Source organism: Marmota flaviventris, chromosome 11, assembly GCF_047511675.1.
Source record: "Marmota flaviventris isolate mMarFla1 chromosome 11, mMarFla1.hap1, whole genome shotgun sequence".
In the NCBI taxonomy this organism is placed as follows: Eukaryota; Metazoa; Chordata; class Mammalia; order Rodentia; family Sciuridae; genus Marmota; species Marmota flaviventris.
In genome coordinates, this window is record NC_092508.1 from 119,093,595 (window position 1) to 119,237,773 (window position 144,179).

Genomic DNA, 144,179 nt, shown 5'->3' on the forward strand with positions numbered 1-144,179 from the left:
TCACAAGACATGGCATGGATCATCCACATTTCCGCATGGCTTGTGAGGCCTCTGTTTGGCAGCAGAAGAACCTCAACACTGGCTCCCACAAAAGAGGATCCTGCAGTCCAATATTGGGATTAGAAAATTGTAGTAAACTATGGTGAAAGCAATTTTGAAGACAGATGCCTTCTGTTTGTTTCCAGAAAAAAGACAGTAAGGAAAATATGAGTGAAAAAGTCCTTTTCCATGAACTCCTATTTGTTTTGCTTTATGAGCATACCCTATAGAAGAAAATAGAATTCTGACTGTGAGGGGAAATCTGGACCTCCAGTGATTGTTATAGAAGAATAGGAAATGTTGACACCAAGGGTATGCTATCAAATACTTAGCATAGGACTGCCTACTTCTTTGAGAGAGGCTTTGTGGTAAATAGAAAATGCTGGTAAAATCTTTTCTTTTGGTTTCATGAAGCCTAGAGTTTTATTTGATGTTTGAGATCCATTGTGCTTTGAAATATAATCTTCTTAGCATCCCTGCCATAGGTTTACATGAAAGGTGATTTAGCGTACTGTGGTGGGCTAACATCCATTGCTTCTTTCCATGGGAAATATTTTGTACTAAAAAAAAATAAATACTCTTTAATAGGGAATTTTATTCATCATTGAGTGGAGGCTTTCTTAAAATGCTTTTATTCAAACACACCTTTTTTTTGAGAGAGAGAGAGAGAGAGATTTAATATTTATTTTTTTTTAGTTTTTGGCGGACACAACATCTTTATTTGTACGTGGTGCTGAGGATCGAACCCAGCGCCATGCGCATGCCAGGCGAGCATGCTACTGCTTGAGCCACATCCCCAGACCCCTTAAACACACCTTTTATTTAAAATATAGAAATGACTGGCTTACAAAGCCAGTTATGTAAAAAAAAATTCAGACACTTTAAAATAAAGTAAACAGATCACTCATATTAAATTTTCTACAAAAATATTTCAGTTACCATTATATTTAGAAAAATATAAAAGAATCAAATTATTTTACATACATAGAAAAGTTAACCTTAGATAAAACATATATACATTTATACATAGTGTTCTAGAGTGCACATGCACATACATATTCTAAAATATATATAAGATTTCAACGACTTGGAGAAAAATTCCAGGAAGTATCTAGTATTGATATTATTTAATAAACTTTCATGAATAAGTATTTACTAAATCGTGTCTAAACTTGTGAGTAATACTTTCATATGTTATCTATATCCCAAGAAAATAAGTTTTCAGAGATTTATCAGAGGATAAATAATCTGTCATTCCTCACAGTCTTATCATGCATTCACTACTTTTCTTATTTTTAGCATGGATTCTCTAGTACATTAAGACTTCTTTCTTGGGGCTGGGATGTGGCTCAAGCGGTAGCGCGCTCACCTGGCATGCGGGCAGCCCAGGTTCGATCCTCAGCACCACATACAAACAAAGATGTTCTGTCCGCCGAAAACTAAAAGAAATAAATATTTTAAAAAAAAGACTTCTTTCTTCATTTGTATATTTAGTTTTCCACTTCTACCTATTTTGTTTTACTTTCTTAATCACTCTTTGTATTCTGTCTTTCTGTATCTCACTCAAAGAATAGATTTAAATGAGACAATATATTATTTTTTAATAAATGAATATATTTTAGTTGCTTCAAAAGTATTTGCTTTTTTTCATAATATGTTACACTTATTCTTGAATATTACAAACTCCACAATGGAATATATAAAACATTTCAACATATATAAACATGCTTTTTTATTTTTGTATTTAAATATTTTATTTCCTCTGAATTTGCTCACAATCTTTTATAACATAATTTTTAGATTTTATTCTAATTTGTTATAAAATACAGTAGAATGCATTGTAATTCATATTACCCAAATAGAGTACAATTTTTCATATCTCTTGTACACAACAGAGTCACACCATTCATGTCTTCATACATGTACTTAGGATAATGACATCCATCTCATTCCATCGCTTTCCTATCCCCATGCTCCCTTTCTTCCCCTTCCTCCCCACTGCCTTATCTATAGTTTTTTCTATTCCTCCCATGCTTCTCCCTCCTTTCCATTACATATCAGAAATTTTATGTGAGAGAAAACATTCAGCATTTGGTTTGGGGGGATTGGCTTACTTCACTTAGCATAATATTCTTCAGCTCCATCCATTTACTTGCATATGCCATGATTTCATTCTCTTTAATGATGAGCATTATCCTATTTTGTATAAAAAGAACATTTTATTTATCAATTCATATACTGAAGGGCATCACAGCATAATACAAAAATGTAGCTACAACAATGTTTATAATAGCACAATTTAAAAAATGATTTTAACTATCAGATTATAAATGCTTTTTCTAAAAATCTAATATAAAGGTATAAAAACACTACATGGTTTCTATTGAACATTGTGGATGTTGAAGGTGTTGAAAATTTTCTTATATATTTATCATCAGAAATACTATTATTTCTACTAATAAAATGTTTCTAAAAATGAAAATAGTAAATGGAGAAGCCAATAAAGTAATAGCCTTGCCTCATAATGTATTAGGTGTAAGAATTTGTGAATATTATAGTATTTTTTAGGTGTAAAACCTTAGCTAGATTTCATTTGAATCTTAGCTTTTCTCACTTAGTAACTTTATAAACTATGATATATCACTTAACTCTGGGATTCTCAGTTTGCTTATCTGTCAATCATTAATAATTGCTCTCAGATTTTTCTGGAAAATTTGAACATGCCCAACATTGTGTTCTTTTTCTTTTTTAAAAATATTTATTTATTTATTTTTGAGAGAGAGAGAGAGAGAGAGAGAGAGAGAGAGAGAGAGAGAATTTTAATTTTATTTATTTTTTTTTTTTATTTTTTTTTTTTTTTTAGTCTTTGGTGGACACAACATCTTTGTTTGTATGTGGTGCTGAGGATCAAACCCAGGCTGCACACACTCCAGGAGAGCGCTCTACCTCTTGAGCCACATCCCCAGCCCTGTTTTCTTTACTTATATGTTATAAAAGAATTTTTCAGAGTTCTCTAAAGTAAAGTAGCCCTGAAAAAAAGCAAGTGCTCTATACAATGTAGACATGCAGTGGTCATAACTTTTGAGATCAGAACTACATGAAGCTTGGTTTGTATACTCCATCAATTCAAATTTTGTAAACAAGGGACAAGACAATGTTTTTATACCATGAAGAAGACCTCATAGCAGGACAGGTACACACTACAGTCACTTATCTCCATGAAGTCCCAATATCACATCCACTTATCACATCCACCACATTTGCAAAAAGACATCTCATTACATCAAAACTGGTATATGAGATGTAACCTCACTAAAAGTCTCACCAAGCACAAAAATATTTGGACACCATATATGGGAGGGAGGAATCCAGGGCCAGATCAAACAGAAACTGCTTGCATTAAGACCTGTAACCACCTTGGTGATGTAGCTGAACACAAAGAAAAATCAAAGCATGAGTATTGGGGTTTAGAGATAAGTGTGCAAAAGGCTTAATTTTTCTAAGGCAAGGAAGCAATGTAAACCATAATTGTAACTATGCAGTTATAAATCACAATTTAAAAAAAAAAAAAAAGGACAGAAAAACAGGCAGAAGTACCAAATTAAAGAACAGGATAGAGTTTTTAACTCATAATAGAAGACTTGACAATCCTTACCAAAGGGGTGAATATGTCCAGAAATTTTCCTTTATGAAGGTAATTTGTGGAAGGAGTGAGTTTTTCGTTTCTGAAGAAAATTTTGGCAGAAAGTATAGGATAAGAGAAGGAATAGCAAAAGCACAAAAGTCACAGAAGGAAACTAGAGTCTAGTAAGATGTTCAGTTATAGGGTTGGGGATATAACTCAGTTGCTAGAGTGCTGGCCTCACATTCACAAGGCCCTGGGTTTAATCCCCAGTACCACCAAAAAAAAGTTCAGTTACAAATTTTTATTGTGTTTATCATGATGTCATTTAGAATTATTATTAGTATTATTATTTAAATCAGGAATTGAACCCACAGGTGCTTAACTACTGACCCAAACCCCAGCTCTTTCTTTTCTTTTTTCTTTCTTTCTTTTCTTTTTTTTGAGACTTAATCTTGCAGAATTTCTGAGACTGGCTTTGAGCTTGCAATTCTCATGCCTTAGTCTCTAGAGCCAACCAAGATTACAGGCATTTGCCACCATGTCCAGCTTGGAATTTTTTTAAGTTATTTTATTTTTATATATCAGGACTTCATCTGACAATGATTGTATTTTCTTTTGCTAATGTTTTGAATAGAATCTGTACCTTATACCACAAATAACCTAAAAACTCACTCTTTATGTAAATATGATATCATCTTGGCCTGAGTGGAATGACTCTACAGTTCTTGAAGTGACTCCCCAAGTATTGTCAAGCATAATGTCAAATCTTTGATATTGTTCCATAAGAAATTTGGAAAAGAATGTGGCACATTAAATGTATATTCTAAAAAATTAAAAAGCCTTGAAAAATATGTTCCAGATGCTTGTGCTTTAATCCATTAGGAGTAATGTTTTAGACTGTATAGTTGAGAAAATAAATGTTGTTTAGAACCCCACATCTCAGTGATTTATTTAATCAATGTTTATTTCCCACTCTAAAAGGTCTAAAGTGAACAAAATCTAATGGTCAGGCAGGTCTACTGGGTGGCTTACATCTGAGATAGTTTTCAGAACTCTGGAGTTCCTGCATTTCATGGGTTTTATGAATCATTTTTCCTCTACAATTTGTTAGTATCACAAGAGTAGGTGTTTCCATCAAAAATATCCACCTTAGTCTCCCAGACTTTAGAAATCTTCACTTTGTGATGGTGTGCTGTGGGAGAGGCATTAGCTTTCAGAATCAATTTCAGCCTTCAGCACATTTGTTTGTGCTACTTGCCATCTTGAAGTATTTTTCCAGCATAAAGTATGCTTAGACAGTTATTTTGTGTATGGAGAAAAACTTGAATTTTTATTTAACTTGCCTCTTGGCTGACTCATGTCTCTTAACCAGTGATGAATTTCTATTAATAATTTTACATGAATAATAAATGAAAAGGCATATTTAATAGGATAAAATTATAAGTAATAATAGAATGAGCCATTATGACTTCATTAAGATTGCCAAATGAGAAAGAAAATTAATGTATTTTAAATATTTGTAATTTAAAATTATTGTACTTAAAATATAGCAAATACGGTAATTTTAAAACTGTTTCTTTATCTTAATATATATGATTGAAACTTTATAACTTAAAGATTATTTTTTCAAACCTGAACTCAATGAATCACACCTCACCAGGTGCAAAACTCAAAAATGAAGGCAGAGAATTTGTATATTAAAAACAAGATTAAAAAATTAAAAAAAAAATAGATGGCTATTATAAAACCTGGAAGATAATGTTGAAAAGATTCTTCAGAATGAAAACAGAAGATTGGACAAGGAGAATAAATTTTCCTAACATGATTCTAAAATGAGAGAAATGAGATATGGAAAAGGGGAGATAGAACATGAAAAAATAAAATTCCCTACTGCTGAGTGGGAATGTGAATCTTCAAAGAGTTTAAAGTCTTTCCACAAAGTAAAAAGTGATCATGAATAAAGGTGCCAAACCCACAGTTGTCCCTGAGTTACCACCAGTCTCCCTGTCTAAAGACACAGGAGAAGTTCTTTCAAGTTTTTTGAGATAAGGTTTAAAACTAAACATCCAAGCCACTCAACCTTTCTTTAAACTAGGAGCTAAACATAAAGACCATGGTGTCTACACAGACTTTATATCCTGTGATATTACTGTCTCTGTGTTTTAAATAATTTCATCCGTTGCTTTATGAATTTGTAAAAATGACTATATTCTGTAATGGAGTCCTTTGTAAATTACCTGATAAATGTTGAATAAGAAAAAGTTATCTACCATATCTAGAATGTGGTGAAAGGCATTAAAATTAATTAATCTAGAGAACTAGAAGTAAAAGTGTCCCAGAAATGAATGTAAATTTGCTAGTTTACATTTAACTTCTGGATTCTTACCATGTACCCATAAAAATATAAGATTTGAAGAAAAATATGTTTTAAGACAGTATGTACTAGTCCTTTGTCTTGGCTAAGGGAAGTCAGACCTCTTAAGACCAACTCCATTCCTCTTTGATATAGCCCTAAATGCTGTGTGGTCCTGCACTGGCTTTGGCCTTGTTTTTCAGTTCTTACTGTCCTGTAGCACTTTTTGTTCTGACATTATTTAAATAGTGCTCTCATTCTGGGTGGTTCTACACATTCTGTATTATGAGCAACATGCACAGGGTAATCATTAATTATTGAAGAAATACTAAGAAAAATTACTTCTAAAAATAGATAAAGAGAGCTAATTATTTTCTTTAACCATTTTAAGACCTAAATATAATTACTCAAAAACTTGTTCTTCATTTTTTTTTTTTTTTTTTGATGTCACAGTGGAAAGACGTGAGAGAGACACATGGACAGACACAGGGGATGTATAAAATTTTCTGAGGTTAAACCTTGTTGTGCACACCCATTTCTCAAGTATTTGCTTAGAATTCTGACTTTTTTTCTCTAATATATTAAATCATTAAGATTTGGTAAATTAGAATGCTTATTAGTTTTGACTTTACATCAAAATTGATTCTGATATTTTCTTGCCAAGAATTTATTTATTTCATGATCCTCAGATTTTGGGGGCTTACTTAATATTCTTATCATCTCTCTCTTCTGCTTGCATTACTCAGAGACAGAATTGCTGTACTCTTTCATATGTATTTCTTAAGAGTAAAAACTTCAGAGTATTTGTTCGGGTATCAAAACTATTTTAAATTAATCTCATGGTAAAACAACTCTAAATACTCCTTTCTATGTTTTTACATTTTCAAATTGAGGTTTTCTTCAGAGCATATTTTACTGAATATTTGTGTTTTACAATAACAGACTCAGAAATTTCAGTCACTAAAATCCATTTATTTACTGATATATGTACAATTTGGATTTTTAATTTTGTGCAGCTACAATAATATTTGATAATAATATTTATGATGCTTTCATGAACAAAAGTATATTACAAAAATAGATGTATTTCACTATACCTTAATAAAAATGGACATGTACATTTATCATTATTTAAATGTTTATTTTCACCTCTGGGTATATTTTACCAATATTATTATAAAATAAATCATATAACATTTATTACTTTATGTTTATTTCTTTGTACCATATTTATTTATTATGTTATTGTTCTATACATATTGCTGGTTAACACATTCTTTTTTTTAAAGAGAGAGTGAGAGAATTTTCATATTTATTTTTTAGTTTTCGGTGGACACAACATCTTTGTTTGTATGTGGTACTGAGGATGAAACCCAGGCCGCACACATGCCAGGCAAGTGCGCTACTGCTTGAGCCACATCCCCAGCCCCAGGTTAATACATTCTTAAAAAGAAAATGCTATTTAATAACCATAGCAATGGTATATTAAAAAGTTTTTTAAACTACTCTTTTAATACATATTTTCTTTTATCTTTCTAAAACCTTCTAGAATCTGTAAATTTATAAATATACACATTGAGAAACAAGAGATCCTATGGCAATAAGTAATATACCAAAGTGTCAAAACCTGATAAATTCAGTGCTAGAATTAACAGTTTTCCTGAACTGCAGTTCAATGATGTCTCTAATGCAGTTAGTAAGCAAAACATTAAAATAACTGTAATTGAAATGATTCAGCAAACTATTTGGCATGACTATATATGTCCTCAATTTTAATAAAATATATATTAGATTTATTTATAATATATAGGTTAATTTATTCCTTTATGATCATTATCTCTTTTTTGAGAAATGACCTCTAGTAAACAGCCTCATTTGGCTTCAGGATGTGTGTACAGTAAGAAAAAAATTCTCAATAGTTCTCTCTATTATATTCATAATATATTCACATATCCCCAAGGCCTTTCACATACTGGTCAGTCACACACAGCAAGCAATTTGAAAGTTCATGAAGTTTTGCAATATAACATTGTTATCCTTTCAAGCTATTTCTAAGAATTCTGTGTGCTTTATTGAAAACATCAAGGAAAATGAATATATCTTTTTAAACCCAGAACTTGAAATGACACTGGACTCAAGAGATCGAGTTTATGAAGACAGGAGTTATGTGTTATGGCTTCTGTTTATCTGCAGAAGAGCTGTCAAGGTGAAAGGGGTTGTGTGAGAATGGCCTTAGGCCTGAGCCTAAGCAACTCCTGTAATGCCAGATTCATGGGACCCCAATAGACCTCCAGGAGCTGAATCTGATGCAATCACACAAGAGTGTTTATTGTAAGCTCAAGCCTGGACTCACAACCATTTCAGATACAGTGGTCCCAAAGAGTGAGTCTTGACCCTTAATTCAATGAGGATTAATAGATTTTGGGGGACAATGTATGCATCACGACATCACACAGCCAATCATTTCACATCACAGAAAAGTCAAACAACAACTCTTAACATTGATTAGCACATTCATTGGCAGGAACAAGTTGTGTAAGGGTGATTGGTTAGTTCAAGTTGTGGATACATTTGAACTGATTGGTTTAGGCCATGAGAGGTTGCAAGAGTGTATATGATAAACTTGCCTAATCATTTTACCAATCAACAAAACTACTGGGAAGGTTACCTGGTGTTTCAGGTATTTTCTGTGTCTCATGCATTTTGTGGTAGCTAGGGGGTTGCTATGGGTCCTAACCTAGTGTAACTGAGTCAGGATCACTTGGCATGGAAGATCGCTCCAGTTATTCACAGCCAAACAACTCAGCAGGGTGGGTATATGCCTAGGAGCACTCTGAGTTTTTCCATGGACAAGGGTAACTCCCCGCTTTGGACAGGCTTTGCTCTGACGTAGAAGCAGGTTTCTCAAAAATTGAGTCACATCAGTTTCTCACTCCACTTAAAAAACTCAAGTTTGAAACCTGAGGTCATTATTAGAGGTCATTTATCACCAGGCACACCCACAGAGCCCTCTAATATGGCCTCAGACAAATTACTTCCCCTCACCCTGATAAAGTGAATAAAGCCTCTGGCAGGCTTTCCTCTCCTGATAAGAGTGAAAGGTGAGAATATCAGGATGAAGACCACCAGACCAGATATTTCTGACCTCAGGGTAAATGAGAAATCTGGTGGCACCTGATAATTACAAGGTGTGGTAAAAAAAAATAGTATAAAACTAGAGTGAATAAACAGGGATTCAGCCAGCCTAAACAAGTATGTACTCCAGCTGGAGAGCCTGATGAGGACCTACACTGCCATCCCATCACTTGCCATCATTTTCCTATTCTCTGTGTGATCCTCACTGTTCTCAAACTCTACCACCTTGTCTGGGCCTTTGTGAGAGCTGCAACTTCTCCCTGTGACCCTCTCCTCAACTGGTCATCCACTCCCCACCAGAAAAAGCCTGTTTTGGTTTGGGACCTGATCACTGCTGTCTGAGTAAGTGTGCATCTGCAGGACTTAAAGCCTAAGGCTTGAGAGTTTTGAACTTAGCATTCAGAGGAAATGTCTGTCACTAGCCTGTCATGATTAAATCTGTTTTGCAATGTTCCGAATTAATCTAAAATTGTTTTCTGGGAATTAATTAATCTAGAATTGCTTGGTGTTATTTAATTATCTCCACTGCAGTGCCTATCATTAAGGATTGTTGTTTTATTCATTAGGAACCTATAGAGTAAAGTGTATTAAAATTTGAGTGAATAAAGAATTGAAAGGGGCAGAAACACATGGACATTCTTTATTTCTCCCCTTGACTGCATATGTCACAAATTTGCTCCCTGGCAACATGTTGTTATTATTTTTAAAGTATTAAATTAAGGAATTTGTATCAATAAAGATTATTATTATCTTCAATTCTAAATGTTGACTTTACTTTTGGCATTATCTCTGTCCTCTGACTGTTATTGTTACTGCTGTTTACTGGTAATGAGGCCTTGCTTTCCCAATGCTGAAGTATAACACCAGAGAAGCATGTCAAGGCAAGTTTAGAGAGGAAAGTTGAAGCTTTATTAAAGGACAGCAGAAAAGACTTCTCCCTGGAGGAAGAGGGGGACCCAATGAAGTGGTACCCCCTTTCTCCACAGAAAAGTCTGCTTCACCATGGCTGATTTGGGGACTGTCAGCCAAAGAGTCTCTGCAAAAGAGTTCAATGTAGATAATCTTTCTATTTTTGTGTTGCCCTGTTTACTTGGCCACTGGCCAGGAAGATACCAGCACTCCAGGTGCTGCACACCCCCTTACTATTTTCACAAATATATCCAGTATAGTACTTTGAAGAAATGTGCAAACAAGGCCTCTGGCCTTGAGCTGGGCTTCACAGAGATGTCCACATTTTAAAGATAAGTTACAAATGGGCTCCATGGTAACAGCTGGCAGAGGGAGAAAGAAAGGGAAGAAGTTCTCCTCTTCTCAAGTGTTGTCCTTGAAAGGTTAACTTGTGGTGAGCCGCTTCTGCCGTTTCTGCAGACTATGGTCGCCATTACAAGATGGCGCTGGCTCCGCTGTGGTCTGTGACAAACAACTCCTTATTTGGGAGAGTTGGCACATGATTTTCACCACCCTGTGAGAAAGCTCCACGCGGCAGCTTTGTATTGGGGCTTGGGATGCTTTATTAAGGCTGGGAGGGCATCCGGGGGAGAGAGAAGAAGAGAAGAAGAAAGAATAATAAATATCAAGGGACCTGAATAAACTGCTGAAAGAAGATTCCCGAGTGTTGCGTCTTCCTTGCGGGCAAGGGGTCGCGACAAGTGGCGCCGAGACCCGGGAAATCAGAACTCTCAGTAGTCAGGGGTGGTGCACCGGTTAGTCCCAGGTAAGTGGGATCCGCGACCAAAGCGGGGTTAATCCCAGGTAAGTGGGATCCGCGACCAAAGCGGGGTTAGTCCCTAGTAAATGGGATCCGCGACCAAAGCGGGGCAGCTCCTCTGTAAACACAGAGAGAGCCTTACATTTTATTGCAGCTGCACTGTGTACTTTCGCTTTTGTTTTTTGTGCTTCTTTTGTTGTTGTGTCATGGGTGCCGCATCTTCAAGTCCGCTTCTCCTGGCCCTAGATGGCCTGTTACGTTCCAAGGGCCTGGAAGTGAAACATAGTACTTTACAGAGATTTTTACAGAAGATAGATATCGCTGCACCGTGGTTTGCATTTTCGGGCAGCCTTACTGTACCTAGTTGGGATAAATTAGGCAAAGATCTTGACTTTGCTTCTGAGCAGGGCATATTAGAGGGTGGGGTGATACCCCTTTGGAACATGGTCCGTAGTTGCCTTACAGATGGTAAATGCCAAGAAGCTGTGAGTGAGGGTCAGGCCATTCTTGAACAACTACATGAGGAAAAATCTGAAGGATCACATAGTGAAGTGGCAGAGAGTATCAAAAGTAACAGTAGTGAGAAGGCAAAAGAGCCTGAAGATAAAAATAGGAGAAGGCTCTATCCAGACTTGACCGAATTCAAAACATCTGAGGACACAAGCGGCTCAGAGTGTTCTGAGGACCTTGATATATTGTTGCAACAACTACATAAGATAAAAATGAAAAAGAAGAAAAAGGAGACACAAGACGCGCATGCCTACTGTAAGAAGGGGGAGGGATCTAATATTGGTCAACAGAATTCTGAGGAGGAGGAGGTTGAAAATTTAGAAGAAGATATGATGCCTGTTGCCCCACCCCCGTATGTGGGGGGGAGCCAAGGTTCCGGGAGATCTTTTCATGCACAAGTTTGGAGGACAGTTAATACAGATATGGGACTTGCGTACCCGGTGTTTCAGGACAATAATAGAGGAAGATATCATGAGCCTTTAGACTTTAAGATAATTAAAACCTTGGCAGAATCTGTCCGCACTTATGGCATAGATGCCGCTTTCACTCTCACTCAAGTGGAGGGACTTACTAGATTTTGCATGACTCCCTCAGATTGGGCTAGTCTGGTGCGCGCTTGTGTCTCCCCAGGCAAATACTTGGACTGGAGAGCATTTATGCTAGAGGGCGCGGTAGAGCAGGCTGCACAAAATCATGCAGCAGGACACCCTGCCTGGGATAAGGATATGCTTTTTATCTAATGCTACTTTGCCCTCCGCAGCAGTCTGTCTCCAATCTCCGTTCCTGTTTCTTTTGGCTAATGTTACATTACAGGGGATGCTTAATTGTTCTAATGTTACTTGCTACTTGTCTGAGTGTTGGAATGGCTCCTGGACTATGGCAGTGATTATGAAAATTCCAACATTTGTCCCGATCCCAGTTACTGCAGATCCAGAATCCTTTCCTATTGTTGAATTGATTAGAGCCCGTAGAGATTTTGGAATTACGGCAGCTATAGTGACAGCTGTGGCAGTGTCTGCTGCTGCAGCAGTTACAGCTGGAGTAGCCATGGCCAGTCAAGTACAAACTGCTGCCACTATTAATCAAGTTGTTCAACAAACTTCCACTATACTTGAATCCCAAAATTCAATTAATCAACATATTTTGTCAGGGATTTTAGCTGCCAACCAAAGGATAGATTTACTCCAAGCTCAGGTAGAAGAATTGGCTGACTTGGTGCTTTTGGGTTGTGTTGACCAACGTGCACATTTATGCATAACCTCTGTCAGATTTAATGATTCCAGGAATGCGTCCCGCATCATTGGCGAATATTTGGCTGGAAATTGGTCCATGGCAGCGGAAGACATGATCCAGTCTCAACTAACCCAGATAGCTGTCTTGAACAGTACCCGTGTCGAACCAGTGACTTTGGGTCAATTCACCGATTGGATATCTTCTGCTTTTTCCTTCTTCAAAGAGTGGGTGGGGGTAGGCATTTTTGGTGCAATGTGTTGCTTCGGTATGTTCCTCTGTTTGTGGTTTCTCTGTCGCCTTAAGGCCTGCAGTGCTCACGATAAGGCTATGATAATACAAGCTCTTGCAGCTTTAGAAAATGGCAACTCGCCTCAGGTCTGGCTTGCACATCTTAAACAGTAAACCTTTGACATGGTCGTTACACCCCAAGTTATTATAACATTGCACTGGGATCGACATGACTTTCCTTGTTATTCTCTTAGTGTTGGAAAGCCCTTGCACTCTGCCGGTCTTACTGCCATTGCACGCAGATGGGTTTCCACACTAGTGCTTTTCTATCGCCTTAAAGTCCGTGCCTTTCTTTCAGGGTGCTGTCAACTTGTTTGTCATTAATAACAGCCACAGTTCAGCCTCAGCTATCCCCCTTCGTCCACCATCGTCACGATACAGGATGCGAGGCAAGGCACTGCACTTGAGTGATCCTTGACGTGGACCTCAAGGAGAGCATGTCCTATTGCATGCGGGTTAGACGCATCCACGCCCCGCCCCACGAAAAAAGGCGTCGGCTGATATGGCCTCGGATCTGGGGAAGGGCCCTCCTTAGGACTGAGCCATACTATGCAGCCACTTCTGCACAGTGGGATAGGACCTCTACTCTCGCCTGTATTGTTTTAATAAAACAGAAAGGGGGAACTGTGGTGAGCCGCTTCTGCCGTTTCTGCAGACTATGGTCGCCATTACAAGATGGCGCTGGCTCCGCTGTGGTCTGTGACAAACAACTCCTTATTTGGGAGAGTTGGCACATGATTTTCACCACCCTGTGAGAAAGCTCCACGCGGCAGCTTTGTATTGGGGCTTGGGATGCTTTATTAAGGCTGGGAGGGCATCCGGGGGAGAGAGAAGAAGAGAAGAAGAAAGAATAATAAATATCAAGGGACCTGAATAAACTGCTGAAAGAAGATTCCCGAGTGTTGCGTCTTCCTTGCGGGCAAGGGGTCGCGACATTAACTTGCCCAGAACAGTAAAAGAGAAAGCTGCTTTTATGTGAACTTCTGCAGACCGTGAACTTCTGAGCCCCTCTACTTACATGCTGGGTATAAAACTCTGAAACTCCCTGAACTTGGAGGGATTTATTAATAACAGCAAAAGCTGTGCTCTCTGAACCAGGCTGCAGCCAAATAAAACTGTTTCCTGCAATCTTCAGTGCCTTGCTTCATTTGTCCCTACAACAAACTGGGACACAGCACTGGAGGGAGTTCTGTCACATGTGGTGAGTCAGGTTTTGCAAGAGAAAACACCAACTGGGCTGCTATCCCATACATCTTTCCCACTTAGAGTAGCAATCTGATTCTGATTATCACCCCAAAGCCTCTCCCCACAACAAGAGGCCTTTACATATAAGGGTCTGCTGACTGCCCCATGTCAGTCACATGTCATTTGGAAGCCAATGACAGATCCACATGGCTCCACCATAGATCTTTTATCATAAACCTGCACTCTACTGCTCCAGGCCCAGTTCCCAGCAGGCTCCAACTCAATGGCATCTCTGTTCTACACCATTTTCATGAATTCTAGTCAAAAAATGCACTATCTGGTTCAGTCATGATGAGCAACAGGAGATCCAATGGATCTCCAGCGCTTCCTGGTCATGAGAATTTCAAATATTACACTGTATTGGTCTAGACATCATTCAAGGATGAAGTAGGTGGCACTGTGGTTCTCGATTCTTTCAGGAACCATTAAGGGGTGAGAAAACTCCTTTCAATGAATAATATATATATATATGAGAGAGAGAGAGAGAGAGAGAGAGAGAGAGAGAGAGAGAGAGAGAGAGAGAAATATATATATATAAAATACATGTAAAAGTAGCAATAGATATTCAAATCCAAATTCTTAATGGAACATATATCATTCAAAGATCACAAAAATATTCATTTGACTCTACATGGGGTTATGTATAAACTTGTTCAACTATGGAGCTCACCATTGGTTGAACTTTCAGTTTCTGTGGGGTTTTGGGGGAGTGATCTGTTCATGGAATTTGTATTTGCCAAAGTCAGAGTACACACATGAATGTACCTGTGATAGCAGGAAGGGCAATATATATGTATATAACAATACATGTTCTGACCCAGCCTACAGAGAAAGGGAATCCATAAGTTATATATTTGTTAAATTTGACGATCCATGGAGAAGTATTAGAATGAAAATGTGACTAGTGTTATAACACATACCCTTGATAAAGCAAAAGGAAAAATCAAAGTATACACAATTCCTCCTATGAACTGCCTGCATTTCTTTATTTTAGGTTTGCTTTTATGCATATGTTAGGATTAGTACTCAGAGTCTAGTAGGGTATGGGTTAGGGTCAGAGATTCAATACTTCAAAGGGAAAATATTAAAATCAATCCAATGTGTATATGAACATGTGCTACACAATATCACTTCCCACTGTCATCCAGAACAATGCCTTGACATTACCATCACCCCAAGTTATACACAATTAGAGGGAGGAGAAGAAGAATATCTGTGAATACATACTGGAATGGAAAATGCTCAGCAGTTCACAACCTTGTAGGTGGCAGAGGAGATTACAGTGACTGAGCCTTTAATCTCTCCTACTCTTGGCTGTGCCCTTCCAAAACCTGATCTCAGGTAGTTTTTACTGAGTCTCTGGAAACAAAGAATTGAGAAACAGAATGCATTAGTGGAAAGCTTTCCAGCACTCATCCTGGTGAATATATGAATAGACTGCTGCTTGCTTTGCAGATGGGCAACACCTACTATGTTCCTAAGTTCCTGAATTTTTCCTGAATTTTGGCCACTCTCCAGAAGGGGCTCATGATTTTGTGTCCAAGATATGTACCAGCTCCAATCTCTGTGAAATGACCATTTCCTGGATTGTTGAAAGGAATGCCAAGCATCTCAGAAAACTCAGAAATCACTGTGACCGGTAAGGGTCTCAGTGGAGAAACCCTGCTTGGCTAGATAGCAACCTAAGTAGCATGATCAGGAGCTGTCAATGCCCTAGTGTTCATCTTGTGGAAAAGTCTGTCCCCGGGCTGTTTTCTTACCTATTGTTCAATTCCCCTGCATGACAGGAAGGTCTTCGCCTCAGACCATCCCTTTGTGAAGCCTCAAGAAAACAGTTTCAAAATGGAAATGAAGGGGCCTCACCTGTGACTCTTTGGTAAAGTGCTTTGTGAAGGGATGTGTCTGAATCAACCTCTTGGCACTGTGTGAGGCTGTGGATTAGATTCTCAGCACCACATGAAACTAAATAAAGATCCCATATGTCCATCCAAAACTAAAATTACAGAAAAGAACTGTAATTTTGGATTAAGTCTCTCGCCTTATTCTGGTAAGGCTCCTGACCTCCATTTAGTTAGAAGGGATTCTTTGGTCAAACGAGGTGTTCCAAGCCCTGCAGTAGCTAGCATATAAGTGGTTGTGTTTTCTGCCTTGGACTTTGAATAGCTGGGATAACAGGTATACACCATATCATAACACATAAAGAATCTACCCTCAACAGTCAGTAGGCTTCTAATTTGAGAAGTAGGGCAGTATTAAACAAATTCTTCTACTTAATCTCATCTAAAATTAGTCAAGTTCCCAATGAAGCTACAGAAACAAAATTTCTATCAACATTCTCTGTTGATAGAAATTTTTATTTGCCAAACTCAGTTGTAGTCATATCCTATGGAGTGATAGTCATATACTATCACTAACTTTAGCATCCCAGATCAAGTCTCTATTTCTCAAAGCCAGCTTCCCAGTTCCTTCTCTGCCTCAAGGCCTCCCATTCCCATGGGTGAGCCCACTGCCCCTTATCTAAGGCAGTGTACTCTCACTTCAGTAACTCCTCATGCTCTGTCTAGTGAGTGTCTCCTTCAATTATCTGTTCACAAAAAGAACCTTGAACTACAAACCTTGTCATTGCATCCATCTTGCAAGAAAATCTTTCATGATTAGAAGTTGAAAACAACTAGAAATAGAAGAAAGAAAAACAGCTGGATGATATGGTGTATACCTGTAATCCCAGGTATTCAAAGTCCAAGGCAGAAAACACATAAGTTCTAAACCACCCTGAACCCCTTGACCAGATTCTGTCTCAACATATTTAAGATGGTCAGGATTTAGTTCTGTTGTTGGGAGAATGCATGCCTAGCATATGTGAGACCATGAATGCAATTCTTGATACTGAAAAAAAATGAAAAATGCAAACAACAACAAAATAAATATCACACATGAGAAATTACCTTCTAATACATTAAATAATCAAAAAACAAAATATTTTCTTCCCCAAATGGAAAGAAGACAAATTTACATGCTTTCACTTGTTCTTTTTAACATATTAGAAATCCTGGCCAGATCAATCTGCAAGAAGTACAGGCAGAGGGCATGCCAAATGGAAAGGTAGAAGTATAAAAACCTCTGTTTATCAGCGAGATAAAGTTACATCTGGAGAATCTCAAGATTCCAAGAAAATAATCACCACAATGAATAAATTCAGCAAAGGTGCCAATACAAACCCCCCCCCCCACACACAAAGTGTGTTTCTATACACTAATAATAAAAATATATATATGGAAAGAAAATCAAGAAAACAATTTCATCTGACAAGTAAAATAAAATGTAATACTAGACCCAATGTAATACCACCCAATCAAGTAGATCAAATGTGAAGACTTTAAAACAAGCAATGAAACTTAGAATAACACCAAAAAGTGAAAGATATCAAATGATCATGGGCAGGAACACTTAAACTTGTTGACATATCAACACTATCCAGAGAAATCTACAGTTTCTGTTCCATCCCTAAAAAAATTCCTAACTTTTTTTTTCACAAATACCATTTTTATTTCATATTTTTATTTACTCATATTCGTTTTACATGAAAGTAGAGAATATTTTGATTTATTCATAGAAACATGGAATACATCTTATTCTAATTAAGATCCCAGTCTTGTTGTACATGATGCAGAGATTATTCATTGCAAAAATTTAAAATTCCAACCTAAAATGATAGGGAATGTGAAAACAACCAAGTTCAGAAACATTTTGAACAAGAACAAAATTGGTGGTCTAACCTGTCATAATTTCAAAACTCCATGCTATAAAGTTACCAGTCATACAAACACAAAAGATAGAAATGTTGATTAATAAAACAGGGTAAGAAATTCAGAAATGAAAAAAAAATAAATTCTCAAGTGATTTCTGACAACAGCATTCCATGGAAATGGACAGTATTTTCCACAAATACTGTTGAGAAAACTGAATAGATAGCAACACATGAAACAAGGAAGCTGGGCCCTTATCTGACACCATGGACTAAAATTAACTCAACATAAATAGAGGACCTAAGTGTAAGATCTGAAATATAAAACTCATAACACACAATAGAAAAAGCCCATGACAAGGGATTTTGACCGGGACTTTTTGAACAGCACATCAAAAGCACAGGCACCAAAAGGAAGAAACAAACTGAACTACATCAACCCCAAAACTTTGATTCATCAATGGACACAGTCATTAGTGAAAAGATGACTCACTAAATGTAAGAAAGCATTTGAAAATTATATTTGTGATTAGAATTTAAGATCTATGATATAAAGAACCCCTATATCTCAATAAGAAGAAAACAACAAATCAATATTAAAATGGGCAAAGGACTCGCACAGATATTTCTCCAAAGAAGATATGCAAATGGCTGAGAAGCACATGGGAAGATGTTCAATATCAATAATAAGTGGAGAAATCAAAATCAAAATCACAATGAGATCCAGCTTCAAACACATGATGAAACAGAAAGAAACAGAAAACAGAAAAATCCCTGATCGGCTCCCATTCTCCAGTCCAGGAACAAAGAGGCACATCCACCCACCACCAGAACTAAAACAGAAATCACCAGTGCTGCTGAGAATGTGATGGAGCCAGAACCCTAGTGGGTTAGAATGCAAAGTAGTGCAGGCTCTATGGGAAACTGATTGGTGGTTCCCCAAATTATCAAAAGGATCATTCAAATGACCCTTCAATTCTACTTCTTTTGAAGAGATATTTATATGCTTGTAATTACTACAGGATTATTTATTATACTCAAGGGTACATTGAGGAAGAATATGTTTATTTTTAGCTGTGCATTATAGTTATACAAAAGCATGGAATATAGTTTGTTCCAAGTCAGTCTCGAGAACTTGCCCTTTCCCTCCCTTCCTCCCTGACCCAGTTTCCTATCTTCTTCTATACTGGTCTTCCATCCATGTATTTATAATTTTCTTAACTCGTGCTTTACAGATATACATAAAGATAAAACTCACTGTGGTCTCTTCATATGTGTATATAGGATAGTATGGTCAATTTTATTCTACAATTTTCCCCTTTTCCTATCCCAAGGAATAATTTTTACATGTAGCACATGATGAAGTATTATTTGGTCTAAAAAACAAAGAAAATCCTGACCGATAGTAGAGTAGGGATGGACCTTGAGAATACAGACTGTACGATCCTACTTATATGAAGTACAGTACACAGAGTAATTAAAATAATACAGAAAGGAGAATGGTGACTTCTTAGAGCATGAGGGAAATTGATGATTACTGTCTAACAAATGAGCTTCAATTTTGCAAGATGAGAAAAGTTCTGTGGCTGCATGCTGGTTTCCAAAGAATGGAAAAATAAGTGTAATGGACACCACTGATGTGCCTTCCCAAATAGCTGACATGGCAAAACTTTGCTGTGAATATTTGAAAATGTATATAAAATTAAACTCATTCTGCTTATTTCCACACAAATAAAAACCAAGTAAATTCTCCACTAGTAGAAACTTATCAGAAGGAACTTCTCTATGATTAGAAATGTGAAAGGATCATTCAGGTTGAAAGGATGAATCACTCACTTGGTCATGCTAAGAAAAAAAGAATACAATGAGGGTAGCTCCACAGGAAAATTTAAAATAAGTATCATTGTACAATCAGTTCTTAACTCCTCTCCTAATCTGACTGAGGTGCAGTGGTGTAATAATTATAGAGCTTGTGATATTGCCAGAGCATGCACACCATGAGGCCAGTCATGTGCACATATGGGCCAAGGACACCACCAAGCTGGGAGGGCTCTGTGGAGACTTGTGCTTAGGGTCTCTGTCTTTGTCTTGGCAGAGGGAAAAATGCAAGGGAGGATGAAACAGGTGAACAAACAAACATCTCCCTCAACAAGTGTCCTTGGATCTGTGAAACTCCTGGCAGTTTCCTTCCAGAGTCAGTCCCTTTGAACCACAATGGCCATACCTCACATCTTGGAGGAAAAGCTCCCCCCACCACTCCTGAGGGACCATCCCTGATCAGCTCCCATCCACCAGCCCAGGATCCAAGAGGCACATCCACCCACCACCACAACTAATGTAGACAGATGTCAGATAAGAATGAGAATGCAGAAATCACTGTTGGAGCTCCAGATCAACAGGAACAAGCATCAGTGCACCTGGGAAAGGCTTGCCATAACCAATGTGTTCCTGCCATCCCTTACGGCCACAGATGCACACATGCCACCCAGCCACAGAGACCTGTGAACACCTCTTGCTGAGGCACGTACATGTAAAGATGCACACTCATTAAAACCCCTTCCACCACAGATATCATTAAAACACCTCACATTTAGAAACAGGTGCATGACCCACAACTCACTGCCATCCCACCAAAAACACAGATGCATAAATCACCTTTATCCCTGCTTTCCCTGAATACACACACCACCACTTCCTTTCTAAAATATATATATACATACCCACAAATACACATGCCTGTTATCACCCAGGTACTGATGGACATGCAATTATACTGTATACTTTTCCAAATGCAGGCTTATACATTCCTGTATACTCTACACTTCCTGAAGGCATGCACATGATATAACCAAACACTGAGTATGCATGCACACAGAAATACAACATACAACCCCCCTACACACAAAAAAAATAAACCCTATTTGTTACCAGAAGTCACATAAACAAAACACTAAGTACTCTGGAAAATCTCACAGACTTGATCCTCTCATCAGAAATACAATATACACAAAAATCTCTTTGAACTTCTACAAGATTGAGTGCAACCAGAAATACCCTGATTACAAAAATGTAACATCCTTAACCCTAAATGACACAGGTACAACCACCAACATACACACATAAACATGAGTCCATATTCCCAGAATCACTTGATACGCAAACACCAACTCCCAATAACACATAAAGTTTCCCAACCCTCTCGAAATGTACACAACAATGATGTCACCTACAATCTACTCATTGTCATTTCCCAAATACATACATAACACATGTGTGGCCTTAATACACATATTTTACCCTGCACTCTAATGTCACACCCTTCCCTAAACAAAAAAAATAAAATTAAATTAAAAAATCAATATTTTGTGAATATCAAAAAGGATTCACCAAAATACTCCATTCAAACACTCTTCTTAATAATTATTCACAAGTCCCACCATGTCATAATAACCCATATACACTGTCAGTACCTAATCCTCCTAACTTGTATTCCCATATAAATATAACTTCTATATTATCTCAGTGGAAACACACACTACCCATCTACTGTTTGAGAATGTATACTCAGCCATCACACTTCCTAAATACATTCACAGTCCTAGATTATACAAGTCTGGGAACACACGTGTCTATCTGAATCTACAAATCCACAGTACTCCCACAGACCGAAAGTACATGCAGCCACTCTCTCACTATTAAAGGGCACAGAACTCACTATTAATGTACAGAACTGCTCATACTTTCTGATATACTCAGTCAACAGCACACAACACTGTGGAGCTCTGAAAATCCTCAATAGCATAAACTTCCTATCTTCCAGATGCCTGACTGTAAACCCAGAGTTCCTCATGCCCAAATTAAAACAAATACACTGCAAAATCCAAACAATTCCAATCACTAAACTTCCTTACAAAGTCTCATACATATTCCAGTCGCCTCCAAGAAACACTTAAAATAGATATGAAGTAGGACTGAAGAGGATGGATACCAGAGGGATTTTCAGAAAGCAGGTTTATTGGCTGTTGCCAACCAGTCCAGAGTGTGGCTCATGCCTGAAACATTCTATGGACAGATAATTTCAAAATATTTTGACTTTTATGTCCCATGGGGGAAAAGGGCTTGAAGATTCACTTGACAAGTGTTTTTCATTCCATTCTCTAGGCCAGACAGAGGTTTCACACGTATTTACCAAAAAAAAAAAAAAAAAATCTGGCATTTACAAGAAAGAGGAAGCTACCAACCACAGTAATCTTTGCATACTTGCTGCGGATCTGACAAGAGAAGAAGCTTAATTATGGCAAGGGTCTTTTGGTTGAGAGTATCTGGTGTGCTTCAGATACACATATCTTCAGACCACACATCAATCAGTATCACCCAAAAAGCAATCACACAAACACTCCCTCAGTAACTGAATGGAGCAAACAAATTACTTATTAACATGACAACAATTTGTATTCTCAAATGAAAACATATACAATCACCTCTGTGTTGCAAACATGCACATACACAGAATGACTCAGAATATGAAGTTCAACAACAAATCTCAGACGTACAGACACTACTAACTCCTCCTACATACTCACAAAGGACACCCCTCCATTCCCAAGAATAATATGATAACCTCAAAGCCCTAAACAAGAAAATACACAGCAGTCCACTTGAGACATTATCAACAGAATCTATACACATATATGTGCCACATATACATAATTCCAAACACCCCAACATACCCCATGATTCCATTCTCTCCAAATCTCTGAACACCAAAGATTATGTCCCTAAATTCTGACCTAGACATGATGAACATACACATACATTCTAAAATCTGAAAATGCACAGATCCAACACATAATATTAAGACAACATCCTACCTCCTCTCAAATGCATTCACAATAGTCATGTTCACAATAGTCCACAATGCCAACAACACCTACAGACGCACCACTAAAACCCTAAACACATGTCCTGCCAGAAAGGTACTCAGCCAACACTGACCAAAGAAATCACTCAGAAAATATTTACACAAGACAACCAAACAGTCCCACACAGGAGAATTTATGGTGTCTTGTTTCATATCCTTTCCATACCTATACACATGAAACACATGAAAGCACAAAGTCCTGGTGCTAGAGGGACATAGAGGGACAAGTTCTTGTGTTCTCTGTCTCTCTCTCTCTCTCTCTCTCTCTCTCTCTCTCTCACACACACACACACACACACACACACACACACACACACACACACACACATACAGAACATTACATACATAATCTGAACACTGACACACCCAGTTCAAGGATATTATCTTGTGGGCCCTGCACACAGAGGTAGAGGGGTGAAGATGCAGATTTCAGGCACATACCTTGTTGTTGAAAATGTAAGAAAATATAAAAGTGCAAAGGAGAGAGCACATTCCCTCCTATAAAACTGAAAGGTACTTGCCAGCCACTCAATAACTGCTCAATATAGAGAAAAATCCTTCAAATAATAAGAGAGTACTCTCAGATAATGCTTCTGGAGATGAAGGTACTCTGGGACATTTAAGGGGTTTCTAAAAGAGAGAATCACCCCTAATAGATTCTTTGGAGTATCCACCGTCAGCCCAGATGGATGTCTTCTAGCTGGAAAGCCAGACCATTGTGCAATGTGTGTTCCCATGCCAGGGCTGGGCTTGTTCACCTGGGCTCCCCCCTAAGCCACATCAGCTCCAATTTCTGAATGGGGTCTGCAGTGTTCTCACACAAGAGGCCTTTGGCATCCTTACATGCCCAAATTCTAACCTGAAGATATTACTGGCATGTTTGTTGCTCAAAAAATTAGTGAGTATATTGTCAGCTTTTCTGTGTTACATTCAGACAGAAGAGGTGAATCTGGTTAGAGGAAGGTCTGGGGCCTCTTATATTTTGGACAGCAGCTGTCCTAATCACTTTCCAAACCTGTGATAATATACCTGAGATCACCACATTCAAAGGAGCAGAGATTTATTTTGGCTCATGATTTCAGAGATTAGAGTCCATGGTCACTTGGCCCTCTTACCTCTGGACCTGTAGCAAAGCAGAACATCTGGCCAAGAGTGTATAGCATAGGAAAACTGATCACCTCATGGCTGCTAGGAAGCAGAGAGAGACAGAGACAGAAGTGCATTAGGGTCCCAGTACCCCATCAGTGGCACATCCTCAATGAGGTAATTTTCATCAAATGGGCCCCACTTTCCACAAGCTTGCAACACCTCTCAATAATGACTTCAGCTGGGAACCACATGTTTAAGAGGTGAGCCTTTGAGGAACACCAAATGTTAATGCCAGAACATCTATCCCTTGTCCCCAAAAGCTCATGTCTGTCTCACAGCAATAAATAATTAAAAATAAATAAATAAACAAGCATTTGGACTCCAGGAGTCCACAAATATCAACAGTGCATTCTCAATAGTTTTTGTCCAAAGTCTCTTCTGAGACTCAAGGGAACACAGTGACGCTGAACCCTGAATTGAACGTTTTTTTTTTTTTTTTCTGCCATTCTCTTCTTTTTAATTCATGAGTATAGCTTTCTTTTCTCCCCACACCCTCAACCCTATCTTAATGACTAATCATAGAGTCAGTTAAAAGCACTAAAGTCAGTTAAAAGGGCCCTTGCACTGGGCACTCCACCTTACTATGTCACAGGAAATGTCCAAATTAAAAGGTATTGGCAGAAGTGTACAGAAGACACTGACTAGGAGGGAAACCAGACACACACACCTTCAGAATTGCAAGTATATAAAAAAATCACATTATTTTAGATTCACAGGTCTGGGACGTGTCATGGTTCACTGGACCCAGATATAACCCACAGAATCCCAACTTCTTTAAATAACAGTTTTTTAAAAGAGAGAGAGAGAGAGAGAGAGAGAGAGAGAGAGAAAGAGAGAGAGAGAGAGAGAGAGAGAGAGAGAGAGAGAGAGAGAGAATTTTCTAATATTTATTTATTAGTTTTGGGCAGACACAACATCTTTATTTTTATGTGGTGCTGAGGATCGAACCTAGTGCTGCACACGTGCCAGGCGAACGCGCTACCACTTGAGCCACATCCCCAGCTCCTTAGTGACATTTTTTAATATATTTTTAGTTGTCTATGAGTATTTATTGATTTATATATGGTTCTAAGAATTGACCCCTGTGCCTCACACATGCCAGGCAAGCTCTCTACCACTGAGCCATGACCCCAGACCCCTCTAAAGGACAGTCTGTCAACGCTAGTAAACTGTGCTTGTGTCCACCTGCCCAAGACTGAGAAGACAATCCCACATAACACACTGTATACACTTTCACTCAGCAGTACTAAGCAAGATGAAACCAGGAGCTACCATTCATCTCTGAAATGCTGAATTGTTCCCAATGAAGCCTTTTCCTCTCCCTCCTCTCTGCCTCTTCAGTTGCTGACTTTCATGAGTGGAAGCAAAGCAGCAGAATCAAACCTTTTGTAGCTGCATTGGCTGCAATCCTCATTAATAATCAAAAAGAAAGTTAACACATTTCAAAGATACAACTACGCAGGGGAAACACAACTAGCCCCAAAGGGAAGAAGAGGACAGTAGTAAGGAGGAAACTGAAAAAGCACAGCAGGGCACACGTTAAGTCTAGTGCTCCATTAAGTCTAGTGCTCCAGGTGGGAAACTAGGGCACCTGGTGGTGTGATATGGGTCCCCTAGAGCTTCAGCCTCCTTACCCTCCAGCATGGTCTGATGTGGGACCACTCCCTAGATCTTCTGTGCTCACTCACTTTCACTTACCTGAGCAGGTGTTCATAGGCTGCCACTGCTCACCTACTGAGCTCTCCACCACAACACTGGCTCCACTCTCATAGTTTGATAAATCACTGTTTCTGGGGTTACTGGGTTGCACTCTGAATGTGATAGGCACATCCTGGTCGCCAGCCTTTCCTCTGAAGTATGAATGCAAACCTTCACAACTCCTCAACTCTTCACTCTGTAAGCCTGATAACCAGCATCACATGGACAATACCAAGGTCAGCTGGGAATGAGGACAGTAGCCAGACCCACCTAGACCATGGCCTCTGTGAGCCCAAATGATGTTAGTTACACAGCAAAATGAATCTGGACATAGGATTCTGAGGCTGCCTTTTGCAAGCAGGGCACCCTGATAATCTCTCCACAAGTCATTGAGCCTGCTAAGGGTGGTGTCCTTCCCATTCCTGAGATGCCTGAAGGTGGCTTCTGTGTAATGGAACTAATCTCTTTACCAACCACACCATCCTTGGCCCCAACATTACAAAGTTTTCTTTTCTGGAAAACCTGCAAGTATTTTAAATCCTTCTACCCTGGCTTTTGCTCCTATGCCCCATGGTTTATCAGGATGAAAGCAGCTAGAAATACCCAGGCCATATCTCAAATGCTGTACTGCCATGAATATTCCCTGCTGGATTAATTAGTCTGTGTTTTAGTTGCCTTTTACATCACTGTGACAAAAAAAATCTAACAACAACAATTAGAGCAAGGCAAGTTTATGTAGCTCATAGTTTCAGGTCTCACTCCACTGACCACCAAATCCATAGCTCTGGGGCCAAGGTGAGGCAGAACATAGTGGGGGAAGTGTAAGGAGTGGGAAAGCAGCTCAGCATATGGCAATGAGGAAGCAGAGAGAGAACTCTGCACACCAGGGACAAACTATGAACCCCAAAGGCATGCCGCCTATGATTGACTACTTCTAGGTCTACCCTACTTGCTACAGTTACCATCCAGTTAGTCCATACCAGTGGATTAATGCACTCATTAGGATTAAGCTCTCAAAACCCAATCATTTCACCTCAAAACTTTCCTGCATTGTCTTATACCTGAGCTTTCCAGACAACTCATATCTAAAGTATGACCATCTCTTACCTTTAAATAAGCCTCCCATGAATTCTAAGGACATGTGCAATGTAGGCCAATTCTTTTTTTTTAAAGAGAGAGAGAGTGAGAGAGAGAGCAGAGAATTTTTTAATATTTATTTATTTTTCGGCAGACACAACATCTTTGTTTGTAGGTGGTGCTGAGGATGGAACCCTGGCCGCACGCATGCCAGGCGAGTGCGCTACCGCTTGAGCCACATCCCCAGCCCTATGTAGGCCAGGTCAGGTGCAAAAGAAAATAGAAAGGGGACACACACCCTCCAGGGACTCGGGTGGAAACGGAAATGAAGGGTTCCGTTAGCTTCGGTCTGCGGCTCCTCTCCCCCAACCACCCCATTTTCTATTCTTTGTAAGAAATTATGATCCCCCCCAACATGAAGCCCCTTGCAGCACAGAGGTCAGCCTGGAGAGGGGTCCTGGTCCCTCCAGTCCGTCGACCCTGTGCTTTGGGCAAAATGGCCACCTGGGTCCAGGTCAGCCTTCCCAGGCCTGATGCCCTGATTCACGTCTCTGTCCCCAGCCCAATTCCACCCCTCGTGAAATGAATCGGTTCATTACTAACTATCTCTGAGCTTGGAGGGGACCCAACGGCACCATCACTGCTGTCCCTGTGTGACAATGATCAGGACCCACCTGCACAACCCTTGGAAGGACAGGAGTGAGGACATCAGGTTGGTCCCACCCCATCCACGGAGCACCCTGTGTGGGCCAGGCTGTGTGCCAGGTGCGGACGGGACAGTCAGGAGCCAGACCATCAGGCGAGAGTCCCGGCTTTGGAAAAATGGACAAGAATCAACAGCGTGAATACCTTAAAAGGAGACTTTCTAAAATATTCTGTTTTTAGTTGTAGTCAGACACAATACCTCTATTCTACTTATTTATTTTTATGTGGTACTTAGACTTGAACCCAGGGCATTGCACATGCTAGATGAGCACTCTACCACAGAGCCATGACCCATTGACCCATTATGAGGCTTCAAGTGCCCCCATAACTCAGCCAGGCCCTGCGGGATGACCTGCCCAGTTCCCTGGCAGAGTGGCCCATAACCCCCTGGAGTCCATGGATTGATTATGTTTATTTATTGGGATTTGGCGAAATATACCTGGTCCCCAGAGGCCTCGGGATGCGGGGACATGATTTTGAAACACAGGTCGTTGGAGGGAAGGAGAATTATAAGGCAGATTCGCAGCTCAACTCTCCCAGAGAGCAGGAGGGATGCCACTGTCATTAATGACCAGAGTCAATGTGGTGTCACAGGAGCCACGTGGAGAAGTCCCGAGCAGAGGCTGGCAAGGTCCCCAACCCCAGTTCCATGTCCCCAGCAGGCTGACTCCACACCAGCCCTTGGAACTCACTGTTCCCTCTGCCTGGTCCTCTGTTCCCTGCAGCCCTGACACCAGGCTCTTCTCCTGATGGGGTCAGTGCTGAGACCAAGCAGCGTGTCCTCCTGGAGGGCTGTCCCCTCCGCCCTCCTGACGCTGTCCCCTTCTCATAGAAGTCTTGTCACCACCCCATCGCTGAACATAAGTGTGGACTTGGCTACTGTTTCCTCCCCAGAGAATGGAAGCCTTTGTCCCTCTCTGTCACCTCTGTGTTCCCAATGCTGAGCTTCAGGCAGGCACACAGTAGGAGCGCAGGGCACACAGTGTTTGTTGAATGAGTGAGTGAGCGGGGTCACCGAGGGCTGTGGTGACCCCTGGCTCCTGTTCTCCCCTCTTCTTCTGCGGTCAACCCCAGAAACCATGCAGGCCACTCTCAGGACATACGGGGACACTGAGGTTCTGCGTGTCCTGAGGCCACACTGTGTCTGGTGGCAGGGCAGAAACCAGGACCCAAGTGGCAGAGCGGAGACAAGTGGAATTTAGAGTCCCACCCTCTGCTCTGGACCTGGGCTCTGTCCCATCACTTGGCCTCTCAGAGACTCGATCCCCTCCTCTGTAGAATGGGGACAGTCCCATCAGACCTGGGGAACACACAGTAGGTGCTCACCAAACGGTGCCACAGGCCAGACCCACCTTGAGCGCTAAGTTGTTCATCGTTTGTAGCCTGTCATTCCCCGTGACCACAGGTGCCCAGAGAGATCGCCTCCCAGAGAGCAGGCCCCTCAGAGGCACTGGTCACCCAAGGCAGGACAGCCAACGGGGGTCCTGACAGTGACCCTGAGCTCTTTGTCATTTCTCCTGCGATGGAGGCTCCTCCATCTGTAAAATGGGACAGCCAGGGCTGGGGTCACCTTGCAAACCCCGGGGTGGGCGGGGAAGATGGTTGGGGACGGCATGGCGGGTGGATGAGAGAGGAGAGAAGGTGGATGGCTGAGTGGACAAATGGGTGGGTAGACGGATGGATGGATGAATGGACAGACAGATGGACTGATGGATGGCCAGATGGACGGGGGTGAGTGGGTGAAGTAGTGGGTGTGTGACTGGGTCCATGTGGGTGGGGTGAAAGGGTGGACCTGGGGACGGACAGGAGGACAGGTGAGGGGCGGTGGATGGGTCTGCATGGTGGTGGGTGGGACTGGGTGACCTGGGGGTGGGCGCATGAAGGCAGCAGTGAGTTCCCCCCAAGGCCGTCTCTTCCTCGCACTGCAGTGGCCCCATTTTTCAGAAGAGTAAATCAAGGCCAGTGAGGGAGTATGCTGTCGAGGGTCCCCACAGGGCCAGAAAGGAACCCAGGCCGCCAGGGCCCCTGTCCCCAGCAGTCAGTCCCCAACTCTGGTCACACCCACCCCTGGGGAAGCCAAGGTCCCGTCCGTCGTACTGCAGCAGGGACAAAATGGGCCCAGAAAAGCCAACCGGGCTGAGGCTGGGGTACACACATGGCCTCCTCGCACGTCGTGGAGGTCCTGCCTTGGCTGGTGGGGACCACCCGTCCCTGCCAGGAGCTCCCCATCCCCTGTTAGGCTCATTCTGTGAGGCGACCCAGGGCCTGGGAGAGCCCTGGGCACCAGATCCTGGCACAGAACCCAGAGTGGAGATGGGAGGCAGGGAGGCCAGGAGGCCCTCGCTCACCTGCTGGGAGTTTTCCCTTTTAAATTAACAGACCTGCGGCTGGCCGGCCAGTTCTCTCCCGTTTTTCAGAGCAACACTTATGTACTGATGGCTGTGCATTGTCATGTGAACGGGAGCTGGAATCCTCCTTGGCACAGTGATGGGGGAGGAAGGTCAGAAGACGAAGGATCACACTCAAAAACTGAGAATCACCTTTGTTTTGTATTCACCCATGATGAGAACCAATCACCACCACAGAGAAGGGCAGAAAACTAAAGGTCAGGTCTCTCCCTGGAAACATGAATCCACACAACTGACAGTCGTTTACTGAGTGACTCCTATGTGTGGTGAGCCGTTCCTATAGACCGTGGCCGCCATTAGAAAATGGAGCTGGCTTCCACTGTGGCCTGTGATAAACAACTCCTTTTTTGGAGAGTTGGCACGTAATCCCTTATCACCCTATGAGAAAGCTCCACGTGGCAGCATTGCATTGGGGCTTGAGATGCTTTATTAAGGCTGGGAGGGGCATCCAAGAAGGTGAAGAAGAAATATCAAGGGCCTGAATAAACTGCTGAAAGAAGATTCCTGAGTTGTGTCTTCCTTGCGGGCAAGGGGTCGCGACAAGTGGAGCCGAGACCCGGGAACCAGAACTTTCAACAGTCAGGGGTGGTGCACCGGTTAGTCCCAGGTAAGTGGGATCCGCGATCAAAGCGGGGTTAGTCCCTAGTAAGTGGGATCCGCGACCAAAGCGGGGCATCTCTTCTGTAAATACAGAGAGAGCCTTACATTTTATTGCAGCTGCACTGTGTACTTTCGCTTTTGTTTTCTGTGTTTTTCTTGTTGTATTTCGCTTTTGTTTTTGTGCTTCTTTTGTTGTTGTGTCATGGGTGCCGCATCTTCAAGTCCGCTTCTCCTGGCCCTAGATGGCCTGTTACCTTCCAAGGGCCTGGAAGTGAAACATAGTACTTTACAGAGATTTTTACAGAAGATAGATATCGCTGCACCGTGGTTTGCATTTTCGGGCAGCCTTACTGTACCTAGTTGGGATAAATTAGGCAAAGATCTTGACTTTGCATCTGAGCAGGGCATATTAGAGGGTGGGGTGATACCCCTTTGGAAAATGGTCCGTAGTTGCCTTACAGATGGTAAATGCCAAGAAGCTGTGAGTGAGGGTCAGGCCGTTCTTGAACAACTACATGAGGAAAAATCTGAAGGATCACATAGTGAAATGGCAGAGAGTATCAAAAGTAACAGTAGTGAGAAGGCAAAAGAGCCTGAAGATAAAAATAGGAGAAGGCTCTACCCAGACTTGACCGAATTCAGAACGCCTGAGAACACAAGCGACTCAGAGAGTTCTGAGGACCTTGATATATTGTTACAACAACTACATAAGATAAAAATGAAAAAGAAGAAAAAGGAGACACAAGGCACGCATGCCTACTGTAAGAAGGGGGAGGGATCTAATATTGGTCAACAGAATTCTGAGGAGGAGGAGGTTGAAAATTTAGAAGAAGATATGATGCCTGTTGCCCCACCCCCGTATGTGGGGGGGAGCCAAGGTTCCGGGAGGTCTTTTCATGTGCAAGTTTGGAGGATAGTTAATACAGATATGGGACTTGCGTACCCGGTGTTTCAGGACAATAATAGGGGAAGATATCATGAGCCTTTAGACTTTAAGATAGTTAAAACCTTGGCAGAATCCGTCCGCACTTATGGCATAGATGCCGCTTTCACTCTCACTCAGGTGGAGGGACTTACTAGATTTTGTATGACTCCCTCAGATTGGGCTAGTCTAGTCCGCACTTGTGTTTCCCCAGGGAAATATTAGGAGTCCAAAGTTGGCTGTTTAATGTTTCTGGCAGTACCCAAGACTCGGAGCGAGGTAGGAGGCTTAAAATTTTTGCAAATAATTCACAATTATCTAATGCTACATTACCCTCCGCAGCAGTCTGTCTCCAATCTCCGTTTCTGTTTCTTTTGGCTAATGATACATCACAGGGGATGCTTAATTGTTCTAATGTTACTTGCTACTTGTCTGAGTGTTGGAATGGCTCCTGGACTATAGCAGTGATTATGAAAATTCCAACCTTTGTCCCGATCCCGGTTACTGCAGATCCAGCATCCTTTCCTATTGTTGAATTGATTAGAGCCCGTAGAGATTTTGGAATTAAGGCAGCTATAGTGACAGCTGTGGCAGTGTCTGCTGCTGCAGCGGTTATGGCTGGAGTGGCCATGGCCAGTCAAGTACAAACTGCTGCCACCATTAATCAAGTTGTTCAACAAACTTTCACCATACTTGAATCCCAAAATACAATTAATCAACATATTTTGTCAGGGATTTTAGCTGCCAACCAAAGAATAGATTTACTCCAAACTCAGGTAGAAGAATTGGCTGACTTGGTGCTTTTGGGTTGTGTTGACCAACGTGCACATTTATGCATAACCTCTGTCAGATTTAATGATTCCAGGAATGCCTCCCGCATCATTGGCGAATATTTGGCCGGAAATTGGTCCATGGCAGCGGAAGACATGATCCAGTCTCAACTAACCCAGATAGCTGTCTTGAACAGTACCCGTGTCGATCCCGTGACTTTGGGTCGATTCACCGATTGGATATCTTCTGCTTTTTCCTTCTTCAAAGAGTGGGTGGGGGTAGGCATTTTTGGTGCAATGTGTTGCTTCGGTGTTGTACTTTGTTTGTGGCTTCTCTGTCGCCTTAAAGCTCGCCATGTGCAAGAGAAAGCTATGATTGTACAGGCTCTTGCGGCCTTAGAAAATGGCATTTCTCCACAAATCTGGCTTGCACATCTTAAACAGTGATTTTCTGGGCATGGCCATTGCACCCCAAGTTAGTTTCACATTGCACTGGGATTGGCATGTCCTCTTCTTTATGCTCTCCCGGTACTGAATAGCCCTTGCACTCTGCAGGTCTTGTTACCATTGCATGCAGATGGGTTTCAGGACTGGTCTTTCTTCTCGGCTGCAGACTTTTTACCTTCCTCTGGGGCTTAGGGATTGTGTTGCCAACTTAAATTTTGTCATCATTGCCAGGCTACCTGTGTAATCCTACTTCTCATCGTCGTCACGATGCAGGATGCGAGGCAAGGCACTGCACTTGAGTGATCTCTCAACGGACCTCAAGGAAAGCATGTCCTATTGCATGCGGGTTTGACGTCCACGCCCCGCCCTACGAAAAAAGGCGTCGGCTGATATGGGATCAGGTCTGGGGAAGGCGCCTCCTTAGGACTGAACCATACATTGCAGCCACTTCTGCACAGTGGGATAGGACCTCTACTTTCGCCTGCATTGTTTTATAAAACAGAAGGGGGAACTGTGGTGAGCCATTCCTATAGACCGTGGCCGCCATTAGAAGATGGCGCCGGCTTCCACTGTGGCCTGTGATAAACAACTCCTTTTTTGGAGAGTTGGCACGTAATCCCTTATCACCCTATGAGAAAGCTCCACGTGGCAGCTTTGCATTGGGGCTTGAGATGCTTTATTAAGGCTGGGAGGGGCATCCAAGAAGGAGAAGAAGAAATATCAAGGGCCTGAATAAACTGCTGAAAGAAGATTCCTGAGTTGCGTCTTCCTTGCGGGCAAGGGGTCGCGACACCTATGTGCCAGGCAAAACTAAGCACCTACTATGTGCTGGGCTCTCAAGTTACAGAGGTGAGCAGAACCACATCCCTGACCCAGCCCTGTCCCCAGAAGAGACCCTTGTTCGCTGTCCCTTGCTTTACCTTCCCAGAAATGAGCTAGGTGATCTCTGCCTCAGCCTCCTGAGGAGCTGGGATTACAGGTGGAGGCCACCACGCATGGGCTGATTGTCATTTGTGTGTCTGTTTCCCCCACACCAAGGTCATAATCCTCTTCAGGAGTCACCTATACCTTATGCACATCTTCCCATGTCCAGCACAGGGACTGGTGTGAGGTAGGTATGTGATAGACATTCTACCAATGAATCAGTGGACGGTGGATCAGTGGACAGTGAATCAGTGGATGGTAAAACAGTGGATGGTGAATCAGTGGATGGTAAATCAGTGGATGGTGAATCAGTGGATGGAGGGGTGGCTGAGGCTTGACTTTCCACCCCTGTCCTATGCTGCACCAAACTCTCCTTCATGGTCCATCCAGGGTTTCACTGCTGAACAGTTAGGGCACATTTCAAGGCTCTAAATGCTTTCACTCAGATAATACCTGGCAGGACTATAGGCAGAAGACTTCAGGATGCAACTTGAGTCCTTTAAACACATGATCAATTTCTGCACAGCAATATGGTAAGGAAGTCTAGAAGTCCCCCCAAAAAGCTAAATTCAAATTATCATATGAATAAATAATAAAAATAGGAACTTTCCCCCTCAAAAAATTATTTTTCACAGATGTTCACTGAAAAGGGGGAAATAATCCAAAAGTTCAAAAACAATCAAATGGATAAACAATTGTGGTATATCCATACAATGGAATATTACTCAACCATGAATATGAATGAAGTACTAACATGATTAGGTTAAACCTTGAAAACATTATGCTAAGTGAAATAGACCACACACATGAGGTCAGATATGACATAATTCCATTTCTGCAAAATATACAAGAATTGGTGCGGGCTGCCGGGCTGCCCCGAGATGGCGGGGAGCCGGTCCGCTCCAGGTGGCGGGCAGCGGGAGCGAGGGAGCGGACATGGACTTCGACTCGTACCAGCACTATTTCTACCACTATGACTGGGGGAGGATTTCTACTGCTCCACGGCGCCCAGCGAGGACATCTGGAAGAAATTTGAGCTGGTGCTGTCGCCCCCCACGTCGCCGCCCTGGGGCTCTGGTCCCGGCGCCGGCGATCCAGCCCCTGGGATTGGCCCCCCGGAGCCGTGGCCCGGAGGGGGGGCTGGGGACGAGGCGGAATCTCAGGGTCACTCTAAAGCTTCGGGAAGGAACTATGCTTCCATCATCCGCAGTGACTGCATGTGGAGCGGCCTCTCTGCCCTGGAAAGGCTGGAGAGAGCGGTGAGCTACCGGCTCACCCCCGGCGCCCCCCGGGGGAACCCGCCCAAGGCGCCCGTCATCCCAGACTGCACTCCCAGCCTTGAAGCCGGCAACCCGGCGCCCGCCACCCCCTGTCAGCTGGGCGAACCCAAGACCCAGGCCTGCTCTGGGTCCGAGAGCCCAAGCGACTCGGAGAGTGAAGAAATTGATGTTGTGACAGTGGAGAAGACACAGTCTCTGGGTATACGGAAGCCAGTCACCATCACGGTGAGAGCAGATCCTTTGGATCCCTGCATGAGACACCCCCACATCTCCATCCATCAGCAATAGCACAACTATGCTGCCCGTTTTCCTCCAGAAAGTTGCTCCCAAGAAGAGGTCCAGAGAGGGGTCCCCAAGAAGAGACTCTGGAGAGAGAATCCCCCGAGGAGAAGGAGGATGAGGAGGATGAAGAGATTGTGAGTCCCCCGCCTGTGGAAAGTGAGACTCCTCAGTCCTGCCACCCCAAACCTGTCAGTTCTGCTACTGAGGATGTGACCAAGAGGAAGAACCATAATTTCTTGGAGCGCAAAAGACGGAATGACCTCCGCTCTAGGTTCTTAGCCCTGAGGGACCAGGTACCCACCCTGGCCAGCTGCTCGAAGGCCCCCAAAGTAGTGATCCTGAGCAAGGCCTTGGAACACTTGCAAGCCCTGGTGGGCGCTGAGAAGAGGATGGCTACAGAGAAAAGGCAGCTGCGGTGCCGGCAGCAGCAACTGCAGAAAAGTATTGCGTACCTCAGTGGCTACAAACTGACCAAAAGCCTGACTCTTCTGTCTTACAAAGACAGTGTATTTTTTAACCTCCCTTTCCCCTTTAGTAATTTGCACATTTTGGTTACGGTGGGACAGTCTGAACAGTAGATCCCAGAATGCATTGCAGCCAGTGCACACACAATAAGGGCTTGCATTCTTGGAAACTTTGAAACAGCTCTCCCTCTTTCCTGACTCATGGGAGTGCTGTGTCCTCTCTGGCGCCTTTGGCTTCTCAGCAGGCAGCTGACTGAGGAGCCTTGGGGTCTGCCTAGCCCACTAGCTCTGAAGAAAAGGCTGACAGATGCTATGCAACAGGTGGTGGATGTTGGGGGTGGGGGGGTCCAGCCTGCATGAAATCTCACACTCTGCAGGAGCTTTAGGCTAGGAAAGGATGCTCCCGCTGGTGTCTCTGGGGGTGATGCAAGGACAGCTGGGCCTGGATGCTCTCCCTGAGGCTCGTTTTTCCAGGAGACACACGAGCTGTCTTGGGTGAAGGCAAGCTCACAGACTTGAACAACATGGACCATTACCTCACTGTCAGACACTTTACAGTACCTAAAGAGTGCAAACCTTTAGTTTATATTATGATGTTAGGGGACACTTCTCTACTTACTCTGAATGCTGCGACCTTGAGAACATTTAAAAAGCTTGGCCTCAGATTCTTTGTCTTAGAGCCCTTTGGACCCTCTCCTCTGAAGGAGGGACCTTTCTGTCCTTACTTAAAGGACATTTTTTTGACTCATTCTGCTTTTGTTATGCAATGGGCTCTACAGTACCCTTTCCCACAGGTCAAAATATTTCCTCCAAGAAATAGGAAAATGGATCCTGGCTTGGGGCCTGGGAAAGGCTTGGAGTCCTGGCCCATGAACTTGTTCCCTGCCCAGGTGTTTTTCAAGGGGCATTTGAGGCCCATCATGGGATCTTTTCTCAAGGCAGGTGTAAGGCACCTCAGAAGGAAGCACTCTGTAACTCTTCCTCTTTCTACCTACCTGCCTCTCATCTCAATCCTTGACTCCATTTGAAGTTCTACTGGAACTGTGCAAACCTGTCCTTCTCATGCAACTCCAAGGAGCTTGCTGGCTCTGTAGCCACCAACCTGGTTCCCTGCTAGTCTGACATGAGTCAGATCCTTTTCCCAGAATCTGGGCCTTACTGAGGTTCTGAGAGCCATTAGGACTCATCCAGTGCTCCAGAAGGTGGACTTATTTCTTGGTGGATCTTAAAAGCGCCTGCAGGAGCTCTGTTTAACCAACCATAATGGATTTTGCCCCAGCTGGACTCTCTAGCTCTAAGTGGAATCCAGGTGCAGCCTCCAATCTGGGAAAGACACCCAACCCAGCAAATGTCATGTGGGCAAGCACAGGAACCCCTAAGCCTGTCCTGGAAGAAGGATCAGCCTCTCTGCTGCCCAGGACAGCAGGTGCCTTCTGGCTCTGGGTTTGGAATTGGGGAGGGGGGAAGGAAAGCACAGTTTGAGGCTCTGTCAAACCAGCTGCTATTTCCAAACCCACTGTCCACCATGGTTTCTTTCTGAGTTTGCTTCCTGGCCTCAGAATCCCAGTGGAAATTTTGGAACTAGCCACTCTACCTTGTGGAGCAGGATTTTCAGGAGCCAGCTGACTTCTGGAATTGTCTTAGGAGGACAGGTGTTGAGGGGAGTAGTTTACTAATGTCTCACCTTGATGGCTCGTGTTTTATAAGCTGCTTCTGGGTATTATGCTGGGGTGAGTCTTTTTTTTTATATACTGTATTTTTGTATGCATTTTGCAAAGTGGTGTTAACTGTTTTTGTACAAGGAAAAAAAAACCTCCTGGGCAATTCTGTTGCAAGGGTCTGATTTTATTTTGAAAGGCAAGTTTACCTGAAATTTTGTATTTAGTTGTGATTACTGATTGCCTGATTTTAAACTGTTGCCTTCTGGGACATCTTCTAATAAAAGATTTCTCAAAAAAAAAAAAAAAAAAAAAAAATATATATATATATATATATATATATATATATATATATATATATATATATATATATACAAAAATTGGGAAATCCAGAGAAAAATAACATAGATCAGAGGTTGCCAGGGCCGAGCGCCACAGTTTTGGAACTTGATAGAGGCAGTGTTTGCATCACTCTGTGAATGTGATAAAACCCTATTTTAATTCTGTATTATGTGAATTTTATCTTATTTTTTTAAAGTCCTTAAGCAACAAAGCAACGATGCACCCGGTTCATTCCCTCCCTACTTCCTGCTGGATGTGGCCTGGCTGACAGAAAGCTGGGCAGGACATGGTCCTGAGAGGCCGTACCAGTTGTTAAGTGGCCATAAAGCCTGGTTCCAAGGAAGGAGCTGCCTCCAGAGGGCAGGTCTGAGCAGGACCCAAATGTCAGAGAGGTAGAGGAGGGAGACAAGGAGAGAGAACGTAGAGGAGAAAAAGAAAAGGAAGGGGTCCTGGAGGACCTGTGAATCCTGAGGACACCCCACTAACCAACACATTAGTAGGAATTAGGAAAAGAAAGCAGAAAATCAGTGCTGTCCTCCCAGGTGACAATCCATCCCACAGGCCAACTGAGGTCCAGCTGTGGGCCTTTGGGTGGGTTCTGGGAGAAGGAGGCCACCTCCCTGGCCCTGCATGGGGAGCCCCACATTCCTAGGGACTGTCTGGGGTGAGCGAGGGCATCCCATGCTGGGCCTGGGCAATACCTCCTCCTCTGAGTCCCCTCTGCCTCTGGAAAGCTGTGTTCTGTAGAGGAGTATAGAGATGTCTCCAGAAGTCTGCCAAACAGGAAGTGCAGACAGATCCCCGTTCCCCAAGAGTAGGGATGTTCTTGGCAACTTCTTGGTCAGATAAGTGTAGCAGAAGGGACGCTGTGAGGTGAGGTCACACAAGAGCGCACAGCTGGGGTCCTCCCCTGAGACAGTCCTGGGAACACAGCCACCATGTTGTGAGGAAGCCCAGACCACACGCAGAGGCCACCCGTGAGCCTCTGCCCCCACAGCAGCTGCCAGGGTCAACTCCCGGGCTGCAAGTGAACCAGGCCCCAGAACCTCCCACTCCTACTCATGGGGCCACCCTAGAGGTGCCTCGCGAGACAGAGGAGCCTGTGGCAACTCACAGATCCCCGAGAAAAATTAACACATAAAATCATGAAAAATCACTGAATATGTTTAAGATAATTAATTTAAACATGAATCACATTTTTAAGTTGCTGACTTTGGGGACATGTGTCTATAACCTCATGACAGACAACTGGGTGGATGGGCAGTTCTCAAAGGGCCTCCCCCCTATCCCAAGGTGAATGCTCCATCCTTTATGGGCTGAATCAGGTCCCCCCACCTGCCACCAAACCCTGTGTTGAAGTCCTGACCCCAGTACCCCCGAATGCGACTGTGTTTGGAGTTTTCAAAGAGGTGACTGAGGTAATGTGAGGTCATTGAGGACAGCATGGCAGGTTCTTCTACGAAGAGCAGATCTAAAAAGCAGAAACAGCAAGGGATAAGACGGCTTTCTACAAGCCAAGGAGAGAGGCCTCCCAAGACGCCCACCCTGATGGCTCTTGGCCTTGGGCTTGCAGCCCCCAGAACCAGGAGGACATAGATCCCCATTGCTCCAGCCACCCGGCCTGGGGTGCTCTGTTACAGCAGCACTCGCAGACTCATACAGTCCCGGGAGGCAATTTCCTGGTGGAAGACACAGTGTGAAGGTTGGTGCCTACTGAGGGCCCTCAGTCTGTCACCCAGCCAGGGGTGGATCCTCCCGACCTCATGGGGGTGACCCCACTGTGAGACCTGAGTGCAGCAGGAGTCACCCTGAGGTGGTTCCCCAGAACCAAAACCCCAGGCTGCCTCTGGGGCAGACATTGCCAGTCCACCCCAGAGCACTCCACCAGCCCCACCTTGTTCTCCAGCTGGGCACCTTCTGGGTGGACCAACAGGGGACAGATTTCCCTGGGCTCAGCTCAGAAGGGCCTGTCTAAGGCGGATTGAGTCATGCTTGGGGGGTCTTTAGCCTCCCTGGGGGTTACCTTTGCAGACACTGGCCCAGGAGGTCCCCAAGATGAACTTGCCAGCCACAGTGTCACCTGCAATGTGTTACGTAGAGAAGTGTCCTAGTGTGACTGGACCCAAGGCCGGGGGGGGGGGGGGCAACAGGGGGAAAAATACTGATAATTATCCCAAAATAAATAGATAAATAAAACTGTCCCACCCACATGACACTCAGTCATCGGCTCAAGAGAGTTTAGCAAAACCCAGATCTGGGGTCTGAGGGACCCCATTCTACCCACTGTTGTCACCCTGCAGTTGACAGCAAACAGCCAAGCCAGCTCTATGTCCACAGGGCCTGTTAGGTGGCCCTAGAGAAGGCCCAGGCGCAGCTCTTCTGTTAGTCTCCCGGGTGACCTTCTCAAGTCCCAGTGTCATCAGCACCCCCTGGAATCTGGAGGTGCAGAGGTGGTGCTGTGGGCCTCCTTTCAGACCCTCAGTGATGTCAGCTCATTCCTGCCACAGGGCCTTTGCACAGGCGGCTCCCCTGGCCTTCACGTTGAGACTTCTAATGCTGCCTGTGGTCTTCACCCTCCAGCCTCTTTTCTGACCGGGCTGCCCTCCTCCCCTACCCTTACGGCTCCTCTTCACTTCCTCAGGGTCACTTATTGAACCTCCCAATTTGACTTCCATGGTGTTTCCTTTGCTCACTGTAGGGCCTCCCACTCAATAGAGAGCCAGCAGGGTCCAAGATGGTGCTGCACTATTCCCCAGGGCTCCAGTGCTGACCACAGACCTAGCATGTAGGTGCTCAATAAAAGGACTGCTGGGTGAACTCACTGATGGGCAGAGTCAGTGCTCGGGTCTCTGTGCTGTCGGTAAAGGAGTGAGTGACCATAAGGTGTGTAGAAAGGTCAGTCTCATGTCTGTCACATGAGCTGGCACTGACCACTTGCCCAGCCCAAGGCCTGACCCAGAAGGAACTTTCACAGTTACTTATTGAGTTGTCTTGCTGCTTGTCCTGTGTAGACCACAGAGTAGGCTCCGCACAACCGAGAACTGCCAAGTGGACACAGCCCTGACACACCCACAGGGACACAGGGGACAACGACGGCCAGAGGCCTCCAGGGTGGTCTGATATGAGGAAAGCAAGGCTCAGAGAGAGTAATATGCTGCCCCAAGGCCACACAGCACTCTGAGGCAGGCTTGCACAGGACTGGGAGTTCTGGTCTTCATCCTCCTGTGGTGGCCATGTGTCCCCAAAAAGATTCCTTCCCTTGTGGCCCTTGCTACATGGCCATAAAGGGTCTGGGGGTGCCAGCAGGGTTGGAGAGGTCAGAGACACCACTGTCCCTAACCCCAGACCTCAAGCCTGCCTCATGGTGATCTGCGGTGGCCGCTTGGTGGCACTGTGGAGTCACCACTGACTGGCAGCCACCCCGGGGACCCCAGTCCAGTCCAGCTTGACAGAGAGGCCTCAGGGGGTGCTCTGTGCTGACCTTATTCCAGACGAGGAGGGGGAGGCGTAGAGAGGGGCTGGCCAGCCCTGCCTGAGCCGCTCAACTGATCTGGGAGGAAGGAAGCGGTTTACTGAGCACCTACTGTGCGCCATGCTGGGAACCGCCCCCACCACTGGGACAAGGGAGGGGAGGCTGACTCCACGCAGGGGGAGATCTACTCTGGCTACCAGGTGGAGGCTGGCTCCTCTGCTTCAGCCAAAGGCCAGGGAGGCCACGCAGAGGGCTGTGGCAAGGGGCAGCGGCCAGCCCAGGGCCCCTGGTGCGTGGGGCGGGGAGGCCAGGGGACGGAGCCCTTCAGGGCATGCGCCCAGCAGCCATTAATTCACCCAGGCTTCATCAAGGTCAGGACCAAGGCACAAGTCTCCCTGGAGACACAGGAGAGGTGATAAGAAGGATCCTGGGGGCAGAGACAGTCTCCAAGACAACACAGCGGGCCATCTCAGTCCCATGCTGTCCACAAGCCCCAGACTCGGACACCAGTGAGGACCCACCTCACAGGGGTCAGGACAGCACCCGGCCAGGACGTCCTGCTGCAAGGGACGTTTCTGCCCAGAGGGGACCGGCCGGTCCCCCTGCCCCACCCCTGGCCAGACCCCCTAGGCCAGCAGGGATGGCTGGGCAGGGTGGGGGCCCCGGGGCCCAAGGGGAGGCAGGGTGCAGAGGGGTGTCCACCGCTCCCAGAGCCCAGCAGCCCCTATGCTCATGGGACCAGGGGACATGGTGACATAGGACTGTCACCAGGGAGGGTGACATGGAAAGGGACAGGCAGCACGAGGGCCCTGGCAGAAGAGAACAAGGGACAGAGAACAAAGCTGGGGCCCAGGGCTCAGGAGAGGGTACGGCGGAGACCAGAAACAGAGGCCCGAGAGCACAGAGCTAGGACCAAGGACCCGGAGGACACAGGACGGGCAGGGAAGGCAGGAGGCGCTCCTAGAGGAATGTTGTGGAGGGAAAGGCCAGAGGCCAACAGGGGAGCCTGGAGGGAGGTAGGGGGAGGGACAGGGGATGCCACAGGCAGGGAAGGAAGGGGTGCCAGGGCCAGAGGTGGAGGCCAGGGCTCTGCAGGGTCCCAGGAAACTTGGGGACAGGGTCCTCCTGTCCTGGGGACCCTACGTAGCCTGGACACCTGCAGACAGGAGCCTCCATCCACCCTAGTTCCCACACAGAGTCCACTTCCCAGCAGGGGCCTGGCCAAGGACTCAGGGGCCCAGAGCAAAGGCGGAGGCTTGCCTCCCTGGAACCCTGGAGGCCTCTGGTTCCCAGGCTCAGCAGGCCCCAGGCATCTGCATGAAGCCTCCCCCGGGGGGATGCTAATGCTCTGCTCTTCCTGGCTCCTGGAGGTGATTTGCAAACATTTGCATACCCCTGGGGAATTAGGCCCATGGGCCTGGGGGCATCTGGGCTCCCTGTCTCCCAGGGGCTCTTAGGGCTGCAGCCATATCCTGGGGGTGCCCTGGCAGGCAGTTTGATCTGAAAAGATAGATTGTGTGTCCCCCACCCAGAGGCCACTGTTCACCCCAGGTCTGGGCTAGTGGGGGGAGATCTCAAAAACCAGGGTCTGACCTTTCTCATCCTTCCGCAGCTTCTAGAATCTCAGAATAAAGGCCAAAATTGTCCTGTAATCACAAGACCAACCCCCACCAGTCCCTGGTACCCGCTCTCTCTCCATCTCCACCCACCACCCACAGTGGAACTTCTTCCTCAGAGGGCCCACTCAGCAGGCTTCTGGTCACCACAGGACCCTTGCACATGCTACTTCCAGCGGCCGCCTTGTGCTTCCCTCCTCCTGTTCACTCCCTTACAGATGGTTCATCCTTCGGATTCTGGGGAGAGTGCCACATCCTGGGGAAACCCTCCCTGTCCTGTCTGGCCTTGTGCTCCATTAGGCCTCAGCTTCCTGGTGAGGGAGAAATTATCACGATGATTTGGAGGAGCTCATGCCCACTTCTCCCCCACCAGACTGTCAGACTTCACTCCTCTCCTCACTGCCCTCCTGGGTCCTGCCCGGTACCCAGGGGCCTGAGGCAGTTAGAATGGACAGATGGATGGGTGGAAGGACAGATGGACAGATGGTAGATGGGTACACAGGTGGACAGATGGATGGACAGATGGGTGGATGGACAGATGGGTGGATGGACGGATGGATGGGTGGGTGGATGCACACGAGGACCATGGCCAACGACTCAGGCAGTGCCCAGATCTTCAGATCCCATCAGCTGGGAACCAGCCCATGTTACTGTACATGAGCCTCATCCTGGTGACTCCCTGAGGCCGAGGCATGGGATCCTGTCACCTACAGATGAGGAGGAGACTCCAGGGAGACTCCAGAGTCCAGGCCATGTGGTGAGGACTTGGCAGACTGGGAGGCCACCTCAGCACTGTGGGGCCAGTCCCCAGCCACCTGCGCACATCCCCAGGACCCTCTGGGCAGTGAGCTCATGGCGTGCACACAGCCTCGGCCTCACTGGGCCACACTCCTGCCTGTGTGCACCACCCTTGCCTTCAGTACTCATAAGCACATACACACACACACACACACACACACACACACACACACCAGCACCCAGACTCTCGCTCAGTCATTCACCAACATCTCACCTGCACCCGCTCTCTGTGGCCTCTGGGCCAGGAACAGACAGGGCAGGCTCTGCCAGCCCCTCAGACTCTCTCCGGGGGACATACACCTGACTGCCACCCACACGAACATCGGTTCCCTGGAGCAAAGCTTTCTGCTCACACGAGAGTGAACAGATGGGCCAGGTGCAGTGTCGCACACCTGGCATTCCAGCAGCTCAGGAGGCTGAGGTAAGAAGATGGCGAATTCAAAGCCAGCCTCAGCCACAGCAAAGTGGGAAGCAGCTCAGTGTGACCCTGTCTCTAAATAAAACACAAACCAATGCTGGGGATGGGGCTCCGTGGTTGAGGGCTCCTAGGTCCAATGCCCCGTCCTGTCCCGACCGGCAGGACACATCAACGTGGGCAGCGAACCTAGGTGGGGAGGAATGAAGGCACAAGAGACACGAAGGATGACAGCAAGACAGGAGTTCTGATCAAGCTGCAAACTTTTATTGTTCACACAGGGGTATTTATGCTGGGGATGGGGAAGCTCTCTAATCAGCAATTGCTGGATGTGGATGGTAAAACTGCCAGCTGCAAGATGTCTGATGATCCTGATAACCGCAGGATGTTCCAGGGAGGTAGGTAGCTGCAGGATGTCTACTATGCAGGATGTCTCCCAGGGGGCTGTTTCTTGCAAATGTCAGGCTATTCTTTGAAGGAGAATTTCCTTCTAGCCCCTGACATTTCCCCCTTTCTTATATAAAATGTTTGACCATACCTTACCGGCCATGTTTTTACGGGGTGATAGAGGCTCTGTTCCTCTAGGAGGCCTTAGAATATCTCCTGATCCTAGCAAGCGTCTTCACTAGGAGATTTTGTGGCCTTGGCATGTTTTTGGAGGAGACAGCTTTGAGGGGGGAGCATGCCAACCGCCATCACCAGAGCGTGTCACTCAGAGGTCTTGGGTTTTGGGATCCATGGATCCATCCTCCTGTAGTCCTTCCTGCACCCTCCATTATTATGGCCTAAAGTCTTCACTCCATGGGTGCATCCTCCCCCAAGCGGAGGAGCCCATGGAAGAGCGATAACTTAACCCTTATGGCAAGGGCAGAAGATGGTTGGTCAGAGCTGTTACTTACACTTTTATATAAGAAAGAGAGATCTGTGGGGATGTAAACTTAAGAAATAAGCCTGTGAGAAGGGTAGAACATCCTTTTAAATGTTGGCAGCACGGTCTTCCATCTCCAGATTGCTGGGAGCCATTAGCCAAGTAGGTATGACAGTTTCCTTGCCAGCGTACCCCATGTTGCTTAGTGGAAGGACTCGTGGAAATAGGACATTTTGCAGTGACATTGCATATTAGGTGACCTTGCTAGGACCAGGGCGGATCTGGGTTTAGGGCTTCCCCGTTTAGGATAATCCGGGTTTAGGGTGGTTCCAGGTTTAAGGTTATTCCTGCTGGGAATAGGGCGTATCCTGCTGCCTGAGTTCCCCTTGAATTCTCACGGGATTCAGACAGAAGCCCAGTGGGGGTAGATTTGGGCAGAGAACGTGGATTTCCCCAGAACATGTTTGTAGACGGCTGGTGTGAGTTCGGGAATAAAGAGTTGCTGTTTGAATCTACAAGCTGTGTGGTGGCTTGTGATTTTGTGCCCAGCCAGACTGTGGCACCAGATGATGATAGTGGACCTGTATGGGCTTAGAGGCCAAAATATTAATCTGTTCTTTAATAAATTTTACCAGCCTGTTTATAATGCAGGGTCTTATGGACACCATTAAAAGTAAACCCAACAAAGGGCCTAATAGGGGAAGAAGGTAGGGTAGAAATCCATTAAGCCCAGTCCAGAGGGGATTTTCAAATAGTTCCCTTCGTCTCTTTTCTAGATCTTCTTGAAGCTGCTTAATTTTAGTGTGTACTATGCCTGATTTATTGGCATAAAATCAGCATTGTTCCCCTAAGGCCAAGCAAATACCACCGGTCCAATTTGCTGGAAGCCTGGGGAAGGCCGAGTTTCCTCCACACATAAAAACTGTGCCATTGGGGGGACAAAGAGATGGGGTGGGTGAGGAATAATTTTGTACTGTTGAGCAATTTCCAAAGGAAGTAACTCCAACATCAATATCATAGGTATTATTCTGCATCGTGCCTAAAAGACATGATGTAAAAGTGCCTATAGGCTGTACTTTAAAAGGAAATCTGGGTTGGCATGTATTATCATTGTCTATTATAGAATTAATAGGAATTGCCATAGGCATGATTGCCCCTGTTGTCATGCAGAGCCAGCAATCACTAGCAAGTGTGGGGTTGGAATTATTAAGCACGAAGGGAGTTTGGGAGGGAACAAACCTTATTGCCCCTGGGTTTGTCCTGGGGGAGGTCAGGGCCAGGGGCTGGCCCCAAAAGGAGTTTCCCGAGAAGAGGGAAGAAATAGGCTGTCCAAGGGCATTTGTCTTAGATCTACACTCATTGGCCCAGTGATGACCTTTACCAACTCTAGGGCAAAGGGTGGCTGGGGGCTGTTTAGCCCCTGTTGGAGAACATGTTGTCCCTAGGCTTTGTTTGCCTGTTGGACACTCACGTGCAAAATGGCCAGGTTGTTTAAGTAAAGCAAGTACATGAGCCAGGATTGTGAAAGGCCTTGGTAAAGGCGGCACCTATGGTGAGACCCATGGCATGGGCTGCACCCACCCGGGCACAGAGTCTAATAAAGTCAGAAAGTTCCCCTTTATCCTTATGTGGTTGAAGAACATCCTGACATGCCGGGTTGGCATGTTTTCAAAGGCAAGATGTTTTACAAAGGTGCTTTCGCTTGGTCCAAGCAAGCGTTCCGCGGCTAGGTTAAGCCAGGCAACAAGGTCGCTATAAGGCTCCTCAGGCCCTTGTCGGAGTTTTGCCAGGGAAGTGGTAGCCGAGCCCTTTTGAGGGAGGCGTCTCCAAGCATGTAAGCCAGCCTTCTGAATCTGCGCCAAAAGTCCAGCAGGGAAACGCGCCTGATTAGGGTTAGTGTCAAAAGGCGCATTGCCCACTAGCTTAACATAAGTCCAGGATTTAGAGGAGGCCTTAGTTAAATTTTTTTGAGCAGTTTCCCGACAGTGCTCTTTGAAATCTGCATTCCATAACAGGAAGTCTCCGGCACTGAGGGTAGCTCGGGCTAAAAATTTCCAATCATTGGGAGTAAGCCATTGTGTGCTGTGGCTTTCAAATAAAGCCAATGTGTAAGGTGCAGTGGGGCCATAGTGAGCACAAGCCTTTTTAAGTTTTTCAAGAAAACAAAGGCTTAATTTTTTGTAGACACTCTGGGTTCCTTCCTGCCTAGGGGTGAACTCCTCATCCTCTGAGTCCTGATCTTCCTCTTGCCATTCCCCAGCTTCCTCCCCTTGATCCGTTTCCCCCACTTTCTCCTCTTGATCCTCCTCTTTGTCCTCAGCCTGGGTGGGCTTTTCTATCTGACTGCGGGTGACTCAGAAGGCGAGAACAGGCTGATGGCGCGGCTTAAACTTTGTATTAGACTGCCTTGGGCCAGCTCGGGTTGACTCTGTGCCTAAGGCTAATGAGCGGAGCTCAGAGTCAAGGGATCTTAATTCTTTTAAAAGTTGGATCTGTTCCCGTCTATGTTGGAGAGACTCGTGCAAGGGAGCAAGGTTAGGCAAGGGAAGTGGAGAAAAAATATCTGAGGGGGCAGTTGGCCCCTGAAGGGCCAGAGCACAAAAGGCAGGAGGGATATAGGAGGGAGGTGGATGTGTAAGTCCTATAGGCTGTGGCAGGGTCCTGAGAGGTGGCGGGTCTTCTGAATGGTAGCCAGCTGCTTCCTTCTCCAAGGTAGCCTCCTCCCCAGGGGTCAATGTGTCTCCAGGATTTAAAACTGGATAAAGGCGGTTGGTAGCTGTTGGAGCCTTATTCATTAGGGTGGGATTTTGAGGGGGACCAGGAAGGTTCCCAGGGTCCTGGGGAGACTGAGGGGGATCTATGTCTATACTAACTGAAAGGCATGCAGAGGGGGGACGAGAGGTCATTTGCATAGCCTCTTCCCCAATCCTGACAAGTTTTAAGGTACCATTGTCAAAGGGTGAACTTTTAAGGATTTCATTAATTAAGTTCCAGTAAGAAAAGGTGGGAACAGGCACCTTTTCTGGGCCAAAGGATTCATAATAATCTTTTAAACAGTCTCCTACTCTAAGCCATCTTTTACCATCAATGGTCCCTTCAAGGGGAAACCACGGACACAATTCTCTTATGTATGAAAAGAATAATTTTAAGTCCTTTTTCTTAACATGTGCCCCCCGTGTCTTGAGGTCCTCCTTGAGGCCTGACAAAAACAAATCATGTGATGAAACTGCTTGTCCCATGGTGGGTCACTCACCGTGCGTCGTCCCCACTCTCCTCCTGGATCTGTCTCTCGGTCGTGTCTGCCGAGGTGATTGCGAGCTCTGCTTGGCCAAGTCTCCCCGGAGGATGGCGTTCCTTCTCAGTCAAAGGCTCAAGCCCCAATCATTGGGCGCCAAATGTCCCGACCGGCAGGACACATCAACGTGGGCGGTGAACCTAGGTGGGGAGGAGTGGGCGGTGAACCTAGGTGGGGAGGAATGAAAGGACAAGAGACACGAAGGATGACAGCAAGACAGGAGTTCTGATCAAGCTGCAAACTTTTATTGTTCACACAGGGGTATTTATATGCTGGGGATGGGGAAGCTCTCTAATCAGCAATTGCTGAATGTGGGTGGTAAAACTGCCAGCTGCAAGATATCTGATGATCCTGATAACCACAGGATGTTCCAGGGAGATAGGTAGCTGCAGGATGTCTCCCAGGGGGCTGTTTCTTGTAAATGTCAGGCTATTCTTTGAAGGAGAATTTCCTTCTAGCCCCTGACACCATACCTCCCACAAAAAAGAAAATGAATTAACAGAGAAGAGTTCACACTGATCCTCCCTGAAGTTCCCCACCCTACTCCACCCACAACATCCAAAAATGGCCTTAATAGTCATTGCAGCCACATTGATGCAGCACCTACTATGTGCTAAGGACTGCTGTGCATAAAAAAACCCATGAGACACACCAGTACCTCCATTTAAGAAAGAAAATGAGGCACAGAGAGATTGATTAACTTACCCATGATCACACAGCTCAAAAGAGGCCCAGCAGGGTTTTAAACCCGGGCCATTTGGTTTTACTCCAGACCCCTCAGAACAAAGACGCAGTAAGTGGGAGGAGAACATCAGACACATGATCCACCTATGGCAGGAGGAGACTTGGGTGAGTGGAGCCTTCCGTGAAACAGACAGTGTCCCCCCTCGGGGGCTGCCTCACCTGGTCCTGAGAGGCCCGCTCAGCCTGGGGGAGAAGAGAGCCCCCTGCCAGCCTGTTGGTTTAAGAGAATGTTCACTTACCTGAGCTGCAATGTCCCCACTGCTCTGAGCTGAGGAGGCGGGCCACGTCCTCTCAGAGATCCTTAGAGGTGACCTCATTTTAAGGAAAAAAGCCTGTGTCCAATTGTCCGAGATTGATGAAGTCAGGGGCCAGCACAGGGAGCCAGCAGAGGGGACATCATTGTAGAGATGACCCAGAGCATGGTCCAGGGACCTGGGGCACGGCCTGGGCATGGCCTGGTGGCTCCCAGCTGACATCCTCCCTGCCCGGGAGCTCCTGGAAACTGCCTTCATGGTGATTTTCAGGTGCATACGTCGGAGACCCTGCTTGCTCTAGCCTCAGGGTAGGACAGGGAAGATTTCAGGCCTCATCAGACTATGGGCATGAGCAGGATGGTGGCCGGGAGGGGAAGACATCAAGGGCCTTCATCTCACAGCAGTTTATGCATTGTTTGTTGAGCCCCTACCATGCATCATATGGATGTAGCTGGAAAGTGGATTTTTAGCATGTGTAACGGACCTGAGGCAGCAGTGGGCTTGGTCCATTTGAGGCTGTGTGGGGAGTTGAGGCTGGCCTGAGCCAGGATGTGCCTGGGGATAGCTGCACCAGATGAGGCAGTTTTGGAACTGATTGACTTCTTTCCCTTGTGCTCCACCTGTCAAACAAGCAAGGCACAGAAATGAAGCTCTTTCACATGACAGATGAAGAGTCTGAAGGTCAGAGTGGTAAAGGCATTTCCAGGTCCCGAAGGTAATACATGGCAGAGCTGGAATTCTCATCCAGGTCTGCCTCTACAGCAGTTTACCTGTCCCTTCTAGCATGACTTTCTGACAAGTCCAGACCCACCCAAACTCAACCTCCTGTATCTGGTTTGGAGAGTCTCAGGTACATGAGTCATATAAGGCCCTGATAAGTCCTTCTGCAAAGGAAGTTTCTAATATTTCTTTAACCCAGCACTTGCAACGTTCATTTGAACATAAGATCCTTATAAGTGTGACTAGAATTAAGACATTTCAGAAGTGACCTTGGGAGACACTGGTCTTGGTAACCCACAGAAGTCTCAATTGGTCTTCCTGATCTTGGGGAAGAGAATTCTGGGTATATTTTGGAGACTCAGTAAGATGGTGAAGGGATGGAGAGAGATTCAAAGGATTAAGGGGGGTATTTCAGAGCGGGAAGGGATCCCTAGGAGGACCCTAAGTGGGACTCTGTAGAGATTTCCTCCCTCGCTTCAGAGAACAGAACCAGGGCCCATGAGGGTAGGAAAGGGGTTGGACACTGTACCTGAGGTGGGCCATCTTGGTCGGGAGTGAGCTCCCCACCACCAGCAGTGTGCAATTAGAAACTGTTGCATTACACTGCTGAAGGTCACTTCCTCTAGGATTCTGGGCTTCGGGGTAAAGAAAGCCACCCCACCTGGGCCATGCTCAGTCCCCCCTTCTCTCCAGAGTGGGCACAAAGAAGCCAGGCATGGCACATTCATGACATTAGGAAAATCCTTATAAATAAAATAGTTCCTATGAAAGCTGATGAGCTCTCCACAGTCCATCTCCGCTCAACAGGAATAAAGCCAAGCCCGTGACTCCAGTGTCACCTCCCGCCATCAACTAGAGGAAACGCTCATTTTAAGAAGTATAACAAGAAAAGTGAGTGACAGTCTACTGACATTTTAAAAAGTGTGTGAGCAGGGGGGGCGTGACTGGCTGGAGAGACCCAGAGACAGGAGGAGAGAGGAGCCACACCAGTCCCTTCCATCTGCGCTCAACCTGGAGGGCTCAGGCTCCTCTGTCGCCCAAGGGCTGCAGCTCGGTGTCCCCTTCACCAAGAAGGAGGTCAAGGTGGGAAGGGGCGGGTGGGGGGTTTGGGCCATGAGCCTGGGGTGCCCCGACTCCTAGGTCAGGGTCCCCCCTGGCGGGGCTCTGGTGGCTCTGGGGGACTGTCCTGGGAGGGCAGGCAGGGGATCTGGGTAATGGAGACCAGGGATCAGGTCCCCTCAGCTTTCCAGCCAGGCTGCGGCTCAGGGACGCACACGGACCCACCTCGTGCCAGCACCACTGCCACCTGCCCCCACCGTGACCTGCACCCCTGGAGTGAGCGCAGCCCAGGGTGGGGTGCAGCGGCGTGGGACAGATGTCCACGGAGACCATTCTAGGGAGGACCTGGGGCCACCTCTACACCCTCTCCAAGGCGAGGGGCGAAGGTGCTGGGCCTGGGGACTCCCTGGGCACCAACAGGGACAATGCCCTGGGGATTCGTGGGCTCCAGGACTGAAGCCAGCTTCGGGCCTCCACCGTGACTGCCTCTCACACTGCCCTCCTAGTGCAGCACACACACACACGCATGCGTGTGGGCCAGCGCACGCTCACTAGCATGGATGTCACACCCCTGAACCAGCATCACCACCCGAGCAGAAGGGACTGGCAGGGTGGGTCCACCTGCACATGCGCAGACCGTGCGCACCCACCCCGTGATGCATGCACTGCCCCCCCCCCACACACGCCTGTTCTGTCTTACTCACTAGCACACTTACGTGCACACACGGGGACAGACCCTCATTCTGCCCCGCGTCCCACACTCCCAGCAGGTGCCCGTCCAGCACAGGCCAAACCCACGGGGCGTCGCGCACCCAGTCACGGTGGCCTCCCCACCTCCCAGCACCCCACCTCGTGGTGCCCCACTCCCTGATCAGTGTTTGCACAGCTGTCCTGTGTCCCCTGAGCGCTGGGGGAGCAGGCCACGGGCGGTCTCGAGGGAGAATGTCACCCTCTCCAGCCCCTCCTGCCCCCAGCCCGCCTTTGTCAACCAGGACAGCGCTCCGGGGACCCTGCTGTCCTGCCCTCCTAGCTGGCTTCCCCGCCAGGGCCCTGGGCAATGAGTGAGCCTCGGGCATCCCTCCTCACCCTGTCGCCCTTGCCCAGGCCTTATCAGTGGGCACGGGTAGAGAGGACAGGGGCTGCCACTTGGGGAGGCCTGTTCTAGAAGCATCCACCCGTCCCTCCCCTTCCTCTCCACCCGCCCAGCCCCTCACATCCGTTGGTGGCCCCACCTCTCAGCCTTTGTCCAGGCTGTTCCCCGCCCCCAACTCGCCCCTTAGCAAGGACCCCTAGCCTCCCTCTCCAGGAAGCCCTCCGGGTTCCCTTCCCTCATGGCCTCGAGGCGCCTGCACCTCACCCCTCCCACACCAAGATGTCCATTTCTTGCTCCCTGAACATGACCATGGGATGGGGAAGCGCGGAGTTGTGGGGAAGGTGGACAGCTGGGTTCCCATCATCCTGGCACCCCCAGAAGGTGGGGGGGAGCCCTGGCCAAGGGCTAGACCTCTGCAGGAGGAGGGTGGACGGGAGGGAGAGGCCCAGGGAGTGCGGTGCCTCTATCCTCGGGCCTCCAGGAGTGAATCAGGTCCCTGGCCTTCATTCAAGAGTAAAGGATGCCGCCACACACATGAGGAAGTTAGTAAATTCCCTCCCCTCCCCTCCCCACCCAGAAGGCTGCCAACGTCTAGATGGTAATGGTGTGCGGGATAGTGAAATCAGCATATCCATCCACACACTCCCTGCTCATCATGTACAGGGAAGGGCCAGTGGCTCCAGTTCCACATCATCATCCTCTGGAGGCTCCCTGGGCACCGGCTCCCAAATACCCAGAGGGAGGGACATCCCCCCAGCCCCCTCCTAGGCGCCACCAGGCAGCCCCTGGGAGCTCTGAGGGACCATCATGAAGGGGACTCCTTTCTACACAGACTGCCTTTGCTTTGGGGGACAGTGAGTGGGACCTGTTGGTTGAACTTGGTGTGACAAGGGTGGGCATCCTGGGTCCACCCCCATAGCTGGAGGCCTGCTTAGGAGCCTCCCCAGGGTTCCTCCCACTTGTCAAGTGAGGATGTCCAGACATGGGGAAGTAGGATGTGCTCCTAAAAGCATGTCTGAGGAGGTGAGGCTGAAGTGCAGGGCCCTCTGCTCATAGGAAGGGACAGACAGCACATGGCTTAAGAACTGGGGATTAGACTCAGGGGCACTCAATCATTGAGCCACATTCCTAGCTCTTCTTATATTTTATTTAGAGATAGGGTCTTGCTGAGTTGCTTAGCGTCTTGCTAAGTTGCTGAGGCTGCCTTTGAACTTGCAATCGTCCTGCCTTAGCCTCCAAAGCTGCTGGGATTATAGGCCTGAAGGACATAGACTTTTTGTTGGGAAAACCTGGGTTCTATTCCCTGCCCTACCACTTGCTACCTTGGAGATCCTGGACATGTGGCTTGGCTCTTCTGAGCCTCACTCTACCTATCTGCAAAATGGGGGTGATATCTGTAGCCCCTCTTTCAAGACTCTGTAAAGATTCACATGGATTGTATGTGGTGACTATATCCCACATAGCAAGCACTGGACTAATTCATGCCTTTTCATAAAAGTATTTCAGATTCAAAAAAACACATTCCTGGTAACCCCAGTGAATCAGGAGGCTGAGGTAGGAGGATCAAAAGCTTCAGGTGAGCTTGGGCAACTTAGTGAGATCCTCAAAATAAAAAATAAAAATAAAAAAGTAAAAAGGGCCAGGGTTATAAGTCTCAGTGATAAAGGCACCTGTGGGTTTGATCCCCAATTCCACAAAATTAAAAAAATGATTTCATGAAATGTCAGGCATATTGCAGAGATGCAGTAAACATTCTTTGAATTGATGCTTGGCTTTCAGCGAGAGTCAAGATGCAGCTGCCTTGAGTCTGAGTATTTTGTAGGTGCTCTGTAGTAGCCTAAGGTTTACCTTGTTTCCTGGGCCCTGGCAGCCTGGACACCCTTTGCCTCTTCACTGGAGGGCCAACAGGGGTTTTTGAAATGACCCTGTGGATGGGGTAAAGGGAGCAGGTTCTGTCCAGGGTGAGGTCCCTGGGAAGTTTCTAGCATGGTGTGTTAATGCAGGCTGGGAGCTCAGGAGCCCCGTGCCAGCCAATGAGACCTGAAAGCTTAGTCCCAGCCTGGTAGAAGGTTAAGGGCAATGTGCCAACATGAGGCTGACCTGAGCTGAGTTCAGATGCTGCCATTTACTGGCTGCGTGGCTACAGGCTCCTCTCTGGTCTGTGAAATCGGGCTCATGTTGTCTTCTGTGCTCATCAACCAGGTTGGGGTTGAGGATGTAATGATATAGCAAGAATGTATAGATACAATGGAGTGTGGGACCCAAGTGTCCTGGGAAATCAAATGAGAACTTCGAACATCTTTTACAGAAGGCAGCAAAGAGGAAACCTTGGACTGGGCTCAAATCTTGGTTCTGTAACTTTGGGGCTGTGTGACCTTAGGTAAGTTACTGAACATCTCTGAATCTGGTTCCTCATGTGAATGCGTACTCTGTTATCATGAAGGCATAATAGTCTTTCCCACCCTAGTGCCCACCTGGGACTCGCTGTGCTCCAGGAGAAAACTCCTCTGGCCAGAGCCTGCCACCACAGAACATGGTCTCTCCTTCTCTGACCCCAATCCACAATGTCACTTGAAGCAGATGGAATGAGAGGGGCAAGCTAGGGAAGAGCTGTGGAAGCTTGGTTGGATGCCAGGGAGCAGTGACAGTAAAGTGAGGCCCTGCCTGCCCTCCTGGGGGTCGTGCTCCGGCAGAGGGGTGCATGTTGGAACATATGCTACAAAGGGCAAACAGGCACGGGAGGGGACAGGTGTGGCAGGAGGCTGTTCTGGTTTGGATGTGAGGGTTCCCCAAAAAACTTAGCTGTGAGACAATGCAAGAGGGTTCAGAGGACAAGTGATGGGGTTGTGAGAGTCTTAACCCCTCAGTGAATTAATCCCCTGATAGTGATTGACTGAGTGGTGACTGAAGTGGTGGGGTGTGGCTGGGGAGGAGGGTCATGGGCCAATTCTTTGGGATATATATTTGTACTTGGCAAGTGGAGCCTCCCTCTGCTTCCTGATCATCATGTGAGCCCCTTCCCTCCACCACACTCTTCTGCCATGAGGTTCAGCTCACCTCAAACCTTGAGGAATGGAGCCTGCTGTCTGTGCATTGTGACCTCTAAAACCCTGAGCCCCCAAGGCAACTTTTCCCTCTCTACAATTATTCTGGTTGGGTCCTTCCATAGTGCAGCAAAAAAAGCTGACTAAAACAGAGACTATTTTCAATCAGGTGGCAAGGAAATCTTCCCATTTGGTGGCACAGGATACAGAGGAACAGACTGACCCAAGGTAGGCCAGCAAGGTTCTGGAACATTCCAGAGGTCTGCCCCTCCTCTCTGCACCACGCTGTGTCCAGGGTCCACTCACACTTTCTCCATGGCCTTGTCCTACTCGTGCCCACACCTCTGCAGGGACAGCCCAGCTGGCTAGCCCTTTCTTCTCTCAGGCAACCGAAGTTGCTGGGAGGATCTGAACTCCAGCCAGCCAGGGCGCTCTTGGGTCCCTCCCTGCCCAGTCGTGGGGAGGAGGCTCAGGACCCTCTCCTCAGGGGGGGCATGTTGGGGGCCAGGAACTTACAAAGGCAAATAATGTCTGGGTAAACATTGGCTGCTGATAGCTCCAGCTGTGGGGGCCAACGGTGCCCCCTTGGTCCAGATGTTGGCCTCACCCACCTCCCTCCTGTGGCAGCACATTTGAAGAGAACATTGTAGGCCGGCGGAAAGCAACACAGAATGTGGGGTGGGGAGGGGGCTGGCAGGGCCACCCAGCACAATCCGTGCACAGCTAGCCAGCATGGTCCTCCGCCTCCAGGGTTGTCCGGACAGCAGGGGTCACTCCTGGGCTGAGTGTACCAGGGAAAGTGGGGCCACAGCCTCCCCTGTCCTGCCGCAGTCTGGCTGGGCACAATCAGGAGCCACTTGTCAAAAGAAACTAACTTTATTTTTAGAACCACACACCAAACAAAACAGCTCCTCAGGAAAAATCCTCAGAGCCTCAACTGCCACCACCGGCTTTTTACAAGCCTCTCTCTCCCCCCCAAGCTTCTCCCCACCTCCCACAATCCTCCTGCTCTTGAGGCCGATTGGCTGGGTCACGTGGGCAGAGCCAAAAAAGTCCCCCAATGAGCAGCTCCGTGGTCTGAAAGGGCAGGGAAACAGTCCAATGAGCATCACCGCAGAGGAGCCAATCAGCTAGATGTTGCTGGGGCCGAGGAGCCAATCAGCTAGATGTTGCTGGGGCCGCTGTGAGCCAATCATCAGCCGGCAGCTGGATTGCTGGCAGCTGGAAGTTTGCTGGGGCCCCTTCGGCTGTGGCTCTCAACATCTCCCCCTCTCTGTTTAAACAACAAGCATGTGGCTTAGGGACCGTGTCTGTTAGGCAGTCCAATTCAACATATGGTCCTTACCCGTCATCGGATGAACTGACCTCTAGGCGTCAGCCTCCTGTCTTAGGTTGGTACCACTGCAATTGGATCATACCCGTCACTGACTACCGGTCCAGCATACAGCTATACTTGTGGATAGGCCTTTGCACCAGTGGGGGGGTGAGGTTCTTTGCCTCACCTCTGTTGGCCCCCAAATTTTAGACCATCACTAGTAGAGGAGGATGCAAAATGCCATGACATTAAGCCAATTGAGGGCTCCTTTGAAAAATTGTACCACCGGTGACATCATCAGCAAAAATACCCCAACACTACCACAAGTTGCTGCACCAACAGATAGTTCACAATGCATACAGGTGAGCTCACAATGTGTCCAGGCAAGTTCTGCAAGCAGTTCAGTGATGGCTATTGTAGAAGCTGTAGATTGGTTTTATCTTTGACTTCACCAGCACTGGGATGAAGATAGGAATTCTGGCAATAATGGCTAAAGAAAAAATTATGTAACATTACAGAAGGCACTAAAAGAAAACAATTTTCTTAACAATTTACATTGTCTTCACTGGCACTGGGATGAAGATAGGAATTCTGGCAATAATGGCTAAAGAAAAAATTATGTAACATTACAGAAGGCACTAAAAGAAAACAATTTTCTTAACAATTTACATTATCTTTAAGAGAATTATTAAATATAATGAAAAGGAAAGGTGAAAGTAAACAAACAGATCTGTTAACCTTCTTTTTTTTTACATATTAAAACAATCCTCAACAGTTGTTTACCCAATTTAAATTAAACCATATAAATCACGTGAAAAAAAAATATTTGGATCCATTTTATCATGAGCGCTCATCATATATGATATATGGACATACATACATTCAAACATATAACACAAAACACAAGTGTGCACACATAACATAATACATACAACACATAACATTATAGTAAAGGCCTTATAACTTTTTACAGGTGAAATCTCCATTGCAATGTTTAAAAACTCTATAGTCAAAAAATAGAACTGATCAGCAAAACATTAACCTAGGTCTGTATGAGCTCAAAAAACAAAATAGAACTTCATGATATGGCAAAGGGCAATAATAAAATAGATATTGAAAAAAGCATCCTGGTTCTGTTGCAGATGTAAGAATAGCCAAACTGGAGTTTTGGATATCAGTTGTTATGGATTTGAGCCAAATCATCTTCTTTTTGGTCTGTAGAAATCGCTTTAGTTAATCTTTCTGGAATCCAAATCGGCTGCTGTTCTCCCTGTGGAAACACACAAACAGACCCCCGACTCCAGACAATCACTGGGTCAGGACCTTGGTTAATCTCTCTGGAATCCAAATCGGCTGCTGTTCTCCCTGTGGAAACACACAAACAGACCCCCGACTCCAGAAAATTACTGGGTCAGGACCTTTCCATTGTCCTGTTAGAATATCCTTCCAAAGTACCTTGGGCTTATGTACATTTTTTGGACACATATGCCTTTCCACAGCACTAAGTCCTGATGAATCCAAATTTAAAAAGTTTAGAGTAAAAAGGGTTATTTTAAGTTTATCTTTGGGGAATATATACCCCTTCCCAATTCCTTCTTTTTGCTTTAATAAGTACATTTTAATAGTTTGATGAGCTCTTTCAACTATGCCTTGTCCCTGTGGATTGTACGGGATTCCTGTTATATGAGTAATGCCAAATGTTGAGCAAAATTGTTTAAAAGAGGTAGAAGTATAACCAGGGGCATTATCTGTTTTTAACTGTTTTGGAACACCCACAGTGGCAAAATTTTGTAAGCAATGAGCTATAACATCTTTAGTTTTTTCTCCGGCATGAAGGGAGCCCATCAAAAATCCAGAAGAAGTATCAACTGTAACATGCAAATATTTTAATTTTCCAAATTCTGGCAAGTGTGTGACGTCCATCTGCCAAATATGGTTAGGTATCAATCCTCTAGGATTGACTCCAAGATTAACTTGTGGTAAAAAGGTCACACAATTTTGACATTGTTTTATTATTTGTCTAGCTTGTTCCTTAGTTATTTTAAACCGCTTTTGTAAAGTATTAGCATTGACATGGAACTTTTTATGAAAATTTATAGCTTCTTCTAGTGTAGAGAAAATATGTATGTCATGTGTAGTTTTATCTGCTAAATCATTGCCCAAACTAAGGGCTCCAGGCAATCCTGTATGTGCCCTGATATGTCCTATAAAAAATGGATCTTTTCTGTCCCAGATTAGACTTTGTATAGTGGAAAGCAAAGAGAAAACAGTAGAAGAAGGGGAAATCCTACCAGCATCTTCAAGAGATACTATAGCATTAACTACATACTGACTATCAGAAAATAAATTAAATACAGAATCTTTAAACATCACAAAAGCTTGTAAAACTGCATTAAGCTCTACCTTTTGAGCTGATTGTTTGGGTACTAAAAATGTAAAAGTTTGATCAGGGGTAACTACTGCTGCTGTACCATTATTTGACCCATCAGTGAATATATTTGGAGCATTCATGATAGGTGTTTTTCTTGTCATTTTTGGAAAAATTACAGGATGCAATGACCAAAAAGACAATAAAGGATTAGATGGTAAGTGGTTATCAAATGAAACATTAGATTTGCACATGATTATTGCCCAAGTATTTAACTCATTAGCTAACTCATCAATTTGATTCAGAGTATATGGAGTAATAATTGTATTGGGAGAAATTCCAAACACTCCCTTTGCTGCTTTTATTCCTTTGAGTATTAATTGTCCTACAGCCTCAGGATACCTAGTAAGAATAGTGTTAGGAGAATAAGATAAATGTATCCATAATAATGGACCTTCTTGCCAAAATACTCCTGTAGGAATATTTTTTGTTGGTAGTACAATAAATAATAAAGGCAAACTTATATCAATTCTATCCAAATGCATATTTTCCATATATGTTTCAATGATTTTTAATGCCTTTCTTGCTTCAGGCGTTAACATTCGGGGTGAATTTGGATCTGATGGACCTTTTAGGATATCAAATAAAGGTCCCAACTCTCCTGTTGGTATACCTAAATAAGGCCTTATCCAATTTATGTCTCCTAATAACTTTTGAAAGTCATTAAGTGATTTGAGTTGATCTACTCGTATTTGAATTTTTGGTGGACGGACCATGGTTGAGGATAATAGAACTCCTAAATAATTAATTGGAAAATTTAATTGTACTTTATCTATTGCTATCTCTAGATTATAATTTTTTAATAAGTTTGTAAGTGTGGCATAACATTCTAGCAATGTGTTTTTATCTTTGTGTGCTAATAATACATCATCCATATAGTGAAATATTTGTAGTTCAGGATTTTGATTTCTAAGTGGCTGGATTGCTTTGTTAACATAAATTTGACACATAGTTGGGCTGTTAGCCATCCCTTGAGGGAGTACTTTCCATTCATATCTCTGATCAGGACCTTCATGATTCAGTGCAGGGATAGTAAATGCAAAACGTGGACTATCCTCAGGATGAATTGGAATTGAAAAAAAAACAATCTTTAATATCTATAACTAAAACATACCAGGTTTTTGGCAAAGCAGACAACTGAGGAATCCCTGATTGAGCAGGTCCCATAATAACCATCTCATTATTAATGGCTCTTAAATCTTGCAATAATCTCCATTTACCAGATTTCTTTTTGATGACAAAAATGGGAGTATTATGGGGAGATACAGAAGGTTGTATATGTCCTTCTGCTAATTGTTGTTTGACCAGATCATGGGCTGCTTGTATCTTTTCTTTAGTCAAGGGCCACTGAGGAATCCATACTGGTCTTTCTGATTTCCAAGTAATTTTTATTGTCTCAGTGGCCCTTTCTGAAAATCCAACCCATGTCTTTCTGTTCCTTGATCTATTTGTATTGGTGCTGCTAAACCTTGTTCTTGTTTTTCTAATCTTTTTCCTTTCCTATAACCTTGTCTAGTCATAATAGTGGGTGCATTTTGGTTGATGTTATTTGTTAATGTCAAACCTAATTGATCTAGGACATCTCGTCCCCATAAATTTACGGGAAGATGATCCAATACATATGGCTGTATAGTTCCTTCACATCCTTCAGGATCCTTCCAATCTAATACCATTGCACTTCTACGGGGATTAGTCGCCACTCCTAGGTCTCGAAGCGTTTGAGTGGCTTGTTGTAATGGCCAATGTTTTGGCCATTCTTGACGAGAGATGATGCTAAGGTCTGCACCTGTATCCAGTAGCCCATTAAATTCATGTCCTTGAATATTTAGTTTTAGCATGGGGCGAGAATCTAAATTTAAAGAAAGCATAGCCCAATCTACACCTGTGGAGCCTAATCCCTTGGAACCTCTTTCTACAGTACGACTGGAAAATTTATCATGTAGGCTGGGTATTATTAGTACCTGTGCTATTCTATCTCCTGGTGAAATTACTGATATACCCTTTGGAGAACTGGCTATAATTTTTATTTCACCTTCATAATCGGGATCAATTACCCCAGGACTTATCATAAGTCCTTTTAGAGTAGAAGAGCTGCGTCCCAATAATAAGCCTACTGTTCCTTTGGGAAGAGGTCCTTTCACCCCTGTGGGAATGATTTGAACTCCCATCTCTGGAGTTAGTACTGCTCTGGCGGAGGCACAGATGTCCAACCCTGTGCTCCCTCTGGTTTGTCTGATGAGGGATCTGATGGACAATGTGTCCTGGGCACTACCCTGATGGGGTTGCTGGGTTCCTCCAGTGCTCCGTATATTTGTGGTTTGGGGCCCCGGAGCATTGGGCCCCCCTGTCCGTTTTTTGGCAATGGAGCCCAATGCCTTTCTCCACGATATCGTGGATAAACACCTGGTCCTTGTTCATTTTTTGATAATGGAGTACCCTCTATGGTGGTTTGAGAACGGCATTCATTAGCCCAATGTCTCCCTCTACGGCATCGTGGGCAAATACCTGGTATTCTACTCCTTTGATACCTAGTTTTGTTAAACCCTCCTCCAATGGGGCAATTCCTTTTAAAATGTCCTGTTTGTTCACAATTGTAGCATGTTCTTGGCCTGGCATCTAAAGCCTGTTTTACTGCAGCTGCCACAATTTGCCCTTGTTCATTAATGTCTCTGGCATCTAAAGCCTGTTTTACTGCAGCTGCCACGACTTGCTCTTGTTCATTAATGTCTCTACATAATTTAATATATGTGTTTAAATCTTCATGTTTCCATGGTCTAATGATATCTCTGCACCAACGATTCGCTTGCTCATAAGCCAGGTGTTTTAGTAATGGCATTGCTTGTTCTGTATTCCCAAAAACTCTGGTAGCTGTTTGAATAAGCCTATCTACAAATTCAGCATAAGGTTCATTAGCTCCTTGTATTACCTTAGATAATTGACCTTGTAAACCTCCATGTCCTTGTAAAGTCTTCCATGCCTTAATTGCATCTGCAGCAATTTGTGCGTATATGCCAGGATCATATGCAATTTGTTGCTGCTGATCCTCATAAGGTCCCTTTCCTAACAACATATCTAGATTTCTCTGAGGATAACCAGCTGCTGCATTTCGCCTAGCCGTCTCCTTGCAAAATTCCTCATTGGCAACCTTCCATAACAGGTATTGTCCTCCATTTAGCACAGCTTTACACATATTAGCCCAATCTGCTGGCGTCATGTTCAAGTTGTTAATGGATTCGACCATGCTTACAGTGAAGGGTGCTTGAGGACCATAGGTTGTTACAGCCTCTTTTAGCTGCTTCACTGTTTTGAAATTTAAAACTTGGTAAAATCGCTGCCCTCCTGCCTCAAATACAGGGCATGTTAATATTTGAGATCTTGTCTCAGGATCCCAACTATCAACTGCGGGGGTTGGGGACCTCCCAGCATATGGAGGTGGCCTTGTTAGTTGGACACTTACGTCCTCTGGTGATAGAAAGGTGTTAGTAGCAGTCTCCTGTTGTAACTTTCCCCCTGATGGCTTTTTCTGTTTTACACTTTCTTTCTCTGTCTGACTAACTTGAGAGGCCTTCTCTTTTACTTGAATCTTTTCCTCTGTCTGACTAACTTGAAAGACCTTCTTTTTTACTTGAATCTTTTCCTCTGTCTGACTAACTTGAGAGACCTTCTCTTTTACTTGAATCAATATGTCTTCTCCTTCCTCTACCATTGTCTGAACTGAAGGCTTTGGACTAAGCAAACAAGATATGAACGTCCACAATGGCAATGTGCCAACTGGCAGAGTCCCTGGGCTTTTCTTTTCTATTCTTTTTAAATCTTCACCATGATGGTTCCATTGTGATATATTTAACAACTCCTCCTTAAAAAGCCATGGGCTACATTTTTGTATTGTATCAACGTATGCCCTGACTGCTCTTGATTTTACTGGGATGCCTCCTTCCTCTAACAATTTACTTAACACTCTTTCAGTTTGTTTTTTACTAATTTCTGATCCCGTATTTCTACTATAATACAACCCAACAAGATGACGCCTAACAAAACTGAAACAGAGTGAAACAAAATTGAAACAACACAAAATCATTATAATAGCCTCCTGAAATGTCCATCAGTCCTTTCTCCCTATCTGTTCCTCAGATGTGAGCGGTTTTTCTTCCATCTTACACATCTCCAGGGACAGGCAACTTAAAACAAAAGTGAAACAAAGTAACAAAAGAAGAATCTTAAAATGGCTACCCATCCTCTCGCCCTGCCCTCAGGGGCAAGCAGTTCACTTACCCTCAGTCGCTCCCCGTGCGAGCCACCAGATGCCGCAGTCTGGCTGGGCACAATCAGGAGCCACTTGTCAAAAGAAACTAACTTTATTTTTAGAACCACACACCAAACAAAACAGCTCCTCAGGAAAAATCCTCAGAGCCTCAACTGCCACCACCGGCTTTTTACAAGCCTCTCTCTCCCCCCCAAGCTTCTCCCCACCTCCCACAATCCTCCTGCTCTTGAGGCCGATTGGCTGGGTCACGTGGGCAGAGCCAAAAAAGTCCCCCAATGAGCAGCTCCGTGGTCTGAAAGGGCAGGGAAACAGTCCAATGAGCATCACCGCAGAGGAGCCAATCAGCTAGATGTTGCTGGGGCCGAGGAGCCAATCAGCTAGATGTTGCTGGGGCCGCTGTGAGCCAATCATCAGCCGGCAGCTGGATTGCTGGCAGCTGGAAGTTTGCTGGGGCCCCTTCGGCTGTGGCTCTCAACACTGTCCAATGTCCCAGATTTCCTGGCTGGGAATGAAAACTGAATCCAGAGGTGGGACCAATGCCAGGACCCTACACTCTCCCAGGATAGAGTGAGCTCCTTGTCCCTGGAGGGATGTCAGCAGGGTCTGCACCTTCAGAGCTGGTGAGAAGCAGGCTACTCAGGGCATTGGAGAGGGTTGGGACCAGAGCCTTCTCTTGGATTCTTGACAATTGCCCAACCCCTGATCCTGAAGCCCACAGGGTGCCCAGTCCACCCTCCCCTCCAGCACCAGGAGAGTCTAGAACTTGCTTCTTCAAATCTCCCTTCCCTGAGTGGGTCAAGGTCTTGATGGGGCCCTCCCCCACCCCTGGTGCACACCAACACTTCTCCTAATGCATCCTGGCTGGCCGGCTGGGAGCCACAGACGGCACTGTCACATGAGGGGACATAAGGGGGCTCTCACATTTCCCCCGGCTGGGCTCCTGGGCCGCCAGCATTCATGCTGGCTGATTTCAACATGAAAGGGCCCCTTGAGAAGGAGAGCTCCCTTCCCTTTCCCCCTCGCCTCTGCTAAGCCCCACTCTGCAGCTAACCACTGTCTGAGCCTCCCTCCCTCTGGAGCACCCTCTCACTCACCTGCCAAGCCTTCCCCAGACTGCTGCAGCCTCACTTCGCAGCCTCTGACAGCCAGGATGAGAATCCCAAGATGGGGTGGGGGGCTCAGGGCTCCATACTGCAGAGGAGGAAGGGGGTCTGTCTGGCCTAAAGGTATAAGCCATTTGGCCAACCATAGGCCAGAATGACTGAATAAATCTTTGTGGGTGCTTTAATGCTCTGAGGACAGGAGGTCTCCCAATCTCAAATCCAAAGACAGGCAGAGCAGTGAAATTTCCCATGAGGCCTTCCAGGCATCTGCCCTAAATTTTCGATGTGGCAACTTTTTAAACCTTTTATTTTGACCTAATTTTAGATTTACAGAAAAGTTGCAAAAAATAGAACAGATAGCTTCAGTACACCCCTCACCTAGCCTTCCCTAATATTCACATCTTACATAACCCTAGTAAATGATCAAGCTTGAGAACTTATCCTTAGTTCAGTACTATCACCTGAACTTCACATCTTATTGGAAGCTGGGTACAGTGGTGCATGTCTGTAATCCCAGCAGCTCAGGAGGCTGAGACAGGAGGATAGGGAATTCGAGGCCTGCCTCAGCAAATTAACAAGGCCCTAAGCAATTTAATGAGACCCAGTCTCAAAATTTAAAAAAAAAAAATGAAAATAAAAAAGGGCTGGGGATGTAGCTCAATGGTAAAGCAGTCCTGAGTTAGATCCCCAGTACCTAAAACAAAACAAAACAGCTCTTATTGGAATTTCCCATTTTCCTACTAAGATCCTTTCCTGGTTCCATCACCCCATTCTGGACCCCACACTGCATTTAGATGTTATTTCTCTTTTGTGTCCCTGATCAATTGGTTGCCACAGTCCGGCTGCAGCAAAATAACCAGGGGGTGACTAACAACTTGTGTAGATTGATACAGCAGGAGTGGGAGCCATTTATTGTAGGACAGGAGGGGTATATATACATTCCACACAGCTTATCTTAATTAACATAAACTAGATACAGCAGTCAACCAATAAGAAATCTCCACACTTAATGGCTCGCTGGCGCCACCTCACAAACCACTCCCTCTGGCAAAATGCCAGGCGCCATCCTGACTTGTTTACAGACCTTAACATTGGTGACATTCCCTCAGTCTATACTCATCTTTCATGATCTTGACAGCACTGAGGAACAAGTGTTTTGTAGAACTGTGGGTTTCCTTGTGTTTTCTCAAGATCAGAGGGAGGCTCTGCAGTTTTGGCAATACCACAGAAATGGTGCTGGCTCCTTCTCATCTCACCATATCAAGAGGCTCATGTCATCAACATGTTTGATTACTGGTGGTGATGACCTTTATCACTTAGTTAAGTTGATGTCTAAAGGGTCTATCCACTATAAAGTTACTATATTTTTCTTTTGAATTAATAAATATCTTGGGGAAAATACTTTGATATATATGTGCAACTATTCATAACTTTATAATTTAATTTACACATATATCTTTTTTTAATTTATTTGTTTAGCTGTAGGTAATTGTTATACCTTTATTTATTTTATGTGGTGCTGAGGATTGCACACAGTGCCTTACACATGCAACGCAAGTGCTCCATCACTGAGCCACCACTCCAGTCTGACACAAGTATATCTTTATCATACAATATAGTAATTTGACACATATATTGATAATAATGGTGTAATTATCATTTTGCCTCCTCAAATACTTATCATTTCTCATTTTGTTTATCACATTTGCTTTCTTCTAGTAATTTTGAATCATATCATATATTGTTGTATATATAGAATAGAACACAAGAACTAGTTAATCCTACCGGTGTTTGTGCCTATTTTAAAATTTGCCTACAACTAAAGGTTCCAAATGTTCAGCACTTTTTTTTTTAATATTCATAAAATGTCAAATTATTTAAACATAATGAAAATGATGCCTGTAATCCCAGAAGCTTGGGAGGCTGAGACAGGAGGATCATAATTCAAATCCAGCCTCAGCCACTTAGAAATGTCCTTAGAAAATTAGGGAGATTCTGTCTCAAAATAAAAAAGATAAAAGGGCTAGGGATGTGGCTCAGTGATTAAGTGCCCCTGGGTTTCATTGCAGGTGCAAAGAAAATAAATAAATAGAATAAATAAAATAAGTAAACTGCTTATCCACAGAAAAACATGGATGAATCAAAACACTATTTTAAACAAAAACGTAGACATCAAAGTGTATATCATGAGAGACTGGGATTTTGCCTCAATGGTAGAGTGATCACCTAGCACATGTGAGGCACTGGGTTAAAACCTCAGTGTCACATATAAATTAAATAAAGATATTGTGTCCACCTACATCTAGAAAACAAACATTTAGAAAATAAATATTTTTAAAAGTGTATATCATGATTTTTTTCAGTTAAAATGTTTCATTAGTGATTAAATTAATACTTTGATCAAAATCAAAGCAAAGTTGCATATGGTCAATGCAGTTAAAAATTGTACTAGATTTTTTTTTCATTAGTGAATATGACTCTCATGGTGAGGGTGTTGAATCCTGCAGAAGAGGAACAGTTACTAGTTTGGTTTGGTCCCAGATAAATTTTGGGATGATCCCCTGGTTTATGTTGTAGCTAGTGGATCCATGGTTACTTTGCAGAATCCTGTGGTGAATAGATCCCTTGGAGGACCTAAAATTCTCTGTGGAGATTGAATTTAGGCTAAAATATTACAAGCTTAGTGAGTTTAAACTGAATTTATTTTCTCCCAATAATCTGAGACAACAACTCAATTGATACAACCTCCATAGAAGATGTAGGTAGGCCTACCTATCATCAATTTATTGGTATTTTTTTTTCTCACTCAGCATAGCTCCATCAGTTGACTTGTAGGTATGATGTGAAAAGCAGCGTGAAGAAAAGTAAAACCTTCTGCATAGATTAAAAGAAAAAAAAGGAACTCATGGACAAGCTGAATCCTGCTTAAAATAGTATGAAGGAACTGTCATTCTTAGAAAATGGCAGGATACAGAAAGTTCTTTTCATTATCTCCACCCTAATAAATGCTTAAAGAAAAGCAAAGATCACCCAGTCATTTCTAATGGAAGAATAACCTTCTCTGGTACAAAGACTAAGTGAGTAAATATCCAACTATCGAAGATGTGGTGATGGAAATGCTAAACATACTGACATTCATTAGAGGTCAGGAGAGTCACATTACAAGGATTTTTTTTTTGAACCTTCAAAAAAAGACAAATGCTATGTACTGATGTTTATGTGGGCTCTTTCTTGTCCAGCAAGGGGTTTCACGGAAAATTGTAGAAGAGACTGTGTCTGTGAAGTCACTAATCAAGATCTCTGGACATCAAGCAGGAAGCAGGTCTCATTTTATTGTGAAGTTACCATGTATATATACTCAGGCAGTAGCTTAGCAGATTACAGGCAGCCACCAATGCAATTTCTGCAGTGACCAATCAAGGAGTGAGCAATGGAGCAAGAGCAGGGAATTCAACACATAGCCTCATGCCCAGGGCTGTGCCTAAGGGGTAAGTAGTTTGCTGTTCACACAACCTAGCATGGGATAGTGTGTTGCCACTCAGGCACTCTTAATGTATGCCATGAATGCAGTATTCCATGAACTTGTCTCTAAGACATCATTGTGGCCTTGCCTCTCTAAGATTTCTTGAGGTTCAAAGTTGTGCCGTACTTCTGGTCTCTTTCAGATGAGATCATTGTGGTCAGGTGATGCAGGGGTGCATCAACCTCATGACAGGAGTTTTGCTACCTTTACATGGGGACACAGCAGCAAGTCTGCTTATAAATAATTGATGCCTGAAGTCTCCTTGGACTTGCATTCTTTAACAAGGAGCATTAAGTTATCACTTTCTGACAGTAAAATCTCATCTATCAGCAATAAGATAAATATGGTGTATTAAAGATTAAACACTTTCATTCAAAATTAAATGTAATCAAACTATGTTAAAGATAGCATTTTGTAATTATTAGTTTTATTAGATGTATTATTTGGTAATTTATGATATATATTCCCCCCTGTGACATAACAGCTAGTTCAATGACCTTGTGGGCCTTCTTTGCCTCAGGAGAATCCAAGTTGGGTGCAGCTCTGACTTGAGAGCATGTCAGCAGGAGGAAATCTCCTGTCTGTTCTTGAAGTCTGTGAAGGGTCTTTGCCACAGCTTCATTAGAATTTTATGTTATAATCTAGCAAAAAAGTGCTCACATTCTGTACTGTTCCCAAGTGGGTTGCTATTTACTTCCTCAAAAAATATTTCAGAAAATATTCTTTTAAAAAACTGTTTATCATTGAGGGGTTTATTGGGCAGAATCCATATGGAGATGTGATAATTTTTAAAAATTCAAGGCCTTTTTTAGAGAAAAATCCCCACAGAAATGTAGAGGGCTTTATGTTATTGTTATTGTTGTTGGTGGTGGTGGTTTGTGTCTTATTTCAGCAGCATCCCCAGCTTATAACTAAGTGGGCTTGAGTCATGTTCTACTAGGACCTGTTATAAAAACACCCCAATGTCCTAGATGTTGGAGTCTGCTGGAGCAGTGGTTTTCTAAGTGTGGTACCAATGCCAGCAGCTTCATACTCATAGGATGGCTATGAATTCCCATGCACAAGAATTATCTGAAGTGGCGGGGGTAGTGGTTTCTTGATTGGCTAGTTTCCTCATTAGCCTAGAAGGTAAGAGGGATTCTGACAAAGGACACCATAAGAGTCACTGGCCTTTACCAGAATGGGAGGGGACCTTCCAGGGAGGTGCTTGAAATCCTGTGATTGGAAGAGGCCAGGTAAAACCTGGTGGATGCTCTAGAACAGAATTCATAAAAGTAGCACCTGATAGCTGTATCCACACCACTCTATTTTATTTATTTATTTATTCTTTTTAACAAAAACTTATATTGGAACACAGTTAGCAAGGTATTTGTTGAAAGGTACTAGATTTGAACTCTCAATAGGCCATATTATCCATAATATTTGCTCCTGGTGATTTATAGAACATCATCATTCAATAATTTTTGCTATTATGGAAATATGCCGTGTCTATCCTGCCTAATTCAGTAGCTTCAAGCACGTGATATTTTGGCATATAGATCCTGTGACAAAAAAAAAAACTGAGTTTGTCAATTTGATGGATTACATGGCCAATGGCCACAACATTGGGGAGCACCATTATAGGACACCAAGGCAGAAAATGGAAGCATTTCCTCTAAAAACTGGAAAAAGACAGGGATGCCCGTTTCCACCACTTCTATTTAACATAATTCTTGAAACACTGGCCAGACCAATCAGACAAATAAAATAAATTAAAGGGATATGGATAGGTAAAGAAGAACTCAAATTAGCACTATTTGCTGACAATATAATTCTATACCTAAAAGACTCAACACATTCCATCAGAAAACTGCTAGAACTAGTAAATGAAGTCAGTAAAGTAGCAGGATACAAAATCAACACCCATAAATCAAAGGCATTTCTTAATATCAATAAAAATCCTCCGCAAAGGAAATGAGAAAAACTACTAATTTAGAATAGTATAAAAATTATAAAATCCTTGGGAATCAACCTAACAATAGCTGAAAGATTTCTACAATGAAAACTACAGAACCCTGAGAAAAAAAGATCAAAGAAGACATGAGAATATGGAAAGATCAAATTTTTTTCTTGAGTAGGCAGAATTAATAATGTCAAAATAACCACACTACCAAAAGCACTATACAGATTTAATGTAATTTCAATCAAAATCCCAATGACATTCCTCAGAGAAATAGAAAAAGCAGTCATGAAATTTATCTGACAAAATAAGAGACCCAGGATAGCTAAAGCAATTTTTAGCAAGAAGAGTGAAGTAGGTGGCATCACTATACTAGACCTTAAACTATGCTACAGATCAATAATAACAAAAAAACAGTATGGTATTGGCAACAAAATAGACTTGTAGACTAATGGTATATAATAGATAACACAGAGACCAATGCCCATAATTAGAGCTATCTTATATTTGACAAAAAGCATAAAAATGTACATTGGAGAAAACGATATCCTCTTCAAAAAATAATGAATGGGAAAATTGGAAATTTATATACAATAAAATAAAATTAAACCCCTATCTCTCACCATGCAAAAAACTCAACCCAAATTGAATCAAGGACCTAGAAATTGAACCAGAGACACTGTGTATATTTTTTTTTTTTTAGAGAGAGAGAGAATTTTAATATTTATTTATTTATTTTTAGTTTTCGGCAGACATGACATCTTTGTTTGTATGTGGTGCTGAGGATCGAACCCGGGCCGCACGCATGCCAGGCGAGCGCGCTACCGCTTGAGCCACATCCCAGCCCGACACTGTGTATATTAAAAGAAAAAATAGTCCCAAATCTATCTGGTTAGTGCCTGACTTTCTTAATAAGACTTCAGAGCACTATGATTTATATTAAGCAACAATAAATACTATGGATTTCAATTAAAAAGGTTCTTTTCAGCAAAAGAAACAATTGGTTAAGTAAATAGGAAGCCTACTAATTGGGAACAAATTATTACCACATGCACATCAGATATAGAACTAATTTATAGAATATATAAAGAACTAAAAAATCTGCAAACCAAAACAACAAATAACCCATTCAATATATGAGCCAAATAACTGAACAGACAATTCTCAGGAGATGATATCCAATCAATTGACACACATATAAAAAATTGCTCAACATGTCTAGCAATTTGATAAATGCAAATCAAAACTACTCTGATTTCATCTTACTCCAGTCATTTAAGAATAAAATAACAATTATTGTTGGTGAGGGTGTGGTAAAAGGCACTCTCATACAATGCTGGTGGGACTTCAAATTGGTGCAGCCAATCTGGAAAGCAGTATGGAGATTCCTTGAAAAAATTGGAATGGAACCATTTGACAGAGCAATCCCACTCCTTGTTCTTACACAAAAGACTTAAAAACAGCATACTACAGGGACACTGTCACATCAATATTTATAGCAGCACATTTCACAATAACTAAACTGTGTAGCCATAATAGATGCCCTTCAGTAGATAAATGGAAAAAAATGTGGTATATTTACACAATGGAATATTACTTGCCATTAAAGGGAATAAAATCATGACTTTTGCAGAAAAAAATGATGGAGCTGAAGAATATAATGCTAAGTAAAATTTACAAATCACCCCAAAACAAACACCAAATGATTTCTCTGTAAGGATGCTAATTCATAGCATTATGTGGGAGGGAACAGAATGGAAGGATTACATAAACTTCAGATAAGGAAAAGGATAAAAGGGGAGAGAGGGGAAGGAAGGGGGCATGGAGGTAAAAAAGACAGTGGAATGTAATTATTATCATTACCCTAAGTACATGTATGAAGCCACACAAGATATAATTCTACTTTGTGTACAACCAGAGATATGAAAAATTGTGCTCAATACATGTAATAATTGAAGGAAGTTGAGTTGATATTCTACTTTTGCTAAAATTTAGAAGATGCAGAACATGAAGGGGATAATGATAGGTGCTTAGTCCATGTTGACTGGGTGACAGATGAGGTAATGGGTTTGGTTTGCTGTAGAGTTCAGCTTATTGCAATAAGAATGTATGCATGCCGAGAGGCTGGCACAGTATCATTCTGAGAATATGTGTTTTGCTAGTTTGAAAAAAGGGGGAAAAAGAGGTTATATAGAGCATAAGGCAAGCATAAATACATGTAATATGAATTGTAATGCATTATGTTGTCATATTTAAAAAATAATTTAAAAAATGAATACATAAAAAAAATAATAACATAAATATTAGGTCATTAAGTGGTGTCATAAATTAAGCAATCCCCAACATCTTATTCATACATAAAGGTTTACTGAAAAATTTAATAATTCATTTTAAAAGAAAATTAAAACACTACCTTCAAAGATAATAACATTTGACAAAAGTAGATTTTGGTGGTTGGTTTTTTTTTTTTTTTTTTTTTTTTTTTTGCATTGATAATATGACTGACTTTGAACATGCAAGTGTTGTCTAGTGAAAGCACTGAGCCTTTACAGGTACTTTCCGTTTGTTAAAAAGTTATTGATAGTGAGTGGGGGATGGGTAGAAACTATGGTGTTTGCAGTGAACTGGCCTTGATGGATGGCACCCTTACTATGTCAGGGCAGACTGTAATTAAAGAATGATAGAAGATTCATAAAGGGAGGTGTGATTAGTGTAGGAATATGCACTGGCATTTATACCATAGAAGGTGTAGTATTGGTTTGCAGGTGGACTCAAGAGAGAGCCAGTTAACTAAGGGCAACATGGAAAAGTACAGGTACAGAGGCTAGCAATTTTTAGGTGGCTTGGTCTTCTACAGAAAAGCCTCCCCTCCACACAGGAACATAGGCCAATTCCCTTTGCCTAGTTCCCTACACAGAGGTCTGGTGTGTTTCCTGCTCTGAGAAACCTCACACATATACTTACCTTGTGCTATATATAACCTCTTTTTTTCCCATTTCTGCAAACTAGCAAAGCACATATTCTCAGAGTGATACTGTGCCAGTCTCTCAGCACCCACACATACTTATTCAATAAGCTGAACTCTATAGCAAACTCTACCCATTACCTCATCTGCCACCTAGTCAACATGGACCCAAGCACCTCTCATTATCCCCTTTATTTTCTGCATCTTCTAAATTATACCAAAGTGGGAAATCAACTCAACTTCACAATGGCAAACAGAAATTTGATGGTTCTCCTGTAGCACATCCCTGAAAACACAGGGTGTAGAGACTCTTTTCATTCTTACCCCTGTCAAATCCAAAGAGCATTATATTATCTCTATACCCTCATCCCCTCCAAATAAAACCAAGGCCTACAAATCTCAAGACATAGAGGACACTAAATAGGCTTTCTGTCAAAGATAATAAGGAAATGAATAAATAAATTAGAAAAACCAGTATGACATGCTACCAGTTTATTGCTCACCACAACTGCTTTCAAGAGAAAACATTCTAAGGTTTTGAAGTAATGGTGAAGATGGTGTTTGTAGCTCTGCATACAGCGCAGGTCCATAACTGAGAGGCTCAGTGTGGCCATTGGTTTCTCATAAACACAAGGTTTGGAGTGTCCAATTTATTTTAACAGAGTTTTTATCTTTTTTTTTTTTTTTTTTTTTTAGTTAAATCTAATGTGGATTGCTTTGCAACATAAGAAAATGTTAAAGGGTAACTCTTACATTTGTAATGTAGTAGTTGTCAACTAAGTGAAAGTTTGCTTTAATAGCTAAAATGTTCTAATAGCTTCATTTAGGTACACTTAAAATTATGCACACACATTTAACCTATATATGAGTATGTTTTGATAGAAGTATACCCCATGGATCAATTTCCACATTCTCAGGAATACTTCTTCTTCTGCTGTCCTTGTACATTATATTCATATCATCAAGAACTTATATAAATCAAACTACTCAATACCGTTTTTGGTGTCTAACTTATTTCATTTAGTGTAATTATTTTGATACTTATCCATGTTCTGAGTGTTTCATTAGTGTCATTAAGTCCTCACTTGTTAGAATTCAATATTTTTTATCCAAATGCTTCCAATGAGAATATTCAAAGAGATTTAGATATAATAACTTTATTTTAAGAGTCAGAGAGACAGAAATATCTTGTGGATGGCATTGTAATTTTCAAAAATTTATAATTTGCCGATAGTTTTTATACATGGTGTGAAGGTAATTTCATAAAATAATTTAATGCACCTGTGTTTTGACTGTGACCCCGTCACATAGGTCTGTTGTAGAATTTTCCACATGCAGCATCATGTCACCTCTCATATCTCTGATAATAATTCAAATTTCTGAGAATTTTTTTTATTTTTAGATTTGCAATGCTCTTCTTTTAGAACAAGGTTTATCATTTAACTTTCATTAGCATTTGGATCATTTCCAATCGATGTCTGCTCTGTAATTTACAAGTAGCTCTGCATGAAATAATGATCTAATATTTCAGTTATAAAATTTTTGTGAAATATTTCAGTCTTAATTTATGTATTCATTTAAATTTTAAAGTATATGTTCAGTTGTTTTACTTTAAATGCTCCAAGATGTAATTCATGAGCTCTTTACCCTGGCCTAATATCTATGTTTATATCTAACCCTTGTTTGATGTTGTAAATCTTGACATGTTCTCCAGATAATGTTCTAGGTCTATATTGAAAATGATGTCTGGGTGCAGTGACCATCACCCAGTGCTTTAATTAATTCTTCTGTGAAAAATTGTCTGTGGGAAATCCACCTGAAATTGCCAATTCAGTTATTTTTTTTTTTTCATTTTAAGGCTTATCTGAAAAACAACAACAACAATAACAACACAAAAACAAACTAACAAACAAACAAAAAAATACTCGTGCAACCATACTTGCTCATACTTAATATGTTAAAATGTGAATGAAATAATGTATTTTAACTTGGTAAATGTATTAAAATTTTAAAACAATAAAATTAATTATTATTATTTAATTATTAATAAAATTAATCATTATGCTCTAATAATAATATTAGAGCATATCAAATCAAAATTCCTAATAAAAGTTAATAATAATTTTTAATTTGATGGATTTGTTTAAAATGTGACTATTAGTTTTGAATGCTCAGTCCCCTACATTAAAACAATTATAATTTCTACAGTAAAAATTCACAAGTCACAGATATCTGAATGGTGATATCATTGTACGGTTTTGAAATGGGGATGCCATGATACATTTATCATTCTTTGTGACATAATCGCTGTCTCATGTCATTATGATTAAAAGTCTAACAAAAAGAGATTAAAAAAAGTTGAGACATGTCCAGATGATTGGTTAGAAATGAGAAAACTTGGTACCTAAAATGAATAAATAAATAAATTGTCTTCAGTGAATCATTGAGATGTCTGAATTTCATGACAGTTCTTATCCTTCTGTTCAGAGAGTAGTAGCCCTAATTTTTTAACAGATAAATCTTGTTCCTTACAGGACCAAATACAGCTCACCCATGACATATGATTATAAAGTGTTTCTTCCATTCAATTTGTCACTAACATGTTATAATTTATGAAGTGTCAAAAAGAGGTATATAATATCAAGACATATAGTGTGCATATCTATGAGGCTTGCATGGAGGATATCCCTGTTCATTTTACATTTTTTTGCAGTTTTTTTTTTTTTTTATCTAGGAAAAGTTTAGATAAGAAACATCCAAGTGATAGCACAAGAAGCTCAATAGAAAGTGTCTAGTCTGCTGAGAAGTCTTGATTTAGTTTTGAGAGACATTTGCAAGTTTCATAACTTTAATATAAAACCTGTTTTTAGATATCTGGTTGCTTGTGTGTGGCATCTGAAAATGGAATGTATGTATTAACAAAATGATTTTTAAAAATATAAATACATTTTGTTGTTTTCATTTGCATGATAGTTAGTTTACCATTTGGAGAATTTATGGATTGAACACAGGGACACTTTACCACTGGGTCACATCCACAAAATTTAATTAATTTATTTATTTTAATTTTCAGAAAGGGTTATCACAAAGTTGCGTGGGGTTTTGCTAAGTTTCTAAGCCTATTTTTTTTAAATAATCCTCTTCCCTTTGCCTCTCAAGCCAGTGGTATGACAGGCATGCTCCTGGGATTTTAGCAATTTTGGTGGGGTGGGTCGTAGGGATTAAACTCAGAGGCACATTCCCAGCCCTATTTTGTATTTCACTTATGACAGTTTCAATGAGTTGCATAGTGTCTTGGCATTGCTGATGCTTGCTTTGAACTTGTGATCCTCCTGTTTTAGCTCCAAAGCCACTGAGATTGCAGGCATGCACCACCATGACTACCCAGTTTACCATTTTTTTAAAACAAATACTACCTTAGAATTTTTTTCCAATGTAGAATTCATTATTTATAATTTAATCTTGGCACAACCACCAAAAAATCATGAATCTTAAGAATAGTATATAATTACATAGTAAAAAGTTATTTTTTAAGCTAACAAAAAGTATATACACTGATCGAAGTATATCCTCTACTTTTGTAAGACAAAGAATCATAATTCTGACAGAACTCTGGAATTTTTTTGTGCTGGTCTAAGTGTAAACTAAAACTCTCCTGAGAAGTCAGTGTTATTAAATATTTGTTAATAAATAAATAGTCTCATTTTCTTTTGATGTGTGTCATGGAGTTTTTTTTTTATATAGAATTTTATTTATTTATATGTAGTGCAAAAAATCAAACCCATTTCCTCACATATGCTATGTGAGTGATATTCCTCTGAGCCACAACCCCAGCCCCTTCATGGAATTGTTTATAAAAGATGTAAAGTTAAAATATTATTGTCTGAGTAAAGATCAGTCAGTAATTTTTAACATTTAGTATTTAGTTGTAGGTGGACACAATACATTTATTTATTTATTTATTTTTGTATGGAGCTGAACATTAAACTGTGTTCCTCATACATGCTAGGTGAGTGCTCTTTCTCTGAGCCAAAACCCCAACTCCAAGTATAGTTAAAGTAACCTTTAGCCCTCTGATTTTTGGTATAAAGAATATAAGAAATGACATAATCTAAATTTTGTCATTTTGTAGTCAAGAAATGAGGGACTCAGAGAAATAACTGTATTATTTTGAGTTGCATATCACATTAGTGGAAGATTAAGTTCAAATACAAATAAATAATAGGACCAAAAATAAAACAGCTTTCTTTCTATAAATTAATTATGTTCTCTTCCATATGATTCTAGCTAGAAGATGTGACTTTAATCAGCATCTTACCCTTTTTGTACATCTGAAAAAAGTACTATCTAGTCACTATGCATACAAATAATCATTTACATTAGGATTCAATGAAAAATTATATTATATAAGCACTTAGAGGAGTATTCATCACCCTTCTTTGATTCATTCTCATACATTGGACAAGTGAAAGAATATCTACAATCAAATGAGTAGAAAAAGCTAGGGTACACGTGGGCATTTGAGTTGTTTACTGAAGTGCCACATATTTGAGAAATATTCCTACAAGTTTGAAGGCACCTTAAATGAGGGGAGATTGAGATAATATATAAACTGACTTTAAAATTTTCTGTGATTTTTATCTTAACTTATCCACTGGTTAAAGAAGGAGTGAAATATAAGTGTGAAAATTACAAAGTGGTTTTCTTCTATGACCAAGTAAGTCTTTTGATTTGTTTCACAACCTGAAGTCAGGGCAGAGAAATTACATCTCAAAGGTGTCAGTGTGTCCCAAAAAGAGATTTACCAGTGGTTTTGCTAACTTCTCTTGTTGGAGGAATTACTTCACTCTTGATTCAATAAAGGGTACAAAAGGGGAAAATTAATCAATCTCCTGATAGACTCAGTAAGATTTGAGCACTTTCTGAGCCCTGACCTACCCTTGTTTACCCCAGTAATAATTCCAGGCCTACCAGTAGGTTTTCAGAATAAGTTTCTCCATGCACTGAATGTCTAACATTAGCAACTTCTGTTCAAGGGAGTGTATCTTAAACTTTCAATTGCTAAAAGCAATAGAGACGAGCATGGGCAAATCTTTATATATTTCAAGCCATTGGATTTGCATTGTTTGTAACACTTCCAAAGACAAAAATTTTCAGCAGTAGTGTTAACAAAGTTTACAAATCGCAGATTCTTGTTTCATTTCATCACAGAAAATAGTTACAGGACACTCTTCCTCTGGCTACTTGAAAACCTGGAATCTAACACACTTGCATCAGTAATTTAAAGTATAAGTCAAATAAAAAATATCCTCCACTTTGTGCAGTGTTGTCAGAATGCCTATGCTTAAAATCTCAAAGACTGGGGATGGAGTTCTGGCTTAGTTGTAGAGTGCTTGCACAGCACATCGGAGGCACTATATTTAAGAATCAGTACCACATAAAAATGAATAAATAAAATAAAAGTAATTTGTCTATCTATGACTAACAAAAGGTAAATAAAATATTTAGAAGTAAAATATAAAAATCTGAAAGATAATAGGTACTCCAGAGCATACAAGCATCATATAAAAAGACTCAGTTGAAAAAAATATTGGTGAGAATATCAATTGAATAAAGCTATTTTTGAAAATGGTATTAAGGTTCTTCAGAAAGTTAAAATTAAAAAAGGCTTATGTTCCACTAGAAGTTATTCTGGGTATGCATCTAAAAAAATACTGGAGTTATTACATCATAGAAACACTGCATGTCTATTTTCATTATAGTATTATTTACAGAACCTGGTAAAAAAAAACTGAAGTACTTTTTTAGATAAATGATAGGTTGGTAATGGTGCCACATGCCTGTATTTTTAGTAGCTTGGGAGGGTGAGGCAGGAGAATTATGAACTTAGAGCCAGTCTTAGTAACTTCTCCAAGAGACAATAACAAAATCAGTGAGACCTTGTCTCTATTTTTTTTTTTAACTTTGAAGATTTTATGTAAAGTGAAGTAAGCCTGGGGAGTAATTTTTTAATGAGTACAGAAGACATTTTGATTTTTTTTTTATTTTATTTTTTAATTTTTTATTGTTGGCTGTTCAAAACATTACATAGTTCTTGATATATCATATTTCACACTTTGATTCAAGTGGGTTATGAGCTCCCATTTTTACCCCATATACAGATTGCAGAATTACATCAGTTACACATCCATTGATTTACATATTGCCATACTAGTGTCTGTTGTGTTCTGCTGCCTTTCCTATCCTCTACTATCCCCCCTCCCCTCACCTCCCCTCCCCTCTTCTCTCTCTTCCCCCTCTACTGACATTCATTTGTCCCCCTTGTATTATTTTTCCCTTTCCCCTCACTTCCTCTTGTATGTACTTTTGTATAACTCTGAGGGACCTTCCATTTCCATGCAATTTCCCTTCTCTCTCCCTTTCCCTCCCACCTCTCATCCCTGTTTAATGTTAATCTTCTTTCCGTGCTCTTCGATCCTACTCTGTTCTTAGTTACTCTCCTTATATCAAAGAAGACATTTGGCATTTGTTTTTTAGGGATTGGCTAGCTTCACTTAGCATAATCTGCTCTAGTGCCATCCATTTCCCTGTAAATTCTATGATTTTGTCATTTTTTAATGCAGAGTAATACTCCGTTGTGTATAAATGCCACATTTTTTTTATCCATTCATCTATTGAAGGGCATCTAGGTTGGTTCCACAGTCTTGCTATTGTGAATTGTGCTGCTATGAACATCGATGTAGCAGTGTCCCTGTAGCATGCTCTTTTTAGGTCTTTAGGGAATAGACCGAGAAGGGGAATAGCTGGGTCAAATGGTGGCTCCATTCCCAGCTTTCCAAGAAATCTCCATACTGCTTTCCAAATTGGCTGCACCAATTTGCAGTCCCACCAGCAGTGTACAAGTGTACCCTTTTCCCCGCATCCTCGCCAGCACTTGTTGTTGTTTGACTTCATAATGGCTGCCAATCTAACTGGAGTGAGATGGTATCTTAGGGTGGTTTTGATTTGCATTTCTCTGACTGCTAGAGATGGTGAGCATTTTTTCATGTACTTGTTGATTGATTGTATGTCCTCCTATGAGAAGTGTCTGTTCAGGTCCTTGGCCCATTTGTTAATTGGGTTGTTTGTTCTCTTATTGTCTAATTATTTGAGTTCTTTGTATACTCTGGATATTAGGGCTCTATCTGAAGTGTGAGGAGTAAAGATTTGTTCCCAGGATGCAGGCTCTCTATTTACCTCTCTTATTGTTTCTTTTGCTGAGAAAAAACTTTTTAGTTTGAGTAAGTCCCATTTGTTGATTCTAGTTATTAACTTTTGTGCTATGGGTGTCCTATTGAGGAATTTGGAGCCCGACCCCACAGTATGTAGATCGTAGCCAACTTTTTCTTCTATCAGACGGTGTGTCTCTGATTTGATATCAAGCTCCTTGACCCATTTTGAATTAACTTTTGTGCATGGCGAGAGAAAGGGATTCAGTTTCATTTTGTTGCATATGGATTTCCAGTTTTCCCAGCACCATTTGTTGAAGATGCTATCCTTCCTCCATTGCATGCTTTTAGCCCCTTTATCAAATATAAGGTAGTTGTAGTTTTTTGGATTGGTTTCTGTGTCCTCTATTCTGTACCATTGGTCCACCCGCCTGTTTTGGTACCAGTACCATGCTGTTTTTGTTACTATTGCTCTGTAGTATAGTTTGAAGTCTGGTATCGCTATACCGCCTGATTCACACTTCCTGCTTAGAGTTGTTTTTGCTATTCTGGGTCGTTTATTTTTCCATATGAATTTCATGATTGCTTTCTCTATTTCTACAAGAAATGCCATTGGGATTTTGATTGGCATTGCATTAAACCTATAGAGAACTTTTGGTAATATCGCCATTTTGATGATGTTAGTTCTGCCTATCCATGAACAGGGTATATTTTTCCATCTTCTAAGATCTTCTTCTATTTCTCTCTTTAGGGTTCTGTAGTTTTCATTGTATAGGTCTTTCACCTCTTTTGTTAGGTTGATTCCCAAGTATTTTATATTTTTTGAAGATATTGTGAATGGAGTGGTTGTCCTCATTTCCATTTCAGAGGATTTGTCTCTGATATACAGGAATGCCTTTGATTTATGCGTGTTGATTTTATATCCTGCCACTTTGCTGAATTCATTTATTAGCTCTAATAGTTTCTTTGTAGACCCTTTTGGGTCTGCTAGGTATAGAATCATGTCATCTGCAAATAGTGATAATTTAAGTTCTTCTTTTCCTATTTTGATGCCTTTAATTTCTTTCATCTGTCTAATTGCTCTGGCCAGTGTTTCTAGAACTATGTTGAACAGAAGTGGTGAGAGAGGGCATCCCTGTCTTGTTCCAGATTTTAGAGGGAATGCCTTCAGTTTTTCTCCATTCAGAATGATGCTAGCCTGAGGCTTAGCATAGATTGCTTTTTACAATATTGAGGTGTGTTCCTGTTATCCCTAGTTTTTCTAGAGTTTTGAACATAAAGGGATGCTGTACTTTGTCGAATGCTTTTTCCGCATCTATCGAGATGATCATATGGTTCTTATTTTTAAGTCTATTGATGTGGTGAATAACATTTTTTGATTTCCGTATACTGAACCAGCCTTGCATCCCAGGGATGAATCCTACTTGATCATGGTGCACAATTTTTTTGATATGTTTTTGTATCCGATTCGCCAGAATTTTATTGAGGATTTTTGCATCTAGGTTCATTAGAGATATTGGTCTGTAGTTTTCTTTCTTTGAAGTGTCTTTGTCTGGTTTAGGTATCAGGGTGATGTTGGCCTCGTAGAATGAATTTGGAAGTTCTCCCTCTTTTTCTATTTCCTGAAGTAGCTTGAAAAGTATTGGTATTAGTTCCTCTTTAAAGGTTTTGTAAAACTCTGCTGTATACCCATCCGGTCCTGGGCTTTTCTTAGTTGGTAGTCTTTTGATGGTTTCTTCTATTTCCTCGATTGATATTGGTCTGTTTAGGTTGTCTATATCCTCCTGACTCAATCTGGGCAGATCATATGACTTAAGAAATTTATCGATGCCTTCACTATCTTCTAATTTATTGGAGTATAAGGATTCAAAATAATTTTTGATTATCTTCTGTATATCTGAAGTGTCTGTTGTGATATTGCCTTTTTCATCCCGTATGCTAGTAATTTGAGTTCTCTCTCTTCTTCTCTTCGCTAGCATGGCTAAGGGTCTGTCGATTTTGTTTATTTTTTCAAAGAACCAACTTTTAGTTTTGTCAATTTTTTCAATTGTTTCTTTTGTTTCAATTTCATTAATTTCAGCTCTGATTTTAATTATTTCTTGCCTTCTACTTCTTTTGCTGTTGTTTTGCTCTTCTTTTTCTAGGATTTTGAGATGAAGTATGAGATCATTTATTTGTTGTTTTTTTTTCTTTTTTTAAGGAATGAACTCCAAGCAATGAATTTTCCTCTTAGAACTGCTGTCAATGTGTCCCATAGATTCTGATATGTTGTGTCAGTGTTTTCATTAATCTCTAAGAATTTTTTAATTTCCTCCTGATGTCTTCTATAACCCATTGATCATTCAGTAACCTATTGTTCATTCTCCAAGTGATGTATTCTTTTTCCTTCCTTCTTTTATCGTTGATTTTCAGTTCCATTCCATTATGATCAGATAGGATGCATGGTATTATCTCTACTACTTTGTATTGTCTAAGAGTTTCCCTGTGACATGATATATGATCTATTTTTGAGAAGGATCCATGTGCTGCTGAGAAAAAAGTGTAACTGCTTGATGTTGGGTGGTATATTCTATATATGTCAATTAAGTCTAGGTTATTAATTGTGTTATTGAGTTCTATAGTTTCCTTATTCAACTTTTGTTTGGAAGATCTGTCCAGTGGCGAGAGAGGTGTGTTGAAGTCTCCCATGATTATTGTATGGTGGTCTATTAGACTCTTGAACTTGAGAAGAGTTTGTTTGATGAACATAGCTGCACCATTGTTTGGGGCATATATATTTATGATTGTTATGTCTTGTTGGTGTATGGTTCCCTTAAGCAGTATGTAGTGTCTCTCTTTATCCCTTTTGATTAACTTTGGCTTGAAATCTATTTTATTTGATATGAGTATGGACACTCCTGCTTGTTTCCGAAGTCCATATGAGTGATATGATTTTTCCCAACCTTTCACCTTCAGCCTATGTATGTCTTTTCCTGTCAAATGCGTCTCCTGTAGGCAGCATATTGTTGGGTCTTGTTTTGTGATCCATTCTACTAGCCTGTGTCTCTTGATTGGTGAGTTTAAGCCATTAACATTTAGGGTTATTATTGAGATATGGGTTGTTCTTCCAGCCATATTTGTTTATTTATGTTACTAAACATGGTTTGTTTTCCTCTTTGATTATTTTTCCCCCTTTACTGTCCTACCTCCCACTGTTGGTTTTCATTGTTATTTTCCATTTCCTCTTCCTGTAATGTTTTTCCAAGGATGTTTAGAAGAGATGGTTTTCTAGCTGCAAATTCTTTTAACTTTTGTTTATCGTGGAAGGTTTTAATTTCATCTTCCATCCTGAAGCTTAATTTCACTGGAAACACAATTCTTGGTTGGAACCCATTTTCTTTCAGTGTTTGAAATATGTTATTCCAGGATCTTCTAGCTTTCAGAGTCTGTGTTGAAAGATCAGCTGTTATCCTGATTGGCTTACCCCTAAATGTGATCTGCTTCCTTTCTCTTGTAGCTTTTAAAATTCTCTCCTTATTCTGTATGTTGGGCATCTTCATTATAATGTGTCTAGGTGTGGATCTCTTATGATTTTGCACATTTGGCGTCCTGTAGGCTTCTCGGATTTGGGATTCTGTCTCATTCTTCAAGTCTGGGAAGTTTTCTCGTATTATTTCATTGAATAGATTGCTCATTCCTTTGGTTTGAAACTCTGTCCCTTCCTGTATCCCAATGACTCTTAAATTTGTTCTCTTGATGTTATCCCATATTTCTTGGATGTTCTGCTCATGGTTTCTTAACAGTCTTGCTGAGCTGTCTATGTTCTTTTCAAGTTGAAATACTTTATCTTCATTGTCTGATGTTCTATCTTCTAAGTGTTCTACTCTGCTGGTAGTATTCTCAATTGAGTTTTTAAGTTGGTTTATTGCTTCCTGCATTTCTACGATTTCTGTTTGTTTGTTTTTTATAACCTCTATCTCCCTGTATAGTTGATCTTTTGCTTCTTGGATTTGTTTATGTAATTCATTGTTGAAGTGATCTTTCATTGTCTGGTTTTGCTGTCTGATGTCTTCCTTGAGACTCCAGGTCATCTGAAGCATGTATATCCTGGATTCTTTATCTGACATTCCATCTGCTGCAGCTATTACCTCTTCTAAAGTTGAGTTGACCTGCATTGCTTGTGGTCCTTTCTTTCCTTGTCTCTTCATACTGTTCACGTTCCTTTCTACTTGGTGAAACTGTTGTGCTATTGAATTTTCCCCCTATATATTTATATTGGTCTTGTATAGTTGCAAAGTCTCCCTCGCAGGCGTGGGCAGCATCTCTGCCCCTCCTCCAATTGGGGCAATGTGCCTACCACGCCGGCAGGCCACTGGGCCTGCTCTGCCGGTCGGTAGCAGGTCCGCCTACCTTGAAGGCGCGGGTGGCGGCTCTGTCCCTCTGCGGGCTGCTAGGCTTGTTCTGTCGGTGGTCACAGTTCTGCCTACTTTGCAGGTGCAGGCAGCGGCACTGCCCCTCTGCAGGCCTCTGGGGCTGTTCTGCCAGTGGGTCGCAGGTCCGCCTACCTTGCAGGCGCGGGGGGCGGGGCGGCTCTACCCTTCCTCAGGCCACTGGGCCTGTTCTGTCTGTCGGTTTCAGGTCTGGCCTGTTCTAATGGTGGTCATAGTCCCGTCTACCTTGAAGGTGTGGGGGGAGGGGGCGGCTCTGCCTCTCAGCAGGCTGCTGCTCCTCTTCTGCCGGTGGGTTGCAGGCCCGCCTACCTTGCAGGAGTGATTGGAAGCTCTGTCCCACCGCGGGCCACTGGGCCTTTTCTGTTGGTGGTCACAGTTCCGCCTACCTGGCAGGCGCGGGGGGTGGGGGGCGGTTCTGCCCCTCAGCAGGCTGCTGGGCCTGCTCTGTGGGTGGTCCCAGTTCCCTCTACCTTGCCGGCGCAGGGGGAGTGGGCGGCTCTGCCTCTCAGCAGGCCACTGCTCCTCTTCTGCTGGTGGGTCGCAGGCCCGCCTACCTTGCAGGAGTGATTGGACGCTCTGTCCCGCCGCGGGCCACTGGGCCTTTTCTGTCGGTGGTCACAGTTCCGCCTACCTGGCAGGTGTGGGGGGTCGGGGGCGGCTCTGCCCCTCAGCAGGCCGCTGGGCCTGCTCTGTGGGTGGTCCCAGTTCCCTCTACCTTGCTGGCACACGGGGAGGGGGCGGCTCTGCCTCTCAGCAGGCCGCTGCTCCTCTTCTTCTGGTGGGTCGCAGGCCTGCCTACCTTTTAGGAGTGATTGGAAGCTCTCGAGACCTTGTCTCTAAATAAAATATAAATATAGGGCTGGTGATGTAGCTCAGTGGTAGACTAGCTCTGGTTTCAACACAAAATACCATAATCAAACAAACAAATAAAGAAAGAAATGAATAGGACCAACATATTAACCCCATTCTTTATATTCTATGAAGCAATTTACTTGCATCCTTTCTGGCTTAGCTGGACCGGATATGTCACATTCCTTAACAAACTGTTATCTGCAGGAGAAATGCATTTTCAAAATAATGTTTATAAGAGCAACCTATGTTACTCTAAACAGGAGAATTTTGTGACTGTGTTAAAGACCAGATTCTGAAAATCAGAGAAACAAGGGTAATTCTTACTAACCAAAAAATCTGCAACAATTTTGCTTATGAGTTAATTTAGAAATGGTGAGCATGAATCTAATTAACCTAAAGTTGTCATGGCAGTGAATACTTGAGAGTTTTACGTTATCCTAACTATCAGTACAAAATCAAGAACTGTACCTGGGAAGGACCCTTTGGAATCTCTGTTTAGATCTCCAAGAAAACTGGAATGCAAGAGAGCCTGCAAGAGAGACATGTTCTCTTTTCAGAGAGAAAATTCTCTCTCTCTTCAGAGTGTCATATTTTTCCTCCTTCACATCACGTCTAATAAACTAATTGGTTGCTACTCTGATCGATAAGTTTGAGAACTTTATGTCTTGATTGAAAAAAATCTGCATTTTAAGGGGCATGGTCTTCACAGTACCTCAGTTTCCCAGAGGGTCCCAGCCCTGTATAACTAAAAGAACATTGACATCTGAAGGGCTCTCAGAGACTTTCTTGAGTGCCTTCACTTCATACTTTATACTGCTCTCTAGAAGAAAAAAAAAAAAAGAACGATATTAACTAGACACTTCAACAGACTTTAGATATGATATCTCTTCACAATTTTATCAGGCAGTTATGAAACCCTCATTTAACACAATATGGGAGGTTAGAATGAGGATGCATCACACAGGAACATAATAAAAGAAAAATTTTAAATCAGACATTTTGATAAGGTGTCTGTGCCTGGGAAGACAGAGGGAGGAGACAGACATTGTTTTTATTTTTCAAATTTTCAAGTTACTTGTCTTCTTTTCTCCCATGTAAAATGCTCACAAAGAGAAAGCAAAATCTTTAAACTGAAATGCAGTTCTTTTCAAAAAATTAGAAATACTGCATTTATTTGGAATGTTGAATAGAAAAAACAAAATAGTTGACAATGCAGAGAGGGAATGCTGGCATTAAATATGTGAACAGAACCGAGTGCAGTGGTGCACACTGAAATCAATCCCAGTATTTTGTGAGTCTGAAGCAGGAGGATCATGAGTTCAATTCCAGCTTCAGTGAACATCAGGTGCTAAGAAACTTAGTGAGACTCTTTCTTTAAATAAAATATAAAATAGGGATGGGGATTTGGCTCAGGGTACAAATGTGCCGATAATTTATACAATGACTTAATATCCAGTGATACATAACTATTCCAATACTATAGACTGGATGCCAAGATTCAATCATAAGGTTCACAGAAGTCATATGAAGTCATATGGTGTCTTATAGATAGTGTGGTGAAGTGTTCCTGAACCCACTGACACAGTCACACTGAGGGATGCTGTGGCAGAGCAGAACCATATGGAATCTGGAACCATAAGGAATGTTAAGTGTTTTGTTTACGATACTCATGATATAAATAAAAGGGCATACATCAATCAATAAGAAAAGTATGTGTTACTTGAGATTGCAGGAAAACTCCCAGAATGAGACTAAGGGTACAATTAAGACATGCCCTGAGATGTGTTTCAATATCTCTGAGGACACAAAATAGTTTTATTTCTCCAGAAGTTTATGGGGAAAAGATTGCAAATCAAGGTTCCTGAGAAAAGATTAACAATTTACTCTAAGCCCCCAATCCTAAAGTCACACTTTTGTGACATATATTCCTCCAACTAACATACTCTCTTACTTTACACAGGAATTCATGATGAAAATAGGAAACAAGGGCTGGAGATGTGGTTCAAGTGGTAGCGTGCTCACCTGGCATGCGTGCGGCCTGGGTTCGATCCACAGCACCACATACAAATAAAGATGTTGTGTTCGCCGAAAACTAAAAAATAAATTTAAAAAAAAGAAAATAGGAAAAAAATAGTTAATATAAATGACAAATGGTTTGAGGTGCAGAGCCTGCCCTTTAATTAAAGATCACAAAGACATGAGAATTGGTGTACTTTGAACAATGATCAAAGAAACTCTTTTAAGAAAGTGGTTAAATAGGTCACATGAACAAAGGAAATTAGTTGGAAATTAAAAACAAAATAATGTAAAATTAATATAGATATATTTTTGAGACAGTTCAGAGTAGTAGGCTTCTAAGAAATAGGCTTTCACTGTTTTAGTGTTATTTATTGGAACTTTAGAAGTTAGAAAGCTTACCAATAATTATAAGTATATTTTAAATTTAAAGGTCAATGGAATAATTATAGGTATGATTTAAAGTTAAAAGATAATAATAGGTCGAGAGACAGGTAGTCAAGTTTTGTATTCGAGCCCCTAGGGACTGAGGTGAAAATGTAAAAGCTTAATCATGATTGGCAAAGTGACAGGAAAAATTTTATATAATGTGCTTAATATCTTTGATAATTAATATATGTTTGAAAAGATTGTAACTCTTGAAAGTTATGTAAACCAAAGAAGTTTTGATGCTATCCATTAACTACCAAAAAAAAAAAAAAAAAAAAAACCCTGTAAAACAAACAAACAAAAAAATAATAAAGGCCCTCTAGGGGCAGCAGACCCTTCTGAAGGCTGCTCATAACTTGAAACCATCATCCTGTCTCCTTTTCTTTCATGGACGCTACTTATCCTTCAGCACCAGACACCACTTGTCCCTCAGGATCCCTTGATCCCTACTGGGGCTTGACCTTGGCAATAGTGATTTACTTTTTCTTCATTTAAATCTAAAGTTGACTCTGTTGATGGGCTGTATTAAGTTATGAAAAAAAAAAATATATATATATATATATATATATATATATATATATATATATATATATATATACACACACACACACACACACACACACAGACATAAATGCCTGTGATTTGTGCTAATATTCTCATAGTACCCCATACCAAAAGAAAAAAAAAAGACAAAATCCTATGATTAGTCTCAAATCATAATTATTATTTAGTTACTTATACTCTAGGGTTTGGGATACTGACAGATCTAGAGACCTGGCACACTCCACCTCTTTTTCTTTATTAATGTTAATACTAGAAACTTTAGCATTTTACTTGTGTCTCCTAATTTATAGGGGAGTGGGGATAGTACTGCCTCAGGGAATTCATAATGAGTTGAAATCTCAAGCTGTTTTCTCATTAGACCAGAGAACATGAATATTAAAGAAAATTTAAAGTAATTGTAATATTTCTTTTTTATAAAAATATACACATATGTATTCATGAATTGATTTATCCTTATATACATGACAAATGCACTTCTGTCTGTGCTGGATCCATGTATTTGGAGGAAACTCTGCCATGAAATAATTCTGTCCTGAGCACTTAATGCAATTCACAGCAAATTAAAAAAAAAAAAAAAAAAGCCATCGCAGGAGAATATGAGACCCTGTCCCAACACTCTATGTGTCTATCCATCCATGAATGTATTCATCTGTTGTCATGGGGCTCTGTAGTGAGTACCTCTTGATCTGATCCCCATTTTTTTTTCTACTGGGAATTGAACTCAGGGGCACATGACCACTGAGCCACGTCCCTAGCCCTATTTGTATTATATTTAGAGACAGTGTCTCACTGAGTTTCTTAATGCCTTATTATTGCTTTAGCTGGCTTTGAACTCACAATCCTCCTTCCTCAGCCTGTCCAGCTGCTGGGATTACAGTCATGCACCACATGGTTGATCCCCAGTCCTTTATCAACAATAAGAGCAACCAAGAACCAGTCTTTGCGACTTTGTTTCTGGTCTGAATGCAATTTACTGTCACTTAAACAGTAAACCTACCAGCCTCAGTTTGGAGGAAGTGCCTGAAGCCCTTTCCAATCTCTCTCTTAGGTGAGAACTGTCCAATCAATACAGAGCCAGTGATGACGGGTGGGCTTTCACATTCTCCTGTCCTTGTGTTTCTGGAGCCTGCCATTCTTTGAATCCATTTCTATGTTTCCTGTTGTAGATCTGGAGCCCCAGGTTTCTGTGCTACACAGGAGCTGAAAAAACTACAGCAGGGACACTAAGCATACTGAAAGCCAGGAAATGGCAAGTGTGTGTTCTTATTTTGAGACTGGGTAGGGAGGCTGTTTGAAGCCACTGAGACTGGCAATGTCAGGAACTGAAATTTGTGGCCAGGAACTCCTCATAATTGTTTTCAGTGTCTGGTGGTGTTAGACCAGGACACAAGAAAAGACCACTGACTCCAATTAAAATCAAATTAAAGCAAGCTTACTATTTCGACCAGACGGGCTGCCTCTCCCACCCAAAACTGCGGGAACAAGACAGACCCGAAGCTTTCCTGCATCCCAGCATTATAGCCCAGAAAGTTACACAAAGGGAGGTTACAGATAACAACACTCTGAGGAGCATAACACTAATGGTAGTTTACATTTTTGCTGACCCCAACATCATAATTTATGAAGGTCATTAGAGCCTCAGAGAAGGTCATTATCTGGCCAGGGAAGGCCAAGATTTGTGAGGCATCACTAAAGTTTCAGAGAAGGCTGCAATCTGGTCAGAGAGCCAGGCATGGGTGAGTTCAAGGCACAGGCAGGCATTCCAAGCAGGTTCAGAATTTGCAGTAATTTATAGTAAAGCTGAAATTATCTTTTCATGGCTTTGTGGCGAGATGGCTCCCAATTTTAAGAAAAGATCAGGTTGGGTCTATCACTCCCCCCCCCCTTTTTTATGTATCCCTTTCAAATCTTTGATAGTGTAGGGGAAGAGCACTGAGGGAATTTTAATTCCTGAGGTAACAGTCTCCAACATTTTTTGAACTCACCCAAAACTGGTCTCCCTGATTTGATCTGACTTAATTAATTACTTATATTGACAGTCTATTTATTTTTGGCTCTGTTGTTGTAAGAAGAGGGGCATCGCTTGTTTTGGCTTCTTCTGAGCTGAGAGGGGGTGATGTGAGGAGGCACGCCATGAGGGACATGAGTTTCCTTTTAGAAGTCAGTTCGGTTTGAAGTCTGGTTGGGGAAGAACAGGTTGTAAAGTCATCTGGGGATGGGTGCTTCTATGAGAGAAACAAAGACCATGAGTACTGAATAAATGTTGCAGCAGCTGGAGCATGTCACTGTACAGAAGTTCCCTCACAAGCCTTCAACATTTTAAAACTTAATCTTAAACATCCAACAAATAAATTTTAACAGCCTTATATTAAGAGTACTGGCCTTTAATGTCTATAACTTTACAATTATTTATCTTTTTTATTAAATGGGATCTGTATTATCCTATCTGTCTTTTAGGTGATGGCTTATTATCTTAAATTAATCCATGTTGTGTTCTTAATGCAAAATTTCTGTAAAACACTAACAGGCAATCTTTAGATCACTTATAAGGAAATTACAAAATAAAATTAACAAGAGTAAAAACATTTAGTTCATTTAATAGCTACCCTGAATTTTGGCTGAGGTATACATTATATCCCCTGTTTGAGATCCTAGTAATCTTGACAGATAAAAAACAACTTTTGAACATAACTTTAAATGAACTAAAATCTGGCCTACTGCTTTTGTAGTCATTCTCACATATAGTAAGATGGGACACAGAGCCTTAACTCAGGTAAGGCCCGGCTCTTTATAAACCTTAAGTGTTCCAGTTCTAAAGCTGATATTTGCTTTTTAAATATCACTTTACATAGTTTACATAAATTGTTTTAGGTCGCATGAACATTAGCTAACGCCATATGATATCACATTTAAAACATGAGTTAAAGAAAGGCTTAAAGAAAGGTTAAAAATGTTTTTTAACCTTTACATAGTTTAGGCTCTCATTAACTTAAAAATACATTTAAATTGTTCCCCAATGTAAAAAGTAACATAAAACTTTACATATCTTGTTGATAACAAGTAAATAAATCCCATATATATATATATATATTTTACCATACAACTTCAGAACACTAGCTTGATATATGCTCTTTTAAAGTTTCTCCCTTACAGACTTGTATACCTGGAAGATATGAGCACATTAATAGCATCACAATTACATTGATGTTTTTATATTAACCAAGTTTAGCTTTAAAAAAATGACAGTAAAATGCTCTAAAATAACAGTTTTTATTTAATCAGTTGTTTAATTTTTATGGTTGCTTGCTCTAGAAAAAAATAAAACTTAATAAACACAATGTAATGGGTAAACTTATGTTTTAAGAATTTTTTGTCTCTTTAACACATGACTGATTGTAAAAACAAACTCATACAGACCTTAGTAAATTAATCAGATATGTAACAAAAGTACTTATGAATGAGTAAACCCATATCAAATTTACTTTACTTATTTTATCAAAATATTAGACAAGTGAGTTGAACAGTGCTAGCCATTTTTTTGTTGTTGTTGAAGGAAAAATCCTAGAACCAAGGCATATTAGACATTTTATAGACATTAATATTTTATGAGTTTTTTGAACACCTAGAAAAACATGTAAGCTTAAATTTAAAGACATTTATTTTATCTGTTTATCCAATTTAAATTGAGCCATTTAAATCACATGATTTAAATCTTTGGATCCACTTTTTAAACTTTGTTTTTATGAGAGCTTCTTATATATGTTAATTTGTATATCATATATATGATACAGACATATGTATATATATATAGACATACAACACATAACACAAGTGTGCACACATAACAATAGTAAAGGCCTTGTAGCTTTTCACAGATGAAATCTCCATTGCAATGTTTCAAAAACTCCACAGTTGGTCAAAGATAGAACTGATCAGAAAAACATTAACCTATGTCTGTAGGATCGAAATCATGAGCTCAAAAAAATACAGAATCTAAGAAGAAAAAAAAAAAAAACAAGAATCCTAGAAAAAATGACTGGCCAGTAATTAGTAAATACCATACAATTTACCTTTTTTGTTAAGGCCTCAGATCAGTCTGATACTGAGCTTGCAGGCTTCTTTCATTTGCATTTCAACATAAGTCCTGGCTGAGGTCTGGAAGGAACAGGGGAAAAACTGCTATTCTGAGAAGACACCTCAGGCCTGAGGCATTTTAACCATAAGTCATAATTTTCAGGTTCGGATGTTGAAAATAATGATACAAGTTTAAGATACAATTCACAAAATTTTATATCTTTACATCTTGTTTTGTCAACAGATACCATACTATGATTTACTATCGTTTTCCAAATTAATGCACTGGTACACAGTGACATTTTCCCAGGCTATCCAATTCAAAATTGGTGAAAAATACTGAATGATTGGGAAGTAACTTGCCAACTTGGAAGTAGAGTTATTTTTTTTTTTTTCCATTCTAAGTATTTAAGTTCTCTGGCATAAATTATCTGAAATCATAAACTAAAAATTACCTAAACCCAACTTTTAACTGCAAGATTGTGCAATGCTTCAAAAACCCATTCAGATACCAGATTGTTACAACAAAACATCATCGTTTAGACACACTTTCAGCAAAGATCATTCCCAAGAAACAATTTATGATATCAATACACTATTGCACATGTCTTAAAGGGCCAGAAACAAAGACACAGGACAGACAGACAGAAAGGAGCTCCAGACTATGGCTGACAGACAGAAACCTTGAAAACAGAGCAGATAAGAGAAAAATCTCCTACACCAGTGGCACTATAGATGTCCCCACAAGGGGACCAGATGTTTTCACAGAGGGGCAACCTGAAATGTAAAATCAAGGGTCTCCATGGCGACTTTACTGCATTTAGTGTCCCCTTTTTCTTTTTCTATTTTTTTAAGAAGACAGAGGTGGCATAATCCTCACAGTGCAAGGAAGAAAGGAGGGAATTCCCCGAAGAAACAGGGCTTCAGCAGCTGCTGGGAGTCCCTCAGTCCCTCCTTTTACTTACAGGATTAGCTCCTCTGGTTCCATTCCACCCCAGGCATGCTCCATCTCCTAACACTTCAGTAGTCAGCTCTCAAAAATTTCCAGGGGGGGGGGGTGGTATCAAAATTTGTAACTGAAAGTTCGGTTCCTGACCTTGAAGCCAATTAATGCCAATTTAATAATGAGAACAGGGTTTTGAGAAAAAGAAAAAGGGAGGTTTATTGCTTTGCTAACAAAGGAGAAACACAGGGACTCTGCCCAAAGGTTGTGACTCTCTTGATTTGGAGGGACAAGGGGTTTTAAAGGAGGTTCACTCGTTAACCTAGGAGATACTCAGTTCTTAGATCCCCAGCAGGCATTGCCCTCTGCAGTGGGTGTGCTCCAGCAGCCAGCTAGGGGTTCTCTCATCCTGCTTAACAAAGGGGGATAAAGTTCATTGCAGTTCCTTAAAACACAGTCCAAAGGGGTTTCAGGCTTACTTGCTTTATTACCCATTTTCACGTCCAATATCCTTAAGTTTTTACCACAGAAATCACACAACAAAAGGCACAAAAACAAATAAACAAAAAACATATAGAACACAGAACAAAACACAAGAAAATAGAAACCCGGTGCCAAAACAGAAAAACAGAGGAGCAATGCAACGTCTTGCTAAAGCTCCAGGGTAGGAGCGCGTGCAAGCCCGTCGGCACCTCTCTATCCTTCCAGAGGAATTCCCTACAGAACAGAACAGAGGACAGAACAATTTCTCGTTACTGTCCTGGACAGGAGTATATGTCAGCCTTGCCAGGCCACCTCTCAGTCTTCAGAAGAGATCTCCCTTTACTGGATAATAGATGTTATAAAGGCACCATTTACCTATGGAGGCCTCCTCCACCAGGTGCTTGCTAATAGTTTTAGTGCGGCAGTTCACTGCAGTGCTCCAGGGACTGAGGCTCACTCCAAGGCCTTGGAACATCTCAAGGTGCGCACCCCCTAGAGTGGCTCTCCAGCCCGGAGCCCTGGAGCGAATGCCGGCTTCAGAATTTCCAGCAGTCTGGTCTTGTGATCTGGTCTGGCAGGGTCATTTCACTGGGGCCTCCAAAATGTTAGACAAGGACACAAGAAAAGACCACTGACTCCAATTAAAATCAAATTAAAGCAAGCTTATTATTTCGACCAGCTGGGCTGCCTCTCCCTCCCAAAACCGTGGGAACAAGACAGAAACCCCAGCTTTTCTGCAGCCCAGCTTTATAGCCCAGAAAGTTACACAAAGGGGGGTTACAGATAACAGAATTCTGACAAGCATCACACTAATGGTAGTTTACATTTTTTGCTGGACACAATATCAGAATTTATTAGGACCATTTGAGCCTCTGAGAGGGTCATTGTCTGGCCAGGTAAGGCCAATATTTATGAGGTGTCATTAAAGTTTTAGAGAGGGCTGCTATCTTGTCTGAGAGCCAGGCATGGGTGAGTTCAAGACACAGGCAGGCATTCCAAGCAGATTCAGAATTTGCAGTAATTTATAGTAAAGCCGAAATTATCTTTGCATGGATTTGTGGTGAGATGGCTCCCAATTTTAAGAAAAGATCAGGTTGGGTCTATCATTACATCCCTATTTTTTTTTTTTTTAATAAGACAGGATATCACTGAGTCACTTAAGCTATTGCCAAGTTTCTGAGGCTGGTCTTGCATTTAAGTTGCTCCTGTTTCATCCTCCTGAGCCACTGAGAGTACAGACATTCACAATAATACCCTGCTTCAAAAAAATTATTATTTGTGGATTATATGGCATTTTTATTTTGAGCTCTTAAGAACCATGATAGGACCTGGGAATGTGGCTCAAGCAGTAGTGCGCTTGCCTGGCATGCGTGTGGTGCTGGGTTAGATCTTCAGCACCAAATACAAACAAAGATGTTGTGTCTTCTGAAAACTAAAATGAATGAATAAATATTAAAATTCTCTCTCTCTCTCTCTCTCTCTCTCTCTCTCTCTCTCTCTCTTTAAAAAAAAAGAACCATGTTAGTTTTTTCAAAACTATCTTTATTAACTTTATATTTTAACCAAAATTTTTATCTATACATATACACATATACTCTGGAGTCCCTACTATCTTTCAGATATTTGTTTGGTTTGGTGTGGTTTGGTGCTAGGAATTGAACTCGGGGGGTGCTTTCCTCTGAGTTATGTCCCCAGTCCTTTTTTTTCTTTTTGAGACAGGTGATATATCACTAATATCTCACTAAGTTGCTTATAGCCTTGCTATGTTGTTAAGGCTGTCTTTCAAATCACAATCCTCCTGACTCGCCTGTCTATCCTCTAGCATATTTGCCACCACACCTAGCTCTTTCAAATTATTATAATAACCTTTTTAACAACACTGCCCAGGCTACAGAAAATCTCTTTGACTGATGCATTTTATCCCTGTGGAAAGTTTATATGAAGTAGCCAATTTAGGACTATTCTGTAAAGATTTGTTGGAATAAACAGGGATCATTGTTTTTTAACCTCCTTTCTGAACTACTATTTGGTATCATAGTTCATAAAAGTGCTGGGAAAAGAATGTAAATTCATTTGTTTGAAATCTACAGAGATTTACATAAGCTCAGTCACCTATTGTTCTAGAGATTGGAACTTCAGTACATAGTAACATAAATAAAATATGTTAAAGTTGAGACATTCAGTACACACATCCACACACACACACATCCAAACACACAAAAAAACTTTCTAAACTTTCTAGGAGCAATTGGTAGTTCTGGCATTATTACTAGTGTATCAGGGACATAGTAACATAAACAAAATATGTTAAATTTGAAACATTCAATACACACATACACACACCCACCAAAAAAGCCAAAAACTTTTTCTAGGAGGAATTGGTAGTTCTGGCCTTATTACTAGTGTATCAGGGTTGGGGCAGGATTCAGGAAGTGCAAAAATCTCACTCAAACTAAGAGTAGTTTACTGGATTCCTCCGTAATTTCACCTACAATACAAGCTAGAGTGAACTTCATCTGTCAGCAACAGTAATTGGGAAAATATGCTGGCAGATGTTGTTTTGAGATAAATTGATAGCTTTGATATTTGGGTATTTTTGTGTCTTGGTCACAGATGATGAAACACTTGTGAAGGCGTTTATGGCTCCTAGATATCACCAAATTTTGTATTATTTCTTTCATATTTCCTTCTTTATTTTTCTTTTTCTTTTTTTTTTTTTTTTGGTAGGGGGTTTGCTAGAGATTAAACCCAGGGCCTTGTGCATACAAGGCAAGCCCTCTAAAAACTGAGCTACATCCTCAGCCCCTCTCTCACATTTCTGTTCACTAGAGGTGATGATGGTAATTGGGGATTTTGTCCCAAATGTGGTACATTTCTTAAGACTGGACTAATATCCAGTGTATCTAAATCTCTCTTCTCACTCATGATTTTGCCAAAGAGACACTCACAGTAGTTTTTTTTTTTCCTTAAATGTATCTATAGATGGAGGGAGAGTGTCTCATTTAATATTCTGCTTTATTTTCAACATCATTCCCTCTTAATATTTGCTTTTTATAGTGTTGCTAAGATTGGAACTGACTATCTTGCACATTCTGCACACACACTCTAACAGTGAACTTTGCCACTATGTCCCATTTCTAACTTTAGGTTGGATAGATTCATTCATTCACGTTTAATGTTAGTTTTCATATGGTTAGTTTTACATATGCCTTTCTATTGCTCTTAACAATACTATTGATCTACATATGGTTTCAGATTTGATTCATATTATGATTTATTGGTCTGTATTATTGCAGTATAGTTTCATAATATACTTTAAATGTGTCTCATTACAATAACTATATTATTTGCTTTTTTAAAAGGTTTTGGGGTATTTTACATATATTTTATTTCTAAGATAATTTTTTTTGGTCCCTTCTTTTCTTTTATTTGGTACTTGGAATTAAACTCAGGGGAATTTTTCCACATCCCCAAGCCTATTTTGTATGACATTTAGAGACAGTGTCTCACTGAGTTGCTTAGGGCCTCACTTTTGCTGATGCTGGCTTTGAGCTCACAATACACCTGTCTTAGCCTACCAAGGTACTGGGATTACAATTGTGCACCAACAGGTCCAGCTCTCTTCTCGTATTTAAAGAATAACATGCTAAAATTTTGATAGTAAAATATTATATATTAAATTGAGTTAAAATAGTTGTATTTGTAATGATTAGTTTTATTTACGCACATGCTATTTTATGTGCTTTTGTAAATTTTTATTTAGTTTGTGATAAGTTCCACATATTTTCCTTGAAATCCATTATACACATGATGTATTTAACAGATGTAACTTCAATATAATACTTATGTGTTATTTTGTACTCTAATTAAACCAAAAATATTTCTGGGCTCCAGAAACCATTTTTTCTCAAACTTTATTATTTTTTATTTTTCTGAATCACCTCCTCTTTCCTCCTAGGCCCCAGATTTCCACTGTATTAACAAGTATAGCTCTAGTCTTATGCTATCACATACTTGTACACTGTAATGGTACAAACATATTATAATTTCCACAGGTCTAAGCAGCTTGGTGAGGAGTATTTCATATATGTGTGTGTGTGTGTGTGTGTGTGTGTGTATATATATATATATATATATATATATATATATATATATACATATACAGTTTTCATGATGAAATAACAGCAATTTCTACTCCATCTTTAGTTCATGAGAATTTGTTTTGTGTCCTCATCAATACTTTGTATTCTTTTTGTTGTTGTTGTTTCTTACTGGAAATTTAAATCAGGGGCACACAGAGACTGAGTCACACATAGTTTCTTAGGGCCTTGCTAAGTTTCTGAGGCTGGCCTTAAACTCAGGATTATTTTGCCTTAGCCTCACAATCCAATGGGATTAGAGGTATGTGCCATGAAACCTGGTTCTATTTTACTATTATATTGAAATATAAATTACTTCTGAAAATAATTTATTCTTGATATTAAGAAAGCATAGAATACCATTTTCTCCACAAATAACCACCCCCCCTTTTTTTGGAAAAAAATGTCAATTTTTTTTTTTTTTTTTGGAAAAGATGTCACTAGTGCCAGATGTATAATTTATTAATGTCTAAGTGGCAAGTTTATTATTATTATTATTATTATTATTATTCTATGTATTAGTTACAAAACTTTATCTATTCATATTATTATAAGTTATATTCTCTTTTCTATAACTTTATAGCATACATCAGTATGTATCAAAATGACCTTTGGGGGGGTTGGGAGGTGAGGGGAGGGATCATAGGGTTAGAAATAATGGTGGAATATGATGTATTTTGTTATATAAAGTACATGTATAAGGAAGTGAATTCATGTAAATATATTTTGTATAAAACCAGAGAAATAAAAATTTTGCTCTATATGTGTAATAAAAATTGTAATACATTCTGTTGTCATATATAATTTAAAAAATATTTAAAATTTAAAGATAAATTATGGCATATGTTCTACCTGAAAATAAATACTACTCCTTTTAAAAATTGAAAAAAAAAAAAAAGGTCTGTTGGTCAGTTGTAAACTTTATAAAGTACAAAATGTATCCTGAACATTTGGTAATACATAAACCTAAATGTAGCTATTTATAGTGTTTTCAGCAAAATTTAAAAAAAAATACTGTAGAGTTCATTTTTTGCAATGTATACTCATAATTATATGAGATGCATTTTGTACATATACATGTATACTACCATCATATATAATTAATAAATGATTACTACATCTCACATTAACTACATTTATTTCAAATTAATTTGTCTTTTGAAAGCACCTATATATGACACTCTTTGATATATACACTTGGTGTGTCTTCAAATTTGTCACTTTTATGTATTATGTTCTTTTCTTTAATCTCCTTTTTATAGAATTTCTTTTTCCAAATTATTGAGATTAATGAATTTTAAACAATTCAGTTTAACAGTGCAGTCTGTAGATTTTCTTTTTTAACCTAAGACAAAATACATCCCAAATTTAATAGGCTTATTGTTATGTAAATGACTTGGAAAAACCTGCATATATATAACACCCTGGCCTGACCTTACTCTGGACTATTGATATCTGGGTGGAGGGGATCTGAAAGTGATCCATGGAAAAGGCAGAACAGGGATGGGTCAGGATGTGAAATTGGTGGATACTGAGTATGTAGTAGGGAGTATTCATGAAAAAGTATTGGTGGAATAGGTACGGGTAGAGAAAAAAGTGCTGTGAAGGAAAGAGGGAAAGAATGACCAGCTCAAGAGTTCAGATTTAAAAAGTCTAATGGTGGATAAATGGTAGTATGAGGGTAAAGGGTAGTTTCTTTGGAGGAAGAAATGAGGTAGAAATAAAAGAAGAAGGTAACTCTGGCACGGTCCCCAAGAGAAAGAGTCAAATGAACACTACCCTCTATATTCACACTATATATATATATATATATATATATATATATATATATATATATATATATATATATATATATATCAAACTTCTATAACATTAGATTAAAGTCAGCCAGCCTCAGCAACTTAGTGAGGCTCTAAGAAAATCAGCAAAATCCTTTTTCTTTATAGAATAATTTATTAAAGGCTGAGAGTGTTTCTTAGTGAAAAAGCATATCTGATTTCAATTTGGAGAGAGAGAGAGAGAGAGAGAGAGAGAGAGAGAGAGAGAGAGAGAGAGAGAGAGATCTTGCAAAAATAAAAAACAACTGTAATCAGTGACACTCTTAGTGTCAAGGATGTAAATAATTTAAAGGTAATAATGAGCTAGTTGGAAATCTCACCTAGGTTATTAACTACTGCTTGGGAAGTTAGTCTACTCTCCAAAATATAAAAGTGAGAGAGGAATTCTTTATTAAAGTGTATATAAGAAAATAGAGGACTTTTTACACAGCTTTTAGTTGACAACGACTGGGTCAATTTTAGTGGGTGATTAGGGTTCTGCCAAGATGATAAATCCTTGAGTTATTTGGAATAATGTGATTTTATGTAGTCTTCATAAATGAAGATTGAGGTGTAATATAAATCAGGCTTGGCAAAGGAAAAACATTTCAATGAAAATTAAATGTATGAATAAAAACATAAAACATTATTTAACAAAAATTCAACATTCATAATATTTATGCAATTATGTAATCACCAGTAATGTAAAAACAATGACAACTAAAGAATAAGTGAATTAATAAAAAACAAATAAATAATGTAATGAATGAATTAATTAATGAATAGCTAACAAGTTAAAAGATGTAATGTGATTGGAATTGTCAAAGTCAGCTTGAAGCCATGAAAAAGTGTAAAGGTACATAGAAATGGTGTTTTACTACTTACTGAGACATACCCTATGAACTATAAATTCCACTCCTAGGTGGGAAGAGTTGAACACAGAACCCATTCACCTGGCTCTCTCACTTGGGAACTGTGCAAAAAATTACCTTTTTCTTTCTCTCAAATTTTATTGCTGCTTCCAAGAACACTACACTCTATATTCACACTATCATTGTAGACTTGTAACCTGTGAACCCCTCTACTGTTCAAGATTTTCTTCTTTTTTTTATTGCTTTTTTTCTCCCTACCCCCATATCATCCACCAATACTTATTTTGTATAGCAAAATCTACATACTCAGCAATCACCAGTCTTATATCTTACTATATCCATTTCCTACCTTGTGCATGACCACTTTGAGATCCCCTCCATCAAAACATCAATAGTCCAAAGTGATCAGAATGGGGGTAAAATTTGCAGAATATTAAAGGTCAGTTATACAACAAGAAAGCTATAAAAAGTGGGCTTCATTTAAAGGTGAAAATAAAAAGAAAATCTTTAGACTTCACTAGTTAAAATAAAGGATCAAAAATTTATGAGTCTCAATAATTTGAATTATACTTGTGAGTCACTTTTTTGGGGGAAGGGGTATAAGGACATTGCTAATGAGTTTAAGCTCAAACTGTGTTTTTATGAGACAAAGAATAGAAAGATTTAAAAAATATTATAATAATTGTGATATCATTTTCATAAAAAAATATATACATATTTATTCACAAATTGCTTTAACCTTATAAACAGTTGTAAGTGTCAATACATTTCTCTCTGGGCTAGGTCCTATTATTGGAAGAAAACTTTGCCTTAATATAACCCCATACAGAGGCATTTAATGCAATTAACAGGCCTCAAATAATAATAATAATAATAATAATAATAATAATAATAATAATAATAATAATAATTGAGTTGGTGAGGATTTCAGGGTTGTGAAGCATACCTGTAATATAAGTTACTTGAAAAGAAATCACAGGAGAATTTTACACACTGTCTGAAGACATATATGTACATATTATTTATAAAATGTGTTTATGAGTTATGTAATGAGGGTGCACAAGTCCAATACACAGTCTTTTTATTTTCTTGAATATTTTTTGTTGTAGATGGACACAGTACCATTAGTAGTTTGTTTGTTGGCTTTTTTTAAATATTTATTTTTAGTTTGGGGCGGACACAACATCTTTGTTTGTATGTGGTGCTGAGGATCCAACCTGGGCTGCCCGCATGCCCGGCGAGTGCACTATCGCTTGAGCCACATCCCCTCTAGGGTGGCTTTTTAATGCGGTGCTGGGTGTTCAACCCAGTACCTCACACATGCTAGGGAAGTTCTCTACCACTGATCCATAACCCTAGTTTCCAAAGTCCTTTACTTAATCTTTTTTTTTTTTTGGGGGGGGGGGGAGTGTATGCGTGTAGTACAAGGGATTGAATCCATGGCCTTATATCAGCAAAACAAGCACTCTACTGACTAAGCTATATTTTCAGCCCTGATCTGTAGTTGGTTAACAATGACAATGGAGCAGCCTGTCATTCAGACTTTGATTTTGTGCCCACTTGGCTCAGGTTGGAGGCAATGCCTGAAGCCTTGACCAATCAATCTCTTAGGTGAGAACTGTCCAATCCTCAGGCAGCCGGTGATGAGGGGAAGGATTTCCACAATCTTCTGTTCCCTTGGTGTCTGGAGCCCGCCATTTTTTCAACCTTTTTGTAGGCTTCTGTCCTGGATCTGGAGCTCAGGTGTCTGTGCTATGCAGAATCTGAAAACAAACCACAGGGAGAACGCTGAGAACCCTGAAAGCCAGGAAATGGTAAGTGTGCCTTGCTACCTTGAGACTGGGTAGGAAGGTGGCTTAAAGCTGACAGGAGTGGCAATGGTGGAAACTGGGAGTTGTGGCTATTGACTACTCATGGTCCTCTCCAGAGTCTTGTGGCCACAGGGTCACTCTGTGGAAGCTTAGCCTTCACCTCCCTCTGACTAGTCTAGCGAGGCTTAGATTGGCAGTTGAAAACCTGGGCATTTTGTTCCATAATTGTATGGTGTTTTCAGCTACTTTCTGAAGCCCTTTGTGAGCATCCATGTGCCATGAGTCCAGCATGTCCCAGATTGTGTGGTGAAGACTGGAATAATTATCGGGAGAGAACCCCAAATCCATTTTTTGTACTCCTGAATGAGAGAGGCTGCTGATTTAGGGCTTGTTACTCACGAGGGTTTGTTTGTTTATTTATTTAATTTTTTTGTGTGTGTGTGAGTGAGTGTGTGTGTGTGTGTGTGTGTGTGTGTGTGTGTCTGTGTGTGTGTGTTGTTTTCTTTTTGGTACCAGAAATTCAACCCAGAGGCATTCATCCACTGATTCCCATCCCCACCCCTTTTTTATATTTTTATTTAGAGAGAGGGTCCCTTTGAGTTTCTTAGGGTCTCATTAATTTGATGATGCTGTCTTTTAACTCATTCTCTTCATGAGTCCTTAGATTTTTAAATGTAGGGGAAGCAGTATCTCAAATCCAGAACAAAATTCTGAAATCCAGAACTTCAGCTGAGCTCTCCATAGGTCTCAGAATAAACCCCTAGTTTTCTATCTCTCTGTTCACATATCCAAAAATAGGATTCTCTGTTCACAGTGAATAAGTATAAAATAGAATAGATATTATAATGACCATGTAATCAGGATAATGGGCCTCACTCAACAACACCTGGAGTCTAACTGAAAGATATATTAATTGGCACCATCAAGGCCTATTTCAAATGTAAAAGACCTTGAAACCCACTTGTGGGAACACCTTCAACAAATTCCTTTTTGAAGAAAAAAGGATGGTCACTGAAAGGATGAAAGTGAACCCATATGGTAGTCAGGATGCCTTTTCCAAAGCCTATTCTAAATGCATTTTGCTCCATGTTCTGCCCAAAACCATCAGGAAACTTCTAAGATGGCACACTAAAATGAGTTTTCTTTTTTTATTTTCCTTCTGGTATCATTCCCCATACCACATGATGGGAGTTCTATTTCTTCTTGCTTAAATAGATTTTTTTCTTCAAAATTTATGAGACAAGCATCCAGATGCAATTGGCAAACTGAGAAATTTTGGTTCATCTCAAAACTCCACTTTCAGCATTATCAATCATTATTTTCTCATGTTTTATTTCAGATGTATGCATCATTTATAATGTTTTTCTTCAAGAACTGGAGAAAATTTTTTAAAAGATTTTAATTTTTCATTCTGAGATTTTCACATGAGAAGAAAGCAAAATAAAATTAGGTGATATTGAAAAGAATGAATATCTCCTAAGTGAGGTTTATGTGTCCCAATTAAAGATTTTTAAAAACTGTAATGGGTCCTCAATTGAGGGTTTATTTATTTATTTGTTTGCTTATTTATTGGCATATTTTATCTTAATTTTTATTCTACACAAGTAGTATTAACTTGATAAGACTGTGGATTTGAATAACCAATTACTTTACCAAAGCAATCTTCAAAGAATCCATATTTGTGTCCACTTTTAGTATTGTTAAGAGCAACAGAAAGGTCTACCTAAATTCAACCATGGGAAAAATAACATTGGACATGAAGGCATAAAACTGATCAATCTAAAGTTAAAATTTTGGACTGGTGGTACAATTCAATGGGAAAGCATGTATGCATAGTGTGCAGGGTACTGGGTTACAACCTTAGCAACACACACACAAAATGCAGATGTTAAGGGGGGAAATGATATTAAAAATAAAGCAAAATGTTAAAATTATGTATCATTCTTCTACCTATATACACACTTAATAAAAAGCTACTCATGTTATAAGTTTCTCTCTTTAAAGTCACAAATCAGTAGACGGATTAAGATACATTGGACAATCTAGAAAATATCTATCTTCAGTCAGCAGGAAATGCTGGAGTACACTGAGCGTTAGCTCTGTCTTGAGCAAAGTACCTTATTTGGCACCAAATCCCTAATTGCCAGAATTACCCTCAGTAAAGAGGGGCTGCACATACCAGTGACCCTGAGTACTCTTCTCTAGCTGACCCTACCATAATGCCTTTGATCAGACAAATACAGACCTCTGTCATGCCAAAAGGAACTCCTCACACTACTGCTGTGATTGTCCCTCCAGGGCCAGAGGCTGGGTTGATCTACACACCCTACAAATACCTTACACATTGGCATCAGCCAGTTCAGTCCTTGAGTATCCTTTGAACCCAATGGTGTATGAGGTGCAGTGTCTACTAAAGTTTGAAGGAACAATATGTGTGTCCATCCTTTCCAAAGGATTGTGACTGAAGGTGGAGCTGACACTGTCAACTAACCTATGAACTTCTATCTCTGAACTCTTTGCACAATAATGACCTGACCACCCTGCCTGCTGATCACTTAAGTGATCATTGCCTTTGCTTGCCTGTGCTCAGTGCAGCAAGATGAGGGACTTGTTTGTTCATTTGTCTTACCATCTAGACAAACAAAATACAAATAAAACATTGTCTTCCAGCTCAGCTTTTTGTCCACCAACTCCACCCCTGTGTGGATGAAAGTGGTTCTAGAACCTGTACTGAATAATAGTAAGGTATTAGGGACCAAATCATTCCAAGCACTGATCATCTTTCAATGTCTACCCCAAGAGCCTGGTAGGAAGGCTTCCATGGGAGACATATGGCCCTTGACTACACAGTGACAGAGGGAGTAACAGTGAAAGACTTCTAGGAAACTTTTCTTCTCATAGCAAAGTCACACTCCTCTCTGAATGAACTGTGTGCTGATGCAACATTCATGAACTCGGTCAGGCAAGTCATTGGTGAAGTGATTTGAAAAGTATTCAAATTTCATGTACTGTTCAGTCACTACAGTGCCCTCCAAGGGCAGAGGTGCATTTTTAAAAATGCATTTCCTCTCATATCTGAAGTATACGAAGATTATGGCATGAGAGAAAAACTTAAGAAGATGTTTTAAAAGTAATGCAAAGAACAAAAGTCCAAAAAACATTTTTTTAAAAAATTTCAGAGTTATTTAAGAGCTAAAATTTAAGAGTTATTGGGATAGAAGAAGGCATAGAGGACCAAATCACAGGAATATACAATCTATTCAATGAAATAATACCAGAAATCTTTCCAAACATGAGGAATAAATTGGAAATCCAAATTCAAGAAGCCTACAGGATGCCAAACGTACAAAATCACAACAGATCCACATCAAGGCACAGTATAATGAAAATCCCAACATACAGAATAAGGAGAGAATTTTAAAAGCCACGAGAAAAAGGAATAAGACTACATATAAGGGAAAACCAATTGGAATAATGGCAGATTTTTCAACCCAGACCCTGAAAGCTAGAAGATCCTGGAACAACATATATCAAGCTCTGTAAGATAATTGGTGCCAATCAAGAATCTTGTATCCAGCAAAATTTAGCTTTAGATTTGAAAATGAAATAGAAACCTTCCATGATAAACAAAAGTTAAAAGTATTTATAACTAGACAACTGGTGCTACAAAACATCTTTGGCAAAATATTTCATGAAGAGGAAATGAAAAACAGCAATGAAAATCAACAGAGGGAGGTATGCAGTAAAGGAAAAAACTAATCAAAGAGGAAAACCAAGTCAAGTTAAATAACAGAAATAAACAAATATGGCTGGAAATACAAACCATGTCTCAATAGTAACCCTAAATGTTAATGGCTTATACTCAACAACAACAAAAAGATATGGGTTGCAGATTGGATAAAATAAACGACCCAACAATATGCTGCCTGAAGGTAACTCATCTGATATGAAAAGACATATACAAACTGAAAGTAATAGGTTTGGAAAAATCATACCACTCACATGGACTGTGTAAGGAAGCAGGGGTTTCTATACTCATATCAAATAAAGTAGACTTCAAGTCAAAATTAATCAAAATGGATAAAGATTGACATTACATACTGCTCAAGGAATCCTACACCAATAAACCATAGCAATCATAAATATATTTGCCCCAAACCTTGGTGCAGCTATGATCATCAAACAAACTCTTTTCAAGTTCAAGAGTCAAATTGACCACAACACAATAATCTTGGTTGACTTAATCAGACCTCTCTCATCACTAGATAGATCTTCCAAACATAAGTTGAATAAAGAAACTATAGAACTAAATAACACAATCAATAACTTAGACTTATCTGACATATATAGCACCAAGTGCATACACTTTCCTCTCAGCAGCACATGGATCCTTCTCTAAAATAGACCATATAATGTGCCACAAAGCAACTCTTAGCAAATACAAAAAGTTAGAGATACTACCATGCATTTTGTTGGATCATAATGGAATGAAATTGGAAATCAACAACCAAATAAAAGACAAAATTTTCTCCATCACTTGGAGCCTAAACAATATGCTACTTAATGAACAATGGGTTCCAGAAGACATCACGGAGGAGATTAAAAAATTCTTATAAGTAAATGAGAACATAGACACAACATATCAAAATCTCTGGGACACAATGAAAGCAATACTAAAAGGAAAATTAATTGCATGGACTTTATTTCTTAAAAAAAAGTCAAAAAATATATGACCTCACCCTACATCTCAAAGACCTAGGAAAAGAAGAACAAATCAGTAGCAAAAGCAGAATAAGACAAGAAATAATTAAAATTAGAGCTGGAATCAATGAAATAAAAAAAGGAACAATATAAAATTGACAAAACAAAAAGTTGGTTCTTTGAAAAAATAAATAAAATTGATAGACCCTTAGCCATGCTAATGAAGAGAAGAGAGAGCTCAAATTACCAGCATACGTGATGAAAAAGGTAATATCACAACTGACACTAAAGAAATACAGAGGATCATTAGAAATAATTTTGAAATCTTAAACTCCAATAAAATCGAAGGCATTGAAGGCATTGACAGATTTCTTAAGTCATATGATCTTCCCAGATTGAGTCAGGAAGATATAAACAATTTAAACAGACCAATATCAAGTGAGAAAACAAAAGACGCCATCAGAGTCTTACCAACCACGAAAAGCCCAGGACCGGATGTTTACACAGGTGAGTTCTACAAGTCCTTTAAAGAAGAACTAATACCAACACTCTTCAATTTATTTCAGGATATAGCAAAATAGGCAGTCATTCCAAACTCATTTTATGATGCCAATATCACCCTGATCTCCAAACCAGGCAAAGACACATCAAAAAAGAAAACTTTAGACCAATATGTCTAATGAACATAGATGCAAATTTCTCAATAAAATTCTGGTAAATCTAATACAAAAACATATCAAAAAATTTGTGCACCATGATCAAGTGGGATTCATCCCAGGGATGCAAGTTTGGTTAAACATACAGAAATCAAAAAATATAACTCACCACATCAATAGACTTAAAGGTAAAAATCATATGGTCACCACAATAGACACAGAAAAAGCATTTGACAAAATACAACATCCAGTTAAGTTTAAAACACTAGAAAAACTAGGGATAACAGGAACATATCTCAACGTTTTAAAGGCTATCTATGCTAATCCTCAGGCCAACATCATTCTAAACAGACAAAAGTTGAACGCATTCCCTCTAAAATCTTGAACAAGACAGGAATGCCCTCTCTCACCACTTCTATTCAACATAGTTCTTGAAACATTGGCCAGAGCAATTAGACAGATGAAAGAAATTAAAGGAATACACATAGGAAAAGAAGAACTTAAATTAGCACTATTTGCTGAAAATATGATTCTATACCTAGAAGACCCCCAAAACTCCACCAGAAAATGTCTAGAACTAGTAATTGAATTCATCAAAGTAGCAGTATATAAAATCAAAACCCATAAATCAAAGGCGTTTCTGTATATCAGTGACAAATCCTCTGAGAAGGAAATGAGGAAAACTACCCCATTCACAATAACCTAAAAAATAAGATAATTGGGAATCAGCTTAACAAAAGAGGTGAAAGATCTGTATAATAAAAACTACAGAAGCCTAAAGAGAGAAATCAAAGAAGACCTTAGAAGATGGAAAGATCTACTTTGTTCTTGGTTAGGCAGAATTAATATTATCAAAATGACTATACTACCAAAAGCACTATACATGTTTAATGCATTTCTCATCAAAATTCCAATGGCATTCCTCATAGAAATAGAAAAAGCAATCATGAAATTCATATGGAAAAATAAGAGACTCAGAATAGCTAAAGCAATCCTTAGCAGGATAAGTGAAGCAGGTGGCATCACTATACCAGACCTTAAACTATACTATAGAGCAATAGTATCAAAAACAGCATGCTATTCACACCAAATCAGTCTTGTAGACCAATGATAGAGAATAGAGGACACAGAGAGTAACCCCCCAAATTACAATTATCTTATATTTAAAAAAGGTGCCAAAAACATGCACTGGAGAAAAGAGAGCATCTTTTACCTGCACAAGACTAAACTCAAAATGGATCAAGAACCTAGGAATGAAACCTGAAACTCTGTGCCTAATAGAATAAAAAAGTAGGCCTTAATCATCATCATGTGGGATTAGGCCCAACTTCCTTAATAAGACTCCTATAGCACAAAAATTTAAAGCAAGAATCAATATATAGGATAGAATCAAACCAAAAAGTTTCTTGAAGCAAAAGAAACAATCTGTGAGGTGAACAGAGAGCTTACATCCTGGGAGCAAATTTTTACCCCTCACACATCAGATGGAACACTAATCTCTAGGATATATAAAGAACTCAAAAAGCTAAGCACAACAAACAAAACAAAACAAAATCTCAAAAAACCCAATCAACACATGGGCCAAGGACTTGAAAACACACTTCTCAGAAGAGGATATACAATCAATCAAGAAATATATTTTAAAAATGCTCATCATCTATAGCAATTAGAGAAATGCCAATCAAAACTTCTTTAAGTTTGGGCTGGGGATGTGGCTCAAGCGGTAGCATGCTCGCCTGGCATGCGTGCAGCCTGGGTTCGATTCTCAGCACCACAAACAAACAAAGATGTTGTGTCCACTGAAAACTATATATATATATATATATATATATATATATATATATATATATATATATATATTCATTCTCTCTCTCTCTCTCTCTAAAAAAACTACTCTAAGTTATTATCTCACTCCAGTCAGAATGACAGCTATTATGAAGACAAACAACAAAAATGTTGGCGAGGATGTGGAGAAAAATCTACACTCATACATTCCTGGTTGGACTGCAAATTGGTGCAGCCAATATGGAAAGCAGTATGGAGATTCTTTGGAAATCTGGGAATGGAACCACCATTTGACTCAGGTATCCCTTATCCTTGGACTATACCCAAAGGAATTAAAAAGAGCATACAACAGGGACACAGCCACATCAATGTTTATAGCAGCACAATTCACAATAGCTAAACAGTGGAGCCAACCTAGATGCCCTTCAGTGGATGAATGGATTTAAAAATGTGGCACATATACACAATAGAATTTTATTCAGCAATACGAGAGAATAAAATCTTGGCATTTGCAGGTAAATGAACGACATTGGAGAAGATAATGCTAAGTGAAATTAGCCAATCCACAAAAAAAAATGCCAAATGTTTTTCTCTGATACAAGGAGGCTGACTCATAGTGGGATAGGGAGGGGGAGCATGGGATGATTAGATGAATTCTAGATAGGAAAGAAGAGTGGAAGGTAAAGGGAGGGGCAGGGGATTAGAAAGGATGGTGGAATGTGATGGGCATCATTATTTAAAGTACATGTATGAAGACTTGAATTGGGGGTCAACATACTTTATATGCAACCTGAGATATGAAAAAAATTGTGGTATATATGTGGGAAAAGAATTGTAATGCAAAAAAAACCCAGAAAGTAATTGTGTTAAGGCATGAATTAGTGTGAACATACTTAATATACAAAGGTATGAAAAACTGTGCTCTATATGTGTAATAAGAATTGGAATACATTCCACTGTTGTATATATGTAAATATATAAAATCAATAAAAAATTCATATGCCATTCTCACTACAGAGCCCTTCCAAGGGCAGAAGTTGCATTTTTTTTAAAAAAATTTCCTCTCATATATGAAGTATTAGAAGATTGTGCCATGAGAGAAAAACTTAAAAAGTTTTAAAAGTAATGCAAATAACAATGCTGCAACACTATTTTTTAAAAGATGGATACTTGATTTAAAATTATTGAACCTGTATTTTATACCTCCTTATTAAAATTTTGAGAACAAGATACAATCATTCTGTGTCACATTACTAGGCAAACTGTTGAAGTACTGTTTTAAACCTCCCTGTATATAAAATTATCATGAAGGATGTAAAACCCATAATTTCCTTTTTGCTGTATGCATGTAATGAAATTGTAGATAGAAGTGTATTGCATTAAAAATGAACAAAAACTAGACACTTTTACTATACAAGACTGCTGATGAAGAAATGTGTTTGTGTGTGTGTGCGTGTGTGTGAGTGTGTCTGTGAAAGAAGATATCACAGGGACAAATGAGTTGTGGCTTTGAATTACATGTTGTGTGCCACATGACCTTAATGCAAATTTGCCAAATTTGATACTGTAAAAAAATTGATAACTGTTATAATATCTGAGTAGTAAGTTTTTAAAAAGTTTTTAAAAACATGTCATCATGGACTAATTTTGGTTGTTACAGTCATCAATGTCAACCCAAAAAATTCAGAGGTAAAAATTATGTGTGATCGAAACACCAGTTGACAGACAAACTTAGAGCTTTATTCTATTCAGAGAAGGCAGATGCATTGGAAATCTTTATTTTTTTAATACTGGAGATAATTGTATACCTATCAAAGTTTTTACAAATATGATTTTTTAATTTCCATTCTGGACAACAGTGGTCAGCAGAATCATCAGTTAGCACCTTCATGGTGACCTCTCCATCACCTTGTCTCACTTGAACTGTTTTAATTTTATGCTCTGCAGTAGTCAATTATTTGTATTCAGCTAGTTCTCCTTTAATGTGCCACTGCTCTGTCTTTGTGTTACACATTCTGTTGTTTTGATTTATTTACAATACATGCTGTGCCATTATGATTTTAACTTTGTTGTGTTGGTTGAATAACTTGTAATACTTAAATGCTTGAGGTCACAGTGAAAAACAATACCAGTATTTCTTTCAGCTCCATTTCAAATATATTTATTTGATACCAGTATTTCTTTCAGCTCCATTTCAAATATAATTAACCTGAATATTTTGGATGTTTATCAAAGGTCTTTTATGAGGAAAGTAAATTTATGAAATAATAGATGTGTAACATATATGAGTAATGTTGGCTTTGAACAAATTTTGAAAACTTAGTTGACAAAATATTGTATCACCTGAAAAGAAGCATGAATTTTGAAATCTGAATGCCTTGGTTCTCAGTATTATCATTCTTTTTTCATATATATATATATATATATATATATATATATATATATATATATATATATATATAAATTATCAATGGACCTTTATTTATTTATATGAGGTGCTGAGAATCAAACCCAGTGCCTCACATATGTGAGGCGAGTGCTCTACCATCGAGCTACAACCCAACACCATCATTCTTTTTAAAAAAAAAATGTTTTTAGTTGTAAATGGACTCAATGCCTTTATATATTTTGTTTATTACGTGTGGTGCTTAGGATCAAACCCATGGCCTCACATGTGTGAGGTAAGTACTCTACTACTTAGCCACAACCCCAGTCCCTGTATTATCATTCTTTATTGAATTTATTTCTTATTAAAGTATATAGTTTTTAAGACATTTTTTACAGTATTATGTAACTTTTAGCATGGTTAGATTAGAGTGATGCTCATATGTTACCATAGAGCAGACATTTATATTTTGTCTAGACTTTATTATATCAGTATTTTTCATGCACTATATATATACAGCAAGCAACCTATTTCCAATGAGAAACATGTCAGTTAATGTATTTAAAGCCATCTTTACAAGTTTGTAATGTATGTTTTCCAACTTGTTTTATATGTATGTGATGTATTACAAAAAATATTGTTCTTAATTGAAAAAAGGATATAAAATGTAAAACCACAATTTTTCATAAATGAATATTGCCAATTGTTTCCCAGCCCTTTCTTATATTGGGTGTTTTGACTTGAGATACAGTTAGCTAATGAATGGATAAATTAATTAAACACTTATGAAATTTAGTTGGGATTTAACTTAGCTTGTAATTTAATTATTTGTTTCTTTATTGAATCCATTCACCCACATCAATAATTTAGTGAATGTTATAATACCAATCTAAAAAACAACCAAAAAAGCAAACTGAGGGGTATGAGAGGAGAGGAGTGATGGTTATGGAAGTTACCAGGTAAAATCTTTGTAATTCATCAAGATCTGCCTCAGGAACATATTCCTCTTTTAGTGTGTGTGTTTTTAAAATTCGTTTTAATTAGTTAAACATGACAGTACAATGATCTTGACATATCATATTTTTGAATAAGATGGGGTATAATTTCTCATTTTTCTGAGTGTACAGGTTGCAGAATCACATTGGTCATGCAGTCATGTATATACATACAGCAATACTAATGTCTATTTTATTCTGCTGACCTTCCTTTCCCTCCTTCCCCTCCCCTCCCCTCCCATCAGTTCTCTCTACCCAATCTAATGTGACACACTTCTTTTTTTCCCTCACATCATCATACATGTATTCTGTATAACGATGAGGGTCTCCTTCCATCTTCTGTGCAATTCCACTTCTCCCTCACTTTCCCTCCCACCTCTCTTCCCAAGTGTGTTTTATTTTACAGAATGAATTTAAAAAGCAACTGTTACCAAGTAAATATAATTTAATATAAAAATTTAACATGAATTACTAATATTAAAATTATTAAACAAAGAACATATAAGTCTGCAAATTCCATACAATATAGACAGTTATGTCTTTGGAAATGAAAAACAAGCTCCTGCTCCGAGTCTTACAGGTTAATTTCAGCTGCTGTGCACTGCAGGTATCATCTCTCCTGTGTCCCAGGGCCAAAATCTCTGCTCTCCCAGGTGTCTTATGGGGTCTATAAAACAGAACAAGGTAAAAAGGTCACTTGGCATGAGTTGCTGGCCACAGAGAGTGGCCAGGACCACAATTGTCCTCAGGAAATGCAAGATGAACTTGGGCCCTGATCTCTCCTGGGGTCTGGGCAGGGAGCACTGAGGCTGGTATGCTGCCCTCAGCTGAGGGTGTTGTCTGTGGGAGGAGTGTCTATGAATGTCCTCAGGAGGAAATTCTCATGGATATTCACCTTCAGAACCTTCTGAGGCTGCTTCCCTAGAGAGTGAACATGAGGCAATGGGAAGAGTTCTCTAGGACATTTGGGTGTAAAGGCTGAGTAGCATACATCTGGGACCCTGAAGAGCAGCATCTGTGATGACACAGGGTGGAGCAAGGACCCTGGCTCCTCCAGCCCTACCCTCTGTAGTGCCATTCCTCAGAGAGCTTCCTGCACTGATTTTAACCAAATTGTACCTTCCCTTGCATGGCCATGGTCACATGCAACTATGGAACCTTCAGTGCTCTAATTGATTCTTATGGATTGCAACAAAGTGCAACAAAGAAACTTAAGAAAGCAAAGGAGAATATGTGGACTGATTTGACCTCTGCTCTCCTTCCCATTCTTTCCAGACTCACATTTCCTCTTCCTAAACTGCTTTATTGCCTTTGTTGCATTGAGCCCACATATTAAAACAGGAGAGGGCCCCTGGAAACAATTCATGTTAGGGGACCTACATTCCAATTGTGTAATCTTGACCTAGGAATGGAAGGATACATTCATGCATGCTCAGAGCCAGCAAAGGCAGGAGAACCCAGCTATTCAGTGGTCGGTAAAACAGAACCAGATTGTTTGTGTCTCATGTATCAGGCAACAACTCAGTATTTCTGATGCTCCCTACAACTCAAACTCAGTGTATGGGTATGCAGTATTACTCAGCATGATTCAGTGGTGTTGCCTGTGGTAAAAAAAAAAAAAAAAAAAAAAAAAAAAAAGTAGGGAAAGACTAAGAATGTTAGTGCAGAGAGATTGAACAGACATTGAAGGTCCAAGGACCTCAAAGATCTGGATGAGGAAAGCACCTTTAGAAAAGTCATAAAATGTGGGAAAGATGAAACATGGAAAATCTACAGAGTCTTTACATAAGAAAGAATAATTAAGAGAAACCAATAGAAAATCAATTACTTGCAGATTTCTTGTCCTTTTTTCCTCCTTCTCATCCTCTGAATCACTTTCTGTGTTTTCTCTGTGGACCATGGCCGTGATGGTGATGATGTGGCCTTAGAAAAAGGAAAGGCAGAGTTAAAGTCAAGGTGAGAACTTAAGTTACTCCTCTTCCTGGTGTTCTAGAACCCACAGTCAAAGCTCTCCATTCTTTTTCTTGTCTGCATTCCTGTCTCCTGGCCTCCATCACCTCACCTCTGCAATGAGAAATAGATCTAGCATCCCAAGAGCTCTTTTCCAGTTCACATTCTGCCATTGTACTTGGTAGGGATTCTGTTTCATCCTGTTCCTCCAAGAGGCAGCCACAGTCTCCCTGATTTTCTGGACTTAGGCCTCTTAAATACAAGCAAATTCAGATTTTCCTCCTAGTCCCAGGGCTTGGGAATTAGACGAAGACTGGAGGTTAGAAACATGTTCAAGGAGGAACTTCTCCCCACTCTTTTACAGGAGAACACAGTGGCCTGTCCAGGGAGCACATAAACAATTTTCTTAAAGTTGCCCACATTTGGGAGTTCATTTTCAACCAGAAATAGACAAAACGCAGAAGAGAAAGTGCTGCTCTAAAAGGATAACAATCAGAGGGGAATTGTGACTTCTTACTCACTGCTTATCACTAGTGAGAGCTTCAATTACAGGTTTGCAAAGTGCTTCTAAGAAAGTACGTCCCACTAGATTCTTTCCATTGTGGGTCAAACCTAAAGTGCAGATCTTATTTCTTTCATGCACAATGCCAAAAAATAATCAATAATGAAAGCCAAGCTACTTGATGTTTATTAGAGGCAAATTTAGGACAGAATGGGACTTAACATGGAAGATTGTGTTTACCTGGCAAAGCAAAAGTTGTCTTCTTATGAACAGGATGTCAGAAGGTCTACTAACTCTTCTTTTATGAAAATAATACATATTTCTGTTGTTTTTTTCTATTTTATTCCCATTCCTCATTTCCCACATGAGTAGGTGAACTCAAGTCTTACCATGAAACCTTTCCCATTTTGTCATACCCCAAGGGCTGTTCCTACCTGCAGGCTCTTCCTCGTCACAGCTTGAATCATAATCTTTGCTCCATGTCCAACCTTTAGAGACACAGAGACCATCAACAGAGTTACTTAAGATTGACTCATTCTTTCTTCTACACAACTAAGCTTATGATGGTTGCTAGGGTTGGATGTTTTTTTTATCCCACACTGAATTGTGTGATTGAGGCTTGGTCCTCAGTATGGCCACGATGAGATTTGTGAAATCTGTGTGAGGAAGGGTCTGCTTGGAGGTGTTGAGGACATTTGATGGTATGAGAGTCAGAAGTAAGAATATAGATTTCTCAAACCCTTGTTAGATCCTGTTATATAAGAAGAGCAAATGAATCAACTGATCCCTGCTGGCTTCGTGTCTCCCAATGTGATGTCTCTCTCCTGCACCTGCATCCATGCTGACACCACCAATCATGCAATGCAGCTAAGAGAGTATTCACTAAAGCCAAGTGTTTGCCAGTGCCATGCTCTTGTATCTCCAGAACTGTAAGCTAAACACACCCACCTGTATAATTTATTCAATTTCTGGGTTTCGTTATTGGAAAGAAAAATATAGTGATACTAATATTAATAGTCAGGATCATCTTCATCTCTGTTCTGGGTTCTCAGACCCTCTCTGAGTTCTGGGGAGTCAGAGGCCTCAAACAGCATGCTGCAAACAATTGCAAACCTTCTAATGAGAGAGTGGAGCTGTAAGGAGTCAAATTTTAACTACTTTCTTCCATTGGAACATTATCCCTCTCTCATTGAAACAGACCAAGCTGACATGCAAACTGTGATGCCAACAGTTTCATGAATATAAACTCACAGAACATACACTGTGCCATCATCAGAGCAGCGGCCCAGAAGAGAATGACAATGTTCTCTGCTTTATGCACATGGGTCTACTGGCCACTTTGAAAGTTTCGTATTAAAATTAAAATAAAATTAAAAATAATGTTATTTTGGATGGCCAAGACCAGGAGTTCAAAGATGAAGCAGACAAAAATTTCCTTCCCCTGGGTTTCCTTGGACAGCAGTTTACTAGCATGTTCTCACTCCTCATACTCCTCATTTATAAGTAGACTGTGGTGTCATGCAAAAGTGAAAAGTGCCAGGAACTCTCTGAGGGCCTGAGGAATCGACATAAACAAAGTCAGCATTAAGATCCAGATGGCTCCCCTCAAAGTCAAGCACATCCCACCTAGAGCTCATAAGAAATGTGTGTGAAATGCTTGGACACAATGCTATCTTCTTAACTTCCCTACTGATTCTGGCTGGTCCTGGTCAGATCCCAGGTGGATACATGGTTCATTGTAGAGCCCCACATGTTGAACAAGTGAGATCTTAGCACACAGTTGCATTTATCAAATGATGTCATGGACTAAGATGAAGACACTCTGCCCAGGGAGGAGTTCAGGGATGAGAAGGAATGATGACCACAGTGGTTCTACCCTCACAGTGACCAGTCAGTGTCAGTATCCATGTATGTATGAATAGAAGGACCTAGACAGCATTTGAGACTGACCGTATGAAGACCTATCATATATACTGTCAATGTGATATCCTGCAGGCCACACAGGGGGCATCACAGACCTAAACTAGGGATCGGACACCACTGTTGTGCTGAGCTGGACCTTCACTAGAGCCCACCTTTTGCTCTGTAACTAGATGAGCTGCAATTGTGCTGATCAGGACCCATGAAAATCCATTCAGTTAAAACATGTTTCTACAAAGTAGTGTCTACAAAAAGACCCAATAAGGTAGCTTTCAGTGTCAGTTGGAACATGCAAAGTAAGACCTTCCTTAGCTACAGTAATCTCTGGCCTGTGCATCTCCTCTGTCTCAGATGCCCACCATAAGTGAGCATAGTGCATTGTTGGACCTGAGGGTCACTGTTAAGGATTGGCCCTGTCCAGAAACTTGTGCCTAGAATGGGGATTGGAAGATGAATTCTGACACCTCTCACAAAAAATGTATATGAACGTGAAAAATTTTCATGAGTGAAGTGTTGTGAACAATCACATGCACTGATTAAATATAGGACCTACTGACAGGTGAGGTTTGCTATTAAATGAAGTTGCTACTGGTGCAGTGACAGGAATGAAATGGAGCTTTTTCTTTATAGAGTGTCGTGAAAATTTTCTGGGTATTGATGGGATATGTTTTGCATGTTAATTGAGGGATTGGTGCGGAATGAACTGCACACATGGAAAGTTTACAGTTTGATCTATTTACACATATACAATATCATGATCTAATGGAGATGGCTTTTTTTGTTTAAACATGTGCACATTGGCATGTTGGCATGTATACATCTAGAGAAACAAACAATTGTGCAAAAACGAACACAAAGTCACACTCAGAATCATGTTGCATGAATGCACACAGAGACACATGTATAAAACTCTCATTGACCTAACCACTTTGCTCAACTCACACAGGTGCTTCAAGGAAATATGCAGAATGGCCATAGATTTTTTTTTAATCAATTTAGACCACAAACCCCTCACTTCTCATTCTCAAGGAGGTAGTGGAATCACTGAGACTTTGCACTCAAAAGGAAGGAAGACTCTCTGACCCTTGGCATCATCTACATTTTGCAACAGGAAGAGAGTGAGGTCAGGATACATACCAATTATGGATCCTCTTGAATCCTCCTGTAAATACAGAAAAGGAGTCACTATGAAGATCAAGCCATGCTCTGTCCTGTGTGCACAAGTCTTTTGTTTACTTGGTGACATTAGAATATCCAATGAGAATGTGGGCAAATCAAGGGAACAGATAGCAAATGTACTCTCACCAAATGACACAAGCTTTTCTAGGGGATTTGTGTCACAGGTCTATATTAGGTGATAATTAAGGAATTCGATGGCCAGGAGGGAAAACCATAGCCAGGCACAAAGCTTGTTATCATACAGTTTGTAGTTTATACTGTTTCTTGTTAATGTTGCCTTCAGTGAGGTCTCATTTGGCAACAGACACCCTGATGAGAATCTGCACACTCAGGAAATTGTGTATGTCATCTCCAGGAAACCATATCATATTACAAGAGAAAGAGAAACTAAAGAGCAACACGTGGATTTCAGAGGAAGATAAGCAATCTTACCATGGCTTTTGATGGGGCCTCCTGACCCATGCTTTCTCCAGGAATGAACTCCACCATGTCATTTGGGGGAACTAGGAGGATGCAGAATAATGATTAGTATACTGATTTAAGGCTTATGAATAGTTCAGGGTATTTCTTGATATGGACATCAGTGAAAATATACAGCAAAGATAAGAACAAGAATGAGAGATGGCCGCGAATAGAGTGCATCACACCCCGTGTACCGCATCACTTCACAGGTGAATACAGGGTTAGAACGACAAAAAGCTATCTTGTTAGGAATTTCCAGCAAAATTGGGGTGCACCAAAAACTAGAGGAAGGATTTCCATCACCGAGGACCAGTTACTGAGTCTCAAATGCGAGCCAACTGTGCGACCAGAGATCCAGGCTGACTGATCCTCCACCTGCCCTGCGGCCCGCCCCGCGGCTACAGATGGGGGGGGTGCCGCCGAGAAGCGACCAGCAAGCAGAGAGAAACGGCGCTACGGATTCTGTGGAGTCCTGCCGGCTGTGCCCTCACTGAGCTCTGGGCTGAGATCGGGGTAAGAAAGCAGTCCAGTTCTATCCCCCACAACGGAAAGTCCACCAAGGAAGCCAGCGGCCACCATCTTGGAGAGCTGACGTCACCATTGCCAGGTTCCGACAGATTGCCACAATAAAACAGCATGAACAACCAGACTACATATAACTTACTAAATGCAAATAGATGAATACTACGAATAAGTCTATAGTCTGCCTAAGCCCTTAAATACCCCCAAGTACTCCTGTCTATTTTCTTGTTAATATCCGCCTGCATTTGAGTAACCCCCCAAAGAAGCTAACATATACTAACCTCCATACAATCAAATCACAAGACCTTAACATAAAATCCTAAGTCCAAACCTCAGTTCTCTATATGCCATCAAAATCTGAAGGCCTTTAATGAAACCAATGAATTTACCTTAAATGACAATTAAATCCAACATCTCTAAATATTGTCTCCTAACACAAAGTAGAGATAGTGGAACTATAAAAACCAAAACAAATTTAAAGGAGAAAACAGAAACACAGCAGTCAAACAGAGTTGGAAAGTAACTTGAGCACCATGAAAAAAACAAGGGAAAAAAGGAGCACAAACAATGCAGGACAACTAAAATACAAAGGAGAACCTAGAGGCACCAGAAAAATGGACAGAGAAAGAAGTCAAGGCATACCTAATTCCGATGGAATGGAATCTTAGAGAAGACTTTAGACAGCAAGTTCAAACAATGAAAGTATATTTTGAAAACGAATTAAATAAGCAAATTCAAATGTCAACGAACGAGCTCTATCAGGAAATAGAGATTTAAAAAAAAACCAAACAGTAATCCTAGAAATGCAGGAAACCATAAACCAAATTAAAAACTCAAACGAGAATATTACAAATAGACTAGATCAAGTAGAAGCCAGAACATCCGATAATGAAGACAGTTTATCAACTTGAAAAGAATATAGTCAACACAGAAATGATGCTTAAAAGACACGAGCAATCTATCCAAGAGATATGGGATGTCATAAAAAAACCAAACCTGAGAGTCATTGGGATAGAAGAAGGTATAGAGGTTCCAACCAAAGGAATGAACAATCTATTGAATGAAATAATCCTAGAAAACTTCCCAGATATGAAAGATGGGGAATGGATTGCCAAATCCTAGAAGACTACAGGACCCCAAACACTCAAAACCGTAATAGACCAACTCCAAGACACATAATTATGAAGATATCCAACATACAGAACAAGGAGAGAATATTAAAAGCTATGAGAGAAATGAGGCAAATTACATTCAGGGGTAAACCAATTAGGTTAACGGCTGATTTTTCATCACAGACGTTGAAAGCAAGAAGATCCAGGAACAACGTATTTCCAATGCTAAAAAATAATGGATTCCATCCAAGAATACTGTATCCAGCAAAATTAAGCTTCAGATTTGACAATGAAATTAAAATATTTCATGATAAACAAAAGTTAAAAGAATTCGCAGCCAGAAAACCAGCACTGCATGGCATCTTGAGCAAAACACTACAAGAAGAGGAATTGAAAAACAGCACCCCAAACTAACAGTGGGAGGTAACTCAGTAAAGGGAAGGAAAAAAAATAACTAAAAAGGAAAAACTAGCCATATTAAATAAAATAAATAAACAAGAATGACGGGTAGTACTAACCATATTTCAATAGTAACCTTAAACGTTAATGGCTTAAATTCACCAATTAAGAGACATAGGCTAATAACCTGGATTAAAAAAACAAATCCAATTATATGCTGCCTTCAGGAGACTCATATGATAGGAAAAGACATACACAGACTGAAGGTGAAAGGTTGGGAAAAATCATACCACTCACATGGTCCCCCGAAGCAAGCAGGAGTGGCCATACTCATATCAAATAAAATCAAATTCAAACCTAAGTTAATCAAAAGGGATAAAGAAGGACACTACATACTATTAAAAGGAACCATCCACCAACAAGACATAACAATTATAAATATATATGCACCAAACAATGGTGCTGCAACATTCATAAAACAAACTCTCCTCAAGTTCAAGAGTCAAATAGACCACAACACAATAATTATGGGTGACTTCAACACACCACTCTCTCCATTGGACAGATCCTCCAGACAAAAGCTGAATAAAGAAACTATAGAACTCAATAACACAATCAATAACCTAGACTTAACCGACATATATATATATATATATATATATATATATATATATATATATATATATATATATATATATAATATCAACCATCATCAAGTGGATACACGTTCTTCTCAGCAGCACATGGATCCTTCTCAAAGATAGACCATATATTATGCCATAGGACAACTATTAGTAAATATAAAGGTGTGGAGATCATACCATGCAACTTATCTGATTACAATGGAATGAAACTGGAAATCAATGATAAAAGAAGGAAGGAAAAATCATACATCTCATGGAAAATGAACAATATGTTACTGAATGATCAATGGGTTACAAAAAACATAAAGGAGGAAATCAAAAAATTCTTGGAGATGAATGAAAATACAGACACAACATATCGGAATCTATGGGACACAATGAAAGCAGTTTTAAGAGGGAAATTCATTTCCTGGAGGTCATTCCTCAAAAAATGAAAAAAAAAAAAAAAAAAAAAACAACAACAAATAAATGAGCTCACACTTCATCTCAAAGCACTAGAAAAGGAAGAGCAAAACAACAGCAAATGTAGTAGAAGGCAAGAAATAATTAAAATCAGAGTGGAAATCAACGAAATTGAAACAAACAAACAAAAAACATTAAAAACAAAGTTTTCCAGAGGCAGACGGGACTCAGAGGAGGAGGTATTGCCCAGGCCCAGCATGGGATGCCCTCGCTCACCCCAGACAGTCCCTAGGAATGTGGGGCTCCCCATGCAGGGCCAGGGAGGTGGCCTCCTTCTCCCAGAACCCACCCAAAGGCCCACAGCTGGACCTCAGTCGGCCTGTGGGATGGATTGTCACCTGGGAGGACAGCACTGATTTTCTGCTTTCTTTTCCTAATTCCTACTAATGTGTTGGTTAGTGGGGTGTCCTCAGGAGTCACAGGTCCTTCAGGACCCCTTCCTTTTCTTTTTCTCCTCTACTTTCTCTCTCCTTGTCTCCCTCCTCTTCCTCTCTGACATTTGGGTCCTGCTCAGACCTGCCCTCTGGAGGCAGCTCCTTCCTTGGAACCAGGCTTTATGGCCACTTAACAACTGGTACGGCCGCTCAGGACCATGTCCCACCCAGCTTTCTGTCAGCCAGGCCACATCCAGCAGGAAGCAGGGAGGGAATGAGCCGGGTGCATCATTGCTTTGTTGCTTAAGGACTTTAAAAAAAAATAAGGTAAAATTCACATAATACAGAATTAAAATAGGGTTTTATCACATTCACAGAGTGGTGCAAACACTGTCTCTATCAAGTTCCAAAACTGTGGCGCTCGGCCCTGGCAACCTTTGATCTATGTTATTTTTCTCTGGATTTCCCAATTCTTGTATATTTTGCAGAAATGGAATCATGTCATATCTGACCTCATGTGTGTTTTTTATTTCACTTAGCATAATGTTTTCAAGGTTTATGTAATCATAGGATGTGTTAGTACTTCATTCATATTCATGGTTGAGTAATATTCCATTGTATGGATATACCACAATTGTTTATCCATTTGATTGTTTTTGAACTTTTGGATTATTTCCCCCTTTTCAGTGAACATCTGTGAAAAATAATTTTTTGAGGGGGAAAGTTCCTACTTTTATTATTTATTCATATGATAATTTTGTGGTTAGCTTTTTGTGGGGACTTCTAGACTTCCTTACCATATTGCTGTGCAGAAATTGATCATGTGTTTAAAGGACTCAAGTTGCAAGTACATGAAAAAATGCTCAACATCTCTAGCTGTCAGAGAAATGCAAATCAAAACCACCCTAAGATACCATCTCACTCCAGTAAGATTGGCAGCCATTAGGAAGTCAAACAACAACAAGTGCTGGCGAGGATGTGGGGAAAAGGGTACACTTGTACATTGCTGGTGGGACTGCAGATTGGTGCAGCCAATTTGGAAAGCAGTATGGAGATTTCTTGGAAAGCTGGGAATGGAGCCACCATTTGACCCAGCTATTCCCCTTCTCGGTCTATTCCCTAAAGACCTAAAAAGAGCATGCTACAGGGACACTGCTACATCGATGTTCATAGCAGCACAGTTCACAATAGCAAGACTGTGGAACCAACCTAGATGCCCTTCAATAGACGAATGGATAAAAAAAATGTGGCATTTATACACAATGGAGTATTACTCTGCATTAAAAAATGACAAAATCATAGAATTTACAGGGAAATGGATGGCATTAGAGCAGATTATGCTAAGTGAAGCTAGCCAATCCCTAAAAAACAAATGCCAAATGTCTTCTTTGATATAAGGAGAGTAACTAAGAACAGAGTAGGGACAAAGAGCAGGAGAAGAAGATTAACGTTTAACAGGGATGAGAGGTGGGAGGGAAAGGGAGAGAGAAGGGAAATTGCATGGTAATGGAAGGAGACCCTCAGGGTTATACAGTGGAGGAGGTAGAGAGAGAGGAGGGGAGGGGAGGGGAGAGGTGGAGAGGGGGGAGGGGGGAGGATGGGAAAGGCAGCGGAGCACAACAGACACTAGTATGGCAATTTGTAAATCAATGGATGTGTAAGTGATGTGATTCTGCAATCTGTGTATGGGGTGAAGGTGGGAGTTCATAACCCACTTGAATCAAAGTGTGGAATATGATATGTCAAGAAATTTGTAATGTTTTGAACAACCCACAATAAAAAATTAAAAAATAAAAAAAAGGACTCAAGTTGCATCCTGAAGTCTTCTGCCTATAGTCCTGCCAGGTATTATCTGAGTGAAAGCATTTAGAGCCTTGAAATGTGCCCTAACTGTTCAGCAGTGAAACCCTGGATGGACCATGAAGGAGAGTTTGGTGCAGCATAGGACAGGGGTGGAAAGTCAAGCCTCAGCCACCCCTCCATCCACTGATTCACCGTCCACTGATTCACCATCCACTGATTCACCATCCACTGATTCATTGGTATAATGTCTATCACATACCTACCTCACACCAGTCCCTCTGCTGGACATGGGAAGAGGTGCATAAGGTATAGGTGACTCCTGAAGAGGCTTATGACCCTGGGGTGGGGGAAACAGACACACAAATGACAATCAGCCCATGCGTGGTGGCCTCCACCTGTAATCCCAGCTCCTCAGGAGGCTGAGGCAGAGATCACCTAGCTCATTTCTGGGAAGGTAGAGCAAGGGACAGCGAACAAGGGTCTCTTCTGGGGACAGGGCTGGGTCAGGAATGTGGTTTTGCTTGCCTCTGTAACTTGAGAGCCCAGCACATAGTAGGTGCTTAGTTTTGCCTGGCACATAGTAGTCATTCAGTAAACGACTGTCAGTTGTGTGGATTCATGTTTCCAGAGAGGGACCTGACCTTTAGTTTTCTGCCCTTCTCTGTGGTGGTGATTGGTTCTCATCATGGGTGAATACAAAACAAAGGTGATTCTCAGTTTTTGAGTGTGATCCTTCGTCTTCTGACCTTCCTCCCCCATCACTGTGCCAAGGAGGATTCCAGCTCCCGTTCACATGACAATGCACAGCCATCAGTACATAAGTGTTGCTCTGAAATACGGGAGAGAACTGGCCGGCCAGCCGCAGGTCTGTTTATTTAAAAGGGAAAACTCCCCCGGCAGGTGAGCGAGGGCCTCCCGGCCTCCCTGCCTCCCACCTCCGCTCTGGGTTCTGCGCCAGGATCTGGTGCCCAGGGCTCTCCCAGGCCCCGGGTCGCCTCACAGAATGAGCCAGGCAGGGGATGGGGAGCTCCTGGCAGGACGGGTGGTCCCCACCGGCTCAGGCAGGACCTCCGCGATGTGCGGGGAGGCCAAGTGTGTACCCCAGCCTCAGCCCGGTTGGCTTTTCTGGGCCCATTTCATCCCTGCCGCAGTACCATGGACGGGACCTTGGCTTCCCAGGGGTGGGTGTGACCAGAGTTGGGGACTGACTGCTGGGGACAGGGGCCCTGGCAGCCTGGGTTCCTTTCCAGCACTGTGGGGACCCTCGACAGCAGACTCCCTCACTGGCCTTGATTTTCTCTTCTGAAAAATGGGGCCACTGCAGTGCGAGGGAGAGACGGCCTTGGGGGGAACTCACTGCCACCTCATGCGCCCACCCCCAGGTCACCCAGTCCCACTCACCACCATGCAGACCGAGGCACCGCCCCTCACCTGTCCTCCTGTCCGTCCCCAGGTCCACCCTTTCACCCCACACACATGGACCCAGTCACACACCCACTGCTTCACCCACTCACCCCCGTCCATCTGGCCATCCATCAGTCCATCTGTCTGTCTATCCACCCATCCATCCGTCTACCCACCCATTTGTCCATTCAGCCGTCCACCTTCTCTCTTCTCTCATCCGCCCGCCATGCCGTCCCCAACCATCTTCCCCGCCCACCCCGGGGTTTGCAAGGTGACCCCAGCCCTGGCTGTCCCATTTTACAGATGGAGGAGCCTCCATCACAGGAGAAATGACAGAGAGCTCAGGGTCACCATCAGGACCCCTGTTGGCTGGCCTGCCTCGGGTGACCAGTGCCTCTGAGGGGCCTGCTCTCTGGGAGGCGATCTCTCTGGAAACCTGTGGTCAGGGGGAATGATAGGCTACAAACGACACAGCACTCAAGGTGGATCTGGCCTGTGACACCGTTTGGTGAGCACCTACTGTGTGTTCCCCAGGTCTGATGGGACTGTCCCCATTCTACAGAGGAGGGGATCGAGTCTCTGAGAGGCCAAGTTATGGGACAGAGCCCAGGCCCCAGACCATTGGGTGGGACTCTAAATTCTTCTTGTCTCCGCTCTGCCACTTGGGTCCTGGTATCTGCCCTGCCACCGCACACAGTGTGGCCTCAGGACACTCGGAACCTCAGTGTCCCCATATGTCCTGAGAGTGGCCTGCACGGTTTCTGGGGTTGACCGCAGAAGAAGAGGGGAGAACAGGAGCCAGGGGTTGCCACAGCCCTCGGTGACCCCGCTCACTCACTCATTCAACAAACACCGTGTGCCCTGCGCTCCTACTCTGTGCCTGCCTGAAGCTCAGCATTGGGAACACAGAGGTGACAGAGAGGGACAAAGGCTTCCACTCTCTGGGGAGGAAACAGTAGCCAAGTCCACACTTATGTTCAGCAATGGGGTGGTGACAAGACTTCTATGAGAAGGGGACAGCGTCAGGAGGGCGGAGGGGACAGCCCTCCAGGAGGACACGCTGCTTGGTCTCAGCACTGACCCCATCAGGAGAAGAGCCTGGTGTCAGGGCTGCAGGGAACAGAGGACCAGGCAGAGGGAACAGTGAGTTCCAAGGGCTGGTGTGGAGTCAGCCTGCTGGGGACATGGAACTGGGGTTGGGGACCTTGCCAGCCTCTGCTCGGGACTTCTCCACGTGACTCCTGTGACACCACATTGACTCTGGTCATTAATGACAGTGGCATCCCTCCTGCTCTCTGGGAGAGTTGAGCTGGGACTCTGCCTTATAATTCTCCTTCCCTCCAACGACCTGTGTTTCAAAATCATGTCCCCGCATCCCGAGGCCTCTGGGGACCAGGTATATTTCGCCAAATCCCAATAAATAAACATAATCAATCCATGGACTCCAGGGGGTTATGGGCCACTCTGCCAGGGAACTGGGCGGGTCATCCCGCAGGGCCGGGCTGAGTTATGGGGGCACTTGAAGCCTCATGATGGGTCATGGATCCGTGATAGAGTGCTCGTCTAGCACGTGCAATGCCCTGGGTTCAAGTCTAAGTACCACATAAAAATAAATAAGTAGAATAGAGGTATTGTGTCTGACTACAACTAAAAACAGAATATTTTAGAAAGTCTCCTTTTAAGGTATTCACGCTGTTGATTCTTGTCCATTTTTCCAAAGCCGGGACTCTCGCCTGACGGTCTGGCTCCTGACTGTCCCGTCCGCACCTGGCACACAGCCTGGCCCACACAGGGTGCTCCGTGGATGGGGTGGGACCAACCTGATGTCCTCACTCCTGTCCTTCCAAGGGTTGTGCAGGTGGGTCCTGATCATTGTCACACTGGGACAGCAGTGAAGGTGCCGTTGGGTCCCCTCCAAGCTCAGAGATAGTTAGTAATGAACCGATTCATTTCACGAGGGGTGGAATTGGGCTGGGGACAGAGACGTGAATCAGGGCATCAGGCCTGGGAAGGCTGACCTGGACCCAGGTGCCCATTTTGCCCAAAGCACAGGGTCGATGGACTGGAGGGACCAGGACCCCTCTCCAGGCTGACCTCTGTGCTGCAAGGGGCTTCATGTTTGGGGGGATCATAATTTCTTACAACGAATAGAAAATGGGGGTGGGTGGGGGAGAGGAGCCACAGACCAACGCCAATGGAACCCTTCATTTCCGTTTCCACCCGAGTCCCTGGAGGGTGTGTGTCCCCTTTCTATTTTCTTTTGCACCTGACCTGGCCTACATAGGGCTGGGGATGTGGCTCAAGTGGTAGCACGCTCGCCTGGCATGCGTACGGCCAGGGTTCGATCCTCAGCACCACCTACAAACAAAGATGTTGTGTCTGCCGAAAAATAAATAAATAAATATTAAAAAATTCTCTGTCTCTCTCTCTCACTCTCTCTCTCTTTAAAAAAAAAAAGAATTGGCCTACATTGCACATGTCCATAGAATTCATGGGAGGCTTATTTAAAGGTAAGAGACGGTCATACTTTAGATATGAGTTGTCTGGAAAGCTCAGGTGTAAGACAATGCAGGAAAGTTTTGAGGTGAAATGATTGGGTTTTGAGAGCTTAATCCTAATGAGTGCATTAATCCACTGGTATGGACTAACTGGATGGTAACTGTAGCAAGTAGGGTAGACCTAGAAGTAGTCAATCAGAGGGAGCATGCCTTTGGGGTTCATAGTTTGTCCCTGGTGAGCAGAGTTCTCTCTCTGCTTCCTCATTGCCGTATGCTGAGCTGCTTTCCCACTCCTTACACTTCCCCCACTATGTTCTGCCTCACCTTGGCCCCAGAGCTATGGAGTTGGTGGTCAGTGGAGTGAGACCTGAAACTATGAGCTACATAAACTTGTCCTGCTCTAATTGTTGTTGTTAGATTTTTTTTTTTTTTTTTTTTTTTGCCACAGTGATGTAAAAGGCAACTAAAACACAGACTAATTTATCCAGCAGGGAATATTCAAGGCAGTACAGCATTTGAGATATGGCCTGGGTATTTCTAGCTGCTTTCAGCCTGATATACCATGGGGCTCAGGAGCAAAAGCCAGGGTAGAAAGATTGAAAATACTTGCAGGTTCTCCAGAAAAGAAAACTTTGTAATGTTGGGGCCAAGGATGGTGTGGTTGGTAAAGAGATTACTTCCATTACACAGAAGCCACCTTTAGGCATCTCAGGAATGGGAAGGACACCACCCTTAGCAGGCTCAATGACTTGTGGAGAGATTATCAGGGTGCCCTGCTTGCAAAAGGCAGCCTCAGAATCCTATGTCCAGATTCATTTTGCTGTGTAACTAACATCATATAGGCTCACAGAGGCCATGGTCTAGGTGGGTCTGGCTATGTCCTCATTCCCAGCTGACCTTGGTATTGTCCATGTGATGCTGGTTATCAGGCTTACAGAGTGAAGAGTTGAGGGGTTGTGAAGGTTTGCATTCATACTTCAGAGGAAAGGCTGGTGACCAGGATGTGCCTATCACATTCAGAGTGCAACCCAGTAACCCCAGAAACAGTGATTTATCAAACTATGAGAGTGGAGCCTGTGTTGTGGTGGAGAGCTCAGTAGGTGAGCAGTGGCAGGCCTATGAACACCTTCTCAGGTAAGTGAAAGTCAGTGAGCACAGAAGCTCTAGGGAGTGGTCCCACATCAGACCAGGCTGGAGGGTAAGGAGGCTCAAGCTCTAGGGGACCCATATTACACCATCAGGTTCCCTAGTTTCCCACCTGGAGCACTAGACTTAATGGAGCACTAGACTTAACGTGTGCCCTGCTGTGCTTTTTCAGTTTCCTCCTTACTACTGTCCTCTTCTTCCCTTTGGGGCTAGTTGTGTTTCCCCTGTGTAGTTGTATCTTTGAAATGTGTTAACTTTCTTTTTTATTATTAATGAGGATTGCAGCCAATGCAGCTACAAAAGGTTTGATTCTGCTGCTTTGCTTCCACTCATGAAAGTCAGTAACTGAAGAGGCAGAGAGGAGGGAGAGGAAAAGGCTTCATTGGGAACAATTCAGCATTTCAGAGATGAATGGTTAGCTCCTGGTTTCATCTTGCTTAGTACTTCTGAGTGAAAGTGTATACAGCGTGTTATGTGGAATCGTCCTCTCAGTCTTGGGCAGGTGGACACAAGCACAGTTTACTAGCGTTGACAGACTGTCCTTTAGAGGGGTCTGGGGTCATGGCTCAGTGGTAGAGAGCTTGCCTGGCATGTGTGAGGCACCGGGGTCAATTCTTAGAACCATATATAAATCAATAAATATTCATAGACAACTAAAAATATATATTAAAAAATGTCACTAAGGAGCTGGGGATGTGGCTCAAGTGGTAGCGCACTCGCCTGGCATGTGTGCAGCGCTAGGTTCGATCCTCAGCACCACATAAAAATAAAGATGTTGTGTCTGCCCAAAACTAATAAATAAATATTAGAAAATTCTCTCTCTCTCTCTCTCTCTCTCTCTCTCTCTCTCTCTCTCTCTCTCTCTCTCTCTCTTTCTCTCTCTCTCTCTCTCTCTCTCTGTCTTTCTCTCTCTCTTAAAAAACTGTTATTTAAAGAAGTTGGGATTCTGTGGGTTATATCTGGGTCCAGTGGACCCTGATACATCCCAGACCTGTGAATCTAAGATAATGTGATTTTTTATATACTTGCAATTCTGAAGGTGTGTGTGTCTGGTTTCCCTCCTAGTCAGTGTCTTTTGTACACTTCTGCCAATACCTTTTAATTTGGACATTTCCTGTGATATAGTAAGGTGGAGTGCCCAGTGCAAGGGCCCTTTTAACTGACTTTAGTGCTTTTAACTGACTCTATGGTTAGTCATTAAGATAGGGTTGAGGGTGTGGGGAGAAAAGAAAGCTATACTCATGAATTAAAAAGAAGAGAATTGCAGGAAAAAAAAAAAAAAAACATTCAATTCAGGGTTCAGCATCACTGTGTTCCCTTGAGTCTCAGAAGAGACATTGGACAAAAACTATTGAGAATGCACTGTTGATATTTGTGGACTCTTGGAGTCCAAATGCTTGTTTATTTATTTATTTTTAATTATTTATTGCTGTGAGACAGACATGAGCTTTTGGGGACAAGGGATAGATGTTCTGGCATTAACATTTGGTGTTCCTCAAAGGCTCACCTCTTAAACATCTTGTTCCCAGCTGAAGTCATTATTGAGAGGTGTTGGAAGCTTGTGGAAAGTGGGGCCCATTTGATGAAAATTACCTCATTGAGGATATGCCACTGATGGGGTACTGGGACCCTAATGCACTTCTGTCTCTGTCTCTCTCTCTGCCTCCTAGCAGCCATGAGGTGGTCAGTTTTCCTATGTCATACACTCTTGGCAAGATATTCTGCTTTGCTACAGGTCCAGAGGTAAGAGGGCCAAGTGACCATGGACTCTAATCTCTGAAATCATGAGCCAAAATAAATCTCTGCTCCTTTGAATGTGGTGATCTCAGGTATATTATCACAGGTTTGGAAAGTGATTAGGACAGCTGCTATCCAAAATATAAGAGGCCCCAGAACTTCCTCTAACCAGATTCACCCCTTCTGTCTGAATGTAACACAGAAAAGCTGACAATTTACTCACTAATTTTTTGAGCAACAAACATGCCAGTAATATCTTCAGGTTAGAATTTGGGCATGTAAGGATGCCAAAGGCCTCTTGTGTGAGAACACTGCAGACCCCATTCAGAAATTGCAGCTGATGTGGCTTAGGGAGGATCCCAGGAGAACATGCCCAGCCCTAGCATGGGAACACACATTGCACAATGGTCTGGCTTTCCAGCTAGAAGACATCCATCTGGGCTGACAGTGGATACTCAAAAGAATCTATTAGGGGTGATTCTCTCTTTTAGAAACCCCTTAAATGTCCCAGAGTACCTTCATCTCCAGAAGCATTATGTGAGAGTACTCTCTTATTATTTGTAGAGTTTTTCTCTATATTGAGCAGTTATTGAGTGGCTGGCAAGTACCTTTCAGTTTTATAGGAGGGAATGTGCTCTTTCCTTTGCACTTTTATATTTTCTTACATTTTCAACAACAAGGTATGTGCCTGAAATAGGCATCTTCACCCCTCTACCTCTGTGTGCAGGGCCCACAAGATAATATCCTTGAACTGGGTGTGTCAGTGTTCAGATTATATATGTAATGTTCTGTGTGTGTGTGTGTGTGTGTGTGTGTGTGTGTGTGTGTGAGAGAGAGAGAGAGAGAGAGAGAGAGAGAGAGAGAGAGAGAGAGAGAGAGAGAACACAAGAACTTGTCCCTCTAGCACCAGGACTTTGTGCTTTCATGTGTTTCATGTGTATAGGTATGGAAAGGATATGAAACAAGACACCATAAATTCTCTTGTGTGGGACTGTTTGGTTGTCATGTGTAAATATTTTCTGAGTGATTTCTTTGGTCAGTGTTGGCTGAGTACCTTTCTGGCAGGACATGTGTTTAGGGTTTTAGTGGTGCGTCTGTAGGTGTTGTTGGCATTGTGGACTATTGTGAACATGACTATTGTGAATGCATTTGAGAGGAGTTAGGATGTTGTCTTACTATTATGTGTTGGATCTGTGTATTTTCAGATTTTAGAATGTATGTGTATGTTCATGATGTCTACGTCAGAATTTAGGGTCATAATCTTTGGTGTTCAGAGATTTGGAGAGAATGGAATCATGGGGTATGTTGGGGTGTTTGGAATTATGTATATGTGGCACATAGATGTGTATAGATTCTGTTGATAATGTCTCAAGTGGACTGCTGTGTATTTTTTTGTTTAGGGCTTTGAGGTGATCATGTTATTCTTGGGAATGGAGGGGTATCCTTTGTGAGTATGTAGGAGGAGTTAGTAGTGTCTGTACGTCTGAGATTTGTTGTTGAACTTCATATTCTGAGTCATTCTGTGTATGTGCATGTTTGCAACACAGAGGTGATTGTATATGTTTTCATTTGAGAATACAAATTGTTGTCATGTTAATAAGTAATTTGTTTGCTCCATTCAGTTACTGAGGGAGTGTTTGTGTGATTGCTTTTTGGGTGATACTGATTGATGTGTGGTCTAAAGATATGTGTATCTGAAGCACACCAGATACTCTCAACCAAAAGACCCTTGCCATAATTAAGCTTCTTCTCTTGTCAGATCAGCAGCAAGTATGCAAAGGTTACTGTGGTTGGTAGCTTCCTCTTTCTTGTAAATGCCAGATTTTTTTTTTTTTTGTAAATACATGTGAAACCTCTGTCTGGCCTAGAGAATGGAATGAAAAACACTTGTCAAGTGAATCTTCAAGCCCTTTTCCCCCATGGGACATAAAAGTCAAAATATTTTGAAATTATCTGTCCATAGAATGTTTCAGGCATGAAACACACTCTGGACTGGTTGGCAATAGCCCATAAACCTGCTTTCTGAAAATCCCTCTGGTATCCAGCCTCTTCAGTCCTACTTCATATCTATTTTAAGTGTTTCTTGGAGGCCACTGGAATATGTATGAGACTTTGTAAGGAAGGTTATTGATTGGAATTGTTTGGATTTTGCTGTGTATTTGTTTTAATTTGGGCATGAGAAACTCTGGGTTTACAGTCAGGCATCTGGAAGATGGGAAGTTTATGCTATTGAGGATTTTCAGAGCTCCACAGTGTTGTATGCTGTTGACTGAATATATCAGAAAGTATGAGCAGTTTTGTACATTAATAGTGAGTTCTGTGCCCTTTAATAGTGAGAGAGTGGCTGCATGTACTTTCGGTCTGTGGGAGTACTGTGGATTTGTAGATTCAGATGGACACGTGTGTTCCCAGACTTGTATAATCTAGGACTGTGAATGTATTTAGGAAGTGTGATGGCTGAGTATTCATTCTCAAACTGTAGATGGGTAGTGTGTGTTTCCACTGAGAGAATATAGGAGTTATATTTATATGGGAATACAAGTTAGGAGGATTGGATACTGACAGTGTATATGGGTTATTATGACATGGTGGGACTTGTGAATAATTATTAAGAAGAGTGTTTGAATGGAGTATTTTGGTGAATACATTTGATATTCACAAAATATTGATTTTTTAATTGAATTTATTTTTTTTTTTTGTTTAGGGAAGGGTGTGACATTAGAGTGCAGGGTAAAATATGTGTATTAAGGCCACACATGTGTTATGTATGTATTTGGGAAATGACAATGAGTAGATTGTAGGTGACATCATTGTTGTGTACATTTGGAAAGGGTTGGGAAACTTTATGTGTTTTGGGGAGTTGGTGTTTACATATCAAGTGATTCTGGGAATATGGACTCATGTTTATGTGTGTATGTTGGTGGTTGTACCTGTGTCATTTAGGGTTAAGGATGTTACATTTTTGTAATCAGGGTATTTCTGGTTGCACTCAATCTTGTAGAAGTTCAAAGAGATTTTTGTGTATATTGTATTTCTGATGAGAGGATCAAGTCTGTGAGATTTTCCAGAGTATTTAGGGTTTTGTTTATGTGACTTCTGGTAACAAATAGGGTTTATTTTGTGTGTGTGTGTGTGTGTAGGGGGGTTGTATGTTGTATTTCGGTGTGCATGCATACTCAGTGTTTGGTTATATCATGTGCATGCCTTCAGGAAGTGTAAAGTATATAGAAATGTATAAGCCTGAATTTGGAAATGTATTCATTATAGTTGCATGTCCGTCAGTACCTGGGTGATAACAGGCATGTGTATGTGTGGGTATGTATAGAGTATATTTTTTTTAGAAAGGAAGTGGTGGTGTGTGTATTCAGGGAAAGAAGGGATAAAGGTGATTTATGCATCTGTGTTTTCGGTGGGATGGCAGTGAGTTGTGGGTCATGCACCTGTTTCTAAATGTGAGGTGTTTAATGATATCTGTGGTGGAAGGGGTTGTAATGAGTGTGCATCTTTACATGTACGTGCCTCAGCAAGAGGTGTTCACAGGTCTCTGTGGCTGGGTGGCATGTGTGCATCTGTGGCCGTAAGGGATGGCAGGAACACATTGGTTATGGCAAGCCTTTCCCAGGTGCACTGATGCTTGTTCCTGTTGATCTGGAGCTCCAACAGTGATTTCTGCGTTCTCATTCTTATCTGACATCTGTCTACATTAGTTGTGGTGGTGGGTGGATGTTCCTCTTGGATCCTGGGCTGGTGGATGGAAGCTGATCAGGGATGGTCCCTCAGGAGTGGTGGGGGGAGCTTTTCCTCCAAGATGTGAGGTATGGCCATTGTGGTTCAAAGGGACTGACTCTGGAAGGAAACTGCCAGGAGTTTCACAGATACAAGGACAATTGTTGAGGGAGATGTTTGTTTGTTCACCTGTTTCATCCTCCCTTGCATTTTTCCCTCTGCCAAGACAAAGACAGAGACCCTAAGCACAAGTCTCCACAGGGCCCTCCCAGCTTGGTGGTGTCCTTGGCCCATATGTGCACATGACTGGTCTCATGGTGTGCATGCTCTGGCAATATCAAGAGTTCTATAATTATTACACCACTGCACCTCAGTCAGATTAGGAGAGTAGTTAAAAACTGTCTGTACAATGATACTTGCTTTAAATTTTCCTGAGGAGCTACCCTCATTGTATTCTTTATTTCTTGACATGACCAAGTGAGTGATCCATCTTTTCAACCTGAATGATCCTTTCACATTTCTACTCATAGAGAACTTCCTTCTGATCAGTTTCTACTAGTGGAGAATTTACTTGGTTTTTATTTGTGTGGAAATAAGCAGAATGAGTTTAATTTTATATACATTTTCAAATATTCACAGCAAAGTTTTGCCATGTCAGCTATTTGGGAAGGCACATCAGTGGTGTCCATTACACTTATTTTTCCATTCTTTTGAAAGCAGCATGCAGCCACAGAACTTTTCTCATCTTGCAAAATCGAAGCTCATTTGTCAGACAGTAATCATCAATTTCCCTCATGCTCTAAGAAGTCACCATTCTCCTTTCTGTATTATTTTAATTACTCTGTGTACTGTACTTCATATAAGTAGGATTGTACAGTCTGTATTCTCAAGGTCCATCCTTACTCCAGTATCAGCCAGGATTTTCTTTGTTTTTTAGACCAAATAATACTTCATCATGTACTACACGTAAAAAAATCTTCCTTGGGATAGGAAAAGGGCAAAATTGTAGAATGAAACTGACCATACTATCCTATATACTTATACGAAGAGACCACAGTAAGTTTTATTTTTATGTATATCTGTAAAGCACGAGTTAAGAAAACTATAAATACATGGATGGAAGACCAGTATAGAAGAAGAAATGAAACCGGGTCAGGGAGGAGGGGAGGGAAAGGGGAAGTTCTCGAGACTGACTTGGAACAAACTATATTCCATGCTTATGTATAACTATAATGCACAGCTAAAAATAAAAATATTCTTCCTCAATGTACCCTTGAGTATAATAAATAATCCTGTAGTAATTATAAGCATATAAATATCTCTTCAAAAGAAGTAGAATTGAAGGGTCATTTGAATGATCCTTTTGATAATTTGGGGAACCACCAATCAGTTTCCCATAGAGCCTGCACTACTTTGCATTCTAACCCACTAGGGTTCTGGCTCCATCACATTCTCAGCAGCACTGGTGTTTTCTGTTTTAGTTGTGGTGGTGGGTGGATGTGCCTCTTTTTTTCTGGACTGGAGAATGGGAGCTGATCAGGGATTTTTCTGTTTCTTTCTGTTTCATCATGTGTTTGAAACTGGATCTCATTGTGATTTTCAGTTTGATTTTGATTCTCCACTTATTATTGTTATTGAACATCTTTCCATGTGCTTCTCAGCCATTTGCATATCTTCTTTGGAGAAACATCTGTGGAAGTCATTTGCCCATTTTAATATTGGTTTGTTGTTTTCTTCTTATTGAGGTATAAGGGCTCTTTATATCATAGATCTTAAATTCTAATCAGAAATATAATTTTCAAATGCTTTCTTGCATTTAGTGATTCATCTTTTCACGAATGACTGTGTTGATTGATGAATCAAAGTTTTGGGGGTTGATGTAGTTCAGTTTGATTCTTCCTTTTGGTGTCTGTGCTTTTGATGTGCTGTTCAAAAAGTCCCTGTCAAAATCCCTTGTGATGGTCTTTTTCTCTTGTGTGTTATGAGTTTTATATTTCGGATCTTGCATTTAGGTCCTCTATTTATGTTGAGTTAATTTTAGTCCATGGTGTCAGATAAGGGCCCAACTTCCTTGTTTGATGTGTTGCTATCTATTCAGTTTTCTCAACAGTATTTGTGGAAAATACTGTCCATTTCCATGGAATGCTGTTGTCAGAAATCACTTGAGAACTTTTTTTTTTTTCATTTCTGAATTTCTTACCATGTTTTATTAATCAACATTTCTATCTTTTGTGTTTGTATGACTGGTAACTTTATAACATGGAGTTTTGAAATTATGACAGGTTAGACCACCAATTTTGTTCTTGTTCAAAATGTTTCTGTAGTTGGTTGTTTTCACATTCCCTATCATTTTAGGAGGGAATTTTAAATTTTTGCAATGAATAATCTCTGCGTCATGTACAACAAGACTGGGATCTTAATTAGAATAAGATGTATTCCATGTTTTTATGAATAAATCAAAATATTCTCTACTTTCATGTAAAATGAATAAGAGTAAATAAAAATATGAAATAAAAATGGTATTCATGAAAAAAAAGAAGTTAGGAATTTTTTTAGGGATGGAACAGAAACTGTAGATTTCTTTGGATAGTGTTGATATGTTAACAAGTTTAAGTGTTCCTGCCTATGATCATTTGATATCTTTCACTTTTTGGTGTTATTCTAAGTTTCATTGCTTGTTTTAAAGTCTTCACGTTTGATCTACTTGATTGGGTAGTATTACATTGGGTCTAGTATTACATTTTATTTTACTTGTCAGATGAAATTGTTTTCTTTATTTTCTTTCCATATATATATATATATATATATATATATATATATATATATATATATTATTAGTGTATAGAAACACAGTTTAGGTGTGTGGGGTTTTGTATTGGCACCTTTGCTGAATTTATTCATTGTGGTGATTATTTTCTTGGAATCTTGAGATTCTCCAGATATAACTTTATCTCACTTATGAACAGAGGTTATTATACTTCTACCATTCCATTTGGCATGACCTCTGCCTGTACTTCTTGCATATTGATCTGGCCAGGATTTCCAATATGTTAAAAATAACAAGTGAAAGCATGTAAATTTGTCTTCTTTCCATTTTGGGAGGAAAATATTTTGTTTTTTGATTATTTAATGTATTAGAAGGTCATTTCTTATGTGTGATCTTTATTTTGTTGTTGTTTGCATTTTTCTTTTTTTTTTTTTTTTTCAGTATCAAGAATTGCATTCATGGTCTCACATATGCTAGGCATGCATTCTCCCAACCACAGAACTAAATCCTGACCCTTTTAAAAATGTTGAGACAGAATCTGGTCAAGGGGTTCAGGGTGGTTTAGAACTTATGTGTTTTCTGCCTTGGACTTTGAATAGCTGGGATTACAGGTATACACCATATCATCCAGCTGTTTTTTTTTTCTTCTATTTCTAGTTGTTTTCAACTTCTAATCGTGAAAGCTTTTCTTGCAAGATGGATGCAATGACAAGGTTTGTAGTTCAAGGTTCTTTTGTGAACAGATAATTGAAGGAGACACTCACTAGACAGAGCATGAGGAGTTACTGAAGTGAGAGTACACTGCTTTAGACAAGGGCAGTGGGCTCTCCCATGGGAATGGGAGGCCTTGAGGCAGAGAAGGAACTGGGAAGCTGGCTTTGACAAATAAAGAGACCAGATCTGGGATGCTAAAGTTAGTGATAGGATATGACTATCACTCCATAGGATATGACTACAACTGAGTTTGGGAAATAAAAATTTCTATCAACAGAGAATGTTGATAGAAATTTTGTTTCTGTAGCTTCATTGGGAACTTGACTAATTTCAGATGAGATTAAGTAGAAGACATTGTTTAATACTGCCCTACTTCTCAAATTAGAGGCCTACTGACTGCTGGGGGTAGATTTTTTATGTGTTATGATATGGTGTATACCTGTTATCCCAGTTATTCAAAGTCCAAGGCAGAAAACACAACCACTTATATGCTAGCTACTGCAGGGCTTGGAACACCTCATTTGACCAAAGAATCCCTTTTCGAACTAAATTGAGGTCAGGAGCCTTACCAGAAATAGGTGAGAGACTTAATCCAAAATTACTGTTCTTTTCTGTAATTTTAGTTTTGGATGGACATATGGGATCTTTATTTAGTTTCATGGGGTGCTGAGAATCTAATCCACAGCCTCACACAGTGCCAAGAGGTTGATTCAGACACATCCCTTCACAAAGCACTTTACCAAAGAGCCACAGGTGAGGCCCCTTCATTTCCATTTTGAAACTGTTTTCTTGAGGCTTCACAAAGTGGTGGTCTGAGGCGAAGACCTTCCTGTCATGCAGGGGAATTGAACAATAAGTAAGAAAACAGCCCGGGGACAGACTTTTCCACAAGATGAACACTAGGGCATTGACAGCTCCTGATCATGCTACTTAGGTTGCTATGTAGCAAAGTAGGGATTCTCCACTGAGACCCTTACCGGTCACACTGATTTCTGAGTTTTCTGAGATGCTTGGCTTTCCTTTCAACAATCCAGGACATGGCCATTTCACAGAGCTTGGAGCTGGTGCATATATTGGACACAAAACCACGAGCCCCTTCTGGAGAGAGGCCAAAATTCAGGAAAAATACAGGAACTTAGGAACATAGTAGGTGTTGCCCATCTGCAAAGCAAGATGCAATCTATTCATATATTCACCAGGATGAGTGCTGGAAAGCTTTCCACTGATGCATTCTGTTTCTCAATTCTTTGTTTCCAGAGACTCAGTAAAAACTACCTGAGATCAGTCTTTGGAAGGGCACAGCCAAGAGTAGGAGTGATTAAAGGCTCAGTCACTGTAATCTCCTCTGCCACCTACAAGGTTGTGAACTGCTGAGCATTTTCCATTCCAGTATGTATTCACAGATATTCTTCTTCTTCTCCCTCTAATTGTGTATAACTTGGGGTGATGGTAATGTCAAGGCATTGTTGTGGATGACAGTGGGAAGTGATATTGTGTAGCACATGTTTATATACACATTGGATTGATTTTAATATTTTCTCTTTGAAGTATTGAATCTCTGACCATAACCCATACCCTACTAGACTCTGGGTACTAATCCTCACATATGCATAAAAGCAAACCTAAAATTAAAAAAAATGCAGGCAGTTCAAAGGAGGAATTGTGTATACTTTGATTTTCCTTTTGCTTTATCAAGGGTGTGTGTTATAACACTAGTCACATTTTCATTCTAATACTTCTGCATGGATCGTCAAATTTAACAAATATATAACTTATGGATTCCCTTTCTCTGTAGGCTGGGTCAGAACATGTATAGTTATATACATATATATTGCCCTTCCTGCTATCACAGGTAAATTCATGTGTGTACTCTGACTTTGGCAAATACAAATTCCATGAACAGATCACTCCCCCCAAACCCCAGGGCAACTGAAAGTTCAACCAATGGTGAGCTCCATAGTTGAACAAGTTTATACATAACCCCATGTAGAGTCAAATGAATATTTTTGTGATCTTTGAATGATATATGTTCCATTAAGAATTTGGATTTGCATATCTATTGCTACTTTTACTTGTATTATATATATATTTCTTTGAAATATATATATATATATATATATATATATATATATATATATATATATATATATATTTCAAAGAAATATATATAATTCTTTGAAAGGAGTTTTCTCACCCCTTAATGGTTCCTGAAAGAATCGAGACCCACAGTGCCACCTACTTCATCCTTGGATGGTGGCTAGACCGATACAGTGAAATATTTGAAATTCTCATGACCAGGAAGCACTGGAGATCCATCGGATCTCCTGTTGGTCATCATGAATGAACCAGATAGTGCCTTTATTGACTGGAATTCATGAAAATGGTGTAGAACAGAGATGCCATTGAGTTGGAGCCTACTGGGAACTGGGCCTGGAGCAGTGGAGTGCAGGTGTATGATGAAACACCTGTGGTGGAGCCATGTGGATCTGTCATTGGCTTCCAAATGACATGTGACTGACATGGGGAAGTCAGCAGACCCTTATATGTAAAGGACTCTTGTTGTGGGGAGAGGCTTTGGGGTGATAATCAGAATCAGATTGCTACTCTAAGTGGGAAAGATGTATGGGATAGCAGCCCAGTTGGTGTTTTCTCTTGCAGAACCTGACTCACCACCTGTGACAGAACTCCCTCCAGTGCTGTGTCCCAGTTTGTTGTAGGGACAAATGAAGCAAGGCACTGAAGATAGCAGGAAACAGTTTTATTTGGCTGCAGCCAGGTTCAGAGAGCACAGCTTTTGCTTTTGTCAATCAATCTCTCCAAGTTCAGGGAGTTTCAGAGTTTTATACCCAGCATGTCAATAGAGGGGCTCAGAGGTTTACAGTCTGCAGAAGTTCACATAAAACCAGATTTTTCTTTCACTGTTCTGGGCAAGTTAACCCTTCAAGGAAAACACTTGAGAAGAGGAGAACTTCTTCTTCCCTTTCTTCCTCCCTCTGCCAGCTGTTATCATGGAGCCCATTTGTAACTTTTCTTAAAAATGTAGACATCTCTGTGAAGCCCAGATCACGGCCAGAGGCCTTGTTTGCACTTTTCTTCAAGGTACTACACTGGATATATTTGTGAAAATAGTAAGGGGGTGTCCAGCACCTGGAGTGCTGGTATCTTCCTGGCCAGTGGCCAAGTAAACAGGGCAACACAAAAATAGAAAGTTTATCTACATTGAACTCTTTTGCAGAGACTCTTTGGCTGACAGTCCCTAAATCAGCCATGGTGAAGCGGACTTTTCTGTGGGGAACGGGGGTTCCACTTCATTGGGTCCCCCTCTTCCTCCAGGGAGAAGTCTTTTCTGCTGTCTTTTAATAAAGCTTCAACTTTCCACTCTAAACTTGCCTTGACCTGCTTCTCTGGTGTTATACTTCAGCATTGGGAAAGCAAGGCCTCATTACTAGTAAACAGCAGTAACAATAACAGTCAAGGGACAGAGATAATGCCAAAAGTAAAGTCAACATTTAGAATTGAAGATAATAATAATCTTTAGCGATAAGAATTCCTTAATTTAATACTTTAAAAATAATAACAATATGTTGCCAGGGAGCAAATTTGTGACATATGCAGTCAAGGGGAGAAATAAAGAATGTCCATGCATTTCTGCCCCTTTCAATTCTTTATTCACTCAAATTCTTAATACAACTTTACTCTACAGGTTCCTAATGAAGAAAACAACAATCCTTAATGATAGGCACTGCAGTGGAGATAATCAAATAACACCAAGCAATTCTAGATTAACTAATTCCCAGAAAACAATTTTAGATTAATTCTGAACATTGCAAAACAGATTTAATCATGACAGGCTAGTGACAGACATTTCCTCTGAATGCTAAGATCAAAACTCTCAAGCCTTAGGCTTTATGTCCTGTAGATGCACACTCACTCAGACAGCAGTGATCAGGTCCCAAATCAAAACAGGCTTTTTCTGGTGGGGAGTGGACGACCAGTTGAAGAGAGGGTCACAGAGAGAAGTTGCAGCTCTCACAAAGGTCCAGACAAGGCGGTAGAGTTTGAGAGCAGGGAGGATCACACAGAGAATAGGAAAATGATGGCAAGTGATGGGATGTCAGTGTAGGTCCTCATCAGGCTCTCCAGCTGGAGTACATACTTGTTTAGGCTGGCTGAATCCCTGTTTATTAGCTCTATTTTTTTATACTATTTTTTTTTTTTTTACCACACCTTGTAATTATCAGGTGCCATCAGATTTCTCATTTACCCTGAGGTCAGAAATATCTGGTCTGGTGGTCTCCATCCTGATATTCTCACCTTTCACTCTTATCAGGAGAGGAAAGTCTGCCAGAGGCTTTACTCAGTTTATCATGGTGAGGGGAAGTAATTTGTCTGAGGCCATATTAGAGGGCTCTGTGGGTGTGCCTGGTGAAAAATGACCTCTAATAATGACCTCAGGTTTCAAAATGGAGTTTTATTAAAGGGAGTGAGAAACTGATGTGACTCCATTTTTGAGAAACCAGCCTCTACCAAAGAGCAAAGCCTGTCCAAAGGGGTTAAATAAAAATTCAAGTTTTTCTCCATACACAAAATAACTATCTAAGCATACTTTATGCTGGACAAATCCTTCAAGATGGCAAGTAGCACAAGCAAATGTGCTGAAGGCTGAAACTGATTCTGAAAGCTAATGCCTCTCCCACAGCACACCATCACAAAGTGAAGATTTCTAAAGTCTGGGAGACTAAGGTGGATATTTTGGAAGAAAACAAGTACTCTTGTGATACTAAAAAATTGTAGAGGAAAAATGATTCATAAAACCCATGAAATGCAGGAACCTCAGAGTTCTGAGAACAATCTCAGATGTAAGCCACCCAGTAGACCTGCCTAACCATTACATTTTGTTCACTTTAGACCTTTTAGAGTGGGAAATAAACATTGATTAAATAAATCACTGAGATGTGAGGTTCTAAACAACATTTATTTTCTCAACTATACAATCTAAAACATTACTCCTAATGGATTAAAGCACAAGAATCTGGGACATATTTTTCAAGGCTTTTTAATTTTATTAGAATATACATTTAATGTGCCACATTCTTTTCCAAATTTCTTATGTAATTCAAAATTTCTTATGGAACAATATCAAAGATTTGACATTATGCTTGACCATACTTAGGGAGTCCCTTCAAGAACTGTAGAGTCATTCCACTCATGCCAAGATGATATCATATTTACATAAAGAGTGAGTTTTTAGGTTATTTGTGGTATAAGGTACAGATTCTATTCAAAACATTAGCAAAAAGAAAATACAATCATTGTCAGATGAAGTTCTGATATATAAAAATAAAATAACTTAAAAAAATTCCAAGCTGGGCATGGTGGCGAATGCCTGTAACCTTGCTTGGCTCTAGAGATTAAGGCATGAGAATTGCAAGCTCAAACCCAGTCTCAGAAATTCCGCAAGATTCAGTCTCAAAAAACAAAAAACAAAAAAAAAAGAAAAAAGAAAAAAAGAAAAGAAAGAGCTGGGGTTTGGCTCATTAGTTAAGTACCTGTGGGTTCAATTCCTGATTTAAATAATAATACTAAAAATAATTCTAAATGACATCATGAAAAACACAATAAAAATTTGTAACTGAACTTTTTTTGGTGGTAATGGGGATTAAACCCAGGGCCTTGTGCATGTGAGGCCAGCACTCTATCAACTGAGTTATATCCCCAACCCTATAACTGAACATCTTACTATACTCTAGTTTCCTTCTGTGACTTTTGTGCTTTTGCTATTCCTTCTCTTATTCTATACTTTCTGCCAAAATTTTCTTCAGAAACAAAAAACTCCCTCTTTACACAAATTATCTTCATAAAGGAAAATTTCTTGACATATTCACCCCTTTGGTAAGGATTGTCAAGTCTTCTATTATGAGTTAAAAACTCTATCCTGTTCTTTATTTCGGTACTTCTGCCTGTTTTTCTGTCCTTTTGTTTAAAATTGTGATTTATAACTGCATAGTTACAATTATGGTTTACATTGCTTCCTTGCCTTAGAAAAATTAAGCCTTTTGCACACTTATCTCTAAATCCCAATACTCATGCTTTGATTTTTCTTTGTGTTCAGCTACATCACCAAGGTGGTTACAGGTCTTAATGCAAGCAGTTTCTGTTTGATCTGGTCCTGGCTTCCTCCTCCCATGTATGGTGCTCAAATTTTTTGTGCTTGGTGAGACTTTTAGTGAGGTTGCATCACATATACCAGTTTT

General features: G+C 41.3%; 1 pseudogene; it reads left to right on the top strand.

The window, feature by feature from the left end:
• Window positions 1-34,423: 34,423 nt before the first annotated feature.
• On the top strand, window positions 34,424-35,642 carry LOC139707683 (protein L-Myc pseudogene; annotated as a pseudogene).
• The last annotated feature ends 108,537 nt before the right edge of the window (window positions 35,643-144,179 follow it).